The sequence below is a fragment of the Populus alba genome, chromosome 4 (genome assembly GCF_005239225.2).
Source record: "Populus alba chromosome 4, ASM523922v2, whole genome shotgun sequence".
NCBI lineage: Eukaryota > Viridiplantae > Streptophyta > Magnoliopsida > Malpighiales > Salicaceae > Populus > Populus alba.
This window is the reverse complement of record NC_133287.1, coordinates 7,402,169-7,543,421: the sequence shown is the minus strand read 5'-3', so window position 1 is coordinate 7,543,421 and position 141,253 is coordinate 7,402,169. Positions and strand designations below refer to the sequence as shown.

Sequence of the window (141,253 nt, the reverse complement as noted above, 5' to 3'; positions counted from 1 at the left end):
AGTGTTTCCCTTCTTTTCAGTAGACTTCACAGCAGGTTTCTTAGGAGCCATTTCAGGAGGAGGTTTCACTACAGGTGCCTGATCCAATTACATAAAGAAACCACAAATAACAGATCAAGAACCAACATATATAAACAATAAAACACTGCACCCCACTTTATTTCTGTTATTACATATAAACATAGAATAAAAGACAAAACTTATAAGAGCATAATATAAGCTAAGGTCTACTAGAGCACATGTATGCACTTCTCAATTAGCCCTGCCCGCAACTCTTCCCCCTACCCCTCCCCAAGTTCCCACTCCCCTTGAACCAAAAAGATAGCTCCAAGAGATATGCACACTTTTCACAGATTGCATAAGAGTTCCTTTCAAAACATCAATTAAAGGCATTACTAATCATATTGAAAAACTACCCGCAATGATCTAACCTTCACTTGAAAGGGGAAAAAAATATATCATGGTGCTCTAACCCGTCATTAATTAGTTCCTATATCAATTTCTCCCCAATCTTAGAAAGAAAAAACAATATAAAATAAACATTTGAATGCAAATTAAACCTTTAATGGTGATGAGTGCCCCACATGCTAAATTGATGTTCCATTAGAAAAACCAAGAGTCCTATCCCCATCTACCATTTCCATAATCAGCTGTGTAAGATATTCCCATAATCATTACACCTATTATAACATTCTACATTTTAGCATTCAGTATCTTGAAACTTGAAGTGACCAATAAATGTTAATGATGCAACATGATCACATTATCAATCATACCGGATCAGGTTCATCTTCATCCTCCCATGATTCTTTCACATCATCTTCATCCACATCTTCATCATCCCATTTACTTTTAGGCTGGTCTTTTGCAACGAGAGGTGGAACTTGCTCATCCTCTGAAAAAATAACACATGTTAACTAAAATTAGATACCAGAATCAAAAGCATGAACATGGAGAAAACTTCATCTAACAATGTAAGAGGCAAAAGATTTACATTGAAAAAGAGAAAAATATTAGATTCTTTCTGTAAGCTTCAAGAATATAGAATTGACAACACTCTTTGTCATTTTCTTTTCAATATCTTAAATAAGATACCACTGGCAGTGCATCAAGTGAATTACTATTACAATTACCAACCTTGGTGAAATATTTGGATGTCACCTGATTCTTACAATTACATAGGTAGGGTTAGTTACAGCAAGCCTGGCACATCAGGTCAATTCTTACGTTTACACAAGCTCCTTTAATTAGTCTAAAAGCCTTATGTTTCTTACTTGTGTAAGATAAAGAAATGGTACACAAACATTAAGTCAGGGGCTATGGTTGATGAAGCTAATTAAAAGCCTCACAAAACCCATATTTCGCAGTGCCTTGTGCTTTCAAAATAAATAAACAACAGTCTGCCTTCAAGTTGGGGCAAATACAGCCACAACATGGAGCTGCAGTATAGTGATGACCCAAGTGGCAACATTGTACACAGTTGAATATTCTGTCAAGCACAACTAAACAAATTAATCCAAGCATACTATTTTTTATCAAGCAGCTATAAATCATCACGGTATTTAAGGGAAAAAAACACTTTAACCAATCAACTCAAATTGAAAGCATATCACAACAAAAGTAGAAACCAAAAAAAATCTCTTACCCCAATCTTCCATCTTTGACTCTTATTTACCAAATCAAAATCTGCTATTATCCCGCAAATCAAAAGCGCCACCCTGCACAACCAAAGCCATAAACACAATTAAGGGTTTCTCACCAACAGCAGAAAATTACTCATTAGATTTTAATTTCAAACTATTAACTGTGAAGCAAAGGAAATCAGTGATTGGGAAACAAACAACCAAACAACAAGAGAGGAAAAAAATAACCCATCAACAAAAAAAGAACAAATTTAATAAAACAAGAAAATCAAGATCTTATGTTTTATTCATCTATACTAATTCCTAGTCCTGAACCCATAAGAAGAAGAAAAATTACTAAAAAAAGCATAAATAGAGAGAAAGGCACCTTGTAGCGGCGGCTGATTATTCAACTTCAGCAGCCTTCTTGGAGCAAAATTCCAAACTTCAAGATCCCTAATAATAAAAAGAATCAAAATTGATTCAAAAAATTGAGTTTTTGATTAAAAGAAACATGGGTTCTGTTCAAAACAAAGAGAAAGATTGATTTACCAAATCAATTTGGGATCTTGACGAGAAAATCCAATTGAAAACCCAAAATTCCCTTTATATTACTGGAGAGAGAAAGAGGAGAAGAGAGAGAGAGAGAGAGAGAGTAGGGCTTTTAAGTAGCTAGAGGAGGAGGAGAGGATGCTTTTTTATTTCCTTTTATGGCTTTTTATATTCCACTGCCAATAAAGAAGTCATTTGTGCGTTTCAAATTAGAAATTGAAGAGTTCTGTTGCCGTTTCGCTTACCCACTAAACTAGAATTCTCCAGCTGGGTTTGTGGATTTGGACTAAAGCATGTTAAGGACTTGGACTTTTGACCTTTAAAGCATAGCCCATGAAGAATATGCTTCGTTATTTCAAACAATTTTTTTAGGATTATACCTTGCCTAGTTTCGTTTCTAATCTTCCGTTTGATTATTGTTTTATGATTAAAAAAAATGTTTAATTAAAAAAATAAATGTATATACTCTTGAAATAAAAACATATATAAAAAATACATATCCACTGTCTTTATCTTTTCAATCAAAAAACAGTTGGCTTAATTAATGTCTAAATATCTTAAAAAGTTTTTATCTTAAAAAAAATGGGTGTAGGATGTAGGATATTTTTTAAAAAAGAGCTGCATCCATTATGTTCGATTATCATTAGTTTCACTAACTTATCCAATTCATTCTTTTCTGTTTTATCCAGTTTTCTTTTTTTAATATTATTGAAATATCTGAAAAAAATTAGATAATTACTTGATTCCTTAAATTTTTTTAAAATTTTAAGAATTGTTTTGGATAATTATTTTTTTAAATAATATTATTTTGTTTTCACCACTCTAATAAGGTGTAACTGGGAATTACTCATTACCTTTTAGTTCTTATCATGATTATAAAATCAAATCTAGGGTTATCTCGGTCAAAACCCTAACTATAAATTGAAAAAGTTAATTTAAATTTATTTAAATATTTTTTAAAAAATAAAAATAATGTTATTTTAACCAAGTTTTTTTCAAAAACAAAGTTAATGTGTAAAAGGTCAAGGTTTGAGGAGCTCATGTTTGGATCAACTAGTTAATGGGGTAGCTTAATTTTTTAACTAGGTCAATCATTTTTTTTAAAAAAAAAAAAATTAACCTTGATTAGGTTAGGCTCCAAGTCAATTGAATTTCAAATTGTCTTAAAATTTTGGTGGACTACTCACATGCAAGAATACCATCATGTTACAAATTTTTTTGGATATAAGAATTAATCATTGTTTTAAAATTGTCATTATATACAATTAGTATAAGATAATACTAATGTTCACCAATTTGACATCTCAAAATGATTTCAATATCAATATCATTATAATACAACCCAAGTCCATGACAATTTTTTTTTTTTCATTTATACATATGACATGTCTAAATTATCGTTTAACAATAAATTGTTTTTTTATTGTATATAATATTATTATTCACATCAAGAATTTTAGTGTCATCGTAATGACATAACATAAAATATATTATAAGATATTTTTTAAAAAAAATATCGGATTCTAGTTAATTGGATGTAATTTTAATTATAATGCATTGTCTCAATCCTAATTAGTAAAATCCATAAACAAATTCAATCAAACTTTCAAATGTAACGCAAAAGCAAACTTGATCAAAATTAAACATATTTTCATGATATAAAATCTATTTGACATTTTCATACTCAAATGATTTAAATCATACTCAAATTCATAATAAATTAAAATAATTTATAGAAAATATCAAATTCATCAACTTATCAATAACCCAATGCAACTTGTTATTCATCTTAACTCTACCTCATTCATACTCTATTGCATGAAATCATCAAGTATAAATAATTATATTATTAGATGATTTCAACAATTCACATAAAATCTCTAATTTAGTAATTTATTCAAAATTAAACGCAACATATCAAATCAACCATAATTGTTGGTATTCATAACTAATTTTTTTATTAATTCAACAAATTTCAATTCAACATGAAAAATTATTTCATTTTAAGTAAACCAAATACAAATTCATAGCAATGAAATATATTTACCTCACTCGCAAGACTTAAAAAAAAGTTGGGGCAACAATGGTAGCAATGTAGATTTTGAACAAAAAAAGTTTAAGAATGTTTAAAGACTAGAATAAGTTTGATTTTTTAGTGTTTTTTTTTAAAAAAAAAAACAAATGTTTTGTGGGTTTTTTTTAAGATAAGAGTTAAGAGCATCAATTTGACAAAAAAAAAATTATTGTGTTTCTATTCTTTTTAATTTGAAAAAATATTTATATTTTATGACATGTTGCGCTTCAAAAGTGGGACATGTTTAAATATTATTATTTTAAAATATAATAAATATTTTATTGCGTTTTAAAATAATATTTTGTAATAAACATAACGTTTTAAAAATATAACAAAATAAGAATATATTATTTCACCAAAAATTTTAATTTATTACGGTAATTAATAATAATAATAAATAAATAAATAAAAAGCAATTCAAACATTCCAAATCTCTCTAGAGTTTCTAGATGCTACTAGACTCTTCTCCTCCCACAACTTCACCGTTTTTCAGACAAAAGACTCTCAACACTCAAATGTAGTAATACTAATAATAATAATAATAAAACATCATCACTTCAATCCTTAAAACCCCCGTAGAAAAACACAAACACAGAGCTCAAACCTTAAACAATGTTCGGTGTTGTGTTCCCCGACCGCAGTTTCCCTATGGACATATCCGCTTTCTCACAAATCGACACTTTTCACTGGATCCTCGACATGAACACTTTTGTTGGTAATAAAAATTAAACCCCTTTTGTTCATTTGCTTCTTTTTTTTTAAATCATTTTATGGCAAAACCCTACTGATTATTTCAAATTTTTAATGTTAATTTTAGGTGAAGCATATGATCAAGTACGAGAAATTTGTATTTTTCTCTTAAACAGCTTTACTCTTCCGCCAGATAAAGCTCTGGCGGTGTATATTCAGTCTCCAGGGTCTGAATTTCAGTTTTGTGGGGCGGTGACAATAACGCGCCCTTCGGCGGTTTTGACGTTGAATTGGCCGGAACCTGGGGGTCAGTTGCAGCTGACAGGGCCAGATACGGCACCCCTTTCGGCGAAAATCGGGGTTTCGGTGGAGGATTTGGCAGCATTGCCTTCGCTGGATGTAGCGGCGGAGAAAGGGGTTGAGAGGGTTGCGATGAAAGTTGGGGAGAATTTGTTTAATTATATGCAGTCGTTTTGTGGGGTTGATGGGAGTAAGTTGATTGTTCCTATGGATATTTTGGATAGATGGTTTACGAAGTTTCGAGAACGGGCGAAAAGGGATCCTGATTTCTTGAAGAGTTTTCGGTTGTAGTTTTGTATTGAATGGAATTGAAGGTACCCTTTTGTTCATTTTATTGTTCTTGAATTTTATAGATGTTTTGTTGCTGTTCTTTGTGATTAAAGTAATTGGAATCAGTAATGATTTATGCTTTTCGTTGCTGCTGTTGTTTGTTTTTGTTTCTAGCTTCAAATTCTGAAACTTTCAAAGTTAGTTATAACTAGTTGGTTGCCTGGGTATCAGCTACTCTAATACATGCAAATGTGGATATTTTGAGCTTATTAGGAGAAGAGGCTGCACTTTGTATTCTTACCATGTAGAGTTAAGAACATGTTGATCTTTGCTGTCTTAATTCGATAATGTTTAGAATTATTCTTGTTCTGGAGAAAAGCATACCCTGCTTTATTGTATGTACACCAGATGGAGTACCTTTATTGGGATCTTTTATTTGGATGTCCTGAGAACTGAAGGAGAGTCGGTAAATGTAGTATTTTGGGTACCCTTATCTTTATTTTTAATGATTTTGAAGCTTAGATATGTTTCCCCCACTTTGTTATGTTGTTTTCTGCAAATAGGAAATCAAAGTTGATATTGATTTTTGCCTTTCTGCTGTCCTTTGTACTGGCTTTTTTTTGTAGCCCAAAAATTAAAAACAAGGATGGTTCGTTGCATTTTTTTAACTTACTTTTTCTATGCTATGACTGTTGTGAGCTTGCTAGGAGAAGGGGCTGCACTTTGTATTCTTACAAGGTAGAATTCAATGTCATAATTAACAAGTTAGAAGCAGTTTGTTTCATACTGTAATGGTCTTCTGGGTGCATATGCTGGTGCTGAAGTTTCTGATGTTTGTCGTTTGTACTATGTCGTGATTTTGTGCGAGAGAAAGCTTTGAAAATCTACTGAACAGGGTTTATGATTCTGTTGTCCTGATTTGGCACCCATATGTGCTTCCAATCATCGGTGACCATTGAAAATCTACTGAACAGGGTTTATGATTCTGTTGTCCTGATTTGGCACCCATATGTGCTTCCAATCATCGGTGACCATTGAAAATCTACTGTGAACTGCATAACTGATGAAGGCTTTATCCTTGTACCACATTAAAGTTTGTTTTGAATAGCATCTCTAGAAAGAGTGTGCCTCGCCACACCCACATTTCTTTTTGTCGCGGAGAGGTCTCTAGTGTAGCCTTTTCTTTCAATACATGAAGGGAAGTATGAGATGGATGATAGGATATCCAGCATGTCCATGCCAAGTGCATGACTTAAAAGCCCTAGTTGTCTAGTTTGGTTTCCTTCTGGTAATATTTATGAACTGGATTAAGGAATTGGAGTCTTATGATCCAGTGTTATTTTGCTATTAAATTTTGCATGCAAGTAAAATTGTGAATAAATTTTGCCTCCTGATATTGCCCCCCCCCCCCCCAAATTGTAATCCAAAATTCAAATGTTCTTAAAATGAGAGTCTGGGTATCTTTGTTACCTTGAATTGACCATTCTTTTCTATGTGAATGTGTGAACATGGTTGTTGTGAGCTTATTTGGGGAAGGGGCTGCACTTTGTTTTCTTACACATGTACTTGGAGACAACTAGGTCAATTCACTAATGTCCAGTATGTGCACGCAGCCGTGCTGAAAGTTTCTTGTTCTACTGCATTGCAATCCCTGTCGAAAGTATACCGTACTTTAGCAGATATACATACCAGATTGATTGCATTGTAAATTATCTGGACATCCTTGGAATGGAGGGAGGGGCAGTTGCAGTATTTCTTCTGCTGACAATTTAGATCTATTGAGTGGGATCACATTGTCAGTAATGGTTCTGACTATCTATGAATGTACCTCACTCAGTTGGGATTATAATATCCATCTTTGACACCCACCTGTGGTCCCGTATGAAAAGATAGCTTTAGGAATAGCATGTCTAGTAAATATTATTACTGAGACTAGAAGTAATTTCCATCATAGCCTTGCCAAGTGGGTCTGATTGAATAGCTCTAGGTCTTGAGTGTGATCTTCTTTAATTGATAATAACCAGTGTTGTCTCCTTGTGGTATCATTTATCTAAAGGTCTATAGGAGTATTTCAGATTTTAAATGATTTTCCATCAAACAGTCGCTGAGAGAAAATGATTTAGTAGCTTAAGGTATCCAAATTTCAATGTAGCCTCTCTCTGGCAATATCTATTCATAATATGAGATGCGAGTGTCTCAAGTTTGATATGATTTTCCGAAGTAGCTTTGCTGGAGCCTGAAGGACCTGATTGAATGGCTACAGGTCTCAACTTCCCAGCCTCCAGTATCCTTATGCTGTTTACTTAGGCAGGGGAAGGGGCTTCGCCTATAAAGTTGGTATCAGTTAGTTTAGTGCAATAATCTCATTTGGATGCATACTGCAGTGCTGTTGCAACCTTCTTATTTCTTAGTACATTATGATTCTTGTGCAAGCAAGAAGCACATCCTGCTTCATTGTATACGCACTGGATTGAGTATATTTCCTAAGATCTTCCATCTGGATGTCCCTTGATTCCCGTGACTGAGGGATAATTGCCTTAGTTACGCCCAAGGCATTTTGGCTGAGTTACTAAATGAATCACACTCAAAGCAATGGTTCCAAGTATTTGTGAGCTCTCTTGACTCAGCATTGTTTTGGAGAGGTTTTCATTGTAGCTTTTCTTCTTAGCTATATTTGTGAGAGGTATGGAATAGCTGAATGATTTTTAGTATAGCATTGCCAAGTGGGAGCATTTCGTTTTGGTATGATTTAGCTAGTGCATTTTATGTGTTTTTTAAGTGAATTTCTGGATCTGACTGCTGTGAGCTTATTGGGGGAAGGGGTTGTGCATGTTTTATGATCCTTGGTGAGTTCTAAACAACAGAAAAGCAGCATGCCCTGCCTCTGTGGATGTGCACCAGATTTAGCGCATTAGCTAGGGTTTTTAACCTGGACATCCAGGGACGTGAGAGGGGTTGTTGCAGTATTTTTTTTGTTTGACACATGAAGATTCATCAATAAAATCACTGTTGAGCAATGGTTCTGAGCATCTGTGAAGACACATCACCGTGGTTTATGATTCTCTTTCCAGTTCTGGGATCCATCTGTGATGCTGGATATAAAATTCATTGCTTCCATCTGACTTATTAAACATGGTCTGGCCCGGCTAGGCAAGTTGATTGAGTAACTTGTCTATTCAGTGTTTGGATGGGATTGAGTTTTATATTGAACTATTTTTCGATTGACCTGGTTACTTTAAGGATATTTTTTTTAAAATAATTTTTGTCAAATGATTTTGTTACATTAAAAAAAACTAAAATAACATAGTTTTGAATTAACCTAACCGATCAAAGTTTGTTTCTTTATGATTTCAAAGAAAAAAGTTTATAATTTTTGTTTTTGACAAGAAACAGGGGATAAAGATTGTTACTTTGTGATTTTTCCAACAGGTTCGCGGCAAGTGGTGCTGATGATGTGTTCCCATTTTGAATATTTATAGTTGACATTTTCAGATTAATTATGAATTTTCACGTCTTTTCTTAATTTATTGTTGCTGTTTAGTTGGAGATGCTCCTTGAATGTTTGAAAAGACAAGTGTATAATTAATGACATGTCCGTGTAAAGATTTATAAAAAACAACACCAGTCTTCAGTCTGCACATGTTCATCACATCTCGAGACCAATGCAAGGAGGTTTGTTGGATCCGTGTTCAGACTTCAGAGGCCCCCTCCCCTAGGAAAACCAGTTTGAATCCGAAGGTTGAGGATCATGTTCATGGCTTGAACTGGTCCAAATGATGCTAAAAAAAATAATTCTTATGAACTCTTTTCGGAGATTTGGGGAGGGGGGTTTGGTGTTTTTGGATTGAATGTGTAAATGTTAATAATAAAATTTTAAAATATATTATATTGATATATTTTTAAATAAAAAATATTTTAAAAAGTAATTGTTACTATTATTTATACGGGTTAATCTAAAATAATATTGTTTTATAATTTTTTTTTAAAATAAAATCTTTGTTAAAAAAACCAAATTAGGTTTTGATTGAATTAAATAAATTACAGATTAACCATTGGAATTGGATTTTAATAGGTGAATCCTAAACGGTTTTTAATTTAAAATGGATTATAAATTAATCATTGGATTAATTGGATTTTAATAGGTAAGTCCTCATCCATTTTAATTTAAAATTTAATTTGGGTTCAACGCGCAAATAGGTTTAATAACAATAATCCAAGTATGAATTTAAAATTAAAGATGATAAAAGGAGTTTCTTTGATAGTGTAGACTAACAAAATAACAGAACCCTAACCTAAATCTAATTGTCAGGTTTTGTTTTATTTATTTTTAAAAATATTTTTAAGCCCATTCATACCAAAAAGATATTTATTAATCTCCTAATAAACCACTAGATGCACGATAATGATCATTAAATTAATTAACATAATTATTTATTATTTTTTTTTTTTTATTAATATAGGTGTTCAGACTCGTTTACATATATTTTAATTAATCTTATAAATTTTAAAATTAACAATCATATAAATTTTTAATAACTCTAAAATTTATAATTCAATAACTCATGATAAAAAAAAAATACACTTAGAATCAGGGATAACGTCCTTATTTAGGCCCACACAGAGCACATGCAGGGAGTCCTGTAAGGGGATAAGAAAAATGGAAAAATAAAAAGATGATATTTTTTAGACAAAGATACAGAAAAAGACAACTAAGTGGTAGCTTTCCTGCTCCAACTCATATATCAGTCTTATCCCTTGAATTTTATAAATCATTATCTATCTCGTATTTTATGAATCCTATTAAATATTAAAAAAAAAAAACCTCATTTTATAGGAGAATTTACAGTTTTTATTAAAAAAAAATCTTGCTTCGAGATCCTGGCTCATAAATCAAATTTTATTTGGAGGTAAAAAATATAATTTTTTAACTTTTTTAATTAAAATATAATTTTAATTAGAAATCAAATTTTCTACTTTCACAGTAGAAATCAAGAGACCGAAATACTGTAATTTTTAATTAAAATATAATTTTATTTTCCTCGTTTATTAGCAACTTGCTTTTAACTTTTTTGTTGTGGGCTGCTGGCACGTGGCAGTCCTTGGGTTCTCATGCAATAACGTAACAACCACAAAAATATTCTCGAGTGGTGCGCTCGAGGTTTCTTCCGCTCTGTCAGTCGCTCTCTCAACAACCATCTATCTTTTATTTTGTAACTTATTTTTTATTTAAAAAATATTTTTAAATTATTTTTATTTTAAATTAAAATTTTTAAAAACCCATTTATTTTTGCGTCTAAAAAATATATATTTTTTTTCAAAATAAAAATCTCCTATTTTTGCTTTATTTCAAATTAATTATTTTTAGTGTTTTCAGACCCTTTTAATTTATTAATATCAAAAAATATATTTTTTAAAATATTATTTCAATAAATTTTCAAATAAAAAAAATAATTATTATTACGGAATTAAATTAATATTTTTTTTTTATTAATATGAGTATTTAAACTAATTTGTATGTTTTTTTAATTAATTTTTAATAATTTTAAAATTTATAAGACATGGATTGATAACCTAGTTAGGTAACTTTCTCTTTGTATTTGCTGCCAAAGGCCTTGTACAGTGGATGTGTTTAGGCCTCGAAATTATACCCTCACCAAACACGCGCTCACTGGTCCAATTGCAATGAGGCAGAGCGGCACAAATACGGAGTCGTTCCTCACGAAATATGCTGGACCACATCATAAGATCGATCACAGTCACACACAACTACTAAAACAAAAGATGGCGAGTGGGGAAGTCAATCAGCAGCCCGCAATGCGAATAATGATCCCTTTCTAGAGGAAATAAAAATAAAAATCATATAGGTCAAGCCAATATAGTCTATGTTCAAATCCAGGCGAGCAATATCTTGGCAATTTCCTCCTAGTTTCCACACTACGTCCTCTAACTCATTTCCTGCTAACCCACCTGGAAAAAATTAGGTGATCTGAGCTATAAAGTAATCACTATGGTAATTATCATATCAAATTATTATTACTATATGTTATATATTATTACATGTTGCGAGGACGACAAGATTAGATTATTCAAGTCATTTGAACTCAACATTTGTCCTGCTTTCACAGTAGATTTTGATTTTAATTATGTATGATTGGCATGCAATAATACAAGAGTTGGACTCGCCATTAACGTTACCAACCATCTTCATCTGACAAATAGACTTCTTTGGATTTGAGAATTTACGCAGTGATGCAAGCGGAAGCACAAACAATACAGAAATAAACATAATAGCGACGATAAAAATTGAGTAGAACATGAAATCCTGATCTGGTGTTTGATCGATGAAGAGAAAACTTCATCATGATTTTTCTGTTTAAGAGGTTTATATATACGTAAATGAAAAATATCCAAAATTCTTTACCTAAGAATGTTATTATTAGACTATTTGTTTATCAACGTTTTCACATGTGTGGAAAAAAATAAAAATATGTGTGGCTTGCTTCGAACGTCAAATCCATAAAATAGTTTTTACTAAACCCACCCTCCCGTTCTAGCCCTTGCTTATTTAAACCCTTCACGTCCATCGATCAAAGATGCCACAAGAACCTTTCCTCCTCTCCTCCCATATCTTCAAGCAAGACTATCCAAAAACTTCCAGCGCCAACAATGGATCAACTACAAAAATGTGATGCAAATTATGTTTCTCTCACCCCCATAACGTTCTTGAAGAGAGCTAGTGCTGTTTATGCCAACCGCACCTCTGTTATCTATGAAGGGACCCGCTTCACATGGAGGCAAACTTATGAACGTTGCTGCCGCCTTGCTGATTCCCTCCGGTCCCTTAACGTCGGAAAGAACGATGTTGTAAGTTCATCAATCTTTGTTCTTGGATTTTCCTTTGACTTTTTGACGTATCGTGTCATCATTTTTAATGTTTTTTTTTTTGTTCTTTGTTTTGCTTATGTACGTAGGTGTCCGTGCTGGCTCCAAATATTCCAGCAGTATACGAGATGCATTTCGCTGTGCCTATGGCTGGAGCAGTTCTCAATACCATCAACACAAGGCTCGATGCCAAGAACATAGCCACCATTCTTATCCATTCAGGAGCTAAGGTTTTCTTCGTGGATTGCCAATACAAGGAGTTAGCGGATAAGGCCCTTCGATTCATGGAAGGCCCTGTGCCATCAATTATTGCTAGTATCGATGACGTTGACACACCTACCGGTGTCCGATTCGGTCAGTTCGAGTATGAACAACTTGTCCAAAGGGGCAATCCAGGATACACAGGTGAACTGATTCAAGATGAATGGGATCCTATTGCCTTGAATTATACATCAGGAACAACATCTGCTCCGAAAGGAGTTGTTTATAGTCATAGAGGTGCTTATCTTAGCACTCTTAGCCTAATTCTTGGCTGGGAAATGGGCAGTGCGCCTGTTTATTTATGGTCTCTCCCTATGTTCCATTGCAATGGCTGGACGTTCACTTGGGGTGTCGCTGCACGCGGCGGAACCAACGTTTGCATACGGAACACCAGTGCTAAAGACATGTACCGAAGCATTGCTGACCATAAGGTGACTCACATGTGCTGTGCACCAATCGTTTTCAACATTCTGCTTGAGGCCAAACCTCATGAGCGCCGCGAAATCACTTCACCGGTCGAAATACTCACCGGAGGTGCACCCCCGCCAGCCTCACTGCTTGAAAAGATTGAATCTCTCGGATTCCACGTGACGCACGCCTATGGCCTTACTGAGGCTACTGGGCCAGCACTTGTGTGTGAATGGCAGACTAAGTGGAACAAGCTTCCACAGCAGGATCAGGCAAAACTCAAGGCAAGGCAAGGAATAAGCATCCTGACACTCGCCGATGCAGACATTAAGGATTTGGACACCATGGCTAGCATGCCGCGTGATGGCAAGACAATGGGAGAGATTGTCCTAAGAGGTAGCAGTATCATGAAAGGTTACTTCAAGGATCCTGAGGCAACTTCCAAGGCCTTCAGGAATGGATGGTTCGTTACCGGAGATGTTGGTGTCATTCATCCTGATGGATACCTGGAAATCAAGGACAGGTCAAAAGATGTGATTATTTCCGGTGGTGAAAATATCAGCAGCGTAGAATTGGAGTCTGTGCTCTATAGACATCCAAGAGTCCTGGAAGCAGCTGTGGTGGCAATGCCACATCCCAAATGGGGAGAAAGTCCCTGTGCATTCCTCTCAGTGAAAAAGAACTCCAACGGCGAGACGAATGATGTTAAAGAATCTGAAATTATTGCTTACTGCAGGAAAAATCTTCCCCGTTTTATGATTCCAAAGAGGGTGGAATTCATGGCTGAGTTACCAAAAACTGCAACAGGAAAAATTCAGAAATTCGAGTTAAGGGAAGTGGCCAAAAATCTTGCTGTCAATGAGAAGTTGCCCAGCAAGAAACCTACTGGAAGCAGCACGCCTTCTGTTTCTGGTCAAGTCAATACAGAAGTTCCAGGATATGCTCATGAACAAGTCCTTGCTATGTCTCGTCTTTGAATTTTGAATTCAATATTTGATTAAACATTGAAATAAGATGTGTACATGGTGGTTTAACTTTTTAAGATTAATGAGCGTAATTTCTTCCTTTTATCTTTATCTTTTTTCCCAATGAGAAATAGTTTTAAGAATTAAGAGGCTTCTCTTCTATCAATAAAATTTTATTTCTTCTATAAATATTTATGTTGCTCTTTTTTTTTGTTTTCCAATTATGTTCTGACAGTCACAATCAATATATATATGATCATTTGAATGCTAAATTGCTGTTTAAAGTGATTGTGTCTCATTCTTTTCATCTTCAACCAATTGCCATGTGATAGTCCACTAAAATTAGGTTTCCCAAATGTTAAAATTACAGGTAAATTATAGAGAACTTTGATTTGATGAGTACTGTAAATCAATAATAATAATCTTTAATAATTTGTATAATCAATCTCTAATAATATAAATAACATACAATGTTGTTTAGATATGAGATAAAATTGACTTACCTAGAAAACCATATCAAATAAAATTCTAAAACCTAACTAGAAAAAAATAATCTGAAATTAACTAAAAACAATAATGACTACATCATCTAGGTCTATTTTAAGCATGTTCTCAATTTGAACCGACGCTTATAGGTCAATTCTAGTATTTAAAAACTCATTGATATATTTAGACTTATTTTTGAACTTGAATTTATTGATACACATAACACTTCAATATATTTAATTAAAAATAAATCATCTGTGAACAAGACTAGAAGATTCATAAAAGTATATTTTCTTAATGATGTCTCAAAATCTGTTAAGCTTGAGAAAAATATTATTTGGTATTTGGATAATGGTTAATCAAATGTTCATATTAATATTTTCTTTTTTTATAGCACAAGTAAATAACTAATGGTAGAAGTCCTGGTACCTATAAAAAGTGTCTTTTGGTAGGATTTAGAAACCCTTCAATAATAAAGTTAATAACTTTAAAGTAGGAGTGTAATAAATAAATAAATAAATAAACTTTAAATTTCTAAAACTAGAATGTTTGTTTTTGCTTTTGTATGATAAACACTCTAAGAATTAAGATATGAATGCTTGTAGAGTAGAAAAAGATAACTCTTTAACTTATGTGGTTTATGTGGCATTTGTAAACATTGTTGTTTTGATGGAGTGGAGAGAGTTATTTTATTCTAATGGCATTGATAAAAAAATAAAAATCTCTTACACATTATTAATGAGGAACAAATATCTCTTATAAATTATTAATAATAAAAAAAATGTGACAGGCTCTCTGAGAGACCTCTTACACATCTATGGATATAGGAAGATGATTAATTTAACATGAATAATTCATGTTAATATTCTTAAGACAATAGTATTAGGAAAAAACCTTATGGTGCTTGTATGGATCTTTAATGACCTTTATACCTATTGGGTTTGGTGTGTAGCCAAACCTAGAGGAAACTAGTTTGGTGGTTTTCTAGACCAATGTTGCATTGAACCTAGCACATGCCTGAACTCATATAAGTTGGATTTGATGATTCGTCAAACTAACGTTACTTTTAGCTCAGCACATGGTTGAACCTAAATAATTAAATTAGATTTGACGATTTGTTAAACTCACATTAAACTCAATGCATTGTCAACTCAAATAAGTTAGGTTTGGTGATTTGTCAAATCTATATTGATTTGGACTTGATACATGACTGAATCCAAATATATGAAATATAATAATATGATATATTCATATTGTATTGGACTCAGCACGTGACTGAATTCAGTCATATTAGATCTAGTAATTTATTAAATTTATACTAACTTCAACTCTGTACATAACTAAACCAAGTATATTAAGCTTAAAAGCTTTCCAGACTCACATTCACCTGTATGATCATACCTTGTTATGAGTTTAAAGCTTCTTAACAAAGCATAAAAATATCACTTCAAAGTTCAAACATCATTTTTGAATATCTGTTCTTGAAACTGTACCATGACCGACCGGCTTGGAAAATATGCTCCCTCACCTAGCTACTAAATAAATGGACACTGACGAGTGATTTCAAATATTGCTACGCCAGTACTAGACATTCAAAAAGTAGCGTCCATTGGAGACGAGAAGAGGTCCCCCACAAATTATATAGCAACATACATTCCATATTCTCATGAAAATAATTCAAAACAAGAAACACAAATAACGAAAAAAATGAATATATTCATAGCCACTTCCACCATGCTTAGTTCAGGACGGAGTCACGACAATAGGTTTAAAGGGCTAAATTTGATCAAATACATTATTGTTTATTCAACACGTAACAAAATTCAAGTAAGTTGGGTTTTGTAATTTTTAAAATTCATGTTAACTCAAATATATTAAATATAATAATTTATTAAATTCATGTTTTATTAAACTTAACACGTAGTTAAACTCAAAAATATTAAATCTAATAATTTATCAAACTTATACTGATTTAAACCTGACACATGACCGAGCCTAATATATTAAGTTTAGAAACTTTTCAGACCCATGTTAACTTGTATAATATCTTCTTGTGGGTTTAAGCTTCTTAACAAAGCATAAAAACACCGAGTTAAAAATTATTTTTTAATTTCTATTCTTGAAACTATACCATGGAAAATATGCTCCCTCACCTGGCTACTATATAAATGGACAATGACGAATGATTTCAAATGCTACACCATTGATCTAGACCTTCAAAAAGTAGCGTCCATTGGAGACTAGAAGAGGTCCCCCACAAATTATAATGCAACATACATTGCATATTCTCATGAAAATAATTCAAAACCAGAACACAAATAACGAAAAAATGAATATATTCATAGCATATCCCACTCTGCTGTGTTCAGGGCGGAGCCACGATATCCAACCTACGTTGTGTTGCGGTATGCGTATATTTATTAGATCCAACCTAGAAAATCTAACCTCAACAGCATAGTATTTCTGTAGCTTGAGATATTATTTATTTTTATTTTTTTAAATTGATAATTTTTTTATATTTTCATTTATTTTAATATACCAAAATTAAAAATAATTTTTAAAATATTATTTTAATATATTTCAGAACAAAAATTATTTTAAAAAAATATCGTACATTATAAATCTTATAACTACTAATTATGAGAAATTACTTTTTCTTGAGTGTACCAAATTAAATCGATAGAAGATATATTCTTAAAATTGTCTGAAAAATTAATCTGATGAAAAAATTATTATACAATCGAATGAAAACAACGAATTTAGAGGTAGAAAATGAATAATAAATTCTTTTTTTTTTTAAATAAAAATAAATTGAAGCGGACACCGAACATCCATGGTTGTATCGTACAGGAATATCAATCAATCTTCTCAACAACCCTTGTTTTGGCTTTTTCTTGATGCTGTCAATCGTTAGGGACATATCATACTTCTTTCTTCCTTTCTTTCATAAAAATAAAAATAAAAATAAAACCTACATCCCTTTTCGAGGGAGGGCAAGATTATGCATGAATTTGCTAGTCTTCTCTTAATTTTCCCTTGAATATGATTTTTTCTTCATTTTTCTCTTAATGCATGAAGGTTGATTGATTTCTTCTTGTGCAAGATAACCTAATTATTAATAATTGAGATTTAAGCTACAATATACAAGTGTAATTCAAATCGCAAGTTCTTGGATCAAAAAGAGACTCCTAACTATATAATATATAGTTTTTATTTGGGTCCTCAAATTTTTTTTTCCTAGTAATACCCTTCAAAGCTCATTCACAATCTTCTTTCAAATTCATGTAATATTAATACAAGTTTCAAAAATCTCTTTAATTAATATTTCTCTCCTTTTCACTCTTTCATTAACTTCTCAGAGAAATTCCAAGAACAAATTGAAATTGAGTCTCTGCCTGCCTCTAGATCAACTGACATCTGTTCTCTTGCAATAATCTCTCTTTGGTAATAATAATAATAAAAATAAAAATAAAAAATAAAAACAAAACAAAAAACTTGGAAGGGTCAAAACCTCGAAGGGACCAAGAAAGTGGTTGTTATAACTATCCTTTATTTGGAGTGTAGTGTATAGGCATTTCCTGAAGGGTTTTTGGTTTGTTTTTAATATATAAATGTAAAACTGGATTATTGTTTGTTTTTGTATTTTAAATTTTTTTAAAAAAAATTAAATTTTATTTATTTATTTATTTTAAATTAATATTTTTTTATATTTTTAAATTATTTTAATATATTTTTAAAATAATTTTTTTTTTATAAAAAAACACCAACTATACTTCCATTCGCACTTGAAGCCAAGGCTGCAAGGAGGACCATAGAGCACAGGGATATTAATTATAGCTAAATTCATATTTGTCCATCTCCTTTTTGTTTTTCTTACACATATCATGTGGTGTTCTTTAGTTAATTTGGATATATCTTGAAAATAAAACAGATAAAACATGTTTTAATGTATTTTATATCTTGAAAATAAATAAATCCATTTAAATTAATATATATTTATTTTATATTTTTATCTCTGTCTCTCAAAGCAAACATTTTTTCATCATTTCCATGTCTATCTTTTTTATTTTAAAATATTTAACCAAAAGCAACCTTAGAGATTCATGCATGAAACATCCATTTCCTAGTCAAGTATTAGGCCAATTCTTTTAAGTTTATACTTATAATTAAACATTATGTTATGTTCAGTAGCCAATCTAATCATCAACAAAATTAAATAAAAGAATCAAACCCAAACCTATTAGTGTAAAAAAATTATCCAATTATTATTAAACCTATTTTAATTTAGATATTGTTTGAGAACACGATACAAACCGTGTTCACTCAATTTTTAATTTTTTTACATAAAATTAATATTTTTGATGTTTTTAGATTTTTTTGATGTGCTGATATCAAAAATAATTTTTTAAAATTAAAAAATATATATTATTTTGTTTTTTGAGTGAAAAATATTTAAAAAATTAACTGTAATTATGCTCTCAAACACATTCTTAATCTCAACAATCTTGTCACTAGTTATTAATTATAACCCATATCTTGCGAGAACCAAAAACCAAAAAAAAAAAGTTACCATAACCAAAGCACATGCTTCTCATATAATTTGATTGCTTGGAATATGTCATGGAGGTGTAATGCCATGAAATAGACAAAGCCAAATCTTAGAACGAAACAATATAAAGGTTGTTGAGGCTTAGATAATTCACTTATAGTTATTTGAGTTTTGGACAGATTGAAGACGACATCGTGTATATATATATATATATATATATATATTTAATGAATTGTTTCAGTTCCAACCCCACAAGATGAGAATTCCTTCTGGGTCGCCATATTTTCGATGTCAGATCTCATTGTCTTAGAAAAGCCAAACAAGAAAGAAGATGAATCTCTTTAAATCTTGAATAGTTTGTTTTCATGCTCTGAAAATATTTTAAAAAAAAATGGATTTTTTTTACAGGCTAACCTGTCTGGTTTTGACTGGATCACCCGAATTATTATTCTTTTTAAAAAAATCAAAATAATATTAATTTAATAAAAAAATTCAACTAGTTCTAATCGAGTTTTTTACTTGGTCAATTTATTTGATCAGATCAGATTTTTTATTTTTCTGCTTTTTTTTAACTCATTTTGATTTTATTCTTGAGTCTAGATGGAGCTAGGTGAGGTTTCAAAACTATTTGAAAAGTAGTCATACAGTAGAGTAGACCGACGTGCGATAGAAGTCTAGAAATGTGGATGGTTGGCATCATGGTGGGCTCATTGTTTGAAAAAAGAAGGATTAGTCATTGAGCAATATGATTCCCCACTCTTTTTTACTAGTCGCTCATTCTTTGGATTTGGCCACATCAGAATACATCAAGCTTTTTGTCAATTGTAGATGTTCTACATAAATTTTTTTAAAACGTATGTATTTAATATTGTGGTTGTGATTATTTTTACAAGTATTTTTTATTTAGAAATGTATTAAAATAATATATTTTTTTTTATTTTTTAAAAATTATTTTAATATCAGTATATCAAAATAATTTAAAAATACTAAAAAAATATTAATTTAAAACAAAGAAAAAAATAAAATAAAAATTTAATTTTTTAAAAAAACACTTTTAAAATGCAAAAACAAACAAGACATTATTGCATATTTGTGTATGTGGTAACGTCATGTTTTAAATTTGAAAAAACATTATTTTTCAAACACAATTTGAAAAATAGCCTAAAAAACTAATACCAACAAGAAAGGAGAATAATATTATGTTGTAGAGGTTGCTTTTTTAAAATCTCTTTTTATTCAAAATACATTAAAATAATATTTTTTTTATTTTTTAAAAATTATTTTTAACATCAGCACATCAAAATAATATAAAAACATATTAATTTAAAACAAAAAAATAAATAAAATATTTTCAAAAACACTTTACTACAGCAGTGTCAAACACTTTAGATATTATTACCAACACTGCCAATTTTCCACTCTCTCTCTCTCTCATTTTTTCTTGCTAAGGAAGTAGTCAAGGAAGATTTTATAGATTAAACCTAAGCTTTTTCCTCTCACCTCTTTCAACAAAGACTGGACTAAGCACCTGAGAAGACATCCAATCAAGATGAGTATTTGAGGATTCAGATTCTGGAAAAATGCCTCTTTATTCCTGCGATAGCATTAGGTTGTTGTCTTGCATAGGTTAGCTCTGTACTTGCTTTTTTGAGGTTAATGTGGAAAGCAAAGCAAGTGGTTGTCAGACACAAGTTATAAACCCTTCCTTAAGCAAGACTTCAGTCATACATAGAAGTAAACAAAACCCCATAGGAAGACTTAAATATGGAGTTTAGTTACTTTCTTGAGATATAAAAATAAAAATATATCCTTTTATTTTAAAAATATAAAAGTTCAATCCAAAGTTGTTTTTTTATGTCTTTACAATCTTTGTATCTTTTTTATATATATAATGAAACACTAATTAAATATAATCCAAGAAAATGAAAAATAATTAGATAAATGTTTTGCCTGTCAAGAGTATTTAATTAATTAACATACATCATAACCATAATTTTACTCTAAAATCTTTCTTGAAATCTTAATTAAAAAAAAAAACTATAATTTATAACTTTTTTAAACGTTCATATTTTCGAACTACACAACCTTAAAATCCATAAAATCTATCCATACGCAGAACAGCAAGACATGGCAGGGAAGAAAGTCAGACCCAAAAATCCTGTGAAATGGTCAAATCTATAGTTCTCCATCAAAGTTGATCACAACCAAACAGCCTCCTATGTATTTGATCAAACCATCAGTGATTATTCAGATTGAAGAGTCGTTTTGCAGTGGACTTTGTCAATATTGTTTGTAGCTGTTGTCGAATGCAAGCTCAGTTAAAGAAGAACAATACTTAGCGCAACCAAGTTCTTTAACTGAACATAGAATTTATTCATCCCTTTCTTAGGTTTTTACCTTGTACTATTAACCTATTCATCCCTTTCGATTTTCCTTTTTCTTTTGGTCATTACAATGGCATGTTGGTATTTGATATTGGTGGCACCTTTGGCTGCAGGCAGGACTGCAACTCTTGTCATCGGGAAAGAAAAGGAATCGAAGCAATTGAGACAAGATTCTGAAATTTCTATAAATTAATTTTCACAAGTCTACAGAAGGAATTTGAGCTACAGTAAATCACCTAAATGCATTCGCCCCACAAAATACCACGATGTCCTCAGCTTCAGAGCTTAAGCGGCACACCTACGACATCTCCCTGAACCTGGCAAGGGCCTTCTTTTGAATCAGCGTTTTGTAACTATCCCCAGCCTGTACCTCAAGGCTAGGATCCAACTTCTTCTGCTGACTCCCAAGTCCTGCTCTCCTATCTATGGCTTGAGCTTGGACTGGTTCAATCATTCCACTTCCATCCTTCCCCAGCCCCTGCAAATCACATCGATCACCAAAAACCAGAGAAGACAATCCCCACAGTGAATAAAAATTAGAATCCAGTTACATGAATGCTGCAAAAGCACTGACCACCAGTATATTCGATTCAACTTTAGCAGTGTAGGGCAGCAAACAGGTAACAGAACATTGTAGCCATAAAGAGATGAGAGGAACATCATATGATATAAGTAATTTCGAATATTGGCAAAACTGTAATGAAACTAGTTGCATGATTGATGCAAAAGCATTGACTGCCAGTATATATGATTCAACTTTAACGGTGTAGGGCAGCAAACAAGTAACAGAACATAGTGGCCATTAAGAGATGAGAGGAACATCATATGATAGAAGTCATTTCGAAAATTGGCAAAACCGTACAGAAATGGAAGGTTTTTTAAGAGCACTTTTGAGAATTTGCTTTCAAAATACTTAGAATATGATTATAGAAAAGGAAGAAAATGCTGTACTAACTAAAACCCATATTTCACAAGGATGACCGGCATCGTTATCAGCAGCAACCAATGATTTACAACCTACAACCCATTTCAAGAGAATAACCAGCATAGTTGCGGACAGTGGTCAATAAATTAGCAGTTAAAATTGTCAGGAGCAAGAGAAAGGAATGATACCGAGCCCTCTTGCCAGCCCATATTGCGAAGCATTCGATTGCCTACATTGCTCTCGCCAAGTGCCTTGTCTGCTGTAATCACCTCATAGCTCTGAGCATCTCCAATCCCGCGTCCTCCCCCAACACCAGGGGGAAATGGCATTGAATCCAAAGCACTCCTTTTGAATGCAGACTCCCGATCTTTAAGAGATCACAAATAGAAAACACAAAGGATTCCTCACAAGTTAATATTTCGATCAAGACATCAAGTATTGGGACCCATTCACTCAGACCGAGAAGTTTGAGAAAACCAAGATCTGATAGATATCCAGCGTAACTAAGCAGGCAGAAGTAAAAGGTACCAGGTACAGTGTTCCTAATATCATATGACCTAAAATTAAAGGTATAGTAAAAATCATATCGCTAAAGCTTACGTGAATCCATGTCAGGCAAATCATCTCCCACAGAAGATGAACCATACAAACTCCTCCTTTCAGCTGCTCGATCCCTGTAGGAAGTCTGTGGTTGCTCCTTGTGAGTAGAAGCAGAGGGCAGTGGCATTTCAGAAAATCTCCTCTTGCCACTCACAGCAGCCACAGGTGGTGTGTAAGATCCCAACGCAGATGCATCTGTCCTAAAAGGAGTTGCCGCTGGAAATGTATCAGAATTTGTTGATGAACCTGCCATAGTTAGTGGTATGACAGCATTGGATGTAGAAACACCAGCAGATGGTATAGAATATGAAGTATCAGACTTCACAACACCTCGTCCAGAGCCCCTTATAACCCCCATCAAAGTCCCTCCTGAACTGTTGCTCGCAGGTCTTGGCTTCACTGGAGACTCCAAACCAGTAGTTTGGGCAGTTGAGGTTGCAGCAACTCCTGAACTGAACATAGTGTTATCCTTTGTGGTTGTTGAATCAGATTTAAACTTGCTCTTTGTGGATTGCCCAGCTGAAAAGAGCTTATCATCAGCTGGAACAGATGGGTGACTATCATCAAGAGCCACACGGGTAGCTTGTCCTTCATGACTCCTTTGCTTCCACATTGTTAATACGTTGTTCATTTTCTTCTTGTTAGCCAAAATACTGCTCTTTGAAGCAAGTTTTATCTCTTTTGCCTTCTCCTTCTCTTTCTTCTCAGCAGCTAATGCTGCTGTAGCAGCAGCCTGGACTGCATCATGTAACGAGGCAGCCTTCTCCACAGATGACGTAATAGTAGCAGCCGGTGCAGAAATTACAACTTTTCTGTTACTGGAACCATCAGATGACTTGGAATTCTCAGACTGTTTACCAGAAGCTTTATTGTCATTGTTCTCTGTGTAAGGGATGTACTGCTGAGTTTGCTGGTCATATGTGTACCAAACCCCACTGTTACCATCATAATAAAGACCTGCATATTACAAGTGCATAATACTCAATCAAAGAGCCGATGACTTGCAAAGGAATAAGATGACCCATGTAGAATACTAGTAACAACTATTCAAACTGTTCGAAGTTATTGGTCCTAGAAAATAATTCTAAGCAGAGCATAAAACATTCCTCATGCTAGCAGGAAATTCGATCACATTAATGGAAAGTGCACATTCTACTAGGGTTTAAATCTTACAAAGTTTCACTCCAAAACATACCAAACACCATATCAACCAGAAGGGGTATCTGATTCCCCACCCAAATTCTTCTAATAGACATCCCCGTGGATACAAAAAAAAATTATCTCATACAATGCAATTGCAATTCCACACCATGCCTGGGTCTCTGTGCACTTTCCAAGGAGCACATTTTTAGTGCACAGCAACAAACATGAAAAAAATTCCTAGAAGACAACCACTTCACCACAGCAAAATAATCTCTTCCTGCCGAATCTTTGAAGATGTTCCCAACAGTGTTGTCAAAAGGCGCCCAGGTGCTCGCTTAAGCACTGGAGGCGAGGCGAGGCGAGGCGAGGCCGAGGCGCCTTTCTTAGCCTGAGGCGATGGAGTTTGGAGTGGCACCAACTAGGCGAGCGCCTGTGCATGGGAGGCAGGTGATAAAGGCATCGCCTGATGAAATTATATGACACTAACACTAAGGATTGCTTTGAAGAGACGTCTCTTTGATTTCTGCCTTTTTTTTATAAAAAAAAAAATGGCTTATATTTTGTCTTGTTTCTCTATTTCTGGTCTCACACAAGAAAAAAACTTAAGGGTAGGTTTGTAAAAAACATAGATTAGGGTAAAAAAGAAACCGACACGAAAGTTAAAGAAGAAAAGAAACAGACATGAAAATTGAAACAAGAGCAGAAACAAACACAAAACACCACCAAAGAAGAAGAGAAAGAAGTCGAGTGAAGACAGAAAAAAAAGAGGTATTCCTTCAAAAAAAATTCTTCTGTCATCTCATCTTTTTCTTTCTTAATTTCTCAAATAAAAATTCAACCAAGTTATATCATATAAAAATTCTGTGGAGCTGGAGCTTTGTATGTGGCAAATTACAAAGATTTGACCAAGTCATGACACATGCAGTTTGCTTGTATATAATATATATTATATTCTATCAATACAAAGATTACTTTTATATATTTTTTACCATGACTAGACTAGTACACACGCAGTTTGCTTATGCACGTGTGTAGTCAATATGCACACTGAACTTGGCCACTTTTTCTCGATTAATTGTTACAAACTTACATCATGTTGACTGTGTGCGTACTTCGGGGCTTGCCACGTCACCTGTTTTCAACTTTTCATTATTCCAGTAGTGGTACTGTGATTATTTATTTGTAATCCCTAGAACCAATACTAGACAACAAACAACGTTGAGAGGTATATCAACATCAAGTGCTAGAACTACACATAAAGATGGATCATGTTCTAGTTTTAAACAAGTGCAGTATGGTTTAAGAGATGAAGATTTGGATTATAATCATGAAATGGACGATATGGAGAGCTCAAGTAAAGGAGAGGAAAGCATGGATGAAGATTTTTTTGAAGATTAATGAACAATGATGATGATATTTAAGTTTGCATTTTAATCTATTTGGCTACTTACTACTTTAAATTGTTTTGTTTTGTTTCAAGGGTAAAAAATGTAACTTTATATGACTATATTATGGTATTTTATATTTTCTTTTGATTCTAATGAACTAATCTTAATTGTTATATATTTTAGATTTATATATCATAATATAATATTATACATTTAATTTTTTATATCATACAGGTTGAGCGCCTTGGTTCATTCGGGCGAGCACCTAGGTATGTGCCTAGCACCTCGGGCATTTTCCAGGCTTGGTGCTGTTTAGCACCTTTCACCTTTGACAACACTGGTTCCAGGGAACAATAACCAAGTTTTAAATTTTCATCACAAATCTCCTCAACAAGGAACCAAATTGAAAACAACTTGTCCAAGGAAACTAGAAACAAAATTGCATCTTCAAAAAACTCGAAGTGAAGGTCAAAATGTTCCTCAAAAGAAATTTAAGAGATTAAGTTATGGATCACAAGCCTCTAAAAGTTAAGCAGGCATACAGTTAAGTAGTTCCAGTCAAATTCATGGATGACAATTAAATCACAAGCACATGCACCATACATGTAAAGTTGTAAGCACCTTATTCCATTTTATAAACTCATGTAGGTGTCCCACTACATTTTTCCCAGTGCATACAAATCACCATTGTCCAGGCAGTTATTAGAAGCTGGGAATTTCAAGCTCCAAAGTTAAAATAGAAATAACAATCAAAAAGTCTCCACTGACTGTATATGCCCCCACAAACTTACCAAAAAAAAAAAAAGTAGGTCATATGTTCCCAGAATATTCTGCCTAATCAGTACTTTTGCAAGATCTACAGAAAGTATCTTAGCATTTGCTCTAAAAATCTCAGTGACTAGCTTGAAACTTAATGATGATGTACTAGCAAGAATGCTAGAGTTCCTAGAAAGACAGTTAAACATGAACATGATTTCCAAGTTCCACACAGGAATAGTATTCCCTCCTTTTTCTCTACACGAGTATAATAAGATAAAACTTCATGACAGGAATAAAAATGAAAACATATCTTTACACTACTTCAGGGAGGGAAAAATCTATTAGCTTGTACTAGGGATAAAACCTATGGATAAAGCATTTGCAAAGAGCCAAACACACCAGTTATCTATCCAATTATACCACAAAAATGAAAACAGCAATGCCCCTTCTGGATTTATTTTTAACATGAAGACAACAATCAGAAACTAGCCATCTAGTAAAAGATGCCTAGATCAAGTTAAACATTCATTATAACAATAGCTCAAATCCACAATGCATGCAAAATGTTATCTTCCACTTCCACTTGGTGCAAATCAAACAAGAAATGTAGAAGGAACCTGTATTTCCATCAAAGTAGAAGCCAGAAGCAGCATCATAGTAATAACCAGATGCTTCATCCCACACAAAAGCAGATTGTGCATTAGAACCATCCTTTTGGACTGTAATCTCCCCACCAGCATGCTCCTGCCCACCGACAGATTGTTTTTCATCTGGGTTATATTCCTTAGGTGCCCAGCCAACAGCGTCATACTAAAAGATGAAAAAATAAAATTTTAAGAACTCAAATATCATATATAAAATCAGCATATTCAAAAACCAGAAAGCAAGCACAAAGAATTAAGATGAAGGGTACAGGTAGTAATATAACTAGAATATAACAATAATATTCACTAATATTCCAAGAGACAGAGAAGTGATAGGGACAAGAAGAGAATTCTGAGGAATTATATCTCCATTCAATGAACCATAACAAAACCTGTGTCTAATGCATCAATGAAATCACAAAAAGATCAACATCAAAAAGTTCGAGCACAAATCCATTAACGTGGAAGTAGCACCTTGACAAACACCCAGACACATTCATCTAAAGTTTTCCTTGTCAACCTGACTGATTGCCATAAACAAATTACAAGTTGATAGTGAAATTTAGTCTTTGATCAAAAGAAATGCCTACAGCCTCACGGATAATAATATAAAAAACTGCCTAAAGTGGCTATTCTGAGGTATGAAAAAGATGTATCATATCAGACTATCAATTTTCTCTAATCTGCTCATCAACCTTCACTTCACAGAACCATTTCTCCAGAAAAAGGGGCCTTTGATATGAGGGTATCTTTTACATTTCTATGGTACATAGTAGAAGTACAATGTCAACTTTCTCCAACTTCCCCACCAACAATCACTTCATGATTTCAGTAACTTCAAATAACAGAAAATTAAAGTAGTTTCTAGGCTGTGTTGATTTTCTTCATCCAAAAAAATTAGTTTTTCCCTAGACTTTCAAATTCTAAGTATGAACAAACCATGTAAAATTTAGTGCTTCAATTTAAAATGTGCGACAAAGAAGAAACTACAATAGTTGAAAAAAAGATTCATTGATATACCTGTTGTGCAAATGCCGCTGCCTCAATCGCAGCAGCTGCTAAGCTGCTTGACTGTGATGATCCTGACGATCCTGGGCCAAGAATGCTCTTTGCATATGCCACTCTTAAGATCTGCCCATTCTTCTCAAGAGTGGTTCCATTGGTCGCATCAAGGGCTTTAGTAGCATCTTCAACCTACAAGACAAGAACCATATGATTGCAAAGAATGCATCTATTATTTCTGCTAGCAACTCTCTTTTGTTGCGTCTCTAATTCTGAAAAGAGCAAGTAAAATCCTCCATACAGAGGGGCAGGGGTCTTGCAGTATGCAGAGGCCATACAACTAAAATTTCAAAAGAAAATCTTTAAGTAGCACAAAGTACCTAAAGTACGTCAGTCTGAAATGGGATTTCATTGGGTAGCTAAGCTATAGATATCAGCAACATTCAAAATATGCGACAATCACCATGGTACCACTGTTTGTATTAGTTTTATAGCCTAGAATGGCAGGAGAAAGGAAAAACAATACCACCAAATCATAGTTTGTTGTATAATCTTTCTAAATAATTTCATCATAAAAATACCACTGAATCACTGTTAGTAAGTTTACCTTAGCTCCTAACATATATTTGTCAGTTGTGTATTGTTTATAATAAATTTGGACTCGTAGTTGTTTGAATTGCATGACAACCATCAAAGATTATTTTGACTAAGAAGAACTGGAAAGCAAAAAATAAGAGGAACAAAATATTCAACAAATCCAATCACCAATAACAAATGAATTTACCGAATGGAAATGTACAAAGGCAAATCCCCTTGAAACATGAGTAAACTTGTCTCTAACCAGTCGAAGATCCTGCAAATTAGGAAAGATAAAAGCGTGAACATGCCAAAAAAGGGGGAGATTTATAACAAAAATGAATTTTACAGCATTTTGTACCTTAATCGGTGCATGCTTGGAAAACTCATAGCGAAGCATCTCCTCATCCGCATTTTCATCCAATCCACGAACAACCAAAACATGAGTTGGGCCTGATTAGATGTCAGCTTAGCAAGTTGTGGCATATATATTAAAACATGTCAGGAAAAAAGAAACATTTCAAACCAACCTGCCTCAAATCCTTTCTTTCCTGAGGATGGTGGATTTGATAAAGACATATCTGCTGCTGGTGCATCATCAGTTCGTGGCTCATTGCACTGCAACATATAATAAAAGAGGCCATTCAACGATTTGTTTTCAAGGATCTTAATTCTCAAACCATTATAAAATGCACCAGAATCCCTGGGTTAAGTTTTTCTTTTCCATTTGCTGTAAAATCATCAAGCAAGAGCTCTGCGCAAAAGAACTACAGGTCCATACTATTTAACTAAAGCAGACCATGAAGTCACAGTATGTTAAAGGTGTCAATGTGACTTCCAACACACATTAACCTCCAAACAACACTAGAAAAAATAATGATTGTCATTTCAACACTTGACATGCGTGCTCAGCACCAGCAGGGAATTGTTCTTGCCATGCTAGTGCTAACAAATGAAACTAATGGCTGATTGTGCATTCATAATTATTTATAATTGTTCAACTTATCAAAAAATCAAATAAGGAGAAAATGAGATGGAAAAACAAACCTGAAAGCAGGATGTACGCCTTGCAAAATTGACACAACCACAGATAGTGCACATCCAATCAGATGGCACTGTGATGTTTCTGTGCTGACCAGATTTCTCTTGACCAAAAGGCCCACCTGCCCCCCCAGTTGGTTTACTACTGAAAGACAACAGAAATCAAAGTGATAATGGTTATGCTTGAAGCCAAAAATGTGTCATTGGGCCACCATATGTAAGTATGACGACATTAATGTAGCATTTTCATCAAAAAATGCCACCATCAGTCAGATATTGAAGGAGAATAGTGCTAAGGAAGCCAGCAACAGCTAAAGTAAGAATGTATCTGGAATTCACCAGTATGTGAGATCCAACATACATGCACAATGTACAACTTCGAGATACTAGCATGGAATAAATAATCACAATTGAATTTCATGATACCACAATCATGGCAATGATGAATGAGAAATACCTGTACTCAAAGAAAAGCTTTCGGCCATCAACAACAAGACCATCATCCCCAATCCTATCCATCATTGTGCATGCTGCTCCCTGTTACAGACAAAAACATTATTTGAATGCCATTCATGAAAGAAAATGCAACCTTACCAGATTAGGCAGATAGATACCACAGAAGGAAAATCAATAAAGGCAAATCCACGGGAGATGCCAGAATTCCTCTCTTTGATTACACGAACATGGCGAAGTGGTCCCCACTCAGCCTGATGGCCACAAAAACCAAATAAATGTTACGAAAACATCTAATGAGGAAAAGCAACAGTGCCCGGATAAACAATGTAAACTAAGACATTACAAGTATCTGGTAAAGATCTTCCTCGGTTGTCTTCTGTGAGAGACCCTTCACAACAACGGTTGCAGATGGGGCCTACAAGAGACAGAATTCTTGTTAAAGCCCGGTGACTCACCACAGATCAAGCCAGGCAGTAAATAACAATAAAGAAGGCTGTATGTAACATACCACGTCATAATGGCCACGGTGACGCTTGTGTTCACGGTCCCTCCTCCTTTCACTCCTCTCATGCCTGCCACCATCATAGCTGTCCTCCCTTTGACTTCGGCTATGACTTCGACTCCGGGGAGACCTTGATCTAGGACGATCATCATATCCACGAGACCGAGATCGTTCATGCCGTCTATGTGGACTCTGAGATTTTTCCTGACTCAAACCTCTCTTGTCATGTTCTCGATCATGAGATCCACGCCTCCTCCAACTGCCATCTCTCCTGCTGCCTCTTTCATAATCAGAATCATAACTATGCCTACCATATTCATAATCCCTCTCATGGCTATCCTCCCTATTGTGATAAGAAGTGTGTGACTTATAGTCATAATCATCATATGCATAATCATCACGGTCACGTTCCCCAAACCTAGAAGCCCTATCAAGTCCGTGATCACGGTAGTTGTCGATGCTGTGGTTGCCATCCCGATCATGAACAGCATCTATATCATGGTAAGTATCAAAGTATGGTCTCTCATGTCTCCTTGACTCCCTATCAAGTGGGTATTCTTCTTCATAACTTCTCCTTCTTGATTGAGGCCAGACATCAACAGCAGGAGGTGGGGGATAGTTCTCTCTCTCTAGAATGTTCCGGGGGAAGGCATGTCTTGGGTATCCATTATCCCTTGAATACCGGTCATTGATAAACCTCCTCTCATCATATGAACCACCACCCCTGCTAAAATAAAATAATTTAATGGAAGAGCAGACATGAAAAATAATGAGCCAAAGCTTGAAAAAGAAATAATGACAATAAGATTACAGACCACAACAAAGGAGACATTTAGAAAATATCAAGCATAAGAGGCTTCTGGAAAATCTTGCATGGAACAAATACCTTAACCAACAAAACTCAAAAGGGAAAATAAGCGAAAACAAATTTTCAAATAAAATATTTTACCATGAAAGCCCTGACAGCAAGCATCAGGCCTTACTTACCGGTAGTTAGGCTCATGGACTGCACCATACCCCTCCAGAGCCTGTGGATTCAAGAGAATAAGCTTATGTCAGCAACAATTACCAATCAAGATAGGAGGAGGTTACGCAAATCCATTCCATATCCTCACTGCCCCCAACAGCTTTCTCTTATTTTTCTTTTAAGGATGAGATAGATGATGCCCAAAAACTAATGGACAATCCTAAAAAATTTCTTGCATTTTTATCAGTATTTTTAAGGAGGAAACCACAATTACGCTGTTATTATCCCATCCTTGCTGAAGGCCATAGCGACCAGGATCCATGTCTTGCAAGCAAAACCACCCTGCAATGCTCTTTCTCGATGATCGAATGTTCTAATTCCTTTTATTCCCTGTAATATATGCACAAAAGAAACAGACACACAACAGTCATGCCCTTGAATCAACCTTTACTCAATAATTCCCCCACGTATCGAGTTCTTATTAGCCTTGACGTTCGTAAATCTTCAAATAAAATCAAATCCACTCCACAAACCAAGATTTAACCAAGACCCACTTGACCATTCCTCCAAAATTCTCTCTCAACAACAACGAAACAAATATAAAAGCATTGATCTTGATTAGCAGAAACCAAACACCGCATCCACAAAATAAAGTTATACAGAAAAAAAAACTCAAATTGTGAATTGCGTTATAGAAAGAAAATCAACAGAACAACTTCTTCATATTAACAAATAGTGATCGGCTAAAAATGCCTTAATATTCTCTCCATTACAATTTGCACTGCAAAATTTAAAAAAAAAAAAAAAAAAACCTTCAGATAAAACCAAACCCACTCCAGAAAATCAAGAGACAAACAAAACCCACTACATCATTTGTCCAGAATTATCTAAGAAAATATATAAGCAATGATCTTGACAATCAAAACCCAACCCATAACTAAATATCATCCAAGATTCAATTATACCCGAATAAAAAAAAACCCTAAAAAAATTGTGCATTTCACTTCTAAAATCTCTCTTTTGACACAACAAAGCATAGAAAGTAGGATTCTTATCATCGAATAACATAGAACCATCAGCTTAGTATCATAACTCAAATGAAAAAAAATCCCGCAAAATTGTGAATTTGCATAATAGAAATGTCTCTATCAAATAAAAAAATCATAAAATAACAGAAACCCATCAGCTATATACATGTGTATGTATCTATAGTACAATTTATATTGAAAAATTTGAAGTGAGTCTGTAATTTTTGAAACTAAATAAAATCAGTGCATACCAGGCAAACCGTGGATGCGATTTGATAAGAAAAAATAAGATTTTTTCTCCGAATTGAGATTTGTTGTTTCTTCTTTCTCGTACCAACGATCGGTTCTTGTAACGAAGTTTGGTCCTTGCGATTGTTAGAATTGTTGTAGTTGTTTTTGGGTTTTTGGTTTCGTCTATTTTCGCTTTTAGGGTTACGGACGTTTGTTTCCTCGGACGAAGAGACTTTTTGTAGATGACAAAAGTAAATAAAGCTAATTTGTTTAGGAGGTGTTTTGTTTTTTCACTCTTATTACTATTCTCCTTCGTATATTTTAAAATTAGTCCATACCTTAGTTCATAATTTTATATTAATCTTTTTTAAGAAATCAAAGTGATAAAATCTAACTTGATGATCAATTTGGTACCCTACTAATTCATGGCAGTGTTATAAAACCCAGATGAACCAACACGTTATTTAAGATCTAAATCAGTGAGTTAAAAAAAAATATATAAAAAAATTAATTAATCTAATCTAATAAAAAATTCTAGTTAAATCACAAATCAATTTACTAGGTAAAAACTAGATCTTAAACTCAAAACTCATTGATTGTTTTAGAAAGAAAATTATTCAAAATGACTTTATTTTAATCTTTTTTAAAAAAATTGTTCAAAATTATAACTTCAGAACTTGACATAGCTAAATTTTATCATGATTTTTTAAAAAATTCTTCAAATGAATATCACAATTTTAAATGAAAAATTTTGATATTTCATTTTAAATAACATAACAAATAAACTAAAAATGAAAAGGGGTTAAAAAAAAAAACAATTAGTAGCTATGGGCTTAGATTCACCATGGATTAATGAAATTATGATTTTGTCCTATAAAATTTTTGGTCTGGCTAATTGTGTAATTGAGTTTTTTTATGATTTTTTGAGCACTAAAAATACAAAAAATGCCATTAAAACAAAAAATAAAAATAAAAATAAACTTTAATACTTCATATTTTTTTTTTTAAAAAAAAAAGGTTGATAAATGTGAGTGAAAGGGTTGTTGTGGTTTTTGGATAATGCATGTGGCAACACCAAGCTGTTAAACAGTGACTTCTCCAGCAATGTTTGAAACTTCTCGACCTCCCCTTCATGTCGAGGTAACACGTGTCCTTCACGAACTAACGGTCTGGCATTGTAAGCTCTTTTTTTTTTCTTTTTTCTTTTTTTTTAATCCTTGGTTTTCACACCTAACATTTCAAATTTTCAGAACTATCTTTTAATTTGTTTTGCCTTCCGATTTGAGCTTTATTCTCTTTGTTTCTAATTTTTATTTTTAGTTTTTTTATAAAGTTTTAGAGTTTTTTCTTCAACTTTATTATTCAATCTCAACTTTTCATGTGTTTTTTTTTTTTGTCCTTTATTCTTTTGATATATGATTTTTTTCTTGTTTATTTTGTGTAATTTTTATTGATTTTTAATTTCATTGCTCAAACTAAATTTAGGTTGTATTATTTTTTTTTATTTTAATCCTCATTCTTTTGTTTTTTTTTGTTAAAGTTTTTTCTTTTCAATTTCATCATTCAATTAAAATATTTTTTGTTTTCCTCTAATCTATTTTTTTTATCTTCATTTCTTTTAATTGTTATTTTTTATCCTTTTTTATAATTGGTTTTTTTTTTTAATTTTATTATTTAACGTTTGATTTGCTGGAAATTATATTTTATAGTTTTTTCATGTATAATGTTTTCTTTCTAATAATCCAAGTCACAAGTTTAAAAAGTTAACAATGGTTGATGTTATTTTTTTGCTTATTTTTTTTATTTCATCTTTCGACGTTATATTTTTTTTTAAAAAAAAAATCTTTGTATTTTTTTTTAAAAAAAAATTACAAGTTATTCCGATATCATGACATGGGCCACGAGTTTTGTATATTAATCTAGATTGGTTTGCCTCTTGTTGTCTAGGTTATATATTTATCACACTACCTTAAGTTGGATTTAGCTATATTTTTTTTTTGGTCCAGTTTATCCAATTTTGTACTTTTAAAGATTTTTTTTCTAAGTTGTCGTGGTTTTTTTTAAAAAATTTTTATCTACTACTATTATTTTTTAATAATTTAATTAAAATAAAATCAATTTATTAAATTCAATTAAAACTATAACCGAGTCGTTAGTTTTTTTCTCTGTCTTATCTAAATAGCAATATGTTTAAAAAAAAAAACAAAAATTATGGACCAACGAAGTAGCGCGCGGGCCCAAATATACTATATGGCTATGGACTAATAATGGGTGCAAGAAATATCGGCTCTATTTGTAATTAACCAAGCATTCAAATAGCTTTTTAATGGATTTTCTAAATTCCGAGCTTTAATGGGCCCAAATATACTATATGGCAGAGAAGCTGGAAAAGCGTGAAGAAGGACACAATTGACCAGCCAAATTAGCATGACTTGTTCGTGAATTTTACAATTAACACATGTTGATCAATATCAATTCAATATAATGAAGTCTCGAAATAAAACGAATGCATTAATTTTGCTTGCCACAAAATATTTTTTTATGTTGTTACGATCATGTCTATATTTTATTTTATTTTTTATTGTTGAAAAAAAAAATCGCTATGTTCTAGAGCAAAGCAAAAGACACCTAGCTAATACTTAACTAATATCTCAAGTTTCTTAAATTAATTAGGGCTTGTTTGGAAGTAGAATTGTGGTTGTTTTTTCAAAATATTTTTTTATACCGAAATATATCAAAATGATCTTTTTTTTATTATTTAAAAATTATTTTTTAAGATTAAAACGATTCAAAACACAAAAAAAAAAAAATAGTAAAAAATTGATTTTTTTAGGAACACGGTTGCACCACATTCCTAAACGATACCTTAGCTTTTAAAAGTATAATGTAATTACAATTAAAAAAACATGTAAGCAAGGCCATGGTCGTGCACAAATCGACCCCAAATGTCATTTTGAAGAATTTAGAAGACATTGGGATAAAAAAAAAAAAAATAGTGCCACCATGGAAGACACTTCGTTCTTTGAGTCTTAGATGGTTGACTGCGACCAACTCCATGTCAGGTGTGAACGCATTCATATCTAACCCCATATTGGATCTGGACATGTTCCCGTCCAACCCCATGTTGGATGTGGACACGACCGCTATTAACCTCATGTTTGACTTAGATGCGTTCATGCCCAATCCCATGTTGATTTTCTTAATATAATAATGTGTGTTATAAATACTATTATTTCTTTTATAATTTAAAGTGTTCATATTAAAAATATCATTATTTGTGTTATAAATATTATTATTTTTATTATAACTCAAAGTAATGATATAAAAAATATTATTATTTGTGTTATAATCAACCTTGGAATTCTTAATATAATTTTTTATGTGATAAATATTATTATTTTTATTATAATTCTAAAATATTCATAAAAATAGTATTATTTGTGTTATAAATATTAATATTTTTATTATAATTAATATTATTAATAAAATGATTAATAAATTTGAAATAATAATATTTCTCACACAGGCATCAACCTAAACGTCACATGTGCGCTTGGTCTGCCAAGCACACAGGCAGCCAGCCCATGTGCCTAAGGCAAAACAAACCGAGTGCCAAGTGGTTGCAGCCTGATGCATGGTCAGCGGGCGTGGCTTGCCCAACACCCAGGCCTCACAGCTAGACGCTAAGTGTTCGCAACCCCAGGGGCGTGCCTCTAGCCTAACGTTTGGGGCCTCCTGGTTGTAGCCTTATATATGCTCCCATCAAATAATACAGTTCATAGTAAAAACACTAGCAATGCACATTACTTCCATTATAATGTAGAATAATACAATTTATAATAAATTCAATCACAATATATAATATTTCATGCTACAGTCAAATATTGATAAGTTTTAGTTATAGTTAATAATTTATGCATTTAGTTTTTAAACAACTACGAGGATGATGATCTTTTCCTTGAAGAATCGTAAGTCGGACTATGTTTCGTCTTCTAGTTGTGAAACAACTGATCCACCAAGCAAAAGGCCACACCCATTTATGTTAGAACACACTGGGTAACTCCTCTTTTAATAACAATCTTGTCATCCTTTGCTGGTCTGATACGATGGATAAGATTTAGATTTTGTTTGATATTATGATTGTGGTTGTTTTTTAAATAATTTTTCATGTTAAAATATATATTAATAATGTTTTTTTTTATTTTTTTAAAAATTATTTTTAACATCAACACGTTAAAATAATTTAAAAAATATTAAAAATAAATTAATTTGAAATTATTAAAAAAATAAAAATATTTAATTTTTTAAAAAAAATATTTTTAAAAATGCCAAATAATCAGTTCCTTGGAAGGGAAAATATATTCTCACATCTTTTATACAAACTCAGTATGCTTTCAATTTTTTTGCAGGTAATTTTTTTAAAAGGTGTTATAAGGGTGATAAATCTGCTGCAAAAGGTGTTATAACCCCTTTTTTGCAGGTAATTTTTTTTTGTCATGTGTTTCCATCGCCTCCCTACATCAATTTTGTTTTTTTTACATTGCTGCCATTGTTTTCCTTTACACGCAAAATCACCCTTATTTCATGCATTAAAAAATTTCCCTCTTTCTTGAATTACCATGCAAATAACACATCGTGGAAAAGGAACAAACTCAGTTTGCTCATCGTAACCATTTTATTTTAACATAATCATCAATACGATCAAATTAATCCCAAAACAAAATAGATTTTTCATGGCATACATCTTACTAATTCCATATATATTACTAAGGCAAGTCACCATTAATATGACTAACCACAGCACAATCCATTCCTCGTTGGATTGTTTGTTTCTGCGTTTTAAAAGCGTTTTTGAAAAAAATTGAATTTTTTTTATTAACTTCAAATTAATATGTTTTTAATGTTTTTAAATTATTTTGATGTGCTGATGTCAAAAATAATTTTTTAAAAATCAAAAAACATCATTAGCATGCATTTTGGCACGAAAAGCTATTTGAAAAGCAACCGCAACCACATTACCAAATAAGCGATGGTCGAATAAATTACATATTTATATATATAATCTTAGTTCAAATAGCCAACTATGATACCAAATAATTCATATTAGCCTTTGTCTAAACAACAAACCAATTCATATATATGTATCCATAGTCTTTATTCAAATAACAGACTATGATACTCATAATCCACATCAATCTTTGTCTAAACGCCCAACTAATTCACATATTTATATCCATAGTCTCTGTTTAGATGACCGCCTAATTCATGCATCCATGTCTATAGCCTCCGTTTAAATAGTCAACTATAATATCAAACAATCCTTCTATTTATTTTTAATTCAAACAATTAACACATCATTCAAATTATAGTATATAATCCGTTTATTCACATTTCAAACATATAATACAAAACATTATAATATTATAAAAAAAATGTACTAAAATTTAAAAAAAAATGAGGTGTCAAACACCTATCTACTCTTTTTATTACATGAGCTTCTCCTCTAAAAGGTCTAGCTCCAATGTTTCTTTTAATTCAAAAAAAGATGCTATAATTAGTATGTCATCCACTTCATCTCACAAATCCACATTCATATAACAAAATTCTATTCTCACTTAACATTTTTTTCATTATAATCACCCTCTTCAATTCCAACATATTGTAATTTCAATAATTCTCCTTTAACTATTTGTTCCATACTATTTAATCTCATATTTTCATTTGCTTGTTCTTCCATGATATATATATAACACACTTTTTTTCTTTATATAGATTTTGTAGCTATTTCAATTCCTGAATTTTCCATATTAACAAAGAACTATTGTCAATTCTAATTAAATCATTCCTTTTTTAAATCAAGTATTTTATATAATCTAATTTAAACCCTTAGTGGTGCACAACTTATCTTTATTAACCAATTAAATTTAATATGTCGTTTTCTTGTAATTTACTTACCCAATTTTCACCCCACTCATAACTTAACATATTCCATTAATTATCCTTGCAATCAAACTAAAAATGGAAACAACATCATTTAACTAAACATTTTAAAATCATATCTAATATTTCTCAACGCATTATTTTTTTAAATATCGAACATGCACACACTCACAAGCATATTAGTAAAGTTTCTCATTCACATAATATTCTTTCCTTTATATATATATATATATATATATATATTGTGTGTGTGCGTGGCTGACCATGCATAACAAAAAATTTGATATTCTTGATTTCCTTTCGTGATTATATTTTACTAAACACATCTCATAATATACCATACATCCATTAATTCAATAATATTACTTAATTTATCAATTTCAATATCTTTACATTAACCTAACAACATTCAACATTGCAAAAATACACAAACTTCAAGTAAGCATATTTAGGAGTCTAGTTGTGATTGTTTTTTAAAAGTGTTTTTTACTCGAAAATACATAAAAACAATGTTTTTTTTTTAAAAAAATATTTTTGATATCAGCATATTAAAATGATATAAAAATACCACAAAAATATTAATTTGAAGTCAATAAAAAAAATTAAAAAAAATTTAAATTTTTTTCAAAAATATTTTTAAAACACAAAAGCAAACAAGCATGCATTTATACATAAAATATACATACATACATACATATATATACATACATACATATATATATATATATATTATATACATACATATATATATTATATATATATAACAAACTCTTTTCCAAGACATAATTATATGGGTTGCTTAAGATGCTAACTTCCATTGATTTTCAAGTTGATTCTTTCCATCATTTCACTCTAATAACAATCATTTTATGCAAATTAACCCATTTACAGTTAATTTCTCTTTTTCCCTAAATTTTGCTCCAACTTTAGAAGAGAAATTATAGATTTCTTTCCCCGCACATATCCATACTTCAATAAAAATAATTAAATAGAGTAAAACGCTTTACCAATAAATTTTGAAACCAATTTATCACTTCCTTTGCAAGCTTCTCTTCTAATTATTCTTCATTCTCCATAAAGCACTTGTTTTTATTTTCTTTAACTCTCAACTTTTCATCTCCTAAAACCCTTTTAAATTCTTGATTTAAAGTGTTTTTTCCTTATTAATTCCGCCTACAATATCCCAAAACCCTATATTTAGAGAAGATTTGAGTAAAAATATAAGAAAAAGATAAGAGGAATGCTTTTTCCTTCCAATAATGGTCGCCCACCTCTACTTCTAGTGGGAGAGAAATTTTTTACTTTATTTATGATTTTGCCATTAGTCAATGTTTCTTTGTTATTTTAAGTCAGTTTCTCGGCCACCGATATTATTTTATACTGTCAATCTACTAAATTTATATGTATTCCTCAACTGATATTTGGAAAAGCTTCACCTCAATTTATAACATCTTTTTTATTATTTATTTATTTTTTGTCAAGATTTACCTAGAAATGGACTTGATTTTGAAAAGAAAAATTAGCCTGAGATATCTTTGAAGAAAAAAAAAAAACCAAAATCAAAGGTGAAGGACAAGGGTTTTTGAAGTTGGAGTTATTTTTTAAATTGTTTAAAAATATATTAAAATAATATTTTTTTTAAAATTATTTTTAATATTAGTAATTTAAAATAATTTAAAAAATAAAAAAATTTAAATTTTAGCAAACTTCTATTTCGGTTGCATCTTTATAATAATAATGTTAAAAATATAGGGACTAAAGAGTTGTTTATCAAATATTTCATGTGATTGTTACAGAGATTTATTTATTTATTTACTTTGTTAAAATGCAACCACCATGCATCCCTCCTTCTCGATCAATGGCCACCCATCGTCTCCCTCTTCCTCTTCCTCTTCCTCTTCCCTGACCAACAAACCCTAACTCTCTCTCTACAAACCTCAAGATTCCAATCTCAAGAAATGATGAAGAAGAATACCCTCATTTCCTTCTCTTTACTACTCTCCCTCTTTGCCTTCTCTTTCGCCATAGAAGATGATGTCACCTGCCTCGAAGGAGTCAAGAACTCCTTTACAGACCCTCTGGGTCGACTCACTTCTTGGGCTTTCAACAACAACTCTGTTGGTTACATTTGTAAGCTCAACGGTGTTTCTTGCTGGAACGAGAAGGAGAACCGAATCATCAGTCTTCAATTGCCGCTGTTTCAGCTCTCAGGCAAGTTACCGGAGTCTCTCAAGTACTGTCATAGCTTAACAACGCTGGATCTTTCAAACAATGATCTTTCCGGGCCGATCCCACCTGAGATTTGTAACTGGTTGCCTTATGTAGTCACTCTTGATCTCTCCGGGAACAAGTTTTCAGGTCCGATACCACCGGAGATTGTGAATTGTAAGTTCTTGAATAGTTTGATTTTGAGTGGAAATAAGCTGACTGGTTCGATTCCTTATGGTTTTGGTCGTCTTGACCGGTTGAAAAGGTTTTCAGTTGCTTCTAATGATCTGACCGGTTCGATACCGGAGGAGTTGGGGTTTTTTCCGAAGGATGCGTTTGATGGGAATGAAGGGTTGTGCGGCAAGCCTCTAGGGAAGTGTGGTGGGTTGAGTAGTAAGAGTCTTGGCATTATAATTGTTGCTGGGGTTATTGGTGCTGGTGGGTCTTTGATTTTGGGGTTTGTGATTTGGTGGTGGTTGTTTGTTAGGGGAAAAAGCGGTGGTGGCAGTGGCGGCGTCGGCGGAAGTGGTGGTAAGGGTGATGATTCTAGTTGGATTGGGTTATTGAGGTCACATAAGCTGGTTCAAGTGACATTGTTTCAAAAACCTATTGTTAAGATCAAGTTGGCTGATATTTTGGCTGCTACTAATAGTTTTGATTTTGAGAATGTTGTGATTTCGACGAGGACTGGGGTTTCGTACCAGGCGGATTTGCCTGATGGATCTAGTCTTGCTATTAAGAGGCTTAATACTTGTAAGCTTGGTGAGAAGCAATTTAGGGGTGAAATGAATAGGTTAGGGCAGCTTAGGCATCCGAATTTGGTGCCATTGTTGGGTTTTTGTGTTGTTGAGGTGGAAAAGCTTTTGGTATACAAGCATATGCCTAACGGGACTTTGTATTCTCAATTGCATGGGAGTGGATTTGGCATTGGTCAAACTAGTGTTTTGGATTGGCCTACGAGGGTGAGGGTTGGTGTTGGGGCGGCAAGAGGGCTTGCTTGGCTTCACCATGGGTGCCATCCACCATATATTCACCAGTATATTAGTTCCAACGTGATACTTCTTGATGATGATTTTGATGCAAGGATTACTGACTTTGGCTTGGCAAGGTTGATTAGTTCTCCTGATTCTAATGATAGCTCTTTTGTCCATGGAGATCTGGGGGAGTTTGGATATGTTGCTCCTGAGTATTCCAGCACTATGGTTGCATCGTTGAAAGGTGATGTTTATGGCTTTGGTGTTGTGCTTTTGGAGTTGGTCAGTGGACAAAAACCTTTAGATGTCAGTAATGCCGAGGAAGGATTCAAAGGGAATTTGGTGGATTGGGTTAATCAATTGGCGAGCATTGGTCGAAGCACAGATGCCATTGACAAAGCTCTAGTTGGGAAAGGCCATGATGATGAAATTATGCAGTTCTTGAAGGTTGCTTGGAGCTGTGTTGTTTCCAGGCCCAAGGATAGACCTACAATGTACCAAATCTATGAGTCTCTGAAGGGCATGGCTGAGAAACATGGTTTCTCTGACAAATATGATGAATTCCCACTGATCTTTGGCAAACAAGATCCTGATTATAAGGACTAGCATAGGCAGAACAAGAAGAACAAAATATTGTTATCCTTGTGGAGAATAGTATCATTGGGGCATCTTTGCATGCCATGCCATGTTTCAAAAGATCTTAACTAAATGGTATGCTTCTTGTTATTGTGCTCAATTGTTGGATAATTATGTATATTTCATGAGGCATAAGGCATTGTACCTTTAATGTAAGCCTTAATGCAGCCTAGGAAATTTTTTCTCTTCCCCACTTGCAAAATTGTTTCTGATTGATCTTTCATTTGTAAAATGTTTCTACTGGGAAAACTTGTTTTTATGGAAGACGATGCTATGTTCATGTGACACAAAGTGATGACCTGTATTCTATATTTGACTTCATGCTTTTACTGATGGTTTTTGTGCAGGTAGTAGTTATCTGTTAAGCTAATATTTTCCAACTTCCAAAATCTGAATTGTGAGAAATTGAGGAATTAACGTGTCTGCAAATCATGATTAATCTGATCGGGTCCTTTGTTTCATGGTGTCTCAAGATTTCTTATACTTAATTGTTCAATAAGTTTAGCAGTTTTCATTTTCACCTCGCGTGATTTTGCAATGCACTGGATTATGCATTTGCAAATCAAATGAAGATTCACCTGCCTAGTTTGAGACTGCATTGATTCTTCCGAAGGCCCTGTTAACGGCCACTGGCCTGAGAATACCCTTCTCCATTTTCCATTTTCCATTTTCCAGATTGTAGGGTATATACTCTTTGTAATTGATCGACATCATGTTTCTTGTTGATTTCTTTATGATTGCCTCATCAAGTTGTCCCAACACTCGGAATTGGAAACAAAAAACAGCTCGCAAGTCTTTCGAAGCTGAAGTTCCAACTGAAAACTCGCGCATGAAATCTTTGAACTTCCTTCAAATCAAGCTCCAGGGGAAATGGCAAGTTCTCCAGTACTAAATTGATGCCTTTAGCTTTGCCTTCTCCTTTTCACTTTTGTTGAGTGGAATAGATTCTTATTACTTGCCTTTTAAGATTCCTTTGTTCAAACTGCTCTTAGCACTACTGACCCAAAGACAAGTGGCATTCGAAAATTATAGAGCTAAGATAGCACTTGCCCTCCATGTCTGCCTCCATCCATGAGGATGTGACCCATAAAAATGTCTCACTGCAGCTGGAGATGTAGCCACCAGTGCCTTCAACTGATCCATACAGACCATCTCCTAAAATGCCTTGGATTTATTCAGTTCTAGATTATTTCAGCTGCTGCAATTCAATGGAATTATTTTTGTCAACAAGTAGCTAAAAAGTGGAGCCCATTAAGCTCGAAATTAGGAGCCTGCTACAATTCTCCACTGGCATGATCTCTTCCTGCTCAATTGATCGAGCTCATAAATCCACAGCAGAGATGATGAGGACAATCATTTCAAACCTCAGAAGCACAAAGTTCTCGTGATGACATTTAAAGTTATCCCAAAAAGAGTGAGTTTGACAGTCAAAATTGTCTGGATCATACGCATTGATTTTGACCTGGCTTTTTGTCCGGGACCATGAATGGTGACTTTTGAGCATGTGGGGCTGAGCTAACTTTATGCATACATCTTCTACCTCTATACAAGTAATGCATGGCTTTTCTGTGCCTGGATTAGGGGCATTGCTCGTGTCCTTCAAGTGCATGAGCACATGTTCTTGACCCCACCCTCCATCAGTGACCTCTTCTGCCATAGATTTCAACTCATCTGTTCAATGCGCTGCTATTGCAGAAGAAGGGTAGGGACTAGGGAGCTCCAAACTTCCAATGGTGGATTTCATTTACAAGGCAAGAAGCTACAGATTTCATCTTTATAATTATTGTTTTTGTTCAAAGGAATGAATTTCAAGTTCCTGCAAGACTTTTCAATGCCTAACTTAAGTAGGTAGCTGGTAACCAGAAAGATCAATCAATTTCTTCCAAGCAGGCCTGCTTGAAATGTCCTCCCACCAAGCAGTCACTTTCCCTCTCTCTCACTGAGTGCCCTAATCCAGCTTTATTGACTATGGTGGCAGGCAGATGGTAAATCAGCAAGACTGAAATTATGACCGGCTAGATATTTGCCTTTCCTTATTAGTTTTCACCAACTTGGAGTCACCTTGCTGCCCCATTCATGGCAGGATTTCAACTTGGAAGACAGTATTGAACACCAATTCTTTGAAACTGTGGGCTTCAACTTCTTTCTTTGTTGCACAGTATCGTACTGATCCTTGACCCGTGCCATGCAACGATTGGATCTTTTTTTTTTTTTTTTTTTTAACTTAAGAAAATATGAAGGCATTGTAGACGTTTTTTTAGAAAGAAAAAATCATAAATGCAAAAACCGATGCATATTGATTGATATTGTTTTAGCTATTAAGTTGATGATATATTAAAAGATATATTTTTTTTATTTAGATATTAACATGATGATATTTTGAATCCAATCAAATTATTTTTAACTAACCTATAAAATTTATGATTTAAATCATGAGATAATAATATTTTTTTATAAAAAACAAATCGAATCAAACTATAAAATTCAATTCTCAATTAACACATTTTCAAAGGAAAAAAATTTGGAAAAAAAATATTTTTTTAAAAAATGTGATGTAGGTCAACCCCAACAAACCTACGAGACCCGTAACTCGAGGTATGATAGCGAGATAACTACATAGAAAGAAAATAAAAAAAGATTATAAAGCTCAATTCCCAACCTAATACGAAGGATGAAATAAAAAAAATCAACCTGAAAAAAAAAACTCAAGACAACTCGAGTTAACCTGTAAGAACTATATATATATATATAGTTAACCTGTAAGAACTATATATATATATATATATATATATATATATATATAACCTTCCAAGACTAGATCTGAAGGTAAAATTAAGAAAATGTGAAAAAAAAAGATCAATTAAAAAAATTTAGTGTGCAAATTATGAAAATTAAGGACGTAATAATGTTTTTTGGTTGCGTGAATACGAGGGTTCTATATATTGAGGAAAACTTCCAATGCCTAGTTGGTGCTCAGTTTTGCAAAATAAACTTTAATTTTATTTATTTAAAACAATCAAGGCTTGAGGGATCAAATTTAAAACTAAAAACAATGGGATGAAATCAATCTGTTTGTATATTCTAGAGAGTTGAAAAGGAATTACTGTAAATGTCACTGCAACTATTAACTCATCGACAAGATTATATATGGTTCTCCTATCAGCCGAAACTATTGAATTTGTCTTAGATTATAAGTGAAACATTGTATGCCGCTGATGCTGTAGATGATATGCTAAATTGTACGAGGAAAATTACCAACAGAATAAAGTGGGTATTTTTTTGGCGCACATGTTCTGTCTATAAAGCCATCGATAAATTTATTAGAACAGACTCACCAACACATCAGAAATTACCAACGAGTGTTTTTCTGACATATATTTTTCGTTCATGATCATGTTGGTAAAATAATCATAGACAGACTATTAGTATAAATACCGATAGAAATTTTCGTTGGTAAAACTGATAAATCTGGTGGTGTAAAGAGAATGATGAGACACTTTTAAAGCCACATCGGAAGGTAATCTTTGGACATGAGATGGGTTGATGCAGCCCATGCCGCCTAATCGCTATCACATGCGTCGCACACGCCATCTACTTTTCTATTAATAATATTCATATTATTCAAAAGACCAAATCATCCTTTGTCAACTTGTTTATCACAAAAAAAACCCAATTTAAAAAGACAAAAAAGACCCTTGATGTATGTTCAAATTTTTTTTCTTTTAAGGATAATATATATATTTAGATTTTTTCTTATAAATCTTATAATAACTAAAGGACCATAATAAAAAAAAAAAAACTATTTTACGCTCAATAGTTTTTTTATTGAAAGTGTAAAAAATAGCAACTACACTACTATGATTGATGAATGGTAATATGTGTCTCGGTGGGGTCTTAGTTAATTCACATGGATCTTAGTTTTTTTTTTTTTAAAGAAATTTATTGCCCCATACGCCAAAAAAACAGAACACTTGAAATAATAAAATAATTGTTAACGTATTTCGTCTTTCACCCTGTTCATCTGTTGCTCTTGGGACCGAAAACGCGGGATTTGTTTGTATAGAAATGACAGGCAGGACATATCAAAAACGCATGCAATACATGCATGTTTATGACAGGCAACAATGGCACCAGCATTAAGCAGCTTCATTGCATCCGAAGTCATCATATACATGACAGAAATATAAGCAATGTGAATTTAGTCATCAAATATCCGTGCAACGAAACAGAATTGAGAAGCCATGGATATGAATCCAGAGCTAGGGAGGACAGCATCATCCTATATAAGCAAATAACACAGAGATAACTTTCAAGATAAGAAAACATAAGAGACAGAATACACAGATAACTGTCAAGATAAGAAGACTTTGCTTGATGCACGAGCTAGTTAGATCAGTACCATTCGAACATAAGAGTGATTTTGTCCTAATTGGGAGAAAAAAGGTTTTGTTGGGGCTCCAGAAACGAGGCACTTGTAAGAGCCATTCTAACTCCATTAATGTCCAAGTCAATTCTTTAAGCTCTAATCTACAGTATCATTCAAACAAAAGTTTATCAAGGAAAATAGACGGGGGAAATCTCCAAGCAGTACCATATAAATTTGCAAGATCGTTGGATTATGAACATAAACCATCCAACAAAGAAATTAACAATCGAAGAAGCTAAATTACAACCAGGAGGATGCAGGAGTCCAGCCATAAGGATAAACACAAAGATTGACGTACTATCTAGTGGACTTGATGCATCTATAAGATCTAGCAGAAAACATCGACATCTAGAAACTTGCTTTTACTCGAGCTATGGCTGATCTCCTTCTCTTTATAATAGGTATTCAGTGTCAAAAGAGTAGGCCTGAATTGGGAAGTGAAGGAGCCTCTGGAGTCGAAGAAATCCTGCAGGTAGGACGCTGATCTTGTCTCCTTCTCCTTATAAGCAGCAGAGAGCCCCTCACGGGCAATATCCTTAGACCCGCTATCAGTATCCATATCTAGGAAACAAAAAAGATTTCAACTTTCTTTCCACACAGAAAACTATGCTTCTGTTTTTCTCTCTCGCACACTATGACTAGGGTTTTATCAATGCCTTGTTGAAGACGAACGACTAACCTGATACATGCACACGCACTTATACACTCTCCTAAACCGACCAAGGATGTTTCCTGCCCTGATTCGGATGGCAGCTAGCTAGGGCCAACCTGGATTTACTCTGTTTCCAGTATCCTCCATGTTAAGGAAATTTAATCCTGCTTAAATTTGGATACTTGACAACATTCCTATCCTCATCCGACTAGGTTACAGATTCTCTATGTAGATTGAAATACGCGATAAATGCATGTTTACTTTTAATCCTTGACTTAGATGTCAAAGTACAAAACAGTCCCTAAACAAAACAAATGGGCTTTTAATATATGTAGATGATCGAAAGAATGAGAAACAATTTGGCAATAATACTTTCTTCTTCTTTTTTGTTCTTTCATTTAATGACTTTGTCTTTGGCTTGTATTCAAATTTTGTGAGTTTTACAGGAAAATAAAAGCAAAGGCCACCTTCTCTCTAGAGACAGAACAAAAAAATATCATACATTCAAAATGCCAGACCACATGGTTTTTTTTTCTCCTCCTCCTCCTTGCAATTCTCTATATATAGCATTAAGCCTTAAAATGGGATTAAATTTTTACCATGCATATTTTTTTTTATAAAAAAAGTTAGAATCATGCATGGTGTATTAAAATGGCTAGAACCCTTGTTGTTCCAGCCAGGCTCGAACATCCTCTCCTTCGTACACTCGAACTCACCTAAGACGTAGAAAACATCATTCTCTTCACTAATAATATGTAAACTTAACGAGATTTCATTCAAGAATTCTTTCTTACTTTATTTCTGATACTGACTTTGTATATATACAATGCAGCTTACAGCTTCTACTAGCTGTCTTTGGAAAGAAATCAAATACTATCCCATAACAATCGGGATTTACATAAATAGGAGATATACTAGAATATTACATCTATAATTTCCTGTTATGTGTAGGTTTGTACAGCTCATGCCAACATCAATAATACAATGATCACTATTAACCAATAATGAATACTAACTTTTCTATCAATAATATTCGTATTTCTTCACTCACTAGAAGATCACTTTTTATCATTGCTTCACTCAACATGAGTCATTTACAACTCAACGCACCATAAGATATTCACAACATCACTCTCCACACTCTATGAGATAAGTTAATATAATCAAAGTTTATAAATATCTTCATCACTAAATTAATAAACAATAAATCAACTCCAAGATAACTCAAGTCATTCAAGTAAGAGCTTCATACAAACACAAGCATTTAAGTTCTAACAAGAACACTCACTATATATTCGCTCTCCCTTTCTTTACTCTCTACTATATATATATATATATATATATATATATATATATATTTTTGATTGATTGAAGTATTGGACGTCCTAGCTTGGAAAAGATCTTCCAACGTTGCCTCCCACCTATCTAAAGCTGTCGGTGTAATGTGTGAAGCATGAGGCCCATCAACAAGCTCGCCGGTCCTCCTCCACCACACTACATGTGCAGAAAACATTGTAAGAAAGAAGGAAAAGGCTGATTTTCTGTCTTGAGAGTCACCATCTCTTACGACCATAGAACCTTCCGATATCATAAACTGCACAGAGCTGATCAATATTTCACAAACTTCAGAAAATAGATTTCTTCTTACTTTAGATTTGTTTGCTCATTGTTTGATAACCACTATTATAATGTACTGATGTCAAAAATAATTTTTTTAAAATAATAAATTTTATTTAATATACTTTTAAAAAACACATTTTAAAATATAACCACTATTATAATTTCCAACTATCCTTGCAGGGCTCACCAGCAATTTTTTAGAGAAATAATGATGGGACATTGGGTCGTCGTTGCAAACTCTCTTTCAGTCCAACGAAAATAAAAGACAAACCAATGTCTCTATTCTATCTCTCTATAATTTCTTACTATCACATTCCCTTACATACCTATTCTATTTCATAAATGTATTTTTTTTTAAAATTTTCTGGATGAAAATAACCCTTGAATCATTAAAAGAATTAATTTAATATGAAATTTATTTCAGCCTAGCTAGTAGTAGAAATATGCCTATGAAATGAATAAGTTTTGGAACACACATGCATGGAAGTTTTAAAATTCTCACTAACTTCCTATGTTAAATTTTTCAAGGCTTATTTCATATATATTTTAGATGTTCCTAGTTTTAATGTGTATAAAGTTTTTTCTTCAAAATATTCTACTTTCTTGGTCTTCTTAATATTCAATCCTTTTATTTTTTTTTAAATTTTAAGGTAATGAAAGGAAATGAAAGAGAAAATATGAATATACAAAGATATGAGAATGATTTATTTTTTTTGAAATTGCATATAAGGAAATATATCCTATTTATATAATCCCAAGAAAAAGGGTGTAATTATATAAATTATAGTGCAAAAAATAAATGGGGTTTATATATAAATTATTTCACTCAAGAGTTTTTCCTTTCTTTTCTTAAATAGTTAAATTTTAAGCATTTTATAAAAATTTCCAATATAAGTCCAGCATGATTCATAACTGGATTTAAAATTGGAGTTACGGATTAACTAAATTAATTTAAAATGATATAATTTTATTTTTAAAAAAATTAAAATAATATTATTTTAACAAAATTATTGGGAGCCCCTTGCTTTACCTTTTGCAATTTTCTTGTGAGAAAATTAAAATTATTCTGTAGTTTCCCATAGGTTTAACAGAAGTATTCAAAGCCCATGCTTTCCTACCCATTCAAAGCCCACGAATCTGCTTGGCCTTAAGCAGTTTTCTTCTTCTGGGAAAATTATTCGTTAGTTTCCCATAGGTTTAACAAAATTATGGATCCGTCCTTTATAGCTTTAAACCTATAAATTAGTCCTTTGACCTTTGTACTCTTAAAGTCAGCTATTTTATTTTCTCTAAACTCTCATTTTTCGTCAAAGAATCATCAAATGATATGTAAGGGTATCAACACTCTCACAAAGAAAAAAAATGAAATTAAGCTACAATATTTTTTTATGGAAAGAATTTGTAGGAAAAGAAAATGAAGGAGGCTAAACGAATTTCAAGAAGGCTAATTTGTGACTAAACAAAATGAAAATGATTTCGGAGGACTAATTTATAATATATCTTAAAGAACAAGGACTAAACAATGATTTACTCTAATCTAAATTCTCGTATATGGGCATCCTTCGCTGTCTTGCAGAGAAGCAGCGGACAAACAAAGAAAGAGATGGAAGATGCAGGGCAAGACGAAGGTTTTGAAAGATTTCTAAAATGGGCAGCAAACCTTGGAATCTCAGATTGCACCACGAACCTTTCTCTTCATCCTCAAAGCCCCACTTCTTGTTTAGGCCATTCCCTCACTGTCTCTCACTTCCCTGATGCGGGAGGGTAAGGACACACACACGCACACACACTACACAACTCTGACATGCACTGTTTATGCTGTTATCTGTTTCTGTTGATAATTTTTGGAATTGGGTTTTGGGTGCAGGAGAGGTTTAGCTGCTGTTAGGGATATAAAGAAAGGAGAGTTGGTTCTTAGAGTTCCAAAATCTGTTTTGATCACAAGAGATAGTTTACTGAAAGATGATAAACTTTGTTCTTTTGTCAATAATAATATCTACTCTTCTCTCTCTCCAACCCAGGTATGTTTTTTCGAGTTTTTCTTTTATTATTCTTTTATTTTTTTGTGAGTATTTTGGTTAATATTTTGTTTGTAGAGATAAAAGATAGGAACTTTGGCTTTTGATTGTCATAAAGTTCATTTCTTTAATCCTTTTTGATTGTTTTTGAGCTCTTGGCTTCACTGTATTGATTTGTGTGATACTGAGAGGACTAATTGTTGGAGTGATTCTTCGATTAGTGTAGAATTTGAGGTTGCCGAGGTTCTGACTTGGAAAGAATGCAATGCAGATATTGGCTGTGTGTTTGTTATACGAAATGGGTAAAGGGAAGAGTTCATGGTGGTACCCTTACTTGATGCATCTGCCTCGCAGTTATGACGTGCTAGCAAGTTTCAGTGAGTTTGAAATGCAAGCTTTGCAAGTTCAGTTTCTGATTTTCTTCTTTTTGATTGTTGGTTAGGTTTGATATCAATGAGTTCTGGTTTTTGAGATAGGAATGATGTCTGAGATATCTGGAGTTATTGTTAGGTGGATGATGCTATCTGGACTGCAGAAAAGGCTGTGTCGAAGGCCAAATCAGAGTGGAAAGAAGCTAATTCACTGATGGATGCACTTAAGCTTAAACCACAACTTCTCACATTTAGGGCTTGGATTTGGGCTTCAGCAACTGTGAGATACTCTTACCACTTCCATTGAAAGTAATTGAAACTATATGAATCATTGTGTTTTCATACTTCAATGCAGTTTTTTCATTGGTGTACATGGTTAGAAAAATTAGACTTCCTGACAGATTCCAACACCTGTGTGCGAGTAAATGGTCCACGAAATTGACAGAATAGAATGACATTTGCATTGGCCAGAAGCGATACCTTAGATACTCAATCTTTCTTTAAGTACAGTACATTTGTTTATTGTGAGTGATCACTTGTACTGTGTGTATGAGTTGCAGGCTCGTAAGTTATCCTACAAGGATTTCATGTGGATTCCTTTAGCTTGTGTATATTCTGTCTTGTGCTTAGTTGTTTCTACCCATGCCTTAATGTTTTTGGAATTGAAGCCTTTCAACTCGATCCCATTTCTAGATATCCTCACGGGCATTGCATATACCATGGGATGAAGCTGGGTGTTTATGTCCTGTTGGAGACTTGTTTAATTATGCCGCTCCTGGAGAGGAGTCAAATGACCTTGAAAACGTGGTGCATTTGATGAATGCCTCTTCTTTGGAAGATACTTCTTTGTCAAATGGGGAAACCACAGATGACTTTATTGGAGATCAACCAGATACAGGTTTGGAGCGTTTGACAGATGGTGGCTTCGATGAAAACATGGCTGCATATTGCTTTTATGCCAGGAAAAATTACAAGAAGGGATCTCAGGTATTACGAGCTCCTTGTGAATTAGATTACATGTATAATTTTGTTCAATTGTCAATGATTTGTTACATCTTGTTTCATGCCTCTGTCTAGAATTGTATCATGCCTGTCGCAATATTGATTTACAGCTTTTGTTGTTTGTGTAGTTTCATAGATGTATAGCTGTTGGCTGCTATTCTTTTCTTCTTTACTGTGCCTTTTGTTCTGCAGGTTCTCCTAGGCTATGGAACATACACAAATTTGGAGCTTCTTGAACACTACGGGTTTCTCCTTAATGAAAATCCAAATGACAAAGTTTTTATTCCCTTGGAACCTAGCATGTATTCCTTCATTTCATGGCCCAAGGTATCGATGTATATCCACCAAGATGGGAAGCCATCTTTTGCCTTATTGTCTGCTTTGCGTTTATGGGCAACCCCGCCAAATCAGAGGAGATCCATCAGTCACCTGGTTTACTCTGGCTCTCGACTTTCGGTATACAATGAGATCTCTGTCTTGAAATGGATATCAAAGAACTGCGCCATGATTTTGAGTAATTTGCCGACAGTAATTGAAGAAGACAGCTTGCTGTTATCCACCATCAACAAAATCGAGAATCTTGACAAGCCCACAGAGCTTGGGAAGCTGCTGTGCGCTTCCGGTGGTGAGGCACGTGCTTTTGTAGAAGCCAGTGATCTGCAGAAAGGGAAAAATGGTTCTGAGCTGTTGTTTTCTGGCAAGACAAAAAGGGCCATAGAGAGGTGGAAACTAGCAGTTCAATGGAGGATCAGCTACAAGAAAACCCTGATTGATTGTATTTCCTATTGTTCTGTAACTATCAATTCTCTCTCAAGTCAAAATTTCTTGGCCATGAGAACTAAATAATGTATGTAATTTTGGATAACAGAAAGATCATTTAACGCACTTGTTAACGTTCTCGCCTTCATTCATCTTGTTTCAGCCACCACAAGTACTTTTCACCTGGGAAGCATCTGCATGAGCCACCTTCATCTTTTCTGCTATTAGGTTTCTGCCATTGTTGGCTCCAGAATATGATTCTTGTACTTTCATTAAAGTTACTAGATGTCCACTTGTTCATCATCAGGTCAATTTAGGTTTTCTAATTGAACATTCAAATTCTAACTCGTAACTATATCATTGGTTAAGTCAAGTATTTTCCATGTAAATTTTGCGCTGTTTTTTTAAAATATTTTTTATGAACATTAAATTATTCAAAATTATATAAAAAAAATAATTCTTTTCTGAATTCTTTTTTCTTTTAATGTTTATTCAGTTGGAAGATTTCTTATCAAACTGCAATCCAGAGCCAATGTCTGATTAAGTATTCACCTTCAACTAACAGGGAAATTGTTATTAAGTCGAGATTTCAGCAGCTGTGGAGCCTGATTAACACCAATAATAAATTAATAATGTATCAAAAATTAAAAAACTGAAAGCGGTTGAGATTTTTAATTTTTTTAATTTCAAATAAATCAGGACGATGGATCAGAATCCTGGCTTGGTTCTCAAAAGAGAAAAATCGCTCAGTTTATTCAGCTTCGATCATTTGGGGAAATAATCATCATCTCCATCTCTTCAATTCCATTAATTCTCACATTATCAAAAGTAAAATTTTTAAATAAATAAATAAATTAAAAAAAATAAAGTTGAAGATGGATCAGAAATCTGGCTTGGATCTCTCGAAAGAGAAAAATCGCTCAGTTTGTTCACCTTCGATCATCTGGGGAAATAATCATCACCTCCATCTTCGCCTTAATAATTTTTTTTGAAAAGAAAATCAAAAAACAAAAAAACAGATCATAAAAACATCTCCAAATATGCATAAAACAGAGGGCATAGTGTAAAACTCTAATGAACTCCAAAATGGGTTTTGCAGAAACGGAAAATAACATATAGCGTCAGCTCATACGCAACGCTTATGCTGTAAAAAACGCTGGAAATCAGTAGATGAAGCATTGAAAAATAACTTGATTGACCTAAGAGAGAGAATATTCATAGCCGAGCAGGCAAATCAGAATATAAGAAATTCTAAAGTCTACGTAGACATTTAGGGTTTAGAAGAATGAGGTATTGAATGGGTTGGGAAGAGGGGTTTATAAAGGCGAAGGAAGGGAGGGTTTGCTGCTGTTTCTAAAACCCTAGAGCAAGTGGGCTTCTGGCACGTGTACTGACTTATAAGCAGAAAAGAGTTCGATTTCGGGCGTTTTGGGCTGGACCGTGCCAAAACCCAATAAAAATGAGTGGATCTTAGGAGAGTTTGGGTCGTTTCGAATTAGTCCCCAAACAACTCAAATTATCAATTAGTTTTCCTTTTTTATGCTTATACTTGCAATTCATCCTTTTTTAGAAAATATCAAAATATATATATTTTTTATTTTATATATAAAAAAAAAAAAAAAACAATATGCTTGCAAAACCAAACCTTTTCTTTTCCTCTCCGTTATCGTTTTGCTTTTTTGCTTTGTTGCAAAATCCAAAAAATACCAAACTCTATTTCTTTCCAACATAAGCAAAAAGCTAGTTTCATTGTGGTCCAATGTATCCATTTATTTTTCTACCACTAATTTTGGCACGAGTTAAGAGTTACCTAACTAGTAGGTCTCGAGCTTGAATATGGATCCAAACCGAAAGCTAGCATAATTAAGAAGCTACAACATCATTTTTCTAGCTTTTGAAAAAGCAATAATGTATGAACAGAAAAATAATTTTGTTTCTAAGTTAATTTGAATTTCTGATAAGAGAATGAAAAACAGAGAAACATGTCCCTTATCTCCCAGTTGTTTTTTTTATCTTTTGTTCGATGATAATACTCACATTTGAGAAATTTGAAGTTAATAAAGAAGTAAATTGTCATTTTTCTTGATATGGTGAAAGATTTAATCTAAAAAGAAAAACAAAGAGTTGAGGTGGAAGTGGCAAATTTGTGCTGGGGCCTGCACCTATTCTCTCCCTAGTTCTTCCTTGCGAGCACGGAAAGGAAAGAATATTGAGCATTGCTTTGAGTGATAGCCTTTTTTAGTAACCAAGGATATCTTCGAAGCTCTTAAAATTCGTTTCTTTTTCTTTTCCTCCTCTTGCATCCGCCTTTAAGCATCCATTACCCTGAGAACAAAATCCATCAGCCAATCACTTGATTACAACAAAAGCAAACCCATTTTCATGCACCAATCAAACACGTACCATCGCTCTATAAATTGGTTATTCTAAACAAGAGTTGATCAAAAACATTCTGTGACCATTTTCTTACCTTCAAAACTCGTGTTGTGGCAAAAAAACAGAGGGTTACTGCAAATGGCAACCTTGAAGAGGTCTGACTCTATAGCTGACAACATGCCAGAAGCCTTGAAACAAAGCAGGTACCACATGAAGAGATGTTTTGCCAAGTACATAGAAAAGGGAAGGAGAACAATGAAGCTTCAGCAATTACTTGATGAAATGGAGAATGTTATAGATGATCAGGTTGAAAGAACCAGGGTCCTGCAAGGTTTACTAGGTGACATTTGGTTTTCTATTCAGGTTTGTATTCTGGTCATTTCTTTTCTGGTAAAAGGCAATTTCATCCTTTTAGTTTACATGGGTTTCATTTTTTATCCTTGGAACTTTTGAAATTAGTGTAATATAATTACTCCTATGATTTGCAGGAAGCAGTTGTTAATCCACCTTATGTAGCTTTATCCATTAGACCAAGCCCTGGATTCTGGGAATTTGTGAAGGTGAACTCTGCTGATCTTTCGGTTGAGGGCATCACTGCTACAGACTACTTGAAATTCAAGGAAATGATATATGATGAGAACTGGTACGCTATAGTCTATACACTTCTGTTTAGGCTTTAGTATTTGACCGAGTTTTTCTACTCAAAAACCTGTTGTCTTTGCAGGGCAAAGGATGCTAATGCATTGGAAGTCGATTTCGGAGCATTTGATTTCTCTGTGCCTCACTTGACCTTATCTTCTTCCATTGGAGATGGACTTGGTTTTGTTTCTAAGTTTGCAACTTCAAAGCTAAGCGGCTGCCTGGAGAGTGCTCAGCCTCTGGTGGATTACTTGCTATCTCTGAATCATGAAGGAGAAGTATGAACGAGACAACTTCATTTTCTATACAGAAAGTTTCAAGTCCTTGTATATATGATTTCTGATGCCTCTGAATTTGCAGACACTAATGATAAACGAGACCCTTAGCTCTGTCAGAAAGCTTCGGTTGGCACTGATAGTTGCTGAAGTTTACCTCTCAGGACTTCCGAAGGACACCCCATATCAGGATTTTGAGATAAGGTGAACATTTTTGTCATCAGACGAAACTGATATTTCACATTATCAGACCCTGGAAATTGATGCTCTTTGTTTCGCAGCTTCAAAGTGTGGGGCTTCGAGAAGGGATGGGGTAATACTGCAGAGAGAGTGAAGGAGACGATGAGATGTCTCTCAGAAGTTCTCCAAGCACCGGATCCATTGAACATGGAGAAATTTTTTAGCAGGCTGCCAACTGTATTCAATGTTGTAATTTTCTCTCCTCACGGTTACTTTGGTCAAGCAGATGTCCTCGGTTTGCCAGATACTGGTGGACAGGTATGAATTTCAATTCCCTGATGCAGTAAAAACAAGCCTACTGATACTTGCTATTCTCGATCACAAACCTGCGCCACTACTCTAAACAGGTGGTCTACATTCTAGACCAAGTTAAAGCCTTGGAAGAAGAATTGCTGCTTAGGATTGAGCAACAAGGACTTAACATAAAACCTCAAATTGTTGTGGTAAGTTCATTAACCTCACAAGGAATGGCTAAATAATCAGGGTTTCAGGAGTTTGTCTGATCATGTTCTTGCCTAAACAGGTCACGCGACTCATTTCTGAAGCTCGGGGAACAAAGTGCAACCAGGAATTGGAATCGATTAATGGCACCAAGCATTCAAACATCCTTAGGGTGCCATTCAGCATTGAAAATAAGGTCCTCCGCCAGTGGGTTTCTCGTTTCGATGTCTATCCCTATCTCGAGAAGTTTACTCAGGCATGTTTTGAACTATCAGATAATTCATTCATCTTCAGGGGGTTCCTGTCATTATTGAATTTACTCGTCTGTTTTTATATCAGGATGTTATAACCAAGCTCCTAGACCTCATGCAAGGAAAGCCGGATCTCATCATCGGAAACTACACTGATGGGAATTTAGCAGCAACTCTCATGGCTAGTAAACTTGGGATAACTCAGGCAACTATTGCACATGCTTTGGAGAAGACGAAGTACGAAAATTCAGATGTCAAGTGGAAGGAATTAGACCCTAAGTACCACTTCTCATGCCAATTTATGGCTGATACAATTGCCATGAATGCAACCGATTTCATCATAGCAAGTACATATCAGGAGATTGCAGGAAGGTAAGAAAATTATCCACGCATCTCTGAATAATTCTCCATCAAACCATAAAAATGTATTAAAAACCATGTTATATTGTTTGCAGCAAAGATAGACCTGGGCAGTATGAGAGCCATGCTACATTCACACTGCCAGGGCTCTGCAGAGTCGTATCTGGCATCAACGTCTTTGATCCGAAGTTCAACATTGCTGCACCTGGGGCTGATCAATCTGTCTATTTCCCATACACGGAGAAACAAAGTCGATTCACAAAGTTTGATCCTGCCATTGAAGAATTGTTGTATAGCAAAGTGGTCAATGATGAACACATGTAAGTACTCAGAGATCATTTACTTAAGATCGTCATTAAGAATCACTAGAACTACCCAGCATCTTATCTGAAATTATTTGAACAGTGGATATTTAGAGGACAAGAAGAAGCCTATTATCTTCTCGATGGCAAGGCTCGATACAGTGAAGAACCTTACTGGACTAACCGAGTGGTATGGGAAGAACAAGAGACTGAGAGGCTTAGTTAACCTTGTTATAGTTGGTGGATTCTTTGATCCAAACAAATCTAAAGACAGAGAAGAAATGGCTGAAATAACGAAGATGCATGGATTGATAAAGAAGTACCGACTCAACGGTCAGTTCCGATGGATAGCAGCTCAGACTGATAGAAATCGCAATGGAGAACTGTACCGTTGTATCGCTGATACAAAGGGAGCTTTCGTGCAGCCAGCTCTCTATGAAGCATTTGGACTCACAGTCATCGAGGCTATGAACTGCGGATTGCCCACCTTTGCAACCAACCAAGGAGGCCCAGCTGAAATAATCGTTGACGGGATCTCAGGATTCCATATTGATCCCCAAAATGGAGATGAGTCGAGCAACATTATCGCTGATTTCTTTGAGAAGTGCAAGGTGGATCCAGGATACTGGAATAAGTTTGCGGCAGAAGGGTTGAAACGGATAAACGAATGGTAAGTACACTTGCGACATACAACATCCTCAATTGTGTTCTTTCCCTTATGTTTACTAACCGAATCATTATTCGCTTTGTTTTGCAGCTATACATGGAAGATCTATGCAAAGAAATTGTTGAACATGGGTAACATGTATAGTTTCTGGAGGCAGCTCAACAAGGAGCAGAAACTAGCCAAGCAGAGATACATCCAGATGCTCTATAATCTTCAATTCAGGAGATTGGTATGCACTCTCTACTTTCTACTTACAGCTTTACAATCAACAATAACAGGACTCCTGAAAATTTTCACATGCCCCTCATGTAACACTTCTAGGCAATGAATGTACTTATCCCAACCGAAGAAGCTCAAATGTCAGTCTCGAAGCCAGCAAAGCAAGGAAGTTGATCCTCCAAAAGTACCAATTCTTTTCTGGACAATTTCTTTGATGCAATTTTTTTTTCACTTTTCTAACATTACAAGCAAGCTAACTAGCAGATTTTGAATCGTGCAGTACAAGACGAGCTCAGTCGTGATTGCAGAGGTACGACTACAAACCTGAATAGCTGATTTGTTTGGATCCCACGGTAAAGGAACTCATACCATTTTCACCCTACATCCAGGTTGTTTGGAGCTCAAGCTGTTATCTGGAAGCGTGGATCAGGACAGCAATCATCCTGTGCCACCTGACGTTACTTAATATGTTATTCCATAATGTTTTTTATCTACTACTTTCTGAATTCAACTTCAGTGTGTATGATCACTGAAAATAAAAAAATTGGATGTGTACTGTAATAAACTGTCGCGAGTTTTCAATTTTATAATAATGAAGATTTGAAGTGTGAAATTTGGTAACTGATCTAGCACATAATAGCACTCAAAAATTCTCTTCGCACACTTCTATAATGTGTAAGCTCAGGAATAATACACCCTCTTGATGGACACAAATTATGAATCAAGGTACACGTAACACATCTTAATTCTCATATACGCATCACAAGTTCTCAACAAAGAAATGTTACATGGTGGAAAACATAGAAAGTAAAAGCTACTGTTGTTAAAATAATCAGGATTCTAACTTGCATGAAATACAGCTGTAATTTTCTTCACAACATGTTCAGTAAAGGATCATCCTCATCCTGAGGATTCTCTAGAGCCATCATGTGTTCCTTGAATGAAGCTGCAGCTTCTTCTCTCCTCTCAAGTTGCCCAAGTTTGTCAAATACATGGGCCATCAAATAGAAAGCTTCCGCAGCCAACTCATGATACTGTCCAACAAAAGCAGCACCATCAATTATAATAATGAAACCCTAAAGAAACAGCCGCGTTTTTGCTATGTTCTGGAAAATTTAGGTTAATAAACGTGTGAAAATGTTAAATTTTACAAGTAGAAAAGGAAAACGAAGTCTGAGCAGAAAAACGCTCCAACTAAGAATCCCCTGTTTAGAGAAGTTGTAGAATAGGTGATATGTAATATTGCAAATACTGAAATAATATGGAACTAAAGAACTAATCTTTGATTGCCGAAGAAAAGAACATGTAATCTTTTTCAGAATTTGGACAAAAGAAACTCCTATATTTGACAACCGAATGCATGATATTCAAATACTTATATTCAGACATCTACAAACCTCCAACACTTGAAGCTCATCAGAAGCTTGCCTCAAAAGATCTAACACAACCTCAGAATCTTCAAAAACTGAGAAAATTCAACAAAAAATAAAGTTATTTTGGAATTTTTTGAAAAAAAAAATGTTTAACCCAACAATGAGGCCCCCTTCCCCTAGGGAAAAAGAAATGGAGATGAGAGAGTGGAACCTGAGTAGCTTGGATCAGATAAATAGCATTTTGCTTCAGTGATCTGAGCCCTCGCTTGGAGTTCCAACCCTCCATGACCAAGAATCATGGGTAGAGCCCCATGTATAAGGGTCAGAGCCCTCTTTGCATGATTTGATCCTAATGAGAGCCACAACTCAGCCAAGGTAAGAGTGGCTGATGCCTTGAGTAGATCCAAATTAAATGACTGGCAAAATGAGAGGCTTGCCAATGCATAAGGAAGACCTAAAACAGCATTGCCTGATTTCTGATGACACGTAAAAGAACTTTTATATCATTTCTGCACCTGGACATATAAATATTCCAAAGAGAATTCACTACACTACCACATGACAGATAGCCCCTATAAGGGCTAAATTCATCCATCCAGATTTATTATGCAAACTAACCACATAATAGTGCTTTAACGGATACAATGAGTTTACCTGCTCATCAGAAGTATACCTACAGACATACATTCAAATGATAAAATATATCAAAATGCATCAATGTCAGAGGAGATAAAGAAAACACTGCAAGATTGACCAAGTTAGTGTCAAGAAATTCAATGGCCCTTCAGGGTAATCAGAGGTCACCATGTGCAAGTCCTCTGTCTAATATTTCCATTTCATCTTCGGGCAAGCTAATGGGCTGTATTTTTCCCCTTTTCCCCTAATCATTTAGGAGAGGAATAGAAAACCAAGTTTAACAATAGCATCGTACAAAAGTTTTCCAACATCTTGAAATAACAAGATAGGTCACTTCAAAGGAAGCTAAATCTATCAACACTTATCAAATCTGTCATTGTACCTTGTGAATTTCTGCCAGCAAAAGAAGAACAGTGGCATTCTGAACCTGCATATTGAATTTGTAACACATGCAAAAGAGAGAATGTGCAACAGCGGCAGCCTGCAAAAGACTGACATATCAGAAAGGAAAGGAATATTACTGAACCTAAAGCCATGGAAAAACAATTAAACAGTTTGGGGAATGAATAGTGAGACATCCAGGAAGGGAAGATGCAGTACGGACTTGCAAAAAGGGAATAATCTTTTGGTTGTTGCCTCGTGCTTGTTGTTTAGTTTACAGCCTCATTTTCTACTTTCTGTACCAGCTCTACCACCATAAAACTTCATTTGATTCAGCTTTTACAGGACTGTCCATTAATACAACTCTTAACCCAGAAACCAATAGACTCCAGCATGCACACATGGCTATGGTGGACTGATTATTGGGATTGGTTTAGTTTTCTAGGCTCTAGCACTCTACAGGGTACAAATGAAAAAGATATCCCGGGGACTTCTAAATTTTGTTCAATTGGTGCTGTTATTAGTAGGCATTTCCATGTTCAGTTACGAGTTTAATCAGATACTGTTCTCATTTAGCTATTGGTTTCTGTAATGAAGCAGGAGTCTCCACTTCGCAAAGTTTCTAAAATTTGGTTAGCTATCAATATTAATGCCACCACCACTCATTCCTATCATCACCAATACTATTACCATTGCCACCCCACAACCAATACCATCACCCCTGACCATCATCACCAACTCTAGCATCAATAACACCACCACCCTTCTTTGTCATCACAACTATCACATATGCATCAACACCATAACCTTCATGATTGTCACCATTGCTGTCACTTACCAACACCAATAGCTGACAAGGTACAAGAAGATCAACTTTCAAGATATTTGTAATTTATTAGTTCTGTAGTATTTTTGTAATTTAGGAAGTTTTCTTATAGTGATATTTGCAATAATTAAGAGTTGTTATTTTAAAATATTATACTTCCTATTTTAGTTGGTACTCTTCCAGGCTTTTGAGTGCCTATAAAAGTGCACTTGTGCGTTGTATTTGAAAGCAGTGTATGGATGTGAGAGGCAGATTTGCCTCTTCTTTCTCAATTCTTGTGGATTACGAACCCTATTTCTTTGTGGATTCAGAAACTTTGAATAAAACTGGGACATTAGGTGGTCACTTTACCTAGACCTAGCTTCCGAATGCTCTCTCTCCCTCTCCAGCAGTTGGCTTTTACAATAAAGCATGCAAATCTAATTCTCTGGGAAGCTGAGCACCCACAGAGTTTGCACATGATTCTTATTAAGCTCTAATAATCATACAAACATACATGTGTGCGTGTGTTCAACATTAAATTTGCAGTAAATTAGCAATTCATGAAATGTAGTAAATTATGCCATCCTGCTCCTTCCAGGAATTAGCTTCTAAAGAATCCATGCAGGGTAAAGAACACTATTACTCATTTCCATCAACATGAAACACTAACCCTCAATGTTATTTCATTAAAATTTAAGTAAATCAAGTAGAAGACATTTAAATGTCAAAATATGTATACCTGGCTGAATTGATTTGCTGCAAGCAATGTGCGAGCATGGCGAAGGCTTGCTTCAGTCTTCAGATCTTTGTCCACACCACTGACAGATGATGCTAGAACTCCAAGTTCATCACATACTTGTTGTGCTAGCTTCAGATTTCCTCTGAATACCAAAGTAATTTTACCTTAGTTGAAGAGGAAGTTCGAATTCAAAACATTTTAATATACATCAAAGAGATGTATAAATACTATGGTCAGTAGCCTCACCGATGCAAAGCACACTCATGGAGTAGCTGCAGTTTTAGCAGCAAAATTACAGATTTTGAGACAGTTAAGAACTTCTCTTCAGCTACTTTAAGAGCAGCAAAGGCCTCTGGTGGTAGAGAGAAAGAAAAACAAAATAAGTAAAACAATGGGTAAAGGAAGAATGGTAAACATACAATTTTGAGCACAAGCATATATGTTTTTGAATAGTTAACATATGAGTTTGAATGTGAACGTGTAAGAGCATGTAACAAAATGCTGAGTTATGGAGAAGAAAAAGACTTTCTCCGCTGTATAACCTTTTTTTTCTTTCAAAACTACAAGTTTATGCAAATTTACCAATACAAACTAAAATGAAATGTGTCTATTTACACTCATTATTTCCTTTTTGAAGGAAGATTTTGCTACGCTGTCAGAGGGAGAATGTTTACAAAGAGACTGCAACTTGTCAGCTCTTTACAACCCCTTCTCCCAAGCCAGAAGCAAAAAGCAGCCTGGTGGCAAAATACAAATTTGGGAATTTGATTCAATTGCCAAATATAAAATAATTTCAAAAACTTTCAACTGCTTCTGAATAGTGACAGGTTCATGTATTGAAATCTAAAAGTTTATAAAAGAACCCCATGGTGTTTCAGAAATGCATTAAGAACATACTGTGAAGCTAATAGGAAGATGTTCAAGCATTCAATCTGACCTTTGTATCCTCGAAATACTGCTAAATGTTGGATGAGCTTTGCATGTACTGAAGCTGCATCAGATGAACTTAAAACAACCAACACAATACAAGAATAAGAAAGGAATAGTGAATAATAGCAACACACGAACAAATCTTCTGATACTTCAGCTAAAGTTTACCTTGAAGCATCAGCAAAGCAAGTGGCATAAACCAGCGAATTTATTCGAGCAAGAGGAGCACTTTAAAAAAGGAAAAAGAAAATGAGCAATCAAACAAGACAGTTAGAAGCAATAAGAGAAAAAAATGCTTTTCACAATATAAGACATCCAATTAAGAGTCCAATAATTCTCAAACAAACCAACAAAAGTAATACAAGCATGTAAGATTGCACTAAACAAGAACATAGTGAAGCTGCCCTTATTAAGAGAGAGCTATTGTTAAATCTTTGAAAGGAGTGCTCAAAAGAGCATATTGCAAGTGTGACTAGGAATGGAAATCTAGACTAGTAAATTTCATCTCTCAGTTTCTACTGTCACATTCTTTTAATGTCTAATTATAATCTTCTTTAAGTTACAAGGCAACAGAGCATCGAAAGAAAAACTTAAAAAGCAGAAAAAATAAGTTATAAACAACATGAATATAGTTCTGCTTCCAGAGTCCTAGCTTCAAAGTCTAAATAAATTAAGAAAATAAATCCCTGGAAAAATAGAAAAAGAGAGAAGAAGATTTAAAAATGTCAACATCAACCAAAAGGGCAATCATATGAAAAATAGACTGAGGATATTTCATTGGAAGCTTCACCTCCACCCAATCAAAAGTGGACTACTCTATGCTGCTCAAGACATCAGAAGAGCTATGCAGGTCAGGTAACACATGGGTTGAATAAAATGTGAATGCTATGATAATGGAATGAAGAAGTCCCAAACTATCCAACATACGCACACATATGAAGACATGCATGTACACATAACACTTATGCACAGACAAAGAAAGTACCCTTAATATCTGTATCATATCCAGATCTATAAATTAGAAAGAAACGGCAGACAAGTTCATGCATCACACGTTCAAGGTCTTTTTCAAAGGAAATAAGCAGGCAAATTTTACCAAAAGGTAAAGGTCATGTACAAAAAGGTGACAAGTAATATTGAAGGGTCCTCATTAATTCACCTGCCATACATCTCCCAAGCAGTGGAGCGCATTATGTATGAAGAACCTAATAATTGCAAAACAGATTTGGGAACTGAGCTGAGTTGCGTAAAGAATCGGTGTGCATCACAATTGTTTCGATGTCCATTCTCCTGGGGCAACAATGGTGAATCCATTGACTTTGGAAGATTGTTGAGCCATGTTGTACTAAAAACACCATCAGTTGTCATTGTGGAGCTTTCAGAGCCAAATTCGCTAATCAAATGAGAACATAATCTTAATTCCTGCAACAAGGAAATAGGAAACGGAAAGGGTTTGCATAAAATACTAATTCTGCATGTTACAAGATTTAGAAAAACTGTAAATAGAATCACCAAAGGCATCAAATACCTTGCAAACATTGATTGGAAATGTTCTCAGCTTCATGGAAGCTTTGGGACCAAATGACAGCAGAGGTCTTTGCACATGCTGCAAATCAAAATATAACTGAAATAAGTAGCTTGTGACAGTATAAAGGTCAAAGAACTTTTACACAAGTCTCCAACTGCTGAATCAACTTTTAACTAAAATATTCTATGCATTCAAATAAACATGCCTAATTGTACAAGACCCCTCTGAGCTTTTGGTCAAAGTACATCAGTCCCTGGAGTGAAAAGTTTGCACTGGTAGTCCCTGAACTAATCATTTGATTCAATTTAGTATGTGTTAATGAAAATTTGGTTTCCATCCAAATTATAATGGATTTGGCATGTAAAGGTCACATGACCTCATTAAAAAAATATCCTAATATATATTTTCATATTTCTTTTAATAAAATTGAAATAGAATTTGATAAAACCAGTAATAATTTGAAAGAAAACCTAATTTTCACTAATGGCAGACTACATTGAATCAAACAATTACAGGGATTACTAGCATGAAATTTTTGGTTCAGGGACTAATGGTACTTTGACCAATAGTTCAAGGGTCTGGCAATTTAGCCAATAAACAAAACCAGAACATATTCAACAGAACATGTCTAAGTTCAAAATTTGAACCAAACCAGCATTTGGTAGCATTGTGTGGTAATATTTCAACAGAACAAGAACAAATTGGATTCTCAGAGACATTTATTTATCTCTGGCAAAATTCTGTGCCTACTACCTCTACCAACATGTAATTTAATACTTAATAGCCCAACAAGAACTTCGTCACTCTTTCTGCATATTATTTGTGACTTCAAACTTTGGGAACAAACTAACAGTGTCCACGATATAGCCATCCCCATGAATTGTTTCCACAGAACCAGAACAAATTGGATCCCCAAAGACATTATACTGCTTGGTTTTGGGAGCAGAATATTACCACAAAAAAATGCAAACATTCTTTTCACAATAAGACTAGCAACTCATAGGTTTAAACACAACATTGAAACAACCTTTAAATCTCTAAAACAAGCCAAATGCATCAGCACTAGACTGACCCACTCTCCAGTGTAAGTCCCAAGCAAGTGTATTGCAAAAACAGTATTTAAAAGGAACTTCATATGTGCTTCTTTTCTGTGTTTTTTATGCTAGTTTGCATGTCTACTCACTCAAAAGCAAGCGAACAGCAGCCACCTTGTTCACTGAAATATTTCTTATTTGCACAACATAGTAACAAACTACTGGAAACAACATAGGTTTGGTAATAAATGTTTGTGTAGAATTTGTGAGCCCACTTTCTCCTCTTATCGGGTTTTTAACTCACTGATAAAGGTAGGAAGAGACAGGTAAAGAAACAGAAGATTCTAGAACTGACCCACTGTTTCATATTGAACAATAAACTACATATTTAACAAACAATAAACTATCACAAGAACACTGGCCTAAACACATTCGTAATATACTACAGTACTCTTCAAGAAAAGAAAATTATAGTAATGGGCTGCTAAGATGAAACTCTAGTGATTCCCAGTCTCACCAGTAAATCAAATTTGGCCAGAGCAAGATGATTAGAAGCAACCAGTCGTTTCAACTTTAAACTTTCTGCTCTCTTCAGAGACTCCCTCAAGAGAACAAACAATTGTTGCCCAACAGACAATGAAGTGTCCATGCTGGTTATAGGTGAGAAAGAAGTTCCAAGTACTCCTGCCGAGCTTGAGCAACCAAATTCAGACAATACATTGCATATAGCTGCTAAAGTGTACGCAAGACAACTCTCATTACTTTGCTGCAACAATAATCAGCCATCATCATACAAACAATAATTAGAATTAAGAATTGATACAGCACTACAGTGTCTGGCAAAGCCTCTAAAATCGTGTTGCAACAAAAAGAACTATAACAACAAAAATTCATTCCATATCTCAAATTTATGTGTTATGTTTAACCAAGAGACTAAGAGACAGCACTGAGATTGAGCCTATCGAGTTGGAAAACCATTTTGATATGATTTGTTATGTCCACAGTGCTTGTTTAAATACATGATATGGAAGGCTGATTTGTGGCTTTGTTTTGAAAATGGAAGGGAGTCATTTCTTTATTTTTATTTTTCAAAAAGCAGTTTGGTAAAATACTCAAAACACTCCCTATACCCTATCTTAGAGATCCAGGAATATTAAGAAGGCTGAGGTAGTAGGGTTTGAAAATACACAGACCCAAGAGCACGTTAATATCTTCTCAAGTTTCTATATTTTTCTATGCAAATTAGTGCAGAGGATGATAGGCAATCATTGTTGGAATGCATTTTAAAATTCAGGTAAGCATTTCAAATTTTGGTAGCTTAAATAAATCATTCAATTCAAGCTCAAGCATCACCCCAACTAGATGCCTGTCCAAAGAACCACAAAAAAAAAAAAATCCTCAAAATGCAGAAATAGCTTTCAGAAAAGTACATACATGTGCATGAATATAAGAAATCATGATTTGAGAAGTGTGAAAAAACACTAAATAAAGAGATTACCTGTTGAGAAAAACGAACTGCTTCAGTTAAAACCTGAAAGTACAAGCAAAACAATTACTGAATGGAAACAATCACAAACATGAAAAGTAGAACATTTCACATGCCCCTAATTGGACTCAAATGAAACAAGCTCAAGTATCCCTGACCACCCAAGAATTCCCTGAGATTTGGGAAGCTAGCATAGTTGAAGCTTTAGCTCAAAATCAAGTTCTGAACCAAAAACTTTTGGCGAGCTTGCAGAGATGCAACTTGTTAAGTTTTCAGTCAGTAAGAATTAGGCAAAACTAGTACAACAATTACTAGTTTTTCTTAAGAGAGATTTTTCTCATGCTTACTTGCAAAGCTTGCTTAGGATGCCCAAAGTGTAAATGCATCATCCCCAAATATATCAGACCAATCTCATATCTTCCAGAGCTATTGGACCCAGAAGAAGATGGAGCTGAATCAAATCCCTCGGCCCCTGCACTTTGGTGACAACATTGGTAAAATAAGGCCACTTTCTTACTCAAAGTATAAAATAAGTTCATTTGAGATAGGAAAAAGATTACAGATGGTGTGAATTATATAACTAATTCAAAGATACCATCTATTCCAAGTGGTGCTTGTCAAGGTGAAATGAAGTTTGATAACTGGCCCTTGGCCTACACAAAATTGAATTTTCTTCAACATATTTTGGTTTTCATAAGCAACAGCAATGACCAATCAGTCCAGCCTAAAGAATAACCTTTGAGGAAAAGGAAAAATAAAAAAGAATGAGAGAAATCTGATTAAATGTTGGGTTTTATTGTGTTACTAAAAAGAACTAGAATCAGGCATTGAAGGTATTGACTCCAACATTTTGTTTACCATTAGTCATTCATTTCCATTCAAATTAAGGCAAATTGATTCTCTGCTCATTAGAACATGTTTGAGAAAAAACACCTGGAAAGGCCCACAACTCACTGCACCAAAAGGAAGTGAAGAAAGTGACCCCATCCAACAAAACTTGCCTTGCTAAAATAGAGATCCTTGAAAATCCTCAACATTACTCCGGTGGCTATCACCAAACAAATACAAACATAAAACATCTACAGAGAATTTAACAATGCTTCCTCCTCCCAAATCCCGCCAAATGCAGTAAGAACAAAACCTTCACCCCACTTAGAGAAACCGAGTGTACACTTAAGTAATATCACGTTCTACATATCCCTAGTTAATAGATAACTTTGCTTCTCCCATCTATCACAAGGCATAACATGTATCAGGAGATCGGCCTTGTAAGGCCCCCAAACCTATCAAAAATCCATAATATTAACTCTCTAAGTATCATCATCCAAACAAAACAGAGATGGCGTATTGGCTGTCCAGGTACAATTGACTTGGGGCAATCAAGTTCTACTTGGGGTCCAAGTATGAGAGGACCCCTCTGGAGCCCACATCAAAGTATTAACTCTCAAAGAAAATCAAAACTATGGATTTGAAAAATCAATAGAAGATCCTGAGTTTTTCTGGCGAGACTCCATGAAATTGCTAGCTGCAAGAAGTTACTTCCCTCTAAAATAAGAAATTTAAATATTCAAGCATTAACATAGAGCAAGTTGTGGCAATAGATTAAATGGGAAAGATACAAAAACAGAGATTCCAGTACCCACAAGTTCTCCAGATGAGGATATGAGCATTTTGACTCTATATTTAACTAGTGTGAAAACATGAGGAGAAAAAAAGGGGGGCTACTGATTAACAAATGGAACTTTTTGCAGACACCAGGATGCTACTGGAATTTCCAAGCGGAGACCTCGATTAAAAACAGATAAATTATATAAGTTCCAATGAACATTTAAATTCTGGCACTTGGGAGTTATATCGTCAGCTGAATCTTTTTGTTACCTATAATCAAAGTAGCGATGAAGATTATCCAGAGCGGCAAAATAATCATCATGATACAGGCTGTTCAAATATCGTAAGAAGTGAACCTGGATCAAGCACATCCATAAAAAATGATTACAAAACAAATGAATATATATATATATATATATATATATATATATATATATATAATAGGCTCACCAATATAAATAAACATGCTAACTTACACGATGTAGCTCAGGTGCCAATTTTGTAATCTGCCTTAAAACAAGCTCAAAAGAATTTAAAGAGAAAGAACTGTCATGCCTGCAACCAGAAAAAAAACAGGATATTAATTTATCAGTTTCAAACTAAACTGCAATTTAAACAGTGAAGAAACAGTATATTAATAGCAGTTGGTTGTGACGCTTACTTTTCAATTGCATCTGCTTGCTCCATTAAGTAACCTTGTACCTGCCAGTTTGTTCTTAGGAATATCTCCCCATAGGGATCAACATCTCTCAATTCATTTCCTGGAGGATGTACATATGCACTAGTTTCTCCACATTTGTCACCATGTTTGGAACTTGGATCTGCAACAACCTCTATATCTGCAAGTTTTGATTTATCATTCTCAAAATCTGATGGTAATATCTTCATCACATTAATAAACTGAGAAATACTCAGAAATTTGGACATAGTTTTAGATCCACAGTGTTTGCATGCATTATAAATTCACAAATCACTAAGTGAATTTTTGTGGAACACCACAAAATTTAAGTAACAAAAAGATCTGTTGGGTTAAACTGCTCATGACTTTGCCATAGCCAGATGTTAAAGGAGGAGAAAAAACCATCATAATATTTCGTGAAAAGTGCTCAATCTTCAAGTGTGCATGCCAGCACATGCAGATAACAGATAATTATCATACCTTCAACCAATCCAGAAAGTGCTTTAGGTCCGTGAAGGTGAAAAGGAACTCTTTCACTGGCCTGTTTCCTTGCTTCAATTTCTTCATTAACTTTTCCGAACATGAAATTCTCCAAGTCCATGTTCTCATATTCTGATAATGTCTCCAAATCATTACTGGACTCGTCTAAAAGCCGTGTCTCATATGGCATGCAGCTTGACATGGCTTCTTTACAATAACTCCCAATATTTGTCAAAAGATGGCACAAACCCTGCATTACATTTTTTAATCATAAACACCTAGTCATGCAAACAATAAAAAGAAAGCATCAAATCATTCAATTTCACTTCTTATTCAAAATCAAGTTTCCGCCTTTCTGCCTTCTCCATTTCATTTAGAGGAAAACAATGACATATCAAGCATGATGGAACACTAAACAAATGAACAGTTATGACCACGAGCAAGAATACAGCAATACCTCAAACGATAAGAGATTAAGTGTGAGAATGCAACGACGGAGAAATAATCCCAGATTGCTATTTGGGTCCAAAATAACTTGATTATCTTCCATAACAGCTAAATCCAATCCTCCAAGTATCCCTGACACCACAACACGAAAACTTCCAACTAACTTAACACAAACACATAAAACCCAACAAAAAGAATTAAGCAAAAGGGTATTAAAAAGGACCAAAAACTAACCTCTCATTTCAGTAAAGAAGCTATATAAATCATCTGGCGCTGATAAAGATGATAACCTGCTTGTCAAATGATCAATCAACCAATGCCCCAATGACCCACTGATTTCCTTCAATTGATTCAACAACTCCTCTAGCTTTGGCTCCAATATATCATCATAAGACTGCAACATCAAATCCACACATTTTATCAAAAAATCAAAATTTTATGCTTTTGCACTTAAGGCCATGTTTGGCTCGCTTAAAAACTGAAAATACAAAATAATCCTTTATTTTCCTTTAAAAAAGGAGAAATTAAAGTTTCTAAACAGAACCCATTACTCAAAATCATCAAAAGATTCAAATTTTATAAAAAGAAATCCACAATTAAAAAGCTTAATCACTTAAGGACATGTCTGGTTCTTTCCAGAATTTAAAATACAACAAGAACACATATTTTTCCATCAAAAACGAGATATTCAAAATTCTAAATGGAACCCATTATTCATTACATCTCTAAATTCAAATCCAATACAATTAAAAAGCAATTGTTAATCAAAATTGGACTTCCAATAATAAGCGAACCAAACGCTGCCTTAAGCCTCTCTAAAAAAAATGACTTTCGCAACAGTACTAACTTTTGTGAGGGCTAATAAGTAGAGCCCAAGACGGTTGTGTTGAGAGACGGAGGAGAAAGGGAACGGTGGTGTTGTTTGAGCAGGTAATGCGTAGGTTTGAAGAAGTAAACAAACTGAGACTTTGTGTGGTGTTAATGCAAACGCGTTTGTCATCGGCGGTGGCTGCGGTGGCGATGCCATTTTGGGTTTTCTCTCTCAGTGTTGAGAGATTTGGTGAAGTGACTGGTATACTGATGGAGATGGTTTTGGGGTTTTGGGATTTTTGGGGTTTCGAAAAGTACCGGCAAATAAATGTTTAAAAAACTGAAAACAAGTTAGTTTTTTCTCTCAACAACATGAATATGATTTATTCTTTAAAAAAATAAAATTACGGGTATGATTTCAATTTGAGGTTTTTTTTTTTTTGTATTAAATAACATTTGTTTTGTTTTTTTTTTTTTTAATTTTAAGTTAACCCTTAAAAGTTTTTTGTACAAGTTTTTGTGCATTTAATTTAGGTATATTTTTTCAATTTGGTAAAAAAAAATACGTATTATAATTCAATAAGAACATTTGCAATCCCTGATCAATAAATTGCAGGAAGACATCTATGGATGTACTCTTAGTCTCAATGGCTTTGAATCTAAGTCTCCTTTTGGCTTTGTTTCTTCCAAACTATCCTCATGTATGAACATTCTGTCAATCCAAAAAATCATCCAACCGTTGTTCTACTCATGCCACGAAACTTCAATCATCTCATTCCTGAATATATGTCTCTGTTTTTTTAGGCTGAATTTTTTTTTTCTATTTTTATTTATTTTCTTACCAATAAAAAGCAAAGAGACAGATAAAATAACCTCAAAAAGGTAAAATTAAAAAACCATTAATCACCTTAATTGGAAAAAAAAGAAGATAAATAGATGTCCTTTTGCTTTCTTTTTTGACCATCAAAATTAACTGATATTTTATTTTTATATTGAGGCTTGGTTTGATGTGAGAATAAAAAACAAAAAAAAAATATGAAAGGAGCAACAAGCGTTGGTGGTGGAGGCAAGGATGATTCTTCTGCTGCTGTTTCTACCAAGAGCAATAAACCCAAATGTATGAAAACCGATCTTTCTTTTCTTCTATCTTTGAAATCCAATCTGTTCCAATTTATGACTGTTTTGGTTTTTTTATTGATTTGATTTGAATTATCACTACCCTTTATGTTAAATCTTGTTGGTAATTGGGAAAGTCTTGATCTTTTTAATTTTCTTGAAATGGGTTTTTGTTTGTTTTTGTAAAGGTGATTGCTTTTGTTGGGTTCTTATCGAATTATAGAGGTTGTGATTGTGTTTTTTATTGGAAATCTGTGGATTAGTTTATTTTTTGGTAAACAATAAATGTTTTTTAATAAAATGTTAGTTCTTTACATGTATATTTACCTGCATTGCATTTTTATCCGACGCATCTGATGCCTACACCTGTTGAATTGCTGCTGTTTCAATTTCCGTGTGGGTGCTTGATTTTGCAAAATCAAATCATGGCCTGTGATCCTGAGTAAAAATCTTTGGACCGATTTTTGTTTGTTCTTGGTGGATGCAGATTCTAGATTCTCACAGCAAGAGCTTTCTGCGTGGAAACCTATTCTAACACCAGGATGGGTATGGCCTAGAATATTTTACTGTTGTCTTCTGCTGCTTTAGTTTATTACTGTTCTTTGTTTTTTAACTACTCGCACCTTTATTCTTGATTGTTTTCAGGTAATTTCATCATTCATTGTTATTGGAGTTGTGTTTATCCCTATAGGCCTTGCTTCCTTGTTCGCATCAGAACATGTATGTCTAATTTAATCTTGTTTGATTTCGTTGCTAATTGTCTTGTTTATTAGATGGCACTAACATGAAGCTCTGTTTGTTCCCCATCTCGCAACATCTAGTTGGTGGAAATTGTGGAACGATATGACACAGATTGCATTCCTCTTGCTTATAGAAATAACAGCCTACATTACATACAAACCAGCGAAACAAACAAGACGTGCACTAGGACCTTCAATGTTAGTCCAATTTCCTTACTTGATGTTCTTAAAGAAATTTGGATTCTCTCTTTTATTTCCATCTTCCTTCTTTCAATCCAAGCTGTGTTTCATTTTTTTTCAAGATGCCTTAACTAAAGACCTTTTCAGGTTCCAAAGCATATGAAAAGTCCTGTTTTCATCTATTACGAGCTTGATAACTATCACCAAAACCATCGCCGGTAAGTAGAAGATTTATATTTATGGTTGTGTGCCTTTTATGTTTCTTCACAGGGTAATTACTTTTCATTTTCATTAAGGGATTAGATTTATAAATGTCATTTTCCTCCATGCAAGTTGCTGTTCTCAGAAAATCTGATGTTACACCTGCTAAGTACACTTATTTTGAGTTATTTTTTAGTATGAAAGCTTCTCTTCTAAGGTTGCTTTGACCTGTAAGACCTTCAAAAGTGGTACAGGCTTATGACACCTTGAAAAGAGGGACTTCATCATGATTATACTTATCCATCTAATCATGGCTATATGGTAAGCGTGTTGTTATTCTTGAGATCACCAAGGCGTTTAACAACTACCTTCTGTGGTCTTCAATTTCTCCCATTCTTACCTTCTGTGCTACTATGGAGGTTTGACTTATCAGAGGAATGGAAAAAAAATAGAGACAAAGCTGTTAAATGTGTGGATTGTCACATCAGATGATGGAATTGAGAGTTTGAAAGAGCAAAAGTGTTTCAATTGTTGCTCAACTTAGAAAACATAATAAAATACAAAAAGGTAACTGATGTTGTCAGGTGTATGCTTTCTCCATAATTTCTTGTCTGTTCCTGAGCTTGCGCATGGAATTTACAAATTATTCATGCATTTCCTTTCCTTGCAAATTACACATACGCTTTTTACGGGTTGTGGAATTTGAATTTAGCTCAGTTGATGATATGGTCTGCTAGTAATACAGAACTCTTTGGTGATATTTTTAGCTGCTTGATTTTTCATTCCCCATTCTGTATAAAATTAGATGGTTTTCACTCCTCAATTTGGTCCTAGAAACTTGCAACTATGCAAATCTTCTTGGAAAATTTTCTTTAGACAAATCCCAGAATCCAGATTCACATTTGTCAGCATGGAAAGGGAAGTGGAAAAATCATTACTAAGGTCAAATTTGGAGTTGACAATTCAACTTTTGTTATGTAGGCTGCATTGCAAGTGATGGTGTACTTATAAATAATTTGTTGTACCATTCTAGCTATTTGTTCATTCTCATTTGAGAGTCTGGATTGATCTGTTGGTCTGCACCCATATTACCATTTCCATTTTTGTTAATATGCACAATATGTGAATTTGAATTAAAGTTTCACTTAAGAGATTTTGAATCATTTTGGGTTTCCTTACTTTGCTATGATATGAACTTTTCCCTCGCAAGTTACTGATAAATTTTCATCAATTGTGGAAACCGCATTGTGGTTGAATGTGCTCTTCACCTGTGAGATTAATGTACTGCTTAGGCTGTTACCACCTTGTACTTGAGTTCTGATATCGTTTGACATGCTTCTGCTATTTGAAATGTGAAAAAACTGTTTACAGATATGTAAAAAGCCGAAGTGATGCACAGTTGCGAGGCAAGGCCAGTGAAAGTGCCACAGATACCTGCAAACCAGAAGCAGTCACTTCGAATGGACAACCGATTGTTCCCTGTGGCCTTGTTGCTTGGAGTTTGTTCAATGACACCTACAGGTTTTCAGTCAAAAACGAGGTTTTAGATGTCAGCAAAAAGAACATCGCTTGGAAAAGTGACCAGGAGAATAAATTTGGTTCTGATGTTTATCCTAAAAATTTCCAGAGTGGAAGCTTGATTGGGGGTGGAAAACTCAATTCAAGCATACCTGTTAGTATCTCCCTCTTCTTCCTGCTTGTTTATTTTTTGTCATATAGTTTGTTTATTCATTAAATATACTTGATTTTCCTCCTCTTTTTTGTTCCGCAAGTAGTTCTTTGCCTTCTCCCCCTTCTAAATCTATCTAGTTGCTGGTTTTTTTCATGAAATAGTTGAGTGAACAAGTAGATCTAATTGTATGGATGCGCACTGCAGCACTGCCAACGTTCAGAAAACTATATGGAAAGATAGAAAGGGACCTTCCTGCTAACACTACAGTTACGGTTATCATTCAGAATAATTATAATATTTACAGTTTTGGAGGCAAAAAGAAGCTGGTTCTTTCAACCACGAGTTGTTTAGGTGGAAAAGATAATTTCTTGGGCGGTGCGTATCTCTTTGTTGGTGGCTTGTGCTTGTTCTTCGCAGTGTGCTTCATACTTGTATATGTGTTAAGGCCAAGGTGAGAACGGTTCAAAAATCTTTTTAATTGCTCGTTTTTCTCCTGCAGACAAACAGTAAATCTTCCTGTGCTTTGATGGAAATATTCATCTTTAGCTTTTGAGATGATTTGTATGCTTTGTGCAGGCCCATTGGCGATCCATCCTACTTATCTTGGAACAGGAATCCAGGAGGATATGTGAATTAGAACCCTAAACCATGTTCTGTCAATTTTCAAGTTTTTGATCCACCTTCTAGCCATGCTCCTGCACAAGCTTCATTTCTATCACACCAAACCAACAGTTCCGTGTAGGAATCTAGGGCTTTGCATTCTGATAAATGCAATGACATATTGTCATTAACTTAATATGTGATAGGCTGATTTTCGTCGTTTCATTTTGCCCTGTTGCTTGTGTTTTTTTACAATGAGATGCGACACTGGTCTTTAAAAGATAATGATATTTGTGTTTGATCAGTGCAGAAATTGAAAAGATAAAAATATATTGAAGTCTTTATTTCTATCATTTTTTTTTTTTTAATCTTGAAACATTAATGAGATATTAAGACCTTGTTTGTTTTTATGTATCAAAAGTGTTTTTTTTTTTACATGAAATTAATATTTTTTAATGTTTTTAAATCATTCTGATATAATAATATTTAAAAAATAAAAAAATATATATTATTTTGATATATTTTTTAAAGTATTTTAAAATACAACCATAATTACATTTATAAACATACTTTATAAACATACTTTGAATTATACAACTAAAAACTATAAGTATATAACAAAAAAAGTGAACATGTATTAGAATCAAACTTGACACCAAAAGACTATGAAAGTTTTATTAATCTAATTCAATTACAATTATTCAATTACTATAAGTTTGAGTATAGAATACAAAGGTATATTTATCTATTAGAATACATTAGACTCCAACGTTAGAGATGGCAAAATTTTATGCCTTCCCAACCCAACAACTATAGCTAGTTAGATGGTAAATTAATAAAATCAAGAATCAAGTCAAGAGGCCATGGCGTGGTTAGCCAACATGGTACAAAGAGCAAAAGAAATGGTTAGAAACAGCCCTAGCTTCTTCAGAAACAAACCAAGTTTACTCCCTTCACCACCTCTTATGGTAACCAGCAAATCTTTTTCCTTCTCATTGTCATCCCTCTTGATGATTAGTTTTCCTGCAAGCTTCTTCATGGGCTTGATGTTTTTGCTAGGGCAAAAACCTACCTCTTCTACACTTCCACTTCCACTTCCCATGAAGTTAGCCGTTGATTTCCCATTTTCCACATTTTCTCCCAAGTAAAAACAATGCATCAAGAGAATGACAATCATACAAACAACATTGCTTGCTAAGCACCTCCAAGGATACTGCGCTGATGATTTGCTTCCGGTGAAGCTTTCCTTTGCAGTAGTCTTGGATGGTTTTGTGTCGTACCTTTGTGTATTTTCTACTTTCTCTATGGAAAAGTTGGCGGCCACCGCTGCCGGATTCAGGTAGATTTTAACAGTCTGTGATGGGACTAGTTGGTGGAAGAATGTCTCGGTTTCTTGGCGAGTCGAGACGAAAAGTCCATGATTAACTTTGATATCCTCCACAACTTCAAAGCTTGGTGAACTAGCCAGATCATCCACAATATTGCTCTCCTCTATGAAGTTATCATCATTAGGCTCATCATTGATGAATCCAAGTGAAAAGTCCTCACTGTCATTGAATCTCATGCAGTCGCCAGTGTGTCCATTTTCTCCTGCAAATTAATCGATTTTCTCATTATGAAAGAAAAATAAAAACAAATAATAAGGGAGGTGACTGAATTAAGACACGAAGATAAGAAAAAAAAAATACCCAGAACTCCATGCTCTTCTCTACTCCTGAAATTTGAAATATTTTCTATTGGAACAATCTTGGTTTCCTCCGTGAAACTCTGTACAAAGAGGAAGGAGAAGGATTGATCAGTACTCATATATATTTCTTCAACTAGGAGTGAAGAAGCTGATAGGTTAATTTATGCAAAGATCAAAAGCTGCATACCTTCTCTAGCTCGTCATTTGACATTCCAACCCATCTCAGGTTCTCTACCATCCTCTCTGCCTTGAACGTTTCATCTAGGTCACTCATCTCTATAGACATGCTGCTTGTACTAGGGTCAACCCATGGTTTCTCAGCCCATCTTGTAGAGTTCATCGTCATGTCACTGTACACATTATGCTGGACATCCTTCCCAGCCATGAAAGTGAAATCATGATCAGCAGTGGCATAGTTTCCACCCCAAGTATCTTGAAAACTAGATTGGTTTATCAATTCTTGAGATGCATGAGCTACCGAAAGAATTTCTTGCAAAATGTCTGTTTGATGAGTGCTTGTGCTTTCTGGCATGGAAGGTTGATGCATCATTTTCATGTCAGTAAATCCAAACTGAGGGAAATCCTCCACTTCCAATGGAGGCAATGTGAACCTATGCTGCAACCTTGCACACTCTAGCGCTATATCAACCTGTCAAAACCAATGAATTTAAGAAAAATTTAATTTCTATTTATACTATCAAAGATTTAATTTTTGCAGATCATTTTAATCATCTTCTTTTTTTTCGCGACGGTCTATCTACCGCAAATTTAAAGGTTTTGCTAGATTATGACTATCATAATCACAATAGATAATATTTTTTACCTTTGATGGTGGGTAAGGAACTGTTGAATAGTTTGGAAATTGTGGAGCTGACATGCCAAATGATCCATCCATGGACTGTATCCATTTCCCATTTCTTGATTCACCGATGTTGAGAGGGGATCCGATGGCACGGTAGCTGGTTGAGCAAGAATCTACATTTCTATGCATAGTATAATTTGTACTCTCATATTCTTCACATCTTCCATGATTTTCAGAATATTGTTCAATGCTAGAAGAATGTTCACAAGGCATTTGATTTGTCGTAGAATCATAATGCTCTCCAATCTTTGGGATATTTGCAGTCCTTTTTGACACACGACATAGTGCATATGCATCCTGCATAGGTTAATTCACCCAGGAAAAGCTTAATTATAATCAAATCATATCACAAACTCATGCATTTAATTATCACCAAAAAACATCTATATAAATGTGTGTGTGTGAAGATAAAGATATATAAGGGTGATGAGAAAATGAGGTGCACCTGCAAGCCAGTATTAATTTCGCATTCTCGCTCATCAAGGCGATATTCATGCATAACCCAACCTGTTCTAGCACCATGGGGAGCTCTTCCTCTGTAGTAAACTAGGGTTTTCTTCATGCCAACAGCCCGCATTTGGGAGATCACTTTTCTATCCTTGCCAGTGGCCTTCCAATATCCAGCTTTTGTTGCTCGATTAGTCCTTGATCCATTCGGATACTTGCGGTCTCGAGGACTAAAGAAGTACCACTCTAGATCTTTGCTTGGCAACAATGATTTTCCTGCAATATGTTTCAGTGATTAAGCATTTTAATATAATATATAAATATGTTTTGTTATTTATTTTTCTGTTCATAGAGGCATCTAGATGGAAGCATTAAAAAGAAAAAGGTAGAAAAAACAATGACTTCAATCCACAGATGAAACAAAGACGAGAACGTATTCCATTGAAGGAATGCAAATAAAGCATTGCATGACACTTTTGTTGACAATGCAATCTGTTCCTTTCCTCGAGAGCTTTTTGACTTGGAAATCATTTTGTAAATTGATACAACTTCATGTTCACAACAGGAACCCTAAAGATGGAGGGACCATATGTCTTGTCGTCCCAAGTACACATCACTTCCTTTAATTATTGCTAGAAATATTCTTGTTATATTGTAGTATATATCTTATGTTATTATAAAGTTTAAGATTTTTGACCAATAAAGCATGATCAATGCAAGTAAATGGATTTAAAAACATAATTGTTGGACAAGAAGAAGAACAAGAATCCCTAAAGACTATTTGAACTCATTCTCTGTCTCTCCTTTGGAAAAGGCATGCATTGTGGCTAGCTTAGCTTCTTGCATTCACCTTCTTCTTCTTTTTTCATAAAAAAATCCAATATATTTTGATGGAAGAAACATCAACAAATTTGTTTCTCAAATTCTCCAAATAATTATAGGGTTTTTGTTTTTTTTTATCCAACATGAGGGTAAAGTTCAAGAAAGCCCGCAAATTAAACTAGAGTATTGCTGTCATCATGTGGTCTACCCTAGTAGCAGATATTAGGGCTTGAAGCAATCAAAAACCAGTAAAGAGCTGCATGTCTAATTAATAGCCAAGGATGATTGATATATTAACCTAAACTAACCTGAATAAAATTTTTTAATTGTAATTGATATATAAACTAGTTATATGTTCCAAAGCTATCATGCAAGAAAGGGATAAAAACACTGTGTATATTTTGCTTTTCTCTCAAATATTCTTTATCCCTTTGCTCACTCAATCTTGATTTGGTTCGTGTAATACGGATCATGCAAGCAAGCTAACAAGGCACTAGAGAATTTTCTTTCTTTCTTTATGCACAAGGAAAGGAGTGATGATCAATGGACTCGATCGGGGGCTGAGATATTATCATACCTGGTAAATCCCATGGCTCACACTTGTAGAGATCAACTTCAGGGATGATCTCTAATTCAATCTTATGTGCATTGATCTTTCTTCTGAGGTAGTAAGCAACGAGTTCTTCGTCGGTAGGGTGGAAACGAAAGCCAGGAGGCAATGAAACAGGAGCCATCTCTTTAATTAATTCCTTTGAGACTTCTTCTGATCTTGATCAAGAAATATCTATATACGAAACTCAAAAAAGATATCTAGCCTCCTTCTCAAAAAATGAGACCAGCCCTTATTGGAGAGTAGCAATATAATCAGCAACTGTACAGCAAGTCTCTGCACAAAATCAAATGTAAAACACAGAAGTTAGTCTTGTAATCTAATTTTGATTAAAACATTGATCAAACAAAAGTTGAGGATCATTTAGATGTCATGATCATGCATGTAGTTTATAGTATTATGCATGATCAAGACACATATGGGAAGGAGGGAGGGAGGGGGAGAGAGAGAGCTAGAGATGTGACCTTGCAGAAGAAGCACCCAAGGCATGCAAGAGAAGGGAGGTAGGTAGCTAGCTTGAGAGCAAAGATCACAAGATGGATGGAGAGGGAAAATGAGGGAGCTGGTTGGCGTTTTGATATAAGAACAAAAAGAGGAGGAGAAAAAGCAAAAGGCGGTCCTGGCTTGCCACCGGCCCCAAGACTTGCACTTTTCCCTTTTCAATTGTGTTTTTCTTAATTATCAAACGATTCTTGTTTTCTTTCAATTCAAGCTAGTTTACTCTCTCCATTTATCCCATGCTTCGTCCTCGTCCTTTCTCGGAATCTCAACTCCACATGACACAATTCCTATATTTTGATGCATTGCCACCCTTTCCATGGTGGATTTAGTATCTACTGTTATACCTTAACTACAAACTGTCCTAGCCGAATTGCGGCTGCATTCCTTAACTGAAAATGTTGTCTGTTCCACATGCTTAATTCCTTGTGAAATTTCAAGCAATCTTGCCTCTTTAAACTACTCCATGATCGATCCAATGTGTTTCGTTAATTGTTAGAATCAGTTCTTGGATCAAAAAGGTTGTGCTAAAGTTTGTGATGTAAACTCCCTTGCAAAAAGAGAGATGATGGGTTTATTCTTATCCAATAATCATTTTAATTTCAAAATTTTAAGTTATTAGATAAATTTCAAACATATGATTAATATATTCTTTAAAATATTCATTCAAGTTAAAATTGTCTAAGCTTGAAGTTTGCATAAACCACACTATCTTGTGCTAGAGAATAGTAAAATTTAAACTTCGTGATCATTTAATAAACAAGTTTTGATATCATGTTAAGGAATTATCTCAATCTAAAAAAATTTTAATTTTATTTTATATTATTTCAAGATATATATCTGTATGGAGTCAATGGCCTTCTTCGGGATTGGGATTGTTGTTCTGGTGCTGGCCAACTCCTAAGCTTTTTGTTGTAGATAGGGAAGAAAATGAGAGTAATGGGTCTTGTCCGTTGAATTGTTTTTAACAGAATCACACAAACAATTACCAACTCGAAAAGACTTGCATATTTACGCATGCATGTATGTACGGGTAGAGCTAGGAATTTTTTTTGTTCTGAGTTATTAAATAAATATATAAATTTTTTTTAAGATTAATTATTAATTCATGTACATAAATTTTTTAAAGTTAATAGTAAAATTTTAATTCAAATATACTATCCAAAATATTAAAACATAAATTTAAAAGTACATAAAATTAAAGGGAAAATAAAAATAAACCCACTATATATGGAAGTTACATCCTTCAATATTTTATGAAATATAATTCATCTATAATTGAATCTAAATTGATATTGTAACAACCTCTCAACCGGGATATGTCAACTAGAAAACAAAATAATTAATTTTTTTTTCTCTCTCAATTCCTCCTTCCTACACTTGATTCTTTTTTAGATTAGTGTAGGTTATTCTTTCACTTTTCTTTTTTTTTTTCTTGGATTTTTTTTTTTATGTTTTTCGCTTACTTTCTCTCCTTTTCTTTCGCCTTTTCTTTTTCTATTTTGCTTCTACCCAGTCGGCAACATATAAAAGGAAGAAATAGCTTATTTGTTTTATTTTTTAATGGCAAATAACTATTTTACCCTTATGACTCGTTTTGCTTTATGTTTTTTTTTTTGTTAGCATTATTTTATTCAATATATTTTTAAGATCCCTTATAAAATTTCAACTCAATCTGATGATTGAATTGAAAATTTCGTCCAAGAACGGAAAACTAGTTAAATTATGATTTTTAATTAAATTTTTTAATTTTTTCAAATATTCAAAAATTTTAATCCAAGTTAAGGCATCATATTAAAAAGCTTCACGTAAATTTTCAGAAATTTTAAATAACTTAATAAAAAGTTATAAATTTTTCTTTATAAAATCTTAACTTGAAATATAATCCACCTAAATCTTTTAACATGCCTCCGCCTTGCATGAATGTATAAGGATTGCTGTAGATATTTCAACTTTCAGGCGATCGAAAGAGATCCTCTACATGATTAGTCATAGTACGTACACAGATCGTTCGCAGCAATCACAACGATGACTACAGATTGAAATAATTTGAGCGTGCTACTCTATCCATCTGTGATGATCACTCTCTTGACTAACAAAGTTTTTCTTCTTTTCAGCGACTAAGGTGTTGAAAGAAATTTATTCTCAACAAATACTAATACGAAATTAAATAATTAACTCAAATTCCACCGAAAGATTTCTCTTGAACAAGTTTCTGAGACACATAGTTCATATGAATGGAAGTTTTTACAGAACTAGCTTAAGGAAGCTGGAGTAGTTAGTTCATATGAATGGAAAGAACTAGCTTAAGGAAGCTGGAGTAGTTAGTTCATATGAATGGAAGTTTTTACAGAACTAGCTTAAGGAAGCTGGAGTGGTTTTACGTCAAATGTTAATATTAATCTTTAAAAGTTTCTGGGTAAATCAGTGCAAAATATGTATTGGTTATTTTTTAAAAATTATTTTAAAATTTAATACATTAAAATAATTTAAAAACATCAAAAACATAAGAATTCAAAATAAAAATAAATTAATTTTTTAAAAATACTTTTAAAACACACTACCAATCAAACTAAAAATCTATACCTACATGCACTTGAGGTCTTGGCCCAGTGGTTGAAGGGACTTGTTCCCTTCCTCTGCATCCTGGGTTCAAACCTCACCGTACACGCCTGTCACTCTTGCGGTGCATTACATGTTCATTGGATTTGTAGGATGTTCAGTGAGCCGTGTGATTAGTCGTGGTGCGCGCAAGCTGGCCCGGATACCCATATAAATCAAAAAAAAAAAAATCTATACCCACATGCACTGTGCACAGATTGAAAATCAAGAGTGGTAACAGGCCATAACCTATAGTTGCCAGGCTACAGAGGAACTAAAGACGTACAGGTGTCATATATAGGAGCTGATAGGGTGGGTTCACAGGGGGTCATGTGGGGCCAGCTTTTGCCACGTGAAGGAAAGGTGACACGTGGCATAATGGGATCGCTTGTAAGCCTTCTTGAACTTTTTTTTTTTTTCGCAAGTGATGACAAATGATTCTCTGCCATGCATGCTTTTCCTTTACATCAATCAATCTTTTGGTGCTTTTCCTCCTTTTTGGAGTTTTATTCATGCTTTACTCATCATGCTTGTCTTTTTCATTTGCTTGCATCTTCTTTATACTTGTTTCTTATATATATATCACCATGCATCATTGATTGTTTAGAGGAAAATTTAGGAGAAAGAAGATATTACACATTGATTAAAATTTTGATATTAAAAATGTTAAATGCTCACCGTATTATTTTAAAACTTATCCCATTTTTTTCAACAAAATCTAAATTCGAGTTAGATTTTGTATTAAATTGATGAAAATTGACCTAGTATGTAACTAAAGATATAATCAACCAGATCGAAACTCAAATAAAATTTGATTTGATTTTTAAAATAATATTATTTTAATTTTGTTAAAAACATTATTTTATATTGATATAAATCGATCCATCTAACTCGTGATCTGAATCTTATATTGAATTAGGTTTTATAATTATAGTTAAAAAATTTCCAATTCTTCTCTTTTCTTGTCCAAGGACATGAAACGTGTGTGTATTACTCAAATAAGGATTATATATATATATACATATATGTTGTGAAAGCTATTTCAATGAGTTAATTATACATGGGATAGCTCTTCCATCGAAGTTGGATGAAGAAAAGAAAACCCATATCCAAACTCAATCTCCATGTACTTGATTGTTTTACAAAATAGGCTGGCTAGTTGCTATAATAAATTGGATTTGGAAATTTTTTAATAATGAAACTATCATTGGGTGGCAAGAAATGTTGGATTCTTCCAAGGAAAAAGGCACGTTCTAACACATTCAAACCAATATAGAATGATTAGAGGAGTTTGCCATGATGCATTATTCTATTCCTCAAGGAGAAGAAATGGTGAATATAAATCATTATTTCTTTTCATAATTAACTCAGATTTAAATACGAATTAATTCACTAATAGATTATTGCTATTGCCGAAAGAGAAACCTCATGATGTTCTCTTTATGGTCTTCAGTCTCTCTCACGTACGTCATAGCTAGCTAGACTCACATTAATCAAAAGCCCGAAAGTGGAAAAGGAAAGGAGAAATTATTTAATATATTAGATGTGTTTGTTTCTTGCGTGGGAAAGCAATCTCTTGTTTCTTCGACTAGAGAGAGAAACAAATAAATAAACATTTTGATTCAACTAACATTCTTGTCTATTTAAACACTAGTTTTGTATACATGTTATGCCGCGGATCAAATAATTTTTTATAACCTTATAAAAATATAAAAATTACTAAAACATTTAAAATTTGATATATCATGGATAAAGGACTTTTAAAATATTAAAATGGTGACGTATTGGATGATATCTTTTTTAAAAAAATTGTGACGAAAACACATTGGATCGATCCGAGCCAACAATGTTTAACCTACAAAACTTGTGATTTAGGGCATGAGCCCGTAATAACCCCATGAAATCCAAATCAAAACAAATTAGAAAGCTCAATTCTAATTAACAAAAAAAAAAAACAATTAAGAAAAAGATCCAAAAAAATAACTCGAGCAAACCTAGAATGGTGGCTTGTGCTATGCTGCTCCTCGAACCAAATTGTTTCTAATATATATATATATAAAAGATGCTCGCGTGATGCCAGTGTTTTTAAAGAAGAAAGGAAAACTCAAGACTCGGGTCATTAATTTAGCTAGATCTATTAAAACAAATTAATTTAATAATACTATTTAAAACATTAACAAAGAATGATAAATAAAAAGATGTTGTCTTTAAAATTAATGAAAAATCCTATAGAAAAAAAAAATAAAGCTAAATCTTCAAATAAAAGGAACTTGTGCATGGTAAAAGGAAAATTTAAAAGCCCCTAGACCAAAGTTATTATTTATTTATTTATTTAAAAGGTAAAATGATAAATAAATAGATGTCTTCTTTAAAATTAATGAAAAATCCTATAGAAACAAAAAAATCAAATAAAGCTAAATCTTCAAATAAAAGGAAATTGTGCATGGTAAAAGAAAATTTTAAAAACCCCTAGACCAAAGTTATTTTTATTTATTTATTTAAAAGGTAATCAAATAATTTCACCATACAAAAAATTACAAGAAAACCAAGATATTTCCAAATAATTCTAAAATGACAAATAATCTTCGTGTAAAAACTCTTTTACGTACCCTTTAATACCGGTTCATTGATTTTTTTAATGAAGGGAAAAAAATATAATATTACTATGACAATCCATAATAAAACACAACATGTGTACATTACTTTAGGTTTTTATAATTTAAACTATTCTAATGGAGTGATTTTTCAAGTACATCATATTAGATAAGTATTAGCTTAATCATTATTTCAAACAAGCTCCTAGCCACTATATCAATAAAACAAGAACAGTACTTAGCATTTGATTATTATCTTAGAAAAGAGAAGACAAAAACAATTAGGATAGAAAGATGTTTGATTGAGAAGACAAGAAAATAAAATAAAAATATTATTATAATAATTTTGCAGTGAATTTATATATTTTCATTATAAAAAAAATGTTTCCTTTGTCCCTATTATTTTCATTTTTTTTTTTTTGTCTCGAGATAAAAGCCAAGCTTGTATCAACATCCATGTAGAAATGCGAGAGAAGCTTTTTTATCGATGACTTTACAGAGGAGGGCAAGGCGCATATAGGCAAAAGACTTGAAGACTACATGAAGCTTTAACTACATGAAACTTTTCCCCTCTCGAGCAAAAAACTTCATCTTCAGAACTTGGATCATCTGCCTCAAGTTGCTGAGATACATAGACGAGTCATTTGCTGAATAACTTGACAACATACCTAATCCGGGATCTGTACAGAGCATACAGAGAAGGATCCTAAGAGAAATTATACAATTCGCTGCCATTTTCGGTGTGAGAATCAATATATAGCAACCTACTGTAAAAAGCAAGTAAAAATCAGCTATTTTCCTGATTTTGATTTGATTTGCTGTATCCTTCAATGCCATAATGCTGGTATACCATAGCTTGATTCTCCTCCCACCATCGTCCTGCTTCTTTCTCTGCAAATCGTTTACGGCTGCAAAATATACATCAAGTATGTATGATCAGTTAACAGATATGTGAATCCTGTATTTAACAGATTCCAGAGCTTATTATTAACATGGAAAGCAAATTACCTGAACCTGACTCGCTTTAGACCCTTTTCTCCGCCTGGCGAAACTGTAAATGTGATGTATACACCAGGTTCGTACTGTTCTACCCATTCGAGCTTTGACGCGTTAGTTCCCTTCCGTCGAGGATCTGTTGTCGTGTCATGTAAATCTTCCCCTGGCATGCTGTTTTCATGGCACAACTCCCTCCCGTCCAAGGACTTCAGCGAATTGGAAGACACAATAGGAGAGCTAGATAAACTATCCACGTTGCAGTCTTTTGGCAATCTAACTCGAAGAGGTGACTGAGTTGAAGCAAACACAGTAGGGGTATCTGTGTAGTCAGGTCTGGTCCGAGGCTGATACGGATCCCCTCCGTCTTCTGCTCCTTTCCTAGCTGAGACTTTGTCGGACATTGCATGAAGCTGAAAGAACAATATTAACGATTTTTTAGTTGAATTTACTCAGCTCCTGAACATCTTAGTTGCTGAACTCCAATCTCTTATGAATTGACACGAGTTCACAAAGCTTGGTCGGTGAGTTTCGTTTAACTTGTCTTGCGAAGAATGTTAAAGACTTACAAGAACGTAAAGAAGCAAAACATTAAACCGACCAACAGAATGGCAGAAGGAAAGAGAATCACCCTTAATACCAAAGCTTTAATTATCCCATTTGCTGCTTTCCGCTTCGCTGCTTCCTCCCTAGCCAGTAACCAAGTTTTCTCTATTGTTTCTTGACATTCTTGAATCTTCTGGCTTCCAGTTTGACATTGCATTTCGAGGCCCTTCGCCTATAAGAAACAAAAAGAACTCTGAAGAGCTGAGCAGAACATATTCAAGCCAAAGGCAGCACAGAATCAACTATTGAAACAAAAACAGTCAAGAAAAGAATAATTGATGAAGTGCTGATGGAAAAGGCTAACCCTTCGATCACATCACCATTGGTGTGAAGACCAGTTGTGTAAAAAATGCTTCTATGCATGCATGTGAGTGTGCTTGTGATGAAGAAAGTGAGACAGTGTGGCATAATTGAAGGCAGAAAAAATCATCAAGATAAGCAATTAGATTTTGAAGCTAAAACAACATATAGAGGCATTACCTGTGCTCTTAGTCTCTTAACTTCTTCAACAAGAGTATTGTTTGACTCATGTTTATCTTCTTCCAAATTCAAGGAACTGGAACTGGAAGATTTTGGTTCCAGGGGATGTACAGAATCCTTTCTGTAGCAAGATTCAAACATAGCAGGACATGAAACTTGTCCCCATCGTGGCAATCCAGCTGAAATAGAAGGGACAGTTTCTAAATGCTGCTGCTTTTCCCCTTGGTTTCTCGAGGTCTTCCTTTCACCAGGTTGGCTTTCAAGAGATGGCTGACTCATCGACTGTAGACGATGCCCAGGCGGGGTTGCTCCGCCCCTTTCTTCTTTTTCATCAGATAAGGCCTTCTGTTGGGACAACAGCTTCCTGGAACCTCCACCTGGATGTGTAATATTCTTCAAACTGTTAAAACATGAATCACAGACTCTACAAAGCTTGCTTTTATTAGGTGCCAAAGATGCATTGATGAGCTTCTTGCTACTACATGCCCGGCAGAACAGAAGGCCACAATTATAGCAGTTATGCTTCTTCCTTGTAAATCCAAAGGGCATTCTACAACCTTTACAAGCTGATTGGTCACTAACAGATATAGATTTGTGCAAACAGATTGCAGCAGTTAAATTTGATCCACAAGCTATACTTTGAACCTGTCTATCTCTCAAAGCCTCAACCAAAGTTGGTACATTTCTGTCTTCTACATTGCCTAATCCTAATTGTCCATTTGTCCCCTTCCCCCATGTATACACACTTCCACCTGATGTCAAGGCGGCAACATGGTATGACCCGGATGATATCTCCTTAACAAACTCCTCTTTAAGCTTTCCTTCAACGATTGCAATTGATTTATCCTTGGCCTGTGGATTCCCCAACTGTCCATGCACAGAGCTTCCCATTGTATAGATCTTTCCTGTCCTGGTAAGTGCAACGGTCAGCATTCTTCCACAAGAAACTTGAACAAAATCATGTTCCACAAGCTGTGCGACACATGTTGGTTGAAGCTTTTTCTCCAGATCAGCATGCCCAAGCCTCCCTTTATCACCATCTCCCCATGTAAATAACTTCCCACCGACACCATTAAACTTGAACCGGTCAAAAATGACGTCCACAATAGCAGCAGTGTGCCATGATCCACAGGCAACAGATTTTACCCGCAAACCTTTAAGAGATTCAACTTCTTTGGGATGAGAAACACTTTGAAGATTCCCATGACCGAGAACCCCAAAAGTTCCATCTCCATATGTAAATAACTGCCCCGATGAGGACACAGCCGCCGTGTGCCAGTCCCCACAAGCAACATTTGATATACTGACACCAGCCAAGGGACCTGAAATTTGACGTGGTAACCACTGGATTCCGATTCTCTCCTCGCACACCAAATTACCTCCATATTTGTTCTCACCCCAGACAAACAGTTCACCGGAATCTGTCAAAGCACAAGTTTGATATTCACCACAAGCGACGGATTTCACAAGGAAACCATCCAAGGATTCAACAATTGTTGGAGAGCTCGCATCCATGTCAACTTTATGCCCAAGCTTTCCCCGACTCCCCTCACCCCAGCAGAAAACTTCCCCTTGTTTGGTGATTAAGGCAGCATGGTTCCTTCCTAAGGATATATTTCTTACATCTAACATCATGGTGGGTTCCAGCAATTTTGGCAATAAAGAATCCACTTGCAATGTACTGTGGTAACCAAACTGGTTGCCCACACACCCTATATTTCCTCCTCCTGCTCCTTCTCCCCAGATTAAAACATCCTTTAGGACGTCATTTTTCTCTGTTCGTTGAGACCTATGATTCGAACCAATAATTCTACGACACATATTCTTTTGGAACTCTGCAAACCCATTATCAGATCCATTTTTCTTGATATTTTGTGGTTCAGCATTTGGAGTATATGGAATTAAGAAATCCTCCACAGTTTGTAATAGTGGAAGACTTGCTTCTGAGAAACAAAGGCTATCAGAAGAAAGAGACAATCCATCGGCAAAACCCCTGTCTGAAATCGACTGCGTAGGACTTCCATATAAGCTATGCACCTTCAATGTAGAATTGCATAAAACACACAAAAAAATGTAACATATCAGTGAAAACGATAATATTTTCAGTTGTATTGCACGGTATCATATAGAAATGACAGTAAAGAACATGGAAACAGGAGAAACAACGAGCGCGTGGAACTTCTCCAAAGAAAGAACGGTATATAGCACTCATAACTAGATAAACCAAATAAAGCTTCAGCACCGTATACCTAGCTCCATAGTAAGATTTTATATAGTAATAAATTTGGAGTTTGGAAACTGCAGGCATCATGAGTGAAAAATGCAGAGCGCGAGAACAGGAAAATACACAATGAGCTAATTACTGACCACCTGTTGACAAAAGCAATCAAATAATTCACGAAGGATTAAAAGTCTACTTTCAATCCTGAATTGTTTGTCTCATTGAGTGATTTTTCCCCTTAATTACCCCAAAACAACATGCATATGCTACTGCAACTTTTGAACATTTCAGCACAGAAGCTCAATTGACTACATAATTCCTAATTCTTTTCGAGAATATCATCAATATCATCTGTGCACAAGTGACTTTTGCACAAGAGCAACATTTTGGAAAATAAAAAAGCTCTTAAATTTGTGAAAGTAACCTCAAGAAAAAGGGATGTTGTTAAAACCTGCGACAATTCAGTGTCATCCTCCAGAATTCCTAGATTATGTTTTCTTCTGATAAAGCCAGCTGGGCTATTTACACAGCTTTGTGCTACTCTGTGGTTCTTCAGGGCACAAAAAGGCCTAGAATGGTGACATTTGGATATCACAGCCCTTAAGCCTATAAACCAAGAATCAGCCTGCGCATTGTCCTTGCATATCTACATGAAAGATAATGAATAAAAACAGTAATGAAGCCATAGATCTTAACCAGAAACATGATCTGTTCATAAAAGAGTCAAATTCAGAAGTTACCAAATCAAGTGAGCTCGAGCGGTCACCATTTGTATATATAAGTGAAAATGATTGATTCTCTTTATCTGGTTGAAGTTGCCTCTGAAAATAGAAAAGTGAGAAGTGAAATCAGCATTCATAGAAACTGTAAAAAGGCATCAACTTCAACAAGATACAGATTAAGGGACACGGGAATATCAATTAGCATCCTTGATTACTTACAGTCCTATGTCCAGTAACAATCTTCGTAACTAAGCTCAGTCTCAATTGTTTCTCCTCCTGTCCGGAATACCAAATCAAGTACTTCTCATCCTGAAATGCAAAATCAAAACAACCTTTTCACTTAATTTATCATAAAACCAGAGAAGAAACAAGAAACAGCTATATTCACATCAACATGTGATGCATATTTGTCTAGTCTTGATTTATCATACTAATCAAACGTTGGCGATTCTAACACTTGAAAGGACAATGATTTGTCTAGTCTTGATCAAGTAGACAGTTATGCCTCCATACAGCTGATCATATTTCTCCCCAAATTACCAACTTTATTCCATATAAAACTAACATACCGTTGAAAGCCTAAATGGACAGAACTTGGGCTTTCCTCTTCTTCCACACTTCAGAAGTTGTGCACCCTTCTTCATAGCCAGAATTGCCTGCGCATCATTGCACAGATTTCTTAAGAATCTTGAATCCCAATAAAAAATGGAAAAAAGTTACAAACAAGTTAAGAACTTGGGATTTCATCAACCACCACAATCTGAGTCAGTATCTACCACATTCATAATCACACAATTCAAAAATTATCAGAAATTTTTAAAATTTAATTTGGTATCGCACTTTTAGCATAATTAGGTATATTCAAAGAAATTTATGATTCTAAACTCTAATTCTTAAGCTGGTCAAGAGCAAAATTAAAGAAAAAACTGAAACTTTATAGCAAGGTCCGAATTGAAACATAAGAAAAATGAAATCAAGAATTGAGTTTAAAAAAATGGAAATGAGGGTTGGTAATCAGAATCCAAAGAGAGCCTTAAAGCCAAGAAATTACAGAAACTGAATCAAAATCTTTTTTTTTTTTTCCTGTTGGTACAAGAAAGAAACATTTAGGCAAAATATTTATAAATACAATGTGTCTGCTTAAACTTTGACAGTGATTAACACAGAGAAAGAGATGAAGAACAGATGACATGAATGTCAAACAGGCTAAAATCAGTAACCTTTCAATCTATAACAGAAGAATTACACATAAACAGCCTCCCTTTTGATACCCCATATAGAAAACCTCCATAGAATGCAACAGAAGACATGAAAGACAATTTAGAAAATGTAACCAAACCAAAAAAGAAGAAGAAGAAAGAAAACCCAGAAAAAAGACATTGTTATTTTCCAACAGAAAGAGAGAGAAGAGAGAGACCTGTTCAACAGTTCTGTCAAAGGGGACTGTAGTCAAGGATTCTTCACCCATTTTCAGGCAGAGAATTTCATGCACTGCTAAACCACACAAGCACAGAGACAGAGAGAGAACAATCCGGAAGGAGACAAGAGAAGCAGAATGAGAGGGGGGGAAGGGCAAGTGGTAGCTACTACAGGTGGATGAAGAATATCCCTCCCTATAAGACTAGCTTTCAGACACCACAGTCAGTGACTCAAAACTACTATAAAAAGAAAGAAAGAATGCCTCTCTCTCTCTCTCTGTAAGAAAATGTTGAGAAGAGAGACAGATACGGAACAGAGACACTGCTGCAAGGATTGTCAGTAGCAGAAAATATTATTATTGTTATTGTTATTAATATTGTAAGTAAGTAAGTACAGTTTGGCTGGTTTTGTTCATGGTTTATACTTTTTAGTGTGTGTGGGTGTGCCCATCAGTTTCTTTCTTCCATTACTGTTTTTGTTCACCTTGTAAATCGTGCAGGGAGAGAGAGAGAGTAACAGAGAGAGAGAGAGGGGGGGTATTATAAATCTTATTAAGGGCTGATTGCACGTGTTCACCGTAACATTTGAACTTTCTATTTTCTTCCTAGTTCGTATACCAAAAAAACAAATTAAATATAAAAACAATATCGAAGTTTTAAGAAATTTTGTGACATTAACATTAAACTGTTTTGGAAAAAAAATATCAAAATAATTTTTTTTCTTAAATTAAACTCTTGTTTATTATAGTCAATGTAATATTTTTAATTAAAATCATTGTTTATGTTTTTTTTAAAAAAAACTATAATAGTTAAATCAAAATAGTATGTCTATATATTTTGTGTGATTAAAGACTAAAAACCTTATAAATTTAATAAAATTATGTTTAAAATATATTTAAAAATATTAATAATATAAATTTGATTTAAATCCTCTCTCTCTCTCTCTTTGTATTTTTGGATGCATATTATTCTAGATATATTTAATTAAATATATGTATAAGAATTTTTTTATTTTTTATTAAATTTTTTTATATTAAAAAACACGTTAAAAACCTTTACAAGTTGATTTTTCAAACTTAAAGCCATGTCAACTTATTTTATTACAAGTTGTTTATGAAAATAACTTATAAATTGACTCAAAATAAAAATAAAAAAATCAAGCCATGAAAGATAAGAGAGAGTCTTCATAAAACAATGAAAAAAAAAAATCTCGCTTGGCCACATTGAAGCCATGAAAAAATAATCATTCTTAATGTTAAAAGGGTTTTATTTGAAAAAGAAGTTCCATTAAGGTTTTTTTTTGTTTTCTCCTTCATATTACTTGAAAACATAGATTGGGTTTTAGATATGATTTTATTTTATTTTTTTATTTTGTGTTTTTAAATTAATGTGTTTTGAGTTATTTACATTATAAGGATTTTTTAGTATTTTTTATATAAAATAAGTTGAAAATTTAAATTTTAGGTAAAAAAACCCCTTATTTGATTTTTTTTAACCACTTTTTTATGGTCAGAAACTGGTAGGCAAACAACATTTCATTTATTTTTATTTTTTTTTAAATAGGAGAAAAAAAAAAAAAAAAAAAAAGAGACCACGCCCACACGTGTGGCCTTTTCTTTAACGGGCAAGACACATTAGGCCACATATGCCTATACCGAACCCTCGATCTTCTTAACTTTAATTTTTTAAATTTAAATTAATTCAAATAGAATGATTAAATATAAACGTGGATGCTCAAACTTACAGATATTAAGTTTCAACTGAAATTAATTAAAATTAAAAAAAAATCTAGATTTTTTAATAAAATATCATTTAATTTTTACTCTTTTTTTTCAAATAAGTTTATAATATTTTTTTAATATTAGTAGGTGTTTTTTCTATGCATCCCTATATGATATTTTTCTTTGATTAAATAAAAAATTAGTTTCAAAAAATAAAATTATTAAACATCATTGGGTCCATGACTCATGTTGTAAAACTAGATATTTTGATTCTTATCTAACTCTTTAACTTTTTAAATTTAGTTTCTAGCTGCATTAACAACTCTTTCTTTTTCTTTGTATTTTTCGATGCATATAGATATATTTTATTAAATATATGTATAAGATTTTTTTTATTTTTTATTAGATATTTTATATTAAAAAACACGTTGAAAACCTTCACAAGTTGATTTTTCAAACTTAAAGCCATGTCAACTTATTTTATTACAAGTTATTTATGAAAATAACTTATAAATTGACTCAAAATAAAAATAAAAATTCAAGCCAAAAATACTCAAGTTATTTCTTTCTAATCTAGTTCTAGCAAGCCATTACCATTCATTCCATTGTGCATTTGTGAGAATTTTATTTGTTACAACTCTCTATTGAAGAGACAAAAGGTTTTGATGATTTGTGATTTTAATTTTTTTTTATTACTACTTGAGCAGCACATCTTGTTTTGCGTAGTTTTTAAAACATGGTCTGGCCCTGCGGGTTAACCCAAGATTGAAACCCAGCCGGGTTAAAAAAAAACAAGAAAAGAAAAAACTCAATGTAACCCAATAGGTTGACCCAGCGACCCGACAAAACCCGGTAAAAAACGTAGTTATAACCCGTTGATTTTTTATTTTACTAAAACGATGTTGTTTTGATTCTTTAAAAAATAAAATCACTCGGGTAATATTCCAATGACCCGGAACCTGGACCTTGAACCATGTCGGCTCTAAAAACCATGTTGTTTTGAACCTTTTTGTCCCTCTGCTTTTTTATTTTATTTTGCGTTTCAAATTTATATCTGTGTGAGGATTGATGATATGTAAGGCCAGTGGTGGAAAGAAAGGGAAACAGAGAAAACAATATCTTGATTACTTTTTATGGAAATTCCTTTAGTTTTTGGTTAAATTGCAATTCAACATCAAATTATTTTCTAAGCGAATGTTTTGCAGTTAATTGCCATTAATGCAGTAATTAAAGAGGTAATATCTTCGGTGTTATAGCAGAAAAAACATCATTTCAATCAACATTTTGAGGATATGAAAGATCTATACATGATAGTAAAATCAAAATCGCAACATATTCAATGGTCGTAGTAGAATATAAGGATTTATAATATCTAATAATAGAGAGCATAATTATAGGAAACTATTGCATTATGATGAGAAATCCTTCAATTTTCTTTTAGGTCAAAAGAATTGTGCTTCCCTTTCTCAAGGTCGTCTTTTTCTACTAGTTGATTAAAAATTTGCTTATAAAAATTTAAGTTGTTATATAAAATTTAAAAATATAATTTATATTATGTTTTAACCTGTAAAGAGGGGTGGAGACCAGGATGGAGGCATGTTAAAAGATTGGGTGGGTTATAGCCTAAGGTAAAGATTTTATCAATATCTTTTTACTAGTTTTATAAAAACAAAAATTTATAATTCTCGATTGAGTTATCAAAAACTTCTGAAAATTTACGTGGAGCCTTCTAATATGATACTTTAACTTGAGTTAAAATTTCAGAATTTTTAGAAAAATTCAGAAATTTGATGAAAAATCATAATTTGACTAGTTTTATGTTATTAGGCGTAATTTTTAATCCAAATCATCAGATTGAGCTGAAATTTTAAGGGATCTTAAAATATATTGAATAAAATCTTGGTTAAAATTTTAGGATGAACGGAGCTTGGTAGTGCTAACAAAAAAAAGAATCATCAAATAAAAACAAAACGATTTATTAAGGGTAAAATGATTATTTGTCATTAAAAAATAAAACAAATAAGCTCTTTCTTCCTTTTATATGTTGTTGACCGGGTAGAAGCAGAAAAGAAAAAGAAAGAAAAATAAAAGGCAAGAGAGAAATAGAGAAAAGTAAGGGAAAACATAAAAAAAATAAAAAAATTCAAGGAAAAAATAAAAATGAAAGAATAACCTTGTAAACTTACAAAGTTCAACTTATAAAACACTAATCTAAGAAAAAAATCAAGTGAAGGAAGGAGGAATTGGGAGAGAAAAAAATTTAATTACTTTGTTTTTTAGTTGATATCAAATTGTTATTTTATCCCGGTTGAGGGGTTGTTATAATATCGATTCAAATTCAATTATAAATAAATTATATTCTACAAAACATCGAAGAATGTAATTTTAATAGTGAGTTTATTTTTATTTTCAATTTAATTTTATATACTTTCAAATTTATTTTTAATATTGTGGGTAGTGTATTTGAATTAAAACTTCACTATTAACTTTAAAAATTCTTGTATATGAATTAATAATTAATAATTATATAATTAATAGGACAGGGTAGGAAAAAATCATGGCTCTGCTTTTGAGTGAAGATAAGGAGTGGTTGCCTGAGCCCGAGACCCAACCTTTGTAAAATATTTTTTTCTCCTACCTGCTCTGAATAATTTTAAATCTTAACCCTAAAATTAGCAAATAGAAGACAATTTATATATATATATTTCGGTGCAGAATCAACAGCATTGTCTCACAGGGGACAGGCTCCAAAATTTGTTGGATAAAGGATGTGCAAGAAAGGCAGCCATTGTTTCTGAGGTTAGGGACAGCCCAAGCAGAGAGAAACCAGAGATTTGCTTGTGATGTCAACGTGTTCACTACAAGATTTCTGGAGAAAGACAACTGTTCTCTGCATGTTTTTCCATTACATCCAAAGTTTGTTGTGCTAGAAGTCAGCTATGCTCTGCTTCTCTGACACCTCTGTTCTAACTTCCAAGTACGTAGGACCACTCACTGCTTCTTCTTGACTTCTTCTGAGATTAGTAGCTTCCCTAATTGATTTTTCTTTATCTAATTTAAACCAGGTCTGTTTTCATATTTTAAAAATATTTTTTAAAAATTTATAATTTTTTTTTAAATTAATCTTTTTAAATTATTTTAATATACTAATATAAACAAATATATATATAAACAGTATAACTAGAAACAACACACCAATACATTCTAAAACTAAAATATTCTAATTCAATTAAAAAAATAAAACACTTGTCAAATAGAATCGATAGCCTTGGTACCGTTCTCGTCACAATATTAGAGCATTTCTCCTTTAAGGTTTATCTCGTGTGATAAATGAGTATATACACTATTATATTCCCTTATATTATCCTTCAGGATTTCAATTAAAAAAAATAAATCATAATTATAATACACGGGAAATAGAACTGACTAATCCTAAGTCAAAGGATTGAGAAACTCAACGCCATTATTCTTGAACAACTTGGAGTCGGGTCTTTTTTTCGCACTATTACAGATACAAAAATAATGGGAAAAATTAGATTCAATTGTTGGGCCTTCACAATTTTGCAGAATTAATTTAATTTTTTAATTAAGATAATAAATTTTTTTGTTAAATATATTGAAACCAACAAATTCTTCAAGGTTGTGAACAGCTTGGAGCCGGCCCTGAGCCACTTGCTACACCAGAAGCTGCCATGGCAACACATTACCTAACACAGAGACCTTAGTTTTGCTTCTTTTTTTTTTCTTTTTTTTTTGCTTCTTTCAAAGACAATGCCAGCACTGCACATGGCCTTTCTTTGCCTTGTTTTTCAAAGAGAACGGCAGCACATAACCTTGTTTGTAGGGTTTTTTCTTTCCTTCTATCGTGCCATGGACATCAAAATATAGCAAGTCTTTTCCACTTTATAAATTGACATGAATTCTAGGTGAAGAACTGGCATGAATTCATGTTTTCTGTGGGGTCCGGATAGGATTACAACAATTCTACGATTTTATATAAATTATAGTGTTCCATTTACATTAATCATAATGTACTGTACATGTAATTAATATCTATAATACTAAATAAATAAATAAAAGCAGAAAAGAGGAGAAAGAGCACTAAAAAAAAACTTAATTTATAGGTTATGTGATAGCCCACATGCGACATTTAATTTATAATTAAAAAAAGTATCACACCTGCTCTATTGGGAGTAGTTTATATTGATATATAATTAAGATTGTGGACTTACTATATAAGCCAAAATAACTTCTCCAATTAGTATAGTTGATGTTACACTTTACATCTAGGGGTTAGGGTTTGTTAATTTAATAATGCAAACTTTAAGAGAAATTGCATGTGCCTTGCATATCATATTATTATTAGTATTATTAACAAAAGCTAATTGGGAAGGGACTTTCACATGTTAATTGTAACATGTGATAAGGGGGATGTTGTTTATTGGAATAATATTTTATGATTTTGCCCCTCACATAAAAAAAAAAATCATACTAGTTTTTTAGGGCATTAAAGTCTTTTCATAAGATCTATTAGTCATTATCAAATTGAACAAGAGTAAATAAGTATTTTCTCATTTTAATTGCATAATGAAACAACCGAAATATCATTCAAAAAAAAAAAATTTAATTGACATTAAGGAGTATTTTCATTTTTCATAAAGGTTTTTTTAATTATTATCACATCAATTAATGGGTAATCTGGTATTTGACCTAATATAAAAAATAAATATAAAAAATAAAAAGCACAATAAAACAATTAAAATACTTTTGTAAATAAAAAAATAAAATTGATCCTGAAGGGTTTTTTTTTATCTTTTTACAATTACTTTTTTATTATTATCAAGTAAGTTGGTAGGTAATTTAATATTTGAAAAGATATAAAAATAAAAAGATTAGGGCGCATATAACATATTCTTCGAAACATGCGATCTCTGTAAAAATTTAAAAATACTTTTCAATCATGTCAATAGAACCATTCTTGATACACACCACACAATTAGAACTCATCTTGATTACATGATAAAACAATTATTTTTAGAAGCAGAAAAATTAAACCTGATGTTAAGATATATTTTCATATTTTTCACAGATATTTTTTGGCAATTATAATTGAAGCTAGAATTCTTAGTATTTGTATAAATATAAAATAACAAATAATTAAAATGCTAAAAATATTCTTATAATAAAAAAAAAAGTTAAACATGAGGTCAAAGGATATTTTTTATATATAATTACAAAGTCAATTCATAGGTAATTTTGCATTTGACTAAAAAAAATGGACGTAAGTTTATAGCACTCGGAGGCATCAGGAAGGTGCCTACACTCTTCAAGCGGCACGTGCAACACCTTCTAGCATGCAAACATATATTTTTATTGTGTTGTTGGAAGAGTCATTAGTTCTATTCTTGTTGGTGCGACATTTTTCTCTGTTGGTGGTTCTGTTTGGTGTCACTAAGCTTTTTTTCATTATTCTTTCTCTTCTCTCCCGAAGATTACAACTTGGCTTTCTTGGTTGTTAACATCTTAATTTCAATCTTTATTCTTTTGATTTTTAATTTTTTTTATCATGACTATTTTGTATAAGTTTTATTTATTTTTAATTTCATCATTCAATTTTAATTTATTAAATATTATATTCTCGAATGTAGTCCTCATTATTTGGATTTATATTTTTTATCATTGACCTTTTTCTAAAAGTTTTAGTGGTTTTCAATTTCATTTTTTAATTTAAATTGATGATATTATGTTTTTTAATTTATTCATCGTAGTTTTGATTTCTAATTTTTTTTTTGGATATTTTGTAAAAATTATTATTCTTTTCAATTTCATCATTTAATTATAATATTATTTTCATTTCTTATGTCAATTGTTATCCTTATTTTTTTTATTTTTTTTTCTTTTTAACAAAATTGATTTTTTTAAAAAAAATTTCACCATTCAATTAAATATAAAATTTATTTTATATTTTAATTTTGATCCTCATTCTTTTAATTGCTATTTTTTAAAATCTTTTTATATAATATTTTTTTTTTCATCCTTCAATATTTGATTGATTGAAAATTAAATTTCATGGTTTTTCCAGATTAGGTGTTTTGAGTTTAATAACTTGAATTATAAATTTTTTTAAAATACAAAATGAAGGGTTTTATAATCTTTTTTATTTTGTATCAAGTTATTCGACTCTAATAATTTAAGTTGCTGATTTAATAGGATATTACATTACAAATTGGCTCGGTTTTGATTGTCTGCATTACAAGTTGTCACCATTTATTTTTTTTTGTTAATTTCTTTACCTCATTTCAACATTTGAATATCATTTTTTTTAAAAAATAAAATAAGATAAAATAATCCGGCCTTCCTGCAGCAAATCAGAGACACCAAAGTTCATGTCTATCCATTAATTCTTGTACCTATTTTAAACCTTTTTTTCTTCTACTTCATAGCTTTGTATTATTGAGTTTGATCTGCATTTAATTTTTTTTTTTGACTTTATTAAAAATATTTAATAATTTAAAGTTGAGATAGATAAAATTATTGCACAAACCGATTCGTAATATAAAATTATAGATTAAATCAATACAAAATTTACAAATTATTATACTATAAATATATTATGAATCATTTTTTAATATATTATTAAATGTGAAAATATTTATATTCTAGAAGCGATTTAATAAATAAATTATTTGAATAAATTTAATTATTTATAATAGTTTTTATTAATTTAATTCATAAATAAATGGTTAATAATTTCTTGAATTAGACATGATAGAAGACAGGTCATGATGATGATAGGCCATCCAATTGGCAGGACAAGAACCTGACTTGGCTACCTTAATTGACTGCCTAACAAGGGAGTGACGAGACGCAAATACGTTATGCATATCATCCAAAAGAAATTCGAAGCTCATATACGAATAGATGTGATTATTTTTACAATTATGTTTTGAAAAAACAAGTTTTAAAAAAATTATAAATTCTATTTTTTAAAAAAAATCTAAATTTTTACTATAATTTAAGATGAAAATCAAGTTTCAATAATAAAAATCAAATACTTTTTAAAATTATAATTAGCCTAAAAATATCTCCAATTACATCAAACAGTTACTTGCAACAAAATACAATTGATTTTTAGTGGCATTTCTAAAAAAAATAGTTTAAAGATGTGTTGCTGTTAGTGTATGCTATGGTGACATTTCAAACATAATAGCATACATTTTTTTTTTTTTTAAATATAGATATTCGGATCAACTTGTGTGTGTCTTAACTAATCTCATAGATCCTGAAATTAACAGTCATATAAACTTTTAATAATTATCATATTAATAATCACAGGATTTGAATTTAATATGATAGGGAGAGCAAACTATACTTTTTCACGTAATGTAAGTAATTAATTTGCTGTGATATGAAAAAAAATAAAATTTGAGAAAAAGTTCATGAGAAAAAGAAATAGGTTAAACAGCATTTCTCTCTCTGTATATATATTCCATGAATACAAAACAATTTCCATCTGAGCTTTGGATTCTTTCGAGCCATGGTCAACAAGAATCTTGAAGATTTCATCCCAGACAAATAGTTGAAGTTAGTTTGGAAAGAAGAGGGCCTTTTGTGATTGATCAAGGAAGTTGGCTTTTAGTTAAAAATAATTAACATAAAAAAATGGATGATTATCCTTTTCATGGTGTGATTGTACCGCAGACAAGCTGGGGGTATAACCTAAGACAAACGTCCAAGATTATGATCCAAAGCTAACAATGATAGATTAATGCGAAAATAATGACAATTTGGGTTCCCCACAATCGAAGAGCACCTGGTTTAATCATTTCAATCAAAAAGAGATTAGTGATGATGGGGTATATATCAGATGGGAAATGCGATTAGTGTGGCCAATTTAATTAATTTAGATTTAGAGATTTAAAAATATTTCGTACTAAGAAAATCCCATTTGCAATCATATTTCATCCCTTAAAAAAAAAAAAACATCTTAAATACCTTTTAAAAGATATTCATATCCTTTAACAACCTAGAAATTAGATTTAAAACCCATAATCAATTCGAAATAATTTTTGTTTTTGGGTTCAGATCTATAATTTCAAGCAAGTTTAAGGGAGAAAAACACATTGTATAAACTTTTCCCATTTATAATCATTGACACCAAACCACTTATTTTCATGGCTAGAATCGGTCTCAACTATAACTTTTTTTTTTTCTATTATCGAAATTTGGCCACTTTCTCTCTTCTCTCTCAAATCAGGAACCAAATAATAATAATAATAAAAAAATAAAATTTGAGACCAAAATTAAATTTCATAAACTATTAAGGGCTGAAAGTTTATAATTTAAAAAATCTGAGGACCAAAGTGTATGTTTAGCTCCAAGTTTAGAAGAAAAAAACATCTTTTTTTGCCACCTTTTCCATCTTAGTCCCCTAGCTTTTAATCCTGCCCTTTCTTAATAAAGGTGTAATAATAATAATATCCCTCATTCTTTTGATTTCCTTTTTCTTTCGTCAGAGTGTTTTTTTTTCCTTTTGATTTAACCCTCCAATTTAAACTTTCTTGATGCTCTCAAATTTATTTTTTATTTTGATATTCACCCTCATTCTTTTAATTATTTTTTTTATGTGATTGGTATTTTCTTTATTTTCATCATTCGGCGTTTAATTTGTTAGGGATTAAGCTTTGTTGTTTTTTCATTTGTTGTATTTTTTATATAATGACACAAGTTATGAGTTTTAGATGATACAGTTAGAGATCCTTTTTTTCTCATTTTCTTTTATGATTTTATCATTTTGCATTATTTGTTTTAGAAAAAGATTGGTTTTGTGTTTATCTTTAATTTCTTTTCTACCTGTTTACCCCCGTCTCATGGCCAAGTCACAAGTTTTGCAAGACTTTTTTGAATAGAGGTTTTTTTTTAATGTTTTGTTTTTTATTTAATTTTTGAAGAATTTATCTTTATTTTATATAGATAAGCTTTATTTTATAAAAATATTTATTTTAAAATAATATTTTTAATATCTTTAGCCTTGCATAATATTTTTTTTCATTTTATTTTAATCAATCAATTTTATATGTGTTTCTATTTTTATTATCTTTTTTTTTATTTTAATAAATAAATTTAGAAGACACAAATGGATAAATATCTTATTTTATAAGAACAAATATCTTAATCTACATATATCTTTTAATTTTTTTAATTTCTCTTTTAATTATTAGTAATGATTTTTTTTGTTTATTTATATTGATAATTATCAGTTTATTAACTAGATGTCTGAATAAATTTTTTAATTTATACTTTGAATTTTTTTTATGTAAAAAATATATTAAAATAGTCAATAAGCTAAATGTTTTTGAAAAATATGACCAATGATACAACGAAGTCAAATAGTCAATGTTAGTATATGTGTGGGTGTATATATATATATATATATATATATATATATATATATATATATATATATATATATATTTATAACCCGATGTATTCTACAAATCTAGCCTAAATTGTGATAATATTGAGATGCCCTTTTCCTCTTTAACTAGTTTAATTATTTTTTGCTTAATCTCATTCTAGTAATATATAGATGAATGCCAAGTACAAACACAAAAGTACTCTATAATTTTTCTCTGATGCAACATTCGTTTAACAAGCTTTAATTTGAGTATATAGTACGGGTACCGAAAGCCTCACTCAAAGCAAGCTCGCACCCATGAGAATTATTTTTTTTATTTTTTTATTTTATTTACGTGAGTGTCTGGGCCAGCTTGCGCGTACCACGACTAATTCCACGGCTCACTGAACATCTTGCAAACCCAGTGAACATGTAAGGCACCGCGAGGGTGACAGGCGTGCACGGTGAGGTTTGAATCCAGGATGCAGAGGAAGAGAACAAGTTCCTTCAACCGCTGGGCCAATATCTCAAGTGCTAAGAATTATTATTTTTATTATTATGGGAGAGGCCTTTTTCTTTTCTTTTCTTTTTTCCCTGTTTTGTGGCCAGGGTGAAAAGGAAGAGTGTCTTATAGTACAGGAGGACAGTGATGGAAGAGATTGGCTTTATTGAATGTCTCGAAAGGTCTCCCTCTCCCTCTCTCTCTCTCTTATATATATATATATATATATATATATATATATATATATATAATGGAGGTCCAAGTAATAGGGTTTTCTTGCCAGAGGGCTCATGTCTTTTATAAAGTCTCCACGATAACCATTTTATTTATGTCTTTGGATGATGATGAATGGCTGAGGGCCACCCCCTCCTCCTCAATTCCTAGCTGTCCATTTTGTGTTTCTTGTCGCTCTCTGACCTCTTCTATTCTTCTCAATTCACATAGGAGATTTCACGTGGTGGTGCATAGTTTTCTTTTTCTTTTTTAATATTTATTTTACTCAAAATTATTAAAACTCATTACCCAATCATTTTTCTATCATCCAATCCGTTGGTAAATATTTCCAATGGATCAACAATGAACTAACTCTAGGTAATAATTCATGTATCATGAATGGATTGACCGATAAAATCACCGACGAGCATAAAAGTTATGTCAATGAATCCATTGGTCTATATCAATGTAGTTCACAACTCTATATAGTCCTCCAACCACAACTCTGGATTATATTCTAGATGAGTTAAAATGTCATTTCCATGTTCGGCACATATACTGGCATTATATGTAGATGTTGACAAAAAACTATTTGTTAAAAAAAAGTATTCAAAAGGTTTCAATGTATATTTACACTCAACACCTTGACTCGGTTATCCATGAACCGCTAAACCTTTGTTTGTCTATCCTGTTTTCATACATAACTCAATTGGAATTGGCTCATATCTAAGCTTTATAGCCATCAAAATAAATCATTGGTTAAAATTTGTCATAAATAATCACTAAAATTTAAAGAAAATACATAAAATTAAAGCAGGCTCATTCCAGTTGCTTTGCATTGTTAATAAAAGGAAGCAATATGACGATATGCTGACTAATGGAACTATGCATCTCTTTATTTATATTAGAGAATTCACTCCATAACCGCCTCCTAAAACTCTCTGACGTAAAGAATTCTAGATATCTCTCCCAATTAATCTTAGTGATATGGGGAGGTCTAAAGTTCTTCCACTCCTTAAAGTCATCTAACTCAGTATATATAGGTGTGCATGTTATACCAAAAATCATGCAATTTGGTTTGTCAATTCATTAAACAAAAAAAAAAATATAACACAAAAGGATTACAATTTCACAAAAAAAAAAAAAAAAACTTCACACGTTAAAACTTATATAGTTGCATTGTGATTTATCCATACTCGCTTTGCTACCTAAGAGTTTGTCTTGTCCCACCAACATTTTTCCTTATGCTTATTTTCATAAATAATTAGTTTCTAAATTTAAAAAACTTGTATATTAACTAAAAGTATTGATTTTATATGTACTAACCTTAGATTTCCCTCACCGACCCTCAACCATGGACATTCATTTAGGATGCTCTTTAAGCTGACTTTATTAAAACAAAGACAATTTGATCAATGCTTTTATTTTCAATGTTATTGCATGCACAACTTTAATATTTATGAATCTGAAAATAAATTAATGAATTAAAAACTATATAAACACTTAATCAATTTGTTCATGTTATCTTTGAGAAAATAATTTTTTTTACATGATTAAATTTGGCTTTCATTCCACTATAAACTTACTAGAATAAAGATCTCTAATGGAAAGGATGCCAGATTTGCTATCTGTATTCAACATGCTAGCATCGGCAGCATATGCAATAAGTGTCTTTTCATGATCGGCTCCTAAATGTATCCATTCTTAGGAACACTACTACTTGAAAAAATATAATTATTATGTCTCAACACTGAATTTTTTCTCGATATTTTACCAATATGACTAAAACATAATACAAAGGAAAATAAATAATGTAAGCATATTTAATTAGATTCATAATCTATGGTTTATAGCTTTCTATATTAGTGATTATATCCATTTTTAACAAAATTTCAACAGCACCTTCCCGATATATGACCCTATTTAAAAAATTAAAAAAATTAGAAACCCACATTCTCAAACCATTTAACATACATAATATAAATTGGACATCAATAATCAATATCATTTATCCAACTTTTTACATGTCCATCATTATACCAAATACACAACTTCCATAATATCCTTAGAACATATATTTTCAACATAATTTTATATAGTTTCTCACATTATATAAACTTGTAATTATTCTTTAAATAATTCATTTACATGACAATAATCACTAAATCATAAAATTTATATTTCTCTTTAAGAATTCACTTAAACCTTAAAAATACAAGAATTGATGATTTTCTAATTCCTCACACAAATGACCTAACTCAAACCATTATCATAACTGAAAAAACAATAAATAAACAACCTAATTAATATTTTAACAAAAAACCCATATGAAACCTAATTTCAAGAATTAGAGGTTTTCCAATTCCTTATACAATCAACCCAATTCAAACTATTTTCCATGCATTGTCATAACCCACCAACAATAGTAAATAATCTACTTAAAATTCTAACATAAAAACCCATATGAAACCCTAATTTTAAGAATTGAGGGTTTTTTCAATTTCTCATACAATTGACCCAATTCAAACCATTTTCATATATTGTCATAACCCCACAACTATAGAAAAAAAAAATCCAATTAACATTGCAACATAAAAATCCACATGAATCCTAATTTCAAGAATTTAAAATGAACATGAAATTGACAAATACAACTAAGGATCATACCTTAAGTGATAGAGAAAAAGAGACAGTACTGCCACTAATTCTAGTAAAAAAGAACGCTGGCCACCAAAGTTTCTAGAGAGAAAAGGAGTAGAGAGATGTGAGGAAATAAAGAGATTTGAAGGAAATGAGGGGAGAAATAAAGGGTTGCCTAAACTAACTAGGTTTCAATTCATCGATGAAAATTTTCATTAATGATTTAACACATCATCAAATTATTGACATATTGACCAATTGAATTTTTTAAATCCATTAGTGATTTTATTAGCCATTTGAAAACCCCCAAAATTCATCGACTAGTTATCATATGTTGGTGACTCTATTAGTGATAAATCAACTCACAAAAAAAAATTATTCATCAATGAATCCATTGCAATAGTAAATCATGAATTTTTTTCTTTAACTCTGTAATTCTTTGACTATTTTATGTTTGTTGGTGAGTTCGTTGATGATAGATCAATTCACCAATGAATTTCAAGTCGTTGGTGATTTTGTTAGTCAATAGTAAATCCCCTAACTCTTTGTAATTATCTGACCATTTTTATTTTATCAATGAGTTTGTCGATGATTTACAATTCTAGTAATCATTGATGGAATAGCCAATGATTATTTTTTATTTTTAAATATTTTTATTTATGTTTGTGAATCCATCAGAAAACATTTTAAAAAAATATTTATATATCTATTATAATCCATATCCAATCTAATTATTTGATAACGACGACATTGATATTCAACAACTTATTAAAACCAATCAACAAAAAACAATAAACGATTAAGAAATGTAAAAATACAATGCATTATAAAGCAAAAACAAATATGTTAATTACAAAATAATATTTTACATCTAAAATCAATTCAAATCCTTTTTAGTTTGAATCCTTATTGTCTTTATATTCATTTTCATCTCTATCATTATCATTATCATTATCATCTTGTTCGTTGAACTGAAGTTAGTCGATCGATCTCTTCATCTTCGTCAATTTTTGTATGTCTACTAATACTCAATATATCATTTTACTTGTCAAAGTCAACATGAACACATGTATTCTTAATGATATAAAATTTTGAATTTTCTTTAAACTCGGTAGATGAAGCAACTCTGTATAGATCAACTAACTCAAAGTCAAAATACATATTCTCTTTTAATTACTTCATCATTACCATCGTTAACAACTTGGACATGACTTCAGGGCTTGATTTTCACAACAAATAACAATTAACTTTATTACAATCCTTTCTATAGAAAATGATGTATGTGTAATGCATTTGTTGGCATTATTTAGCAAATAAGAAAACATCATTGATGTTTCTAAGTCTACCTATTTTATTACTTTTGACCAAATCATGGTGAGGTATAATCTAATTTCTCTATTGGTATTATACCAATAATATTTGAATAAAAAAACTATATTTTAAGCCTTATGATATTAAAATGTAATAACCTCTTCTAACTTGCTATAATAATCAACTTCAAACTCATTGGAAGTTAATCCCTTAATACAAACCCTATTATTTTAGGTATTTCTGCCCTCTCCATACTCTTAAATTTGAAAGCTATATATCCAATGATGAAATACTCTTTATAATATTGGACCTAAAATAATACTCTTTTTTTAAAAAAAAAAAAACTCTTTATAATTCAAGACCGGAAGATAACAATTTCAATCTATCAACATTGCTTCTCATATTATACACCTGATTAAAAATAACAACCATTAACAGTTGATAAAAAAGTAAGTAAATGTTTTTTTATTAGAGTTACAAATTATTACATACTTGTATTTTAAACCACATGGAAAATTATTAATCTTGTGATAAGAAAATTTAAGCTTCAATAAGATATGAATTTTGGGATAACAAAAATTGATGATGTTGCCTATAAGGAAAAACATGTTTTCCTTTAAAATTTTAGAAAAATACAAAAAAAATAAAAATTCCTTATTTTAAAAAATACAAAATTATGTTTTTTATTTTTGTGCATACAATCAAATTCTAAAACTTTTCATACATATTTTATTAAAATAAAAATAAAAATTGTATTTTAATGAGTATTTCCAGTATTGATGATGACTTTATAAGAACCTTTGGTGGGAATAAAAAAAAATCTTTACCATTATCATTAAGGTGAAGACCTTATTATTTTTTAAAGAATATGAACATGCTAATTTATCATGTGTGCTCCATTCTGAAACCATCATATATGTTAGCAAATCTTTTATAGTCCACATCAAAGTTGTCCCCAATTGAAAATTTTATTTTCTTGGGACATCATTTGTCAATGCTATGAATGATCATAACTAATTCAACTCATTAATAGATGATTAAAGACAAACATCTACATTTCTATTTGGACTGTAAGAACCAGGTATAATCGTAGATTAGAACATGAATTTTAGCTTCATACACTTCCCTGAAGGTAAGTTATAAGTTGATAGTATGATTAACTAACAAGAATAAGATGCAGAAAAGGACCCAAATAGATTGAAATGATTGATACTCAAACCAAGATGTATGTTTTATGGTTCTACTGAAAATTAAGGATGCATCTTATTAAACTGCTTTCAAGCATCCCCATCAAAATAGTGCATTAGGACTTCATCCACTGCATCATATGAATGATGTCATGTCATGTGCTCAACTATCTTTAGAGACATACATAACCTTTAAAGCCTAGAAATGATTGGAAAGCATCTTAGTTTTTTATATGCGATAAGTGTCCTTCCTCCGTCAATACCGGGTTTATATCGAGCATACCTACATGTTTTGCACTCGATTAAATTTACATCTTCATTGTCGTATAATATATAAAGTTTAGGCACATATTAGCTTTTTGGTATCTTAATCCAAGAGATTTCATCATGGATTTTGTAGTATAAAAGTTAATTTTCATCTTATTCCTTTTAGGTAAAATGTTTTTTACACATTCAATGATGTTATTATAACCGACCTCACTCAATCCATAATCTGACGTGATAGTAAAACTCGTTCAATGATTAATAATTTTTTATGATTTGTGTACCTATCCTATAATGGTTCATCATAATATTTTAAAAGTTCAAAAAACTAAGCTACATTTTTATTTGGTTCTTCATCTACACATGAACCTTCACTTGAATAATTATGATTTATTCTTATTACATCCATCATCATACTCTTATAACGAGTATTATTATCATCATCTACAACTTAATATGTGTTGCTAGAATTAGATGTTGAGCCAACAATCCTTTATACATGGTATCATAAGAAACATTTAATTCTTTATGTGCAAACCAATACAAGTATTTCTCTATAACCCTTTCTTAGAAGATGCATCATCTAATTGGTGGAATTTTTATTTTTACACTTCACAGATGAACATCTAATTCCATCTCCACTAATATTCTTCAGATTTAAAAGTGCAAAATCAATAAAACCCTTAACTCCTTTACAACAATCTTTCTTATACAACTTTAAAGATGAATCTTGATACATCTAATAACGATCATTCATTACATAAAAAACTTATATAGAATATTTGATAATAACATTTATTAATAATATAACAGTCCATTCAAAATTCAACTTTAATAATTAAAAATATATTCACAATATAATGACCAATTATCATTTTTACAACAAATTTTAATGCCGCATAAAAATGTGATCTAAATAAATCTAACTAACAACAAGTGATCGGTACCAAACTAATTATCTATTATTTGTTCAATCCAAACTTATTCAATATAAATTAATACCATTTAATTGTTATCAATTTCACAAAAAATGAATTTCCCAAAATTTTCAAGTTAATAATAAAATTGACAAAATATGATTGATACACATTAAATAACCCATAATTTCTTTCAGTATAATACACCTATGTTACAGAATCATACTCAATCTCATCAAATTACAAACAAATTTATTTTTTTTCCAATTCCTAACAAATCCTAACATACAAATCATACTTTAATTCTCTATGAAAAAAATTATAAAACACTTAAATATACAAGCAAAATACAAATAATACACAAAAATATCAGTAAATAAACTTAAAAATATAAATGGGTAGGTTTTCTTACTTGGTGCAGAGAATATTTAGAAGAAAAAAAAAAGCATTAAACCAAGACAACGATGACAACGATGCTAACACTATAGGGTGGCTGAATTTGTGATGCTGGAGCCTAGATTTGTGGTAAAATGAGGGGGGGAGCGGTTGTTGTTTTGATCTACAGTTAAAGAAAAAGAAGAAAAATAAGTGGAGGTTAAGGGGGGATGAGACTATTGTCAGTTATACACCTACAAATTTATTAATGGAATTTATGACGGGAAATGGCACTAGAATATTTTTTTTTCGGTACGTCCATCGGTAAATTATGACATGTCATGTTAGAGATATAATATTTCTTGATTTTTAAGTATTTTTATTCAAAAAGCAATTCCATCTTTAATTAGTGATGAAAAATATTATGTTCGTAATTCTATTATTGTTTGATAATTTTCTAGTAGTGACTCAAATCTCAAGTTACATATTAAACATGTGAACTTAGATCAATCAAAATAATGACGTTGTTTTTAAAAAAGCTTAAAAGTTGAATCGAGTTTTGATCATTGGGTCAAGAGTTGATATGTCGGGTCAGCTCCCACCTGTTTTTGAAATACAACTCGGGTCAAGCTATGGATCGACCCACTAGGCCAAGCTAGATTTAATTAATAACTTTTCATTTAATTACCCTTTTTAATCATGGAGATAACTTGGCCTACGAATGACAAATGAATTTGTTTTTTCTCATATTTTAATCCCGGGTCATTCAAATATGAAAGGAGGTTCTAGGAAAGCAATTTTCTTGGATCGATGTACTAATTTTGATTAAGACAATTTGCTTAAAACTAATTCTGAAAAAAAAATAAAAATCTAACATGCAGAAACTAGCATAAGAACGTGTTTACTATTGAAGAAAAATCCAAAGGGGCAAGAGTGATAAGATTGTTCAATAACTTTTAAGAGATTCTTTTATGATGCATTAAAATCATCCAATCTGCTTTTGTTATGACTCAGACATTTCAAGAATTCTTTAAGAGGTTTCTCAAATTGCTTCTTGTGTAGACAGCATATTCACCTAACCAAGTGATGAGTTACATCTACTATGAGATGGAAAACTACGTATTTGGACACTGAGTTTTAATAAAAGACTCCATGATTGTTAATTAATCCTTATCTCTATTATTGAGGGTCTGTGTGTAGTACTCCTACACTAGCATCCTAGGGCTAGTCCTGGGTGACAAGAACCGAGCTAATCCATTGAAGACTATGATCCATGCATGCATTGCAAAAGTACTCCACTTAGACCTTCACGTGTGCACTTGTCTTTTAATTTTTGGGATAGTGCACATAACTCTCTATCCCATTGTTTTATGCATTTGGTTAGCCGGATTCTGATTGACTAGTCTAGCAATGAGGTTTAATTTCGTGTAGTTAGATGATTAGGGTTTTGTTATTCTACTAATGAATCAATCAAACATGTTTTCATGTAAATGTATACATATTAGTTGAGATTATTAGGAGGGATCTTAAAGATATATTTATATATCAGGTTTATACGTCAAGAAGAATAAATTTGACATGGAAGGTGTTGCAAATATATATATTTATGGATCACATAGACAAGACTATTATAGCTAGAAAAAAAGTTCACAAAGAAATTTGAATGTATTAAATATAAAATCTGATAAAAATAACAATAATTTTATATATATCCGATTATTAGATTATATTCAAAATTTACTAAATGGATTTTACAAGCATAGATATATGAGAGACCGCTCCATCGATCATCCGATACATGGGTTTTTTCAAATTAGACACAATTAGATTGTTGTTTTAAGATTATATTTTTAAATTACAGACTTTTCTTAAGAAAATATTATAATTTTCTCTCCAAGTCTCTGCGATTTCAAGTTGTATTCTTAAAGTTCAAGAACCTTAGTTTTTATTCACCCTACACGCCTTGTCAAAACTCCTCTAAATACTGGCCACAAAAATTTGAATCTAAGAATAAAAAAAATAGCAAACCTTATGGGTTAATAAAGTGACACTTTGTGGTGTAACTGGGCTATGCATGGTTGCAAATTCAAGCACCAATTAGCAACCAAGAAAATACAACAAACTTTGAATTAACTTTATCTCCCTTATAATTCACTCCTTCAGTGTCGAGTCTTGGCTTGTACCGACGATGTGTCATGGGGTTTGGCCATTTGGGCAGGATGAATACAAACCCTTCGATTGGACTCTCTCTCTCTCTCTCTCTCTCTCTCTCTCTCTCTCTATATATATATATATATATATATATATATATATATATATATATATATATATTATTTTGGGTAAAAAGCATAGAAGGGTAGTACTTTTGTTGGATTGAAGAAGGAGGCAGCTTGGGACATGTGGGTCTAAAAAATGGAGCTTGTCACAAACCCTAGATCACAGATGGAATGGGCGTCTGAAAGAGAAGGGATGCATCGGACACATTTAATAAATGATACGCCCTAAAGGCTTCATGTCCACATGCCTATGGAAGATGCTACAAGACATTGGCATTGCTCTTGCTGACAAACAGGTATAGACATATATGCTACAAATATTTAGGTGCTTCCTCCTCGACCATATATGCCTCCATGCATGCACTTCTTCTCCCCTGAAGAAATGGATGATCCCATAATTCTCCATTAAATCTTATAAATCGTGGATGAGTAGTGCTCGTGCTGGTGGGTTCCATTGCTATTATAAATCAGTGCATGATGCCCTAGCTAGCACTAGCGGCTCTAGATCCCTTGATACCTTGGACGTGACAGTCCTTTCTGGCACAGAGAGCAAGGCTTTGATCGATCATGGCATGCATGGAAGGGAAGATAGAGCCTACAGACTGATGCATTGCTGATCAACTGGTCACCTACTTGTCGACAAGCTTGAGGCTACCCTCTCGATCGTGCAAAGCTCACTGCCAGCTATACTTCAATGCCCTAGTACATGAACACACATTATCGCTCACCGCGGGTTTGTGATTTTTCTAAAAAAAGAAAAACAAATAACCATCCAAGATTATCAAGTATATTTTTAAAATGTAAGAAAATAATATCTAGATTGTAAAAGGTTTTTCGATAAGTTATGGACTTTATTAGATCAAATTAAAAAAAAATTTATATTATTATTTGATAAAAAATACAAAATTTAATTTACTAGTAACCAAATATTGAAAGAAAAAAAGGTATAAAAAATGTTAAAAAAAAATCACAGCCAGACTCTTTGATTAATATTTAGTCAATCTATTAAACTTACGATCTAAGTTACGAACTTCATTATATTGATTTTTTTAAAATTTTGTTATGAGATAAAGCATCATACTAAATGATAAAATTAAAAAAAAAATCTATAAAAAATGATAAAAAATATCAACCCTACTCTTTAATTAATATTAGTCAACCTACTAACCCCGCAACTCCAGTCATCAACTCCACTAGATTAAATTAATTATTTTATTTTATTATATAATAAAAAATATAATTTTTTATCATATATTCAATACATATACGATTAAATAAAAACTTCAAAATAAATTTTTATATATATATATATATATATAAAGCAAAAACAATTATAAAAAAAAGGTGTAGGTAAAAATAGCCCAACCACACTGGGTTGAGCTTGTCCAAAGTAGCCGAGTGCGTGGCCCATTAATGTTTTTTTCTTTTCATAAGGGCGTCCGTGTTTGTTTTAAATCAATACTCATGACTTTGTGCTTCTCCCGCATTCTTTAATCAACTGAACTAAGAACTACTTTATTCTAAAAATTTTAAAATAATATATTAACTAGTTAATTGTTTATATAAATAGTTAAATCAACCCTGTATGTTTTATTTATGTTAATAATAGTATTGAAAAAAACAACATGTGAAATTTGAACGTGCATGGATATTGTTTAATTCTTGATTTAAAAGAATTGGGCTGCATGGGCCCAGTCACAGTCTTGTCTTAAGTCCTTGACTAAGGCTCGGCCTAGTTTCTTTAGTCTTATGTCCACTCTCCAGATTTACTTATTCAATTGAATGTAAAGGATTGATATTATAGCCATAGTTTTAAAACCAGGTCTGGTCTGGTCTGGTGATTTGACTTAGAATTTTATTGACCCGAGGTTGGAACTAGACCAGTTTGAAAAAAAATAAGTAAAGAAAAAAATGTGACCTGGTGTGACCGGTTGGTCAAAAACAAAGTTGCAACATGTTGATTTTTTTTTTTACTAAAACAATATTATTTTGATTTAAAAAAAAAAAAGAATTGATCAAAGCGATCCTGTTAAAACCCGAAACCCAGGCCTTGGACCACACCGGGTCTAAAAACTATAGTTGAGCCCATCAATCACCTGCGGAGGGTTTATATAAAAAAATATAAAAGTTAATCTAAGTTCATCTACATTAATTCAAAACAATATTGTTTTAAGATTTTTTTTTAAAAAAACCTTAATACTATAACTTTTTTTTTAAAAAAGATTAAATCAGGTTTTCTCTAGCTCAAATAGGTCAAGGCTTGACCTGCTAGGTCATCAAATTTGACCATATTGATTTTTATCTTATTTATTTTAAAACTTAATTTGAGTTATTAGATTGATCCATCAAGTCAATTTAAACACGCGGACTGGAACCAAAATGATTAATCAAAAATAAAAAATAAAAAAGGAAAAACTTATGTATATATATTTTTTTACATTTTAATAGAGTCTGGTTAGTAGAAGAAGCATGGAGTGGTTGTCGTGGGTAATAACAGCACCTTGATTGTTTCTAGAATTAGGCAGAGGTGGGCAAAAAAAATTAAAAAAACCGAAAAAACTGGAAAAAATAACCAAAAAACCAGACCACGAAAAAAAACTGATTAAACTTATTAGAATTTTAAAAAAACCGAACCGAGCCCAACCAGAAAAAACCAAGCCAACAAAAAAAAAACGAGCCAAAACCAAAAAAACCGAGCTAAATCGAAAAAAACCAAGCCAAACCGGTTTGGAACCGGTTTTTTTTTTAAAAAAACCAAATCAAATCGAACTGAAATCTGTCGGTTTGAACCAATTTTAGTTTTTTTTTTTTTTTTTTTTAATTTCAATTTGATTTTTTTTTATATAAAAACTAAAAAAACCAAACAAAATCAGAAAAACCGAGCCAAACTGGTTTGAATTGGTTTTTTTTTCTAAAAAAACCAAACCAAACTGAAACTGATTTAATTTGAACCAATTTCAATTTAGTTTTGTTTTTATTTTGGTTTTAATTTGATTTTTTTTTTATATAAGAATCAAATAAAATTAAAAATATTCACCCTTATAATTAGGTCATCATTAACTATAAATGTATAGAAGGAAAGCCCAAGTACAGAGAAAGTCGCATTGTCAATGGGCCTAACCATACTCTCTGTTTATAAGAAAAATAAAATTATTCTTTCATGTTTTATATATATATATATATATATATATATAGAACAAACTCCTTAAATTTTTTTTGATTGGATGTTAATATAGCTCTAACATTATAGCAAATAATATTTAAATTCCACTCCACCTTTAATCAAGGAAAAGATAAACTAAGATTGAAGAAATTTTTAAAGGTTAAAAAATAGGCTAATTCCCTTTTTTTTCATTATTTTTCTATTTAATAACTATAAAAATCCTAAATAATATTAAATAAGATTCTTTAATCACTCCTTATCTCTATAAAACATTATTAACAGTTTATTTTCCCATAAAATCTCTAAAAAAGCTTTGAAAAACCAATTATATCAAAATAAAAAAAAAAACAATAAAACTACAAGTTCATTAAATTATTGAATTGGATCCTTATTTTTTTTTTTTATTATTGTCTTATATGAATTCTACTCATTTGAACAAAATAATTCACCAAATTTATATTATTCTTTTTGAAAAATTTTTATTAATTAAAAAAAATATGTATTAGAGTGATATTCATGAAATTTTTATTAGTTATATTCACATAACATATAATTAAAAATAACACTTTCAAATAAAAATATGTTTATTCTAATGCCATATTATTATACTAAAAGATAATAAAACCCTCAATAAATTTTTTTTTCTAAGTACTGCATATATATATATATATAAACATAACAATTTCATAATATTAAAACTTAAATATTAGCTTACAAAAAACATCTTAGAAAAATAACTTAGAAACTGTTAACTAACCTTAAACTCCTCACAACGGCTCTTTTCCTTACCTTAAACCCTACAAAAGCACACCGCCAGCACCGCCATATCTCTTCCAGTTAAACACCATGGCTCAAATCCTCCGCGGTTACGAACTCCGTCTCCTCCGCTGCACCCTAACAACGCCGCCTCCGCCGTCTGATTCCCCTTCTCCACGTCCACCGTCCGATCCTAACAACCTTCACTCCCACATCAATTTCCTCCTCACTTGTATCCAATCAGGAAATTACCTCCAAGCTCTCTTCTCTGACTCTGCCAAACTCGTCATTGCGTCAACACAGCTTGACTCAACTAAGTCACCCGACCGAGTTTACAATGAGTTGGTGGAGCGAGTTGAGCAGTTTATAAGGGATGGCGGCGGCGGCGGCGGCGATGAAGAAGATGGTTTCAGAGTTATTCTGGTTATTTGTGTTGCTATTGCTGCGTTCTTTTGCTTCATTCAGGGTAACATTACTGGGTAGGCTTTTTTCCCCTTTCTTTGGTACATTTTTCAAGTGGGATTTGATTATTTTATTTATGTGTGTGTGTATATATATATTTATTATTTTTGTTCAATTTTTTTTAATTATGAATTTGTTTGTCTGTATATATATATATATATATATATATATATGATTTTTATTGATGGATTTGTTTTTCGTTTTTTGGTGTTTATTAAATTTGTTTTTTAGGCCAGTGAGTGAGATACCTGAATGCCCTTTGCTATTGAAAGTTGAAGAATCTATAGAATGGGATAGTTGGGCTCGAAATCAGCTTATATCAGATGGCGCCCATTTGCTTGGGAAGTTCTCTAATCTTGAGGTACTGATATTTTGGTTTGCTAATGCAATTCATTGGTGTATTTAATTTGCAAAATGATGAGTTGGGTCTATAATTTTTAGTTATGCATAAAGTGAAATAGTGTTTTTGAGGGCAACTGTCGTGTAAAGTTTTCCCTTTTCAGTTGTTTCATGTTTTATTCATTGATAGCAGGAAATGAATTGTGGTTTTTATCTTGTTCATAAAAACATCTAGCTTATTGAATTTGAATTGTTCATACCAATCAATTTTGTTTTGTTGTTCTGTAGTGTATAGTTTTTGCTAAAATGTTGGTCATGAAGGCAAAAGATTTGTTATTTGAAGGAAGCATCTCTTCGGCATATGGAATCAGAAGCATTTCATGGTGGCTTGCTAGAGTCTTGCTTATTGAACAAAGGATTTTGGATGAGCTATCCTCTTCATTATTTGATTTATTGCAAGTGTCTATGGGTGAAACCCTACGGCATTTTGGCACCTTGGAACATGTAGCAAATTACTGGGGTGATGAGTTGGGTAATGAAGAAGCAGCTGATATTGTCTCAACAGTCCACTTGGAAGCAGGAATAATGGAACAGACCTATGGACATGTCGATTCGTGCAGGTATTAGATATTTGTTAACTTAAGCTTTGAGGTTGACCTAACTTTTGACCTAACTTGTATTGTATCCTTATGTAGTCAGAGATTAGAAAAATTATTCTGGAGATGTTTATCTGTTTCCTTTTTGCTGTGAAACCTTCCTATCGTTCTGTTTATCAGTTACAATAGTTTTTGTATTCATGTGACTTTGTTTTGTTATACTTTCTGATTAATGCTGTTAGCATTAAAGCAAGGCTTAATTCGATGTAGTTTCGTTTGTTTGCTTCCATAAAATTGGTGCAATTTCTTGATTTACACATTTTGTTGAACATAAGTAACGAATCTTGAAAAAAAATAGTAAATCCAGGCGAGGTTACTTCAAAATATGTAGATGTTGGCCATAACAGATCTTTAAGTAATTAGTCTTTTAATCACTTAGTTTTCTGCCTTTAAATTCTTTTTTCTGAAGTATTTCTGCGGTGTCAGACTGCATCTTGAATCAGCTGAAGTAGCATCAGGGATTCAGCTTTCCCTTACAGGGGTTCTTGGCTATCGAACCGTGCATCAGGTAAATAATTTTAAATGCACTATTTCTGAATCTTTTGGAAGTTTCCTTATTGGCTTCAGGGATCATTCTTGTACACAGGTAGAACCGAAGCAACAAAGGCTACTTGTTGTGGATAGAAGCTCATCACACACTGGTGGTATCAGCTCCACAATGAGCCCTGGCATCAAGACACATGATTCTACTACTGCTAAGAATGATCAGCATGAAATATCTGAAGCCTCTGACATTCATAGGACACCAGTATTAGTGGAGACTGGTGAAAAGTCTGAAATTGGAGCACAAGGTAATCAAAATGTTGCTCCTCATGGTGCTGCCCCTTTAAAAGCAGTTCAACAGGCAGTGATTCTGGCACGGTGCCTTTTGATTGAAATAAGCAGTCGACATGATGAGCTTCAAAGTAAGTTTCTTGAATACGTCTGATCTGTGAAATGAACTGTCTGATTGAGTTTTGTGATCAACCCCATATTACTTATTCCAATAGAAACTAGCCAGTTTTAACTGCATCTAAGTAATGACCAATAAACTGTTTCCTTAATCCCCAATTTAACTCTGGTTCACCATAAAGTTCATGTGGAACAGAAATTCTAATATTCTCACATTAATATTCTTTTGGAAGTAGATGGTGTGGTAAAGCATGGAATGCTCTCTTGTATATTTGAGGGTAGCGAAGGATGCTTATGCAGTGGCCCTTTTGGAAATATAGTAGAAGCTGTCTTCTTCTTTTTTTAATTATTTTTCAAGTAGATTATAGGGGATGCTATGTACCTTTCCCCTTGTGGTTGGCACAAAATTTCTTCTTTTAAGGCCTAATTTTCCTGGACCTTCTGAGTTGACTGAGACTAGGCAAAAACCCATTGTGTTTGTTGAACACGGTAGGTTGTTTGATTCTTTGATGTACTTGCTGTTCATTTTTATTGGCCTTCTTTATTTGCATTTGTTAGGGTGTTTTTTTTTTTTAAAAAAAAAAAAACTTGTATGCGAGGAGTTTTAAGGACTCTCACTCTCTTTATGTGGGTGCTTGATTGGTGTTACATGATATATGAATCCCTTGATCTAATAGTTTAAGATTCAATCAAATACTCTTCCGTCTAATTTCTTTCATGTCTCTATTGTTAAGGGGTGCAGTGGTTTGAACAATAGATATTGGTGGCTCCTCTTTTGTTTAGTTATGCTGTAATTTCTGTTTCAGGATGGGATATGGCTCCATTCATAGAGACCATCGATTCTCAGCCCACATCATTCTTTACTGTAAGTTGATAGAAGCTTGTACTTTTTGTTTCCTTGAGTAGTAGATATCGCATCAAAAAGAAAATTACAGAGGGGATAAGTGCACTTGAGGTCCTTGGCTCATTGAGCTTTTTAACAACTTTTTTATTAATATGGTGTATGAACTCATTGATTTTTGCCAATATTGTCCTTCAGGGAAAGAGAAATTAGTTAGTTTTTAACTTTTGAATTTAAACAATAATTGATATTAGCACTTTCATCAGACACAGTCCATTTGAATCTACATGTGGCTGTGTTTTGTGGTTGTCGTCTATATGTGCAAGGGTTGCTTCTGAAGCATTGAAGGTTTTATGCTTGCAAGTATTTTGTCATGCATTTAGTAAGAAAAATGATCTAATTTTCATGTTCCTGCTTGATTTCCTTGTTTAGTTACGGTGTTTTTGTGACCTCCTACGTATCCGATGGGAAAAAACTCGTACTCGCACAAAGCAGCGTGCTTTAGAGATGATGGAGAAATTGGTATGCTGCACATCCTTCTCCCATATCAGTCTGGTCTTCTGTTAATATTAAGTTGTTTGGGCTTCGTTATTTACATTTTCCTTTTGAATCATTTGTTCTTCCCATCCATTTCCCAAGATTTCTTTAAATTGTCAGCACCTGTTTGTGCTAAATACATAATTATTGGTACAAGAAATACGCTAAACACAATCAAGAATTGGGAAATTTTGGGTTATTTGATCTTTTCCTTCTAATAATTATGCTATGGCATGCGATTATGACTAAATGCTGTCCACATTGTCTGTCACAAAATCATCCTCAACGTTTTTTTTTTCCTAAATAAAAAAAAAAAAACAGAGAAAAGAGGGAAAAGAGGCTTACCATCTGAATGTGTCTGAACAACAGCCAAAAAACACGTGACTCAAAGAGCTTAACTATTGCTCATAGGAAATACAATAATGATTTGACCTTCTGTTAAGGCTTTTGTGGAAGCTGAGAATATTCTATATTTATGATATAACATGGGATCAGAGCTAAATTTTGTAACTATATAAGGGAGGAAAAACAGAGAATGGTAAAACATGATACTAAGTTGAGGTCTATACAGGCTTCTTGTATTTAAATTCATGCCCTTTCAGTGACTGCATATAATAATAGTATTTTTCTTGTTAATCCTTGCCAGTAAATTATGTTCCTTAACCTTTTGTAATTGTTATTCAGTATAGCATCCAGCACTAATTATTTCTCCACCACTTTGCTCCATGTACCACTACTACCTTTTCAATGCTAGGGTATTTGAGTTCTCTAACACTCCCTTGGGGGGGAGTGCAGAAGGGAGTTGTTTGATTGAGAATTTCACAGATACTGTTTGCAATTATTTCAGGTTGAGGGCATGCACAACTCTTTGCCTGGAGTGGCACAAAGGATTCCATTTTGTTATGTCGCTAATATACCTACTATTCCTGCCCTGCGAAAGTAAATTTTTTTTCCTTCTGTCTGCAATTTCCATTTATAGTTCCTTAAGTACATTTTAGTGATATGAAATATTTGTTAAAATTGAAAATGAGTTTAATTATTCTCTTGATTATTTCTAATTCCTTGTTTCATTTTTTTCTGATTTAGAGAACATGGTGAACTTCTAATTAGTTGTGGTTTGATGGGAGAGGCAATTACAATCTTTGAGAGTTTAGAGTTATGGGACAACTTAATATACTGCTACTGGTGAGATCATCACCCATGATAGCCTTGGTCAAACTGACATCAACTTGTTCTTATCTCTTCTTGTCAATTTTTTGCACTTTTGTTTTTTTTTTTTTGTTTCCTGCTGCCAATGGGAGTCTCATACAAGTTACTGCATAAAAAACAGCTTATTGGAGAAAAAGGCAGCAGCTGTTCAACTCATCAAGAAACGGCTGTCTGAAATGCCCAACGACCCAAGGTTATGGTATGTTTGAATCCATTTATTTAATATTCTCTTTCAAGTCTTTCTTTCTTTTTTCCTGTTTGATTTGTGAAACTATGGTAATCAAGTAGTAAGTTCAGGTTTTTATAAGCTATTATTGTCATTGAGAAAGATTTTCTTATCCAAGACAGACATCACTGATGAGCTCATGTTGAGCTAGTGAATGCTGTGAGATCGAAGGGGATGTAAAGTGTATGTAATGGATTAATCTCTAGTAATTCGACTAATCTTATGTTAAAGCAATTGCTCTTATTAAGTTCAATTGTTGTTGTGGTTGTGCTGTTTTCTTTTCCTGGGAGAAAGATGGCTCAATGATTCTCTAACATTTTGAGAAAAAAACGCCTGGGAAGGACAGCAATTTCTGAATATGGTGTGACCATACTATAAAATGCAAAAAAAAAGAACTTCAGCTTGAACCAAATTAATTTCTGTTAAAGAGTTTAATCAAATTGAATTAAGAAAGGTAGGCCAACTCAGTTTTTTTTTTTCTTACATTAAAATTTCAGTTTTCAAACACTAGAACAGTGAGGTTTGTTTAGATTAGTAAGTTGCACAACAATGAAGGTTCCTTCTTTCTTTCTTTTTTTGTATTTTAAGGAATTGGTTACACCTTAATATATGCTAGATGTCAGCTTTTTCAACATTGTCTTCCAGCTTAGGAAATGTGGAATATGCTTGTTGTTTCTTGTGGAGAATGGCATGTTTCCTCAAGTAGGGTGGAGCTCTATTGTTTATGCACTCAGATGTGTTTTGGGAGCACAAATGGCTGTAAAAACTTGTAGAAGTGACTTCCTGTGCTTTAATTTGTGATATTTAGATCAGGTTTCTAGAATGCTAAAACAATCATTCTCTATCGAAGTAGTTTTTACAGCATGACACGCAAAATTGTTACTTGGCCTCCTGCAACCTGCTTATGAGCATTTAGAATTACGTGTCACTTAGCTGATATTTAGATGAACTAAAAGGCCCTTTTGGTTTTATTTTCTTCCATTTAATAATCTTTGTATTCCTTGCTCCTATATATATATATATGTTCTGTGTGTTCATGCGCATGTGCACTCAATGGACCCATTTTGCAATGATATTTCCTACTTTCATTTTTAGTTGAAATTGAGATTTGAGCTCCTTTGCTTTCCAAGAAAGATGTTATGGTTTTAATTTGTTCTCGAAATATTCTATATGTTTCTCCTCTTCATTTATTCTCTGATGTAATTTGCACATTCATGAACAAAAAGGAATGTGATAATGCAAGTAACTCAATTAGTCACAGTTTTTGCTTGGTCTCTCTCAACTGAATGGTTAGCATACTCCATTTCACATGTGAGAACTATTTTGCAGGTGTTCGTTGGGCGATGTTACAAATGATGATAGCTGTTATGAAAAAGCCCTTGAAGTTTCAAATAATAAGTCTGCACGAGCCAAGGTGATTTTCATTCAATACAAATAAATTGTCAATGATTTGCTTATATGATGATGCATTTTTAATATTATTGCTTTCTGTATGCCAGCGATCTCTTGCTCGTAGCGCTTACAATAGAGGAGACTATGAAACATCTAAAATCATGTGGTATGTTTACCTGTTCCCCATCCTTTTCTACTTCTACAATTGAATCTGATTATATTGTCAAACAGGGATAGATCCTGATTGCAAACTATTTCTTGGTTTAATTACAGGGAGGCTGCACTGGCCCTGAATTCTTTATATCCAGATGGTTGGTTTGCTCTTGGTTCTGCTGCATTGAAGGTAACTTGTGCATCTAGAACATATTGAAAACTCTTTTTACTGCGTGGTTACAGATTTTAAGACTTACTTGAAATAATGATGCAGGCTAGGGATGTTGATAAGGCACTGGTTGGGTTTACTAAAGCTGTTCAATTTGATCCTGAGAATGGGGAGGCTTGGAATAATATTGCTTGTTTGTATGTTATATTCACTTAAGTTATTTTTCTGATTGTCCATCCCAAATTGACTCTCTCTCTCTCTCTCTCTCTTAATGCATCAAAGCCCCCCCCCCCCCCCCCAAACAAACAACGATACAAATTACCAATGACCTTGACATGGTGGAACATAAAACCATAAATACTACTAGACCACTAGGGAAGCTGCAGCTAAAGCATAAACAACTATCAAGGACACTTTCCAATTGTGGCCCTTTGTTGCAGGCAGTAGTACTGGACTACCCTTGATATAATGCTCTTTTAATTATCTTATATTGACATTATGTTTGCTGAAGGATAATTATTTCTAGATGCTTAAATGTCACACACACAATCTTTTTCATTCTTTGAGAACGGCCATCTTCATTCTTAATTATGGCACCCCTCATTGACAACAGACATATGCTAAGGAAGAGGAGCGAAGAGGCCTTCATTGCATTCAATGAAGCCCTGAAGTTCAAGTATGTATGTCTTACCTTGTTAAATACTGGATGTGCATGTTCACATTTTCTTTCTTTGTACTAAAGTTGGCATATAACTTCATGATAGACGAGACAGCTGGCAGATGTGGGCACAATTTAGTCATGTTGCCTTGGATGTTGGCAATGTTCATAAGGTACACCTGCATATGCACTTTGTTCCTTTCACCCTGCATATAAGTCCACATTCAACATGTTTCTAGAACTACCATCAGGTGCATTCTGATCTGATGTCAAATTTTAAAGATGTTTAAGCATCATAGGATATGCTTTAAGCAGGCTCTCAGGGACACAATTCTGTTTAAAATGCTAGTGCTGTACTGCATGTGACTCTGCAGCACTGATTTATAAAATTCCACTTTGGCACATCATAGAACTTGTTGACTGACATGTTAATAGTAGAATATTTTTGTCATGGTTTTGCAGGCTCTGGAAGCTGTTCGGATGGTTTTGAATATAACCAGTGGCAAAGCTACTGGTAAAGAAATTGATGCTGATATATTAGAGAGAATTATGTTAGAAATAGAAGAGAGGATTTCAAGGAGACCTTTTAAGCCCCCCAGTGTGTCGGATGATACTAGTCTTACCACTCAACATTGCCCTGATGATTCTCATAATGATTCCATAAACGAGGCAGAACAAAGAATTGCAGTTGGAAGGTCACGCGAAACTGAGCAGCTGGTGGAGTTGCTTGGAAAAATCCTACAGCAGGTTTGCAAATACTTTAATGTTACCCTTTTCCATAGCAAAGTTTCATGCATGTGCATATTATAGTGTTTACCATTTTGGGCACAGTTTTGATGATTAGATTTGTACAATTTCATAAGTAATCTCTTTCATTCATTCTGTGATGTCTGTCTGTTGATTACTGCATTTAGCATGTTCAAAACTAAATGGGCTTTAAAATCTTGTTATTGGCGATTTTGATTAAGTTTGAATGGCTGCAATCATATATTTCTGATTGTTTTGATTATCTTTATTGAAAAAAGTGGCATATAGACGTGTTATAAATATGGTAGATTCATTTTAATATCTCTGTTTTACGTTTCAGATAGTTAAAAGAGTAAGTAGAGCAGATATTTGGGGCTTATATGCAAGGTGGCACAAACTTAAAGGAGATCTTACAATGTGCTCTGAAGCCCTATTGAAGCAAGTTAGATCATATCAGGTATATGCATATAGAGTAATACTTATTATATTATGTTATTGCGACTCAATATTACTGCTTTTGATTCATTTCTGGAGCTTGTTTGTAGTACACAATCATTGTATATGTGACTGAGTAGGCTATGCATTCAACAAATTGATACTTAACACGTCATGTTATGGTCTTGTCAAATCATAATTTTTGTGTGTATGCTTTCATTACATATAATTACATCAATTTTCTAGTTTTCTAGTCATTCATTTGTTAGAGAATAATATAAATCATATCTTAAGACCTCACCTAATAGCTTAAGTTAGTTTGAATTTCACCATCTCCATTTATTTGATAAAAATTAAGCATAAGATAGTGTGGGCCTCCGCAAGTTTCAAGCCCAAAGGGCTTTTACTTGAGGGGGGTGTTAAAGAATAATATAAATCATATCTTAAGACCTCACCTAATAGCTTAAGTTATTGGGTTAAGTTGGTTCTCTGACATCACTTACTGTAGCATCATAAATCAGGTTACTATTAGAAGAGAGATAATTGTACATTCTGAAATCTCACCATCTCCATTTATTTGATAAAAATTAAGCATAAGACAGTGTGGGCCTGTGCAAGTTTGGGCTTTTACTTGAGGGAGTATGTTAGAGAATAATATAAATCATATCTGGGGACCTCATCTAATAGCTTAAGCTATTGGGTTAAGTTAGTTCTTTGATATCACTTACTGTAGCATCATAAATCAAGTTACTATTAGAAGAGAGATAATTGTACATTCTGAAATCTTAAATATGCATACACCAACAACCAAGATTCACTCTGAAACTAGCTAGGGTTAAATATGCATGATGTACAGGGAGGGAGGGATGTGACTGAGTAGGCTATGCATTTAACAAATTGATACGTAACATGACATTGTTATGGTCATGTCAAATCATAACTTTTGTGTGTTTTCATTACACATAATTATGTCATGTTTTCACTACACATAAGGAGGGAGGGAGGGAGGGATGTGACTGAGTAGGCTATGCATTTGTGTTATGGTCTTGTCAAATCATAATTTTTGCTTGTATGTTTTCATTACACATAATTACATCAAGTTTTCAATACCGTCCATTGAAGTGTTGCAGAAAATTATTCCAATACGGTCCTCTTTTGGCCTTGAAGCTTGTTCTGCACCACTTCATTCTACTAACAGGTTTCTTTTGGTGGTAGCCCAATCCTCACTACCCAAAACTTATGCCGCCATCTTTCTGGTTTATCAATCCATCTTCATTCACATGGCGTTTGCATCTGCATCAACGCCCAATGCCCCTCTTATAGTAGCTTATCCTTACAAGTCATTTTCTTTTTCCTTTCAGATTCTTCGATCTTGTCCTTGCATATTGAACTTGATTGTTTCTTTTCTTCCGTTTTCCTAACGCACATGTTTGACACTAGCAACCTATGCTGCTAAGTTGTGATTGCCTCCCGGTCCAAGGTTTGGTCAACCGTCCTTGGAAGGAAAAAAGTCTACTAACCACTGATAAAAATTAATTTGATGAGCTCTCTCTAAAGCAGCTTTAGTTAACACTAAATGATAGACCAAGTCAAATTCTTAAAATAGCCCCTGAATCTGTGGTCCCTGCCACCATCTGAAAACAATTTTTATTGCTTTCATGCGCCAATTGGATTGAAGTTTCCTCCTGTGATATCTTTTGCTCATAGGTGATCCTTGGATTAGCTTATCCAAATATTTCCAAAATCCATGCTGTGTCCATGTCCAAACCCACATGTGATGGCCATGACATTAATTACGATAACTGTCTCCTATGGTTCGATGGGTTTGCTAGTTTTTTTAGTCTGCACCATTATTGGGTATTGCTTGATATTCACTCATGCCGGATGCAGATATTCATCATGTCCTTACAAACAGATTTATTTTAGTTTAAAATGCCATTGTTAGAATTGATTATTTCTGTTAACTAGTTAAACTCTTTCTCAGGGATCTGATTTGTGGAAAGATAGAGATCGATTTAAACTTTACGCACGTGCATCATTGGAACTATGCAAGGTGTACATGGAAATTTCATCCTCTACTGGTAGTCATCGTGAACTCTCTACAGCTGAGATGCACCTGAAAAACATAGTTAGACAGGCAAGATATATGATTTAATGATTTTTACTAGAAATTGAATTGGTGCAATGTATTTTCCATGTCTTTTCCTGGTCAGTGTGAACATTTTAGCCCTAGTTGACTGTCCATTGTATGAACTAATTCAGTCATTCACATTTATTCTTCAATTGTTTTGTAAACAATGATAAATATGATGTATCTGAAAATTCAGGCCGGGAGCTTTTCTGACACAGAAGAATTCAAGGATGTTCAAGCTTGTCTTGATGAAGTGAAGAAACGTCAATCTGATTAAATGCCAACATAAACAACTTGGAAGACTGTCTTTGGATCAGGAACCATGCCATGTGGTTAAGCGTGGACTTGTGATACTTCAGCTGATTAAAATATTCAAGTATATTCAAGTATGAAATCTTTGCAGTATTTCCCTTTGTGTTGCTTTCTCTCCTTTTCTTCTCATTTGTCTCCCCATCCTTCTTTTGTACTAAAGAAATAGCGAGGCATTATCCAGATACTCTAGAACAGCAAACCGTAATCATTCTAGGTTCTTGTTTTATTGCACATAAGTGTTTTAGTTTCATAAGTTTGAGAAACATTGCTTAGTCTTGTGGTGCTTCTTTTGAAGTTGAGTTTAACCTCCATTGTGCACTATCATTAGCTGTGGCTTTGTATTACAATTTTGTTCTGTCATTTTGTCTGGTTTGAGAAGCTTGCTTGTCCGCTGAATGAATTGTAGAACAGACATGAACCAATTCCATCTCCTCAAATTAAAGGTGAACGTTATTTTTTAACTCTTAACAATTTATGTTCTCTTCTATTTTTAGGAATTCTGAAGTTTGGAGACATACAGTACACGAGGGTGCAACTCTTTTCTGGGTGTTCGTACATTTACTGTAAAGTGTAAACGACACATGTAAAGGTAGTTTTCTTCTGGCTGTGGACTGGTATACAATTAGCATGCTTTACCCCCTCGCCCTTTCCTCTTCTTTCATGATTCTTCCATGTAGATGTTTTGCAATTGCAATGAACATAATGGACGAGTTAAGCTTGTACTGAGATCTGTTTTCTGGCAAGGAATAGATTGCATCCCTATTGTGACTTCAACTGTGCCACTTCTCAGTGTAGATCACACACACACACAAACACAATGCCTTTGATACAACAAGAAGACAACCATGGAATTATCCCTTTCTTATTCACAGATACAGGTAGCCAAGTGAGTTGAGAAAAATGGTTTTCCCTTATTTTTTTCCCCTTACTGAAAAAAGAGAAGAAAGGACCAGAAAGCTGACAATGTGCATAAATCTAATTATTGCACAGAGTTGAAGGGGCATATATGCATGCATTTGACTTCTCAATGCCTTGCATCTTTCTGAACATGACAACAAAGCCATAGACCTATTCTGGGTCCGGAAGAGCTTTGGCCACACTATTCCTCTGCATGCTCCTCTTAATCCAAGCTGATAGTTTGGGACACTCGGCCTCGACTGTGAAGTTTCCAAACTTCTCACTGGCATAAAACCAGTTGGCCATAGGGATTGCCACTATATCGACAAACCCAAAGGTTTCACCACCGAAGAATTTTTTCTCCCAAAGGGCTTCCTCTAACACCTTCAGAACTTCAATGAAGTCTTTCTTGGCTACCCCCACAGCCTCTCCCGTGCTTTTCCAGACAGTGCAGGTTGCATCAAATAGCTGGCCAATGAACAAAAGCAAATAAATAAATAAATAAACTCACTCTCTTTTTGTTTGTTTTTGCACTTGGGTGACTTCTCTTTAACATCATTTCTTATTGCCACGCTAATTTTGTAGCCACAAATATACATCTTCATTGATTAACGCAGCAAAATGCAAGGTAAAAAAAAAAAAAAGAGTGCTCGAAACCAACCTTCTTGTCAATGTAATCAGCCCAGAAACAGGCTTGGGAACGGCTACATGCACAAGCTGGCAGCAATGAGGGTGAAGGCCATTTCTCATCAATGTAGCCAACGATGATAGCGAACTCCTTCAGTGGCTTACCATTGTGTAAGAGCACAGGCGCCTTCTAGTAAATAGGGTTTGATTTGAGCAACAACTCACTCTTCCCATCAAACAAATCCTTCTCTTTTGATTCATAGTTCAATCTCTTCTCAGCCAAAGCTATTTTCACCCTCATCCAAAACGGGCTCATCCAGAAATCCAAGAGAAGCAAGTCTTCCTTAGACATCTTCTTCCCAGTCTCTCCTGCAACCCTTCTCTTTCTGCTGGTGGGTGTAAGATGAGAACGATCAGATGGTTTATTTATATGGGAGATGTAAACCCCATCACGTAATATTCTCTAAGTCTTTTTCTTGTTTTCTTTCTCCACAAGTAACTAAAACTTTGTGATTATCAAGCCACTATGTGATGGGTACTCTGCAAGTCGAACATGCTCAAACAAATTAAGCTTGTCCTCACCAGGATGGACAGTTGTTATGCCATGCCGGATATGAAGTAACATTAAAGCATGTTAATTGATGTTTTTCACCAAGAAAAACAGGTAGTATCTTCTAAGGGATCGAGGTTTTCATTTTTATTTTCTCATAAAAACAAAAGCAATGTGTTTCTCTGTTTTACTTCTTACCATGGCAAGAGGTGCATCCCAATGCTAGGGTTGCAGTTGCGATCGAAACCGTATATGGTCAAGCAAAAGAACACCCAGCCCAGGCACAGAACTGTCTTAACCACTACAAGAAGCCAGACACTTGTATCATGGGAATGTGACAGTACCCCTTCAATAATCATAGTCTCTAACTGCTGTAAGATTATAACTTGATTGCTCAAAGAATGAATGTCTAACAAGAACTTGAATCGGAATCATTTTCAATTCTTCTTTGCGTTTTCATACATCCCAGCTCTGTTTTTTTTCCGTCATAACAACGTTGAATTTTGAAAGAACAGAACACAATTAATGCAGGCTTCTAAATGTGAAATAATGTAACTGCCTACGCGACTGTCTGTAAAATTTATATACAGCTCATGCATTCTTTTGAGGTTGTATTTAAAAGAGTAGAGCTTGCTCAAATTGCAAGCCAAAAAATGTTTTGAGGAAAAATAAGGCCTCCTATCATGCAAACTGCCTGTTCACACAACCAAACACGGTGAAGGAGTTTTACATCCACACCGTGAAATTAAGAATAAGATGAAAGAAAAAATCATGGAGTGGTTATAGAAAACATGAGCAGCTATATATCCAGTAAGGAGGTGACTGGATACAGTTGAGGTTTTACAGAGATGATATGCTAGACAGCTTTTTGAACTTTTCATTGATCGAATCCAGGGACCCTTTCTTTTCTTTTTTTTACTTTTATGGAATTAACAATTGCAAACAGCATGAATAGAGATTAAGCTCCAAGTAATGATTGGTGTTCATGTGATGATTTATTAAGCAATAACTTCATCTTTAAAAAAAAAAAAAACCAAGAAAACTCGAGTAAATCTTATTCTAATTTCTAAAACTTATAATTTATGAAATCTTGGATTTGTGTTCAATCAAGAAGCTTAAAAAATATTAATTAAAAAACTTGCAAAGGCAAAAAACATAGCTAAAAAAAAAAAAGATATAATTTGATAGGAAAAAAAATCGAGTATGAAATAGTAAGAAAAAAATTATTTTTTAAAACTATCCCAAATAAAAAAAAAATAACAATAAAAAAAATAAGGATCAAATTTAAAAAATTAAAAACTCACAGAGTAAATTGAAAAATATTTGTAATTTGATAAATTATTTATAGATTAAAAAATGATAGGGTGAAATTAAAAACTATTTGTAATTTTATAGATTATTTAAATTTAAAAAATAGTAATAAAAAAGACAAGAACCAAATATGAAAAAGAAATAAATTGTAGTGGTTGATCTTAATTTTTAAAAGGGCTGAAGCTAAATTCAAGGTAGGAAAGAGGCAAAAAAAATTATTGTCAGCCTCAAACCTAATGCGTTTTAGGTGCACGCGCCACCTTATTGTGTTGAGAATGCTAAGATTTTACAAATGTTATCCTAAAAGATAGTGTTTGGTGTCCAAACAATCTTACACATGCTATCTAATATCATAGTTACTCTCTATGATATCGCGATTAGTTTTTATGATATTAACTCTAATTCTGACAAGTAATCGACTAGCTTAAAAGTATTATATATTTACTAAGATCAAAAAATTAAAAATTAAAAAGTTATTTATATTATATACCAGGTTTATTTGTGTGTGCACTCATATAAACACATAAAAATAGTTTTGGATCTATCTTCCCAACAAAACTCAATAGCTTTGAGTTTTGCAGCAACAGGATCCAATAACTTTGAGTTCGGTTATCAACCCAAAACACTTAAAACATTTCTATATATTTTTATTTTTTTTAATATTTTAAAAAATATATATTATTAATCCGTTATAAAACTCCAATATACTAGTTTGGATTAATTTGTGGTCCCTGTTAATGTCCAATTTAATTTTGTCCTTGCCCCATTTACTTATTTTGCTAACGTCCAACTGATCCCCGTCAATACCATAAAATCATTCTTTCATTTGTTTTGATAAATAACTTTTTATTTTTACACTAAATTCTATATATAATTTTATTTTAAATATTGGTTTTATAAAAATTAAAATAATTTATTTTTTGTTTATAAAAACCTGATTTTTATTTATTTTACAAACAATATTTTTTTTATATCATTTTTAACCACACATTTATTTTTTTAAATCTATTATTTTAAAATTATAATTAAAAATATGTTTTAAAAACTTATATATTTTATTTTAAATTGCAACCACGTAAGTTAACACGGTGCCAAACATAAACTAAAAAAACATCATCGGTGATTACCGAAACTTATTCGTGAAAAATTAAACTATACTGTGGTTGTCCAGTTAACATCAACGAACCAGGAAAAAAAAAAACCTTTTCCCTTAATTTACAATTCACAAACCCCCCATACCATACCAAACCAATCTTTCCTCCATTTCTGATCTTCACCACCACCAACAACAAATCCATTGAACAAGAAAAAAAACCCACTTCTCCATTTCCTTTTTCCATTTAAGAATCAATAGCAAATCATGACATCATTGATCTGAACAGAAACAAACCAAAAAGACCAAAACTTTATGCCAATTATGTTCGATGGCATACAAATAGGAGTATTGGCAGCTTATGTGGTGTTATTTGTACCAGTAGGAATGGCAGGTTACCATTTAGGCAGAAACAAGATGCTTTTTTTTAGTGGGGCCCTTTTTATCACACTAGCGGTAGGTGTTCATTTGACTCCTTATTTCCCTTCTGTTTCTAATTTTGTTACTTCAATTCAATTTGTTGCTGTTTTTGATAATCATGAGGGCTCTTGTATTAATTTGGTTAATGAAGTTGTTTGGAATGTGAAACCTCGTATTATCAGTAGTAATGATAGTGATAGTAGTAATGATTCTGTTGGTCATAATAAGATATAAGATTGGTCTAAAAATAGGAAGGTGAAAGGTTGTGATTTTGAGAACTTGGGGAGTGGAGATGTTAAAGATTTGCTTAATGGGTCATGGGTTGTTGTGGCTGGGGATTCACAAGCTCGGTTGCTTGTGCAATCTTTGTTAAGTTTGATTTTGAATGAGAAAAGGATGGGAATGATCATGAAGGATTTGTTTAAGAGGCATAATGATTATGAGATTGTTGTGGATGATATTGGTATGAAATTGGATTTTTTTTGGGCTCCATATGTGGTTAATTTGACGAATTTGATGGTGGGGTTTAAGCAAAATAGAACTTACCCTGATGTCTTGGTGATCGGAGCAAGGTTGTGGCATATGCTTCATGTGAACAATGCATCGGATTATGATATTGCGTTGGAGAATTTGAGGAGTTCGGTGGTTTCCTTATTACCCTTTTTGCCAGAATTAAGTACGGATGGGCCTGTGACAGGTTTTGTATCTGTTAGGTCTCCATATTTGTTCTGGCTTGGGATGCCGATGTTGATAAATGAGATGTTGAATACAAAAGAGAAGAGGGAGAAGATGAATGATAAAATATGGCATGCTTATTATGGAGCACTGCATAATAACAGGATCTTGTGCAGTTACAGTGGTCCTCTTTTGTTGTTGGATATTTAATCATTGAGTTGGAATTGTGGACCGAGGTGTACGAATGATGGGATGCATTATGATGGAATTGTTTATGAAGCTGTTGTTCATATTCTACTAAATGCATTGCTTATTGAATCTCATCAGAAGCTTGGATCCACGTAATTTTGAATTTCTACAAAGCTGAGTAGCTCACACTGGAAGGACACAAAAAGACTATACAGAACCAATCTAGATCACTAGAACAACAAACACAGGAGGCTGAATTTCCTACCTGTATTGCTTCTTTGATTAGGTACAGGTTTTTCTTCTTTGCCTTTAGATTGATGCAAGAGTAAGATTTTGAACTGTTACTTGCATATTGAAATCCATTTTTTCGTATTTCTCTTTCTCACGTGAATGAATATTGGACACTCACAAGACTTGTATTCAATGGCCATTACAGACAAGAAAGATTTGTGTGGATAAGTTAATAGATGGTTTTTTTGGTAGTTTGTAGCAGCAAATAAAGTTCTATTTACTGACTATTCTTTGATTTGAGTGTGTTTTTCTATGTACTGGAGTTGTATGTTTTGTACATAGTTTCAAAGCTATCAAATAAATGTATTTGGTATTCTTCCTTTCCCGTATTATTTATTAACCAATTATTTGGAGAAACCAAAGAACCATGGGATTGATGCTTATGAACTCTATGAAACCCTTGGATGGATCCTTGAGAGCACTTAGCAACATGAACTAACTGAAACCCCACCCTTGGCCTGGGGTTTTAAACCACCGTTCATCAACTGCAAATGAACCATAGAATTTAGTTTTATTTCAAAAACAGGGAAGTTTAAATGGTGTTATGAAGTTTGTGAATCAATTCTTTCATAGTTATTGCGGTTTGAGAGGTCCTTTATTCCAAGCAACCCTTTCACACACACAATTTCCTCTTGGTTTGAGAGACTTTGAATCATCTAATGTGAGAAAAAAGAAATGTGTCCCTGATACCATTGAACCTCCCTTGGGATAAAAGCTTTAGCTTCTTGATGAATAACAATATAAAATTAGAGAGAGGGATGGGGGACATGTAGATGAAGCAGTTTAAGCAAAAGAATACTTTTGTAACAAAACAGAAATCTATTTCTACCATTTTCTTCCGTCAACAATAAACACCTTTGAGAAGTGACGATCCTCATTACGAACTGAAAACTTGTCAATCTTCTAAGTGTATAGACCACTTGCAGGTTCGTTGACTAATGAAAAGCTCCCTCCTTTGCCAGACCACTTACAGCTTCCTTGACTAATAAAAAACTCTCACCTTTACCATAGCTATTGATAACAAAAACCTCTACTCTGAATATGCAATTGTATTAGAAATTAAAACTCCATAATTTCATAAAAGTACAAAAGGATAGTACATGGATTCAATTAAAGAAAAGTTAATAAAGTTGTCTAGCATATCATCTCTTTAAAACCATGTTGTATTCATAACGTCCTTATTGGATGTATATCTGATCAATTTTTTTTTATATAAGAATAATTGTATTAAAGGAAAGAAATTTTACAAAGTATGAGGGATATACCCCAAGAAATACAAATACCTGTCACCATGGTCTATCTGACCAAAAATAACAAAGAAAAAAAGCAAAACCTAAAAAGAAAACCGAAAAAAGAACAAAAACAGATTGTGAAGAAAAACAACAGATGAGCTAGTTAACTGATTTCTAGAAATTTCTTAACTAGTTGATTGATTGATTACATATGAACCTGTACTAAATAGAATCTCAAAATTAACAAGGGCAATGGTATCTCATGACTCTCAGAAGACCAAATGAACCTAAAAGTAGCTTAGATGTAAAACCTTGGTTCGAGCTCTACTAAACTGGACCGGACCAAATAAAAAATGTCCTTGAAAACATCCTAATAAGATCGGTAAATTTGATGAAAGACTTTGTTATTTCTCTCATACCAAATAAAGTAAATCGAGGCTGAGAGGGTTAAGCGAGCAAGGAGATTTGTAAATTCTTTCTTCTTTTTCAATTGTGTGTATGCTTATTGAAGTAACTGACACCATGTCAAAGAAGGTCAACCCATAAGGGTCATGCTCATGATAGCACCTCAGGCTGTAGTATAGAAAAGGCATTAAAAGAATAAATATTCATGTGTTTCAACCTACGACCCATAAAGGATACATGTTGAAGAGGGAATGATCTGAAAAGCATGTAGTTTGTCCATGGTGTTGAGACGAACCATAGAGGCAAACCATAGGATAATAAAGTGTCTCAAAATGAAACCTAAGAACTCGATAAAATGGTGCATAGAGTTTGTGGATCTAAAATCTATAATAACCTTTCATGTCAAGTCAATGGAGAACCTCCCCAACAAGTGACCATTCCAGACATAGTGGTCTAGTAGGTGACGCAACCAAAAGATTGATGTTTTATCCTAAGTGCATGAGTGTCGAAGTAATAAATAACTCGGCAAAACCGGGGTCGAACCATAGGGAGGTGAACTATATATATATATATAATAAAACAAAGAGTTTATGAGAATTTTATGGGATATTGATGTAAGGATTAAAAATGATAAAACAACTATTAAGGTTAAAAGATCTACTAATAGTATTATAAATAAGTATAGTATAAACTCTTTTTATTAATCAACTGGAAACCACACACAAAAGAGGTTCCAATCAGATGATTTATCCTTAATAGTTCATTATAAATTTTTAACATGATAATATTAATTATCTTATTTAAGTAACACTATACTTTTAAATATTGTCAGGAATTCATGATGCTAACTTATATTAACAACAAATCAAGTTCCTTTCATAGCATATGTGTAGGTTATACCATACAGTTGGCTATAAAAGTGCCAAGTATTTTTTATACCAAGCGTTATACAACACAAATCTAGATTAACCATTTAACAAGTAAGGTATTAAGAATTAGTAAAATAAAAAAAAATAAGACATGTTAATAACAAATTTTATTAGATATAAACATTGAAGTCTATGTTGAGTTTATATTACACATATTCTAACACCGTTAGTGAAACATTTTCACATTGACATAATAAACTTAGCTAAACATAATAAACAACATAAAAACATAAGTATAGTAAAGGAAATGAAAAGCATAAACAAGAGATTAAGAAAAATATAACATGAAATAAAACTTAAACATTACAAAAATATAAAGAAAGAAATAAAGAGCCTGATTTTGATCTGAAAACCAAGATGCCTAAATGCATGGCAAATGCCTCCTTTTATAGGCTAAAATTTGAAACTATTGATTTGATGATTAATTGTTGAGTGGGTGACCATATCTTGACTTGATAACAATCCTTATTTTCTTGTTTGCCAAAAATATCATTACTAAAATCAGAATTTGAACAGATTTATCTCATGAAAGTTCTAGGAAATTGTCTCAGCTTTCCAACAAAAAATCAATTGATGCATTTGGACTTCTAGAACTCGAGATATGGATTGAACACTGAACAGTGTCTGGGCTGTATGATAAATTCGGACTTCTCAGTTGTTGCTACAATTTGGACTTGAAAACGGCCTTCTTAAATCTTGGACTCCTCATGAAAGTTTTAGACCTATGTCTTAGCTTTCCATCCATATAAAGTAAACCTAAATCCAAGATCTACAACTCCAGATATGACCCAATGACCAAACAGTGTTCCAGTTTGGACTGAACCAACATCTCTTTTCTAAGTCTGGCCCTCTCTTTGTCTTTTAAATTTTAGTAGTTAAACTCATTAATCAATCCTTTGATTTATGTCATAGGCCTACATTTAATATGAACATGTACCATAAATTAAAGGTATCTTATAGTGTCAGACTTGTTATTATAAAATATGCTTTCGTTAAGGAGTTATTAATACTTCAAGTGCAAAATAATGATAAAAAATCTTGATAAAAATACACTTTTAAGTACTAATCACACCCCCCCCCAACCAGCTTATTACTAGTTCCTAGTAATCAAAGCGTTAAAATAGAAAAACAATTTGCAAATTCCACAAAGCAAGGCATTCATCATTCAACTTCTATTAATCTATTCAGATAAACAAACTCTCATTAAATTTATATATATCTGCTTCATACTGTTGAAACAAGGTATTAATAAACCTTTCTTTTGTGCTTAATATATCAACACATAGTTATAGGGCTTTACTTGGAAGAAAACAAAATTTTGTTCTAATATTTAAGGTTAACTTTTTTGGGTTGAGATTATTATCTTTTTTTCTTTTTCTTTCTTTTTTTCTTTAATATATATACATATAACTTAAAACACAATGCATATTTAACCCTTGTAATGAGCTTTAGGCTAATGACTCCCAAACTAGTTGGTTTTAGGGCATTAGGTGTTGAGACACTCTTACGAGCTTAGTAACTCGAGTTACAAATATTGATATGTAGATAGTGCAATATTTGATTCCCTTAAGCTTTTGTCCTCAATCCATGTAACAAGCATTGGGTCAATAGCTCCCAAGTCAGTTGATTTTAGGGTATTAGGTGTTAAAACATTCCTTCGGGCTTAATTGCTTAGGTTAGAGAGGCTATAAAATCAAATTTATCCACGTTTTTATCTATTTGATTACATTTATTATCATTTTTTTTTTGTATTTTCTATAGATTTATCCTAATCTCATGATGTTAGCCATTGGTTTGGAAAGTTAACTCAGGGTTAACTCTATTCATTTTTTTTTTTCTTTTTTAATCAAGTTTCATAATTGTTTTCGATTTGTTTTTCATAGGATTATCTTGATCTCATGATCTAAGTCGCAAGTTTGTCAAGTTGACCTTAATGACTCGATTATTTTTTTTGTTCCCTTTTTAATAGAATTTTTTTTTTCAATTTTACCCTTAAACAACTCGATCTTCTTATTCTTTTAATTTATTTATATATCAATTTTATCTTTTAATATTAGTTTGTTTGAGAATTGGACTTCATTATTTTTTTAGTTTGCTTTCTAAGTTATCATTGTCTCATAGATTAAGTTTTTTCCCCTCAATTTCAACATTCAACATCAAAATATGTTGGAAATGGAGTTTTGTGATTTTTTTAATTTGTTTTTTATAAAGTTACCTCGATCTTATGACTCAGGTCGCGGGTTTAACAGGTTATCATGAATTAACTCGAGTTTCTTTTTGTCTTTTTTTTAATTGATTTTTTTTTTCTATTTCATCATTTAACATTAGGTTGATTGGAAATTGGACTTCATATTTATTTTTATTTTCTTTCATTTGAGTTATCCTAACCTTATGACTAGGGTTGAGAGTTTAACAAGTTAAACTGTGTTGACTTGAGTAGTTTTTTTTTCATTTTAATATATTTTTTTTCAATTTCATCTTTAAACATTGAGTTGATTAAGAATTAGTTTTTATAATTTATTTTGATTTTCTTTCTATAGGGTTATCATGGTCCATGATCCGGGATATAAATTTGACATGTTAACCAAGTCGATCAAATATGTCATCGTCTTAATATGTTTTAAAAAAATAACATCCAATATATTGTTATATCATTATTTTAAAAAGATATTGTCCACTATGTATCATATTTTGAGTTTATGATTAAAATATTTTAAATAATATTAGATTGTACTAGACTGGAAACCATGTTATGCCATGGTCTGATAGTGTTTTAAAAGAAGCAAGAAGAACTCGATACTCGGGTCATTTACTTGATTATATCCAATAAGATCAGTTAATTTAATAATATGATTTAAATTGAAGGAAAAGATAGAAAAATAAATCGTAAAAAAGCACATTGCAATAATAAACAAGAAAAATAAGTCATCGATATCATACTTGTAAGGAGAAGGAAGAAAAGATAGTTGGAGGCTCACCAACACTCAACCATGAACATCGTTCACAATCAAAAGAGCTTGTTGAGTTGGTTTAAACTCCACTATAAAAGGATAAAAGACGACATCAAAAGAAGCTGCCGATTCGCAAGAGCAATGCCTTGTAAAAGCAAACTCAACAAAACACAATAAAATAAGTATTAGTCTATATTCAATCAATCAATTTTATTTAATTAAAGAAAAAAAATTGAGAAAATATAATTAACAAAGAACAAAACATAAAAAAAAAAAAAAAAAAACACCCTAGATAACCCAACCAAATAAAAAAAGAACAAATAATATAGAAAGCATATAAAAAAACACAAAGCTTAGAGTAAATAACTGTCTTCCCCTTGGTCAATTTAAAAATGTCAAAATGCTCCTGAAAAGACAATCATGCCCTTAACCTCCAGCCAAAATTTTTTTAAAAAAGGTAAAGTGATAAATTTATTATTTTGATCCAGGATGAAATATGTCTAGGAAATAATAAATTCACCACTCTTTTTAGATTATTTTAAAAAAAAATGTACATGTAACATAATGAACCTCGATTTTAATTAAGTATTTTTTATAAAGATAAAAATATCCCTTTACTCCTTATGTTTATGGTAATTAATCGTTTTACTTTAAATGTTTTTAACTTGGTCGATTTATACAAAAATCAACAAAATATTGGTTATTGATCCTCA

At 32.9% G+C, this 141,253-nt stretch overlaps 12 protein-coding genes, 2 non-coding genes and 2 pseudogenes across 28 annotated transcripts in view; 8 read left to right on the top strand and 8 right to left on the bottom strand.

Moving 5' to 3' along the window:
• Positions 1-2,326, bottom strand: part of LOC118030358 (uncharacterized) — a 4,147-nt gene extending 1,821 nt beyond the window's left edge. Inside the window, exons 1-5 of the mRNA XM_035034427.2 lie at positions 2,175-2,326; positions 2,011-2,078; positions 1,646-1,718; positions 777-895; positions 1-78 (exon numbers count right to left, since the gene is read on the bottom strand). The exon at positions 1-78 is cut by the window's left edge and continues 59 nt beyond it. Coding sequence (XP_034890318.1) covers positions 1-78; positions 777-895; positions 1,646-1,658 — 210 coding nt within the window. The 5' untranslated portion in view covers positions 1,659-1,718; positions 2,011-2,078; positions 2,175-2,326. The remainder of the gene's footprint in view (positions 79-776; positions 896-1,645; positions 1,719-2,010; positions 2,079-2,174) is intronic.
• Positions 2,327-4,706: 2,380 nt separating this feature from the next.
• Positions 4,707-6,044, top strand: LOC118030354 (protein OPI10 homolog). Of its 2 annotated transcripts, XM_035034424.2 has the most exons (3): positions 4,707-4,963; positions 5,066-5,552; positions 5,683-6,044. In XM_035034424.2, the coding sequence occupies exons 1-2, from the start codon at positions 4,861-4,863 to the stop codon at positions 5,527-5,529; spliced, it is 567 nt and encodes a 188-aa protein (XP_034890315.1). In that variant the 5' UTR covers positions 4,707-4,860; the 3' UTR covers positions 5,530-5,552; positions 5,683-6,044. The 2 variants fall into 2 exon arrangements, with proteins under 2 accessions (XP_034890315.1, XP_034890314.1); XM_035034423.2 differs by lacking the exon at positions 5,683-6,044 and having other exon boundaries at positions 4,708-4,963; positions 5,066-5,652.
• Positions 6,045-12,089: 6,045 nt separating this feature from the next.
• LOC118030353 (trans-cinnamate:CoA ligase, peroxisomal) lies at positions 12,090-14,213 on the top strand. The gene is made up of 2 exons (XM_035034422.2): positions 12,090-12,372; positions 12,480-14,213. Exons 1-2 carry the CDS (start codon positions 12,175-12,177, stop codon positions 14,034-14,036), a joined length of 1,755 nt encoding a protein of 584 aa, XP_034890313.1. The 5' UTR covers positions 12,090-12,174; the 3' UTR covers positions 14,037-14,213.
• A 6,807-nt stretch (positions 14,214-21,020) lies between these two features.
• Positions 21,021-32,883, bottom strand: LOC118030352 (SUPPRESSOR OF ABI3-5). Of its 5 annotated transcripts, none has more exons than XR_012169757.1 (17): positions 32,726-32,883; positions 31,721-31,836; positions 31,467-31,507; positions 30,486-31,206; positions 30,321-30,392; positions 30,136-30,228; positions 29,979-30,058; positions 29,528-29,666; positions 29,011-29,098; positions 28,842-28,933; positions 28,689-28,757; positions 27,923-28,096; positions 26,876-27,068; positions 22,969-23,925; positions 22,557-22,735; positions 21,680-21,921; positions 21,021-21,570 (listed from the first exon to the last, which is right to left on the bottom strand). XR_012169757.1 is itself a non-coding variant. In XM_035034419.2 (16 exons), the coding sequence occupies exons 2-16, from the start codon at positions 31,766-31,768 to the stop codon at positions 21,742-21,744; spliced, it is 3,126 nt and encodes a 1,041-aa protein (XP_034890310.1). In that variant the 5' UTR covers positions 31,769-31,836; positions 32,726-32,883; the 3' UTR covers positions 21,604-21,741. The 5 variants fall into 5 exon arrangements, 3 of the variants coding, with proteins under 3 accessions (XP_034890310.1, XP_034890312.1, XP_034890311.1); XR_012169758.1 differs by having other exon boundaries at positions 21,021-21,562; XM_035034419.2 differs by lacking the exon at positions 21,021-21,570 and having other exon boundaries at positions 21,604-21,921.
• A 7,577-nt stretch (positions 32,884-40,460) lies between these two features.
• Positions 40,461-42,754, top strand: LOC118030351 (probable inactive receptor kinase At1g27190). Its single transcript, XM_035034418.2, has one exon. It carries the CDS (start codon positions 40,604-40,606, stop codon positions 42,431-42,433), a length of 1,830 nt encoding a protein of 609 aa, XP_034890309.1. The 5' UTR covers positions 40,461-40,603; the 3' UTR covers positions 42,434-42,754.
• Positions 42,755-48,928: 6,174 nt separating this feature from the next.
• Positions 48,929-53,459, top strand: LOC118030350 (protein SET DOMAIN GROUP 40). The gene is made up of 7 exons (XM_035034416.2): positions 48,929-49,055; positions 50,738-50,925; positions 51,029-51,182; positions 51,451-51,582; positions 51,690-51,830; positions 52,244-52,537; positions 52,745-53,459. Exons 2-7 carry the CDS (start codon positions 50,765-50,767, stop codon positions 53,396-53,398), a joined length of 1,536 nt encoding a protein of 511 aa, XP_034890307.1. The 5' UTR covers positions 48,929-49,055; positions 50,738-50,764; the 3' UTR covers positions 53,399-53,459.
• A 555-nt stretch (positions 53,460-54,014) lies between these two features.
• LOC118030415 (small nucleolar RNA Z103) lies at positions 54,015-54,105 on the bottom strand. The gene has a single exon (XR_004684323.1). It is a non-coding gene; the product is annotated as a small nucleolar RNA Z103 (small nucleolar RNA).
• An 81-nt stretch (positions 54,106-54,186) lies between these two features.
• Positions 54,187-54,279, bottom strand: LOC118030414 (small nucleolar RNA Z103). The gene has a single exon (XR_004684322.1). It is a non-coding gene; the product is annotated as a small nucleolar RNA Z103 (small nucleolar RNA).
• Positions 54,280-55,540: 1,261 nt separating this feature from the next.
• On the top strand, positions 55,541-59,646 carry LOC118030349 (sucrose synthase 6). Of its 4 annotated transcripts, none has more exons than XR_004684310.2 (14): positions 55,541-56,050; positions 56,176-56,330; positions 56,412-56,604; positions 56,687-56,805; positions 56,883-57,099; positions 57,189-57,284; positions 57,365-57,538; positions 57,622-57,905; positions 57,989-58,213; positions 58,299-58,865; positions 58,953-59,091; positions 59,184-59,265; positions 59,346-59,391; positions 59,471-59,646. XR_004684310.2 is itself a non-coding variant. In XM_035034414.2 (14 exons), the coding sequence occupies exons 1-12, from the start codon at positions 55,826-55,828 to the stop codon at positions 59,253-59,255; spliced, it is 2,466 nt and encodes an 821-aa protein (XP_034890305.1). In that variant the 5' UTR covers positions 55,542-55,825; the 3' UTR covers positions 59,256-59,265; positions 59,362-59,391; positions 59,471-59,646. The 4 variants fall into 4 exon arrangements, 3 of the variants coding, with proteins under 3 accessions (XP_034890306.1, XP_034890305.1, XP_034890304.1); XM_035034414.2 differs by having other exon boundaries at positions 55,542-56,050; positions 59,362-59,391; XM_035034415.2 differs by having other exon boundaries at positions 59,346-59,646.
• Positions 59,647-59,808: 162 nt separating this feature from the next.
• Positions 59,809-72,412, bottom strand: LOC118030347 (anaphase-promoting complex subunit 5). 3 transcript variants are annotated; one of them, XM_035034410.2, is made up of 20 exons: positions 72,058-72,411; positions 71,445-71,604; positions 71,221-71,342; positions 70,764-71,013; positions 70,266-70,443; positions 70,081-70,159; positions 69,875-69,960; positions 68,344-68,473; positions 68,009-68,041; positions 67,028-67,276; positions 65,477-65,554; positions 65,108-65,370; positions 64,117-64,176; positions 63,956-64,023; positions 63,265-63,370; positions 63,019-63,160; positions 61,473-61,571; positions 60,666-60,930; positions 60,479-60,546; positions 59,809-60,115 (listed from the first exon to the last, which is right to left on the bottom strand). In XM_035034410.2, exons 1-20 carry the CDS (start codon positions 72,235-72,237, stop codon positions 59,954-59,956), a joined length of 2,778 nt encoding a protein of 925 aa, XP_034890301.1. In that variant the 5' UTR covers positions 72,238-72,411; the 3' UTR covers positions 59,809-59,953. The 3 variants fall into 3 exon arrangements, with proteins under 3 accessions (XP_034890301.1, XP_034890302.1, XP_073264643.1); XM_035034411.2 differs by lacking the exons at positions 60,479-60,546; positions 60,666-60,930; XM_073408542.1 differs by lacking the exons at positions 59,809-60,115; positions 60,479-60,546 and having other exon boundaries at positions 60,787-61,334; positions 72,058-72,412.
• A 520-nt stretch (positions 72,413-72,932) lies between these two features.
• LOC118030346 (ALA-interacting subunit 5) lies at positions 72,933-76,819 on the top strand. Of its 2 annotated transcripts, XM_035034408.2 has the most exons (8): positions 72,941-73,137; positions 73,624-73,682; positions 73,782-73,856; positions 73,958-74,074; positions 74,204-74,274; positions 75,629-75,929; positions 76,091-76,380; positions 76,506-76,819. In XM_035034408.2, exons 1-8 carry the CDS (start codon positions 73,056-73,058, stop codon positions 76,564-76,566), a joined length of 1,056 nt encoding a protein of 351 aa, XP_034890299.1. In that variant the 5' UTR covers positions 72,941-73,055; the 3' UTR covers positions 76,567-76,819. The 2 variants fall into 2 exon arrangements, with proteins under 2 accessions (XP_034890300.1, XP_034890299.1); XM_035034409.2 differs by lacking the exon at positions 76,506-76,819 and having other exon boundaries at positions 72,933-73,137; positions 76,134-76,309.
• A 359-nt stretch (positions 76,820-77,178) lies between these two features.
• LOC118030345 (NAC domain-containing protein 54) lies at positions 77,179-81,520 on the bottom strand. Its single transcript, XM_035034407.2, has 7 exons — positions 81,422-81,520; positions 80,925-81,233; positions 79,524-79,801; positions 79,040-79,375; positions 78,404-78,865; positions 78,218-78,296; positions 77,179-78,119 (listed from the first exon to the last, which is right to left on the bottom strand). Exons 2-7 carry the CDS (start codon positions 81,079-81,081, stop codon positions 77,383-77,385), a joined length of 2,049 nt encoding a protein of 682 aa, XP_034890298.1. The 5' UTR covers positions 81,082-81,233; positions 81,422-81,520; the 3' UTR covers positions 77,179-77,382.
• A 5,659-nt stretch (positions 81,521-87,179) lies between these two features.
• Positions 87,180-93,463, bottom strand: LOC118030344 (PH, RCC1 and FYVE domains-containing protein 1). The gene is made up of 9 exons (XM_035034406.2): positions 93,090-93,463; positions 92,242-92,328; positions 91,892-91,981; positions 91,691-91,771; positions 91,402-91,596; positions 88,730-90,766; positions 88,275-88,421; positions 87,659-88,056; positions 87,180-87,558 (listed from the first exon to the last, which is right to left on the bottom strand). The coding sequence occupies exons 1-9, from the start codon at positions 93,138-93,140 to the stop codon at positions 87,438-87,440; spliced, it is 3,207 nt and encodes a 1,068-aa protein (XP_034890297.1). The 5' UTR covers positions 93,141-93,463; the 3' UTR covers positions 87,180-87,437.
• A 24,309-nt stretch (positions 93,464-117,772) lies between these two features.
• On the top strand, positions 117,773-129,744 carry LOC118030343 (uncharacterized). 4 transcript variants are annotated; one of them, XR_004684309.2, is made up of 21 exons: positions 117,773-118,291; positions 118,506-118,635; positions 118,902-119,233; positions 119,696-119,777; positions 119,856-120,174; positions 120,967-121,025; positions 121,434-121,523; positions 122,386-122,477; positions 122,625-122,723; positions 122,869-122,946; positions 124,303-124,387; positions 124,473-124,531; positions 124,639-124,708; positions 124,793-124,884; positions 125,301-125,363; positions 125,452-125,518; positions 125,808-126,092; positions 126,433-126,549; positions 128,512-128,664; positions 128,855-129,034; positions 129,465-129,744. XR_004684309.2 is itself a non-coding variant. In XM_035034405.2 (20 exons), exons 1-20 carry the CDS (start codon positions 117,903-117,905, stop codon positions 128,933-128,935), a joined length of 2,742 nt encoding a protein of 913 aa, XP_034890296.1. In that variant the 5' UTR covers positions 117,773-117,902; the 3' UTR covers positions 128,936-129,264. The 4 variants fall into 4 exon arrangements, 1 of the variants encoding a protein (XP_034890296.1); XR_004684308.2 differs by having other exon boundaries at positions 128,855-129,044; XM_035034405.2 differs by lacking the exon at positions 129,465-129,744 and having other exon boundaries at positions 128,855-129,264.
• A 29-nt stretch (positions 129,745-129,773) lies between these two features.
• LOC118030319 (probable glutathione S-transferase parC) lies at positions 129,774-130,878 on the bottom strand (annotated as a pseudogene).
• A 2,894-nt stretch (positions 130,879-133,772) lies between these two features.
• Positions 133,773-134,888, top strand: LOC118030342 (protein ALTERED XYLOGLUCAN 9-like; annotated as a pseudogene).
• Positions 134,889-141,253: the final 6,365 nt, after the last annotated feature.

What these genes read in the sequence shown, in the direction of transcription:
- LOC118030346 (XM_035034408.2), top strand. Translation starts at nt 73,056, where the DNA reads ATGAAAGGAGCAACAAGCGTTGGTGGTGGAGGCAAGGATGATTCTTCT. An exon ending in CAAGAGCAATAAACCCAAAT is followed by an intron (nt 73,138 to 73,623) that starts GTATGAAAACCG and finishes TGGTGGATGCAG; the next exon opens with ATTCTAGATTCTCACAGCAA. An exon ending in CTATTCTAACACCAGGATGG is followed by an intron (nt 73,683 to 73,781) that starts GTATGGCCTAGA and finishes GATTGTTTTCAG; the next exon opens with GTAATTTCATCATTCATTGT.
- LOC118030352 (XM_035034419.2), bottom strand. Translation starts at nt 31,768, where the DNA reads ATGGATCCTGGTCGCTATGGCCTTCAGCAAGGATGGGATAATAACAGC. An exon ending in TTTGCCTGACATGGATTCAC is followed by an intron (nt 22,736 to 22,968) that starts GTAAGCTTTAGC and finishes GATCTCTTAAAG; the next exon opens with ATCGGGAGTCTGCATTCAAA. An exon ending in TGGGCTGGCAAGAGGGCTCG is followed by an intron (nt 21,922 to 22,556) that starts GTATCATTCCTT and finishes TGTGATTTGCAG; the next exon opens with GGGCTGGGGAAGGATGGAAG.
- LOC118030347 (XM_035034410.2), bottom strand. Translation starts at nt 72,237, where the DNA reads ATGGCATCGCCACCGCAGCCACCGCCGATGACAAACGCGTTTGCATTA. An exon ending in CATCGCTACTTTGATTATAG is followed by an intron (nt 68,474 to 69,874) that starts GTAACAAAAAGA and finishes TTGTCACCAAAG; the next exon opens with TGCAGGGGCCGAGGGATTTG. An exon ending in CAGCAAATCAATTCAGCCAG is followed by an intron (nt 61,572 to 63,018) that starts GTATACATATTT and finishes AGTCTTTTGCAG; the next exon opens with GCTGCCGCTGTTGCACATTC.
- LOC118030353 (XM_035034422.2), top strand. Translation starts at nt 12,175, where the DNA reads ATGGATCAACTACAAAAATGTGATGCAAATTATGTTTCTCTCACCCCC. An exon ending in ACGTCGGAAAGAACGATGTT is followed by an intron (nt 12,373 to 12,479) that starts GTAAGTTCATCA and finishes TTATGTACGTAG; the next exon opens with GTGTCCGTGCTGGCTCCAAA.
- LOC118030351 (XM_035034418.2), top strand. Translation starts at nt 40,604, where the DNA reads ATGATGAAGAAGAATACCCTCATTTCCTTCTCTTTACTACTCTCCCTC.
- LOC118030349 (XM_035034415.2), top strand. Translation starts at nt 55,826, where the DNA reads ATGGCAACCTTGAAGAGGTCTGACTCTATAGCTGACAACATGCCAGAA. An exon ending in TAAAACCTCAAATTGTTGTG is followed by an intron (nt 57,285 to 57,364) that starts GTAAGTTCATTA and finishes TTGCCTAAACAG; the next exon opens with GTCACGCGACTCATTTCTGA. An exon ending in ATCTTCAATTCAGGAGATTG is followed by an intron (nt 59,092 to 59,183) that starts GTATGCACTCTC and finishes TAACACTTCTAG; the next exon opens with GCAATGAATGTACTTATCCC.
- LOC118030354 (XM_035034424.2), top strand. Translation starts at nt 4,861, where the DNA reads ATGTTCGGTGTTGTGTTCCCCGACCGCAGTTTCCCTATGGACATATCC. An exon ending in CGACATGAACACTTTTGTTG is followed by an intron (nt 4,964 to 5,065) that starts GTAATAAAAATT and finishes TGTTAATTTTAG; the next exon opens with GTGAAGCATATGATCAAGTA.
- LOC118030350 (XM_035034416.2), top strand. Translation starts at nt 50,765, where the DNA reads ATGGAAGATGCAGGGCAAGACGAAGGTTTTGAAAGATTTCTAAAATGG. An exon ending in CTTCTCTCTCTCCAACCCAG is followed by an intron (nt 51,183 to 51,450) that starts GTATGTTTTTTC and finishes AATGCAATGCAG; the next exon opens with ATATTGGCTGTGTGTTTGTT. An exon ending in GGATTTGGGCTTCAGCAACT is followed by an intron (nt 51,831 to 52,243) that starts GTGAGATACTCT and finishes TCCCATTTCTAG; the next exon opens with ATATCCTCACGGGCATTGCA.
- LOC118030345 (XM_035034407.2), bottom strand. Translation starts at nt 81,081, where the DNA reads ATGGCTCCTGTTTCATTGCCTCCTGGCTTTCGTTTCCACCCTACCGAC. An exon ending in TTCCTTACCCACCATCAAAG is followed by an intron (nt 78,866 to 79,039) that starts GTAAAAAATATT and finishes TGGTTTTGACAG; the next exon opens with GTTGATATAGCGCTAGAGTG. An exon ending in CAAATGACGAGCTAGAGAAG is followed by an intron (nt 78,297 to 78,403) that starts GTATGCAGCTTT and finishes CTCTTTGTACAG; the next exon opens with AGTTTCACGGAGGAAACCAA.
- LOC118030344 (XM_035034406.2), bottom strand. Translation starts at nt 93,140, where the DNA reads ATGGGTGAAGAATCCTTGACTACAGTCCCCTTTGACAGAACTGTTGAA. An exon ending in TTGACAGAACTGTTGAACAG is followed by an intron (nt 92,329 to 93,089) that starts GTCTCTCTCTTC and finishes AATGATGCGCAG; the next exon opens with GCAATTCTGGCTATGAAGAA. An exon ending in CTAAAGCGAGTCAGGTTCAG is followed by an intron (nt 87,559 to 87,658) that starts GTAATTTGCTTT and finishes TATATTTTGCAG; the next exon opens with CCGTAAACGATTTGCAGAGA.
- LOC118030343 (XM_035034405.2), top strand. Translation starts at nt 117,903, where the DNA reads ATGGCTCAAATCCTCCGCGGTTACGAACTCCGTCTCCTCCGCTGCACC. An exon ending in ATTCAGGGTAACATTACTGG is followed by an intron (nt 118,292 to 118,505) that starts GTAGGCTTTTTT and finishes TTTGTTTTTTAG; the next exon opens with GCCAGTGAGTGAGATACCTG. An exon ending in TAGAGATGATGGAGAAATTG is followed by an intron (nt 121,524 to 122,385) that starts GTATGCTGCACA and finishes CAATTATTTCAG; the next exon opens with GTTGAGGGCATGCACAACTC.